General features: G+C 38.2%; 1 protein-coding gene across 5 annotated transcripts; it reads right to left on the bottom strand.

The window, feature by feature from the left end:
• Window positions 1-31,393: 31,393 nt before the first annotated feature.
• On the bottom strand, window positions 31,394-98,551 carry CNOT6 (CCR4-NOT transcription complex subunit 6). 5 transcript variants are annotated; one of them, XM_082453524.1, is made up of 12 exons: window positions 98,153-98,551; window positions 85,602-85,715; window positions 62,029-62,215; window positions 59,976-60,061; window positions 45,313-45,417; window positions 45,162-45,230; window positions 44,007-44,164; window positions 43,047-43,201; window positions 42,155-42,309; window positions 41,000-41,230; window positions 37,965-38,167; window positions 31,394-35,972 (listed from the first exon to the last, which is right to left on the bottom strand). In XM_082453524.1, exons 2-12 carry the CDS (start codon window positions 85,711-85,713, stop codon window positions 35,760-35,762), a joined length of 1,674 nt encoding a protein of 557 aa, XP_082309650.1. In that variant the 5' UTR covers window positions 85,714-85,715; window positions 98,153-98,551; the 3' UTR covers window positions 31,394-35,759. The 5 variants fall into 5 exon arrangements, with proteins under 5 accessions (XP_082309650.1, XP_082309652.1, XP_082309651.1 ...); XM_082453526.1 differs by having other exon boundaries at window positions 31,394-35,936; XM_082453525.1 differs by having other exon boundaries at window positions 45,328-45,417.
• Between the last annotated feature and the right edge of the window lie 45,628 nt (window positions 98,552-144,179).

Here is a 144,179-nt window from a genome sequence, read left to right as displayed (position 1 = left end):
GGTCACTTATCCGTTCTTCTGCCTCAGTTATTCTGCTATTGATTCCTTCTAGTGTAGTTTTCATCTCAGTTATTGTATTGTTCATCTCTGTTTGTTTGTTCTTTAATTCTTCTAGGTCTTTGTTAAACATTTCTTCCATCTTCTTGATCTTTGCTTCCATTGTTTTTCTGAGGTCCTGGATCATCTTCACTATCATTATTCTGATTTCTTTTTCTGGAAGGTTGCCTATCTCTACTTCATTTAATTGTTTTTCTGGGGTTTTTTCTTGTTCTTTCATCTGATACATAGCCCTCTGCCTTTTCATCTTGTCTATCTTTCTGTGAATGTGGTTTTTGTTCACAGGCTGCAGGATTGTAGTTCTTCTTGCTTCTGCTTTCTGCCTTCTGGTGGATGAGGCTATCTAAGAGGCTTGATGGGAAGGACTGGTGGTGGGTAGAGCTGGCTGTTGCTCTGGTGGGCAGAGCTCAGTAAAACTTTAATCCACTTGACTGTTGATGGGTGGGGCTGGGTTCCCTCCCTGTTGGTTGCTTGGCCTGAGGCAACCCAACACTGGAGCCTACCTGGGCTCTTTGGTGGGGCTAATGACAGACTCTGGGAGCGCTCACGTCAAGGAGTACTTCCCAGAACTTCTGCTGCCAGTGTCCTTGTCCCCACGGTGAGCCACAGCCCACCCCCTGCCTCTGCAGGAGACCCTCCACACTAGCAGGTATGTCTGGTTCAGTCTCCCCTGGGGTCACTGCTCCTTCCCCTGGGTCCCGATGAGCACACTACTTTGTGTGTGGCCTCCAGGAGTGGAGTCTCTGTTTCTCCCAGTCCTGTTGAAGTCCTGCAACCAACTCCTACTAGCCTTCAAAGTCTGATTCTCTAGGAATTCCTCTTCCTGTTGCCAGACCCCGAGGTTGGGAAGCCTGACGTGGGACTCAGAACCTTCACTCCAGTGGGTGGACTTCTGTGGTATAAGTGTTCTCCAGTTTTTGTCACCCACCCAGCAGTTATGAGATTTGATTTTATTGTGATTGTGCCCCTCCTACAATCTCATTGTGGCTTCTCCTTTGTCTTTGGATGTGGGGTATCTTTTTTGGTGAGTTCCAGTGTCTTCCTGTCGATGATTGTCCAGCAGCTAGTTGTGATTCTGGTGTTCTTGCAAGAGGGAGTGAGAGCACATCCTTCTACTTCGCCATCTTGGTTCCTCCCCTAGGAGTAATTTCTTGAATTAGATTTGCACAGAGGGAGACTAACGAGGTCCGGATTTGAAGAGTTTAGACCCCTGAGGCCTCTTCAAATCCCACAAGGGATTTCTATTTTCTGAAGGCCTTTGTAAACTGGCAATTTTTTCCCCTAAAGTCTTTTCTTGTCTTCTATCAATAAATCATTGAAAATTTCAGAACAACTTTAGTCATTACTTGTTTGGGAAAACATGGGTCTTGCTTTATCTGTGCTTGATTTGACAGTGGTCATTAGAAGTGAAAAGCTTTGCTCCCATCAGAGAGAGGAGAGCAGGAGAATGGAGCTGCTAGGGAGACACCAGAGACCTTTTCAAATTTAATTCTTGTCATTTCCCGTTAAGCATAGTAAATTCAACACATGTATTCACTTTACTCTCTCCCAAAAATCTACTGAAAATGGACTTAACAATAATTTTTTTAAGTTGTAAATCCACAAGGGCAAAGAAAATTGGAGATAAAACAGTGACAAAACATGCCAACAAATTCTTGAAAGATAAAAAGTGGATAGAGATCTCTTCAATGAACTGATTATACACATGCAAAAGAATGAAGTTGGACATATACGGACGTGCGCTCACTCCCTCTTGTGAGATCACCGGAATTACAACTAACTGCTGAACATTCGTTGACAGGAAGACAGTGGAACTCACCAAAAAAGATACCCCACCTCCAAAGACAAAGGAGAAGTTACAATGAGACGGTATGAGGGGCACAATGAGAATAAAATCAAATCCCATAACCACTGGGTGGGTGTCTCACAAACTGGAGAACAATTATACGACTGAAGACCACCCACTGGAGTGAAGTTTCTTAGCCCCACGTCAGGCTTCCCAACCTGGGGGAGGAATTCCCAGAGAATCAGACTTTGAAGGCTAGTGGGATTTGATTGCAGGACTTCAACAGGACTGGGGGAAACAGAGACTCCATTCCAGGAGGGCAAACACAATGTAGTGTGCACATCAGGACCCAGGGTGAAGGAGCAGTGACCCCATAGGACACTGAACCAGACCTACCTGCTAGTGTTGGAGGGTCTCCTGCAGAGGTGAGGGGTGGCTGTGGCTCACCGTGGAGACAAGGACACTGGCAGCAGAAGTTCTGGGAAGTACTTCTTGACATGAGCCCTCCCAGAGTCTGCCATTAGCCCTACCAAAGAGCCTGTAGCCTCCAGTGCTGGGTCGCTTCAGGCAAAACAACCAACAGGGAGGGAACTCAGCCCCACCCATCAGCAAACAAGCGGATTAAAGTTTTACTGAGCTCTGCCCACCAGAGCAACACCCAGCTCTACCCCCCACCAGCCCCTCCCATCAGAAACCTTGCATAAGCCTCTTAGATAGCCTCATCCACCAGAGGGCAGACAGCAGAAACAGGAACTACAACCCTGCAGCGTGTGGAATGAAAACCACATTCACAGAAAGATAGACAAAATGAAAAGACAGAAGACTATGTACCAGATGAAGGAACAAGATAAAACACCAGAAAAACAATTAAATGAAGTGGAGACAGGCAACCTTCCAGAAAAAGAATTCAGAGTGATGATAGTGAAGATAATCCAGGACCTCTGAAAAAGAATGGAGGCAAAGATCAAGAAGATGCAAGAAATGTTTAACAAAGACCTAGAAGAATTAAAGAGCAAACACCTTGAAGAATTAAAGAACAAACAAACAGAGATGAACAATACAATAACTGAAATGAAAAATACCCTAGAAGGAATCAATAGCAGAATAACTAAGGCAGTAGAATGGATCAGTGACCTGAAAGATAGAATGATGGAATTCACTGCCACAGAACAGAATAAAGAAAAAAGAATGAAAAGAAATGAAGACAGCCTAAGAGACCTCTGGGACAACATTAAGTGCACCAACATTCTCATTATAGGGGTCCCAGAAGGAGAAGAGAGAGGGAAAGGACCGAGAAAATATTTGAAGAAGAGATTATAGCTGAAAACTTCCCGAATACGGGAAAGGAAATAACCACCCAAGTCCAGGAAGGGCAGAGAGTCCCAGGGAGGATAAACCCAAGGAGAAACATGCCGAGACACATAGTATTCAAATTGCCAAAAATTAAAGATGAAAAATTATTAAAAGCAACAAGGGAAAAATGACAAATAACATACAAGGGAACTCCCATAAGGTTAAGAGCTGATTTCTCAGCAGAAACTCTACAAGCCAGAAGGGAGTGGCACCATATATTTAAAGTGATGAAAGGGAAGAACCTACAACCAAGATTACTCTACCCGGCAAGGATCTCATTCAGATTTGTTGGAGAAATCAAAAGCTTTACAGACAAGCAAAAGCTAAGAGAATTCAGCAACACCAAACCAGCTCTACAACAAATGCTAAAGAAACTTCTCTAAGTGGGAAACACAAGAGAAGAAAAGGGCCTACAAAAACAAACCCAGAGCTTCCCTGGTGGCACAGTGGTTAAGAATCTGCCTGCCAATGCAGGAGACACGGGTTTGAGCCCTGGTCCAGGAAGATCCCACATGCCACAGAGCAACTAAGCCCATGCACCACAACTACTGAGCCTGCGATCTGGAGCCCCAGCCACAACTACTGAGCCCACTTGCTACAACTACTGAAGCCCATGTGCCTAGAGCCCGTGCTCCACAAGAAGAGAAGCCACTGCAATGAGTAGCCTGCTCACTACAATGAAGTGTAGCCCCCACTCGCCACAACTAGAGAAAGCCCATGCACAGCAATGAAGACCCAACGCAGCCAAAAATGAATAAATAAAATAAATAAATTTATTTTTTTAAAAACCAAAACAATTCAGAAAATGGTAATAGGAACATACATATTGATAATTACCTTAAGTGTGAATGGATTAAATGCTCCAACCAAAAGACACAGGCTCACTGAATGGATACAAAAACAATACCCACTGTCTACAAGAGACCCACTTCAGACCTAGGGACACATACAGACTGAAAGTGAGGGGATGGAAAAAGATTTTCCATGCAAATGGAAACCAAAAGAAAGCTGGAGTAGCTATACTCATATCAGATAAAATAGACTTCAAAATAAAGAATGTTATAAGAGCAATCCAAGAAGAAGATATAACAATTATAAATATATATACACCAACATAGGACCACCTCAATACATACAGCAAATCCTAACAACTATAAAACAGGAAATTGAAAGTAAGACAATAATAGTGGGGGACTTTAAAACCTCACTTACGCCAATGGACAGATCTTCCAGACAGAAAATTAGTAAGGAAACACAAGCTTTAAATGACACAATAGACGAGATATATTTAATTGATATTTATAGAACATTCCGTCTGTAAACAGCAGACTACACTTTCTTCTCAAGTGCACATGGAACGTTCTCCAGAATAGATCACATCTTGGGTCACAAATCAAGCCTCGGTAAATTTAAGAAAATTGAAATCATATCAAACATCTTTTCCGACCACTACACTATGAGATTAGAAATCAATTACAGGGAAACAACCGTAAAAAACACAAACACATGGAGGCTAAACATTACGTTACTGAATAACCAAGAGATCATTGACAAAATCAAGGAGGAAATCAAAAACTACCTAGAGACAAATGACAACAAAAACACGATGAGCCAAAACATATGGGATGCAGCAAAAACAGTTCTCAGAGGGAAGTTCATAACAATACAATCCTACCTCAAGAAACAAGAAAAATCTCAAATAAACTATCTAAACTTGCACCTAAAGGAACTAGAGGGAGAAGAACAAGCAAATCCCAAAGTTAGTAGAAGGAAAGAAATCATAAAGATCAGAGCAGAAATAAATGAAATAGAAACAAAGAAAACAATAACAAAGATCAATAAAACTAAAAGCCGGTTCTTTGAGACGATAAATAAAATTGACAAACCTTTAGCCAGACTCATCAAGAAAAGAGGGAGAGGACTCAAATCAATAAAATTAGAAATGAAAAAGGAGAAGTTACAATGGACACCACAGAAATACAAAGTATCCTAAGAGACTACTACAAGCAACTCTATGCCAATAAAATGGACAATCTGGAAGAAATGGACAAATTCTTAGAAAAGTATAACCTTCCAAGACTGAACCAGGAAGAAATAGAAAATATGAACAGACCAAACACAAGTAATGAAATTGAAACTGCAATGAAAATCTTCCAACAAACAAAGTCCAAGACCAGATAGCTTCACAGGTGAATTCTATCAAACATTGCAAGAAGAGCTAACACCATCCTTCTCAAACTGTTGCAAAAACTGCAGAGGAAGGAACACTCCCAAACTCATTCTACAAGGTCACTATCACCCTGATACCAAAACCAAAGATACTACAAAAAAGAAAAAAATTACAGACCAATATCACTGATGAATATAGATGCAAATATCCTCCACAAAATACTAGCAAACAGAATCCACCAACACAGTAAAAGGATCATACACCATGATCAAGTGGGATTTATCCCAGTGATGCAACGATTCTTCAATATACGCAAATCAATCAATGTGATACACCATATTAACAAACTGAAGAATAAAAACCATATGATCATCTCAATAGATGCAGAAAAAGCTTTTGACAAAATTCAACACCAATTTATGATAAAAACTCTCCAGAAAGTGGTCATAGAGGGAACCTACCTCAACATAATAAAGGCCATATACAACAAACCCACAGCAAAATTTTCATTCTCAATGGTGAAAAACTGAAAACATTTCCTCTAAGATCAGGAACAAGACAAGGATGTCCACTCTCACCACTATTATTCAACATAGTTTTGGAAGTCCTAGCCACAGCAATCAGAGAAGCAAAAGAAATAAAAGGAATACAAATTGAAAAGAAGAAGTAAAACTGTCACTGTTTGCAGATGACATGACACTATACATAGAGAATCCTAAAGATGCCACGAGAAAACTACTAGAGCTAATCAATGAATTTGGTAAAGTTGCAGGATAAAAAATTTACGCACAGGAATCTCTTGCATTCCTATACACTAACAGTGAAAGATCAGAAAGAGAAATTAAGGAAACAATCCTATTCACCACTGCAACAAAAAGAATAAAATACCTAGGAATAAACCTACCTAAGGAGGTAAAAGATCTGTACTCAGAAAACTATAAGACACTGATGAAAGAAATCAAAGATGACACAAACAGATGGAGAGATATACCATGTTCTTGGACTGGAAGAATCAATATTGTTAGAATGACTATACTACCCACAGCAATCTACAGATTCAATACAATCCCTATCAAATTGCCAATGGCATTTTGCACAACATGAGAACAAAAACTTTTACAATTTGTATGGAAACACAAAATACCCCAAATAGCCATAGCAATCTTGAGATAGAAAAATGGAGCTGGAGGAATCAGGCTCCCTGACTTCAGACTATACTACAAAGCTACAGTATTCAAGACAGCATGGTACTGGCAGGAAAACAGAAATACAGATCAATGGAACAGGATAGGAAACCCAGAGATAAACACACGCACCTATGGTCACCTAATCTATGACAAAGGAGGCAAGAATATACAGTGGAGAAAAGGCAGTCTCTTCAATAAGTGGTGCTGGGAAAACTGGACAGCTACATGTAAAAGAATGAAATTAGAACACTCCCCAACACCATACACAAAGATAAACTCAAAATGGATTAAAGACCTAAATGTAAGACCAGACACTATAAAATTCTTAGAGGAAAACATAGGAAGAACACTGTTTGACATAAATCACAGCAAGATCTTTTTTGACCCACCTCCTAGAGTAATGGAAATAAAAATAAAAATAAACAAATGGGACCTAATGAAACTTAAAAGCATTTGCACAGCAAAGGAAACTATAAACAAGATGAAAAGACAACCCTCAGAATGGGAGAAAATATTCGCAAACGAATCAACTGACAAAGGATTAATCTCCAAAATATATAAACATTTCATTCAGCTCAATATTAAAAAAACAACAACCCAATCCAAAAATGGGCAGAAGACCTAAATAGACATTTCTTCAAAGAAGACATACAGATGGCCAAGAGGCACACGAAAAACTGCTCAACATCACCTAATAATTAGAGAAATGCAAGTCAAAACTACAATAATGTATCACCTCACGCCCATTAGAATTGGCATCATCAGAAAATCCACAAACAACATGCTGGAGAGGTTGTGGAGAAAAGGAAACCCTCTTGCACTGTTGGTGGGAATGTAAATTGATACAGCCACTATGGAGCACATTATGGAGGTTCCTTAAAAACCTAAAAATAGAATTACCATATGACCCAGCAATCCCACTACTGAGCATATACCCAGAGAAAACCATAATTCAAAAAGACACATGCACCCCAATGTTCATTGCAGCACTATTTACAATAGCCAGCTCACGGAATAACCTAAAGGCCCATCGACAGACGAATGGATAAAGAAGATCTGGTACATATATACAATGGAACATTACTCAGCCATAAAACGGAACGAAATTAGGTCATTTGTAGAGACGTGGATGGACCTAGAGACTGTCATACAGAGTGAAATAAGTCAGAAAGAGAAAAACAAATATCGTATATTAATGCATATATGTGGAATCTAGAAAAATGGTGCAGATGAACCGGTTTGCAAGGCAGAAATAGAGACACAGATGTAGAGAACAAACATATGGACACCAAGGTGGGGAAGGGGTGGTGGTGGTGGTGGTGCTGGTGGGATGAACTGGGATATTGGGATTGACATATATACACTAATATGTATAAAATAGATAAATAATAAGAACCTGCTTATAAAAATTAAATTAAATTTAAAAAAAATTAACTCAATAATGATCAGTGACCAGACATCCCTGGTGGTCCAGTGGTTAAGACTCCAGGCTTCCAATGCCGGGGGCACAGGTTCGATCCCTGGTCAGGGTAGTTCCGCATGCTGTGCAGCTCAGCCCAATAAAGAAAAAATTAAAACTGATCAGTGACCAATCAAAATTGATCAACATAAAGAACTCTAACACTCACAACAACAACAAAAGACAAACAATCCAATTAAAAATGTGCAAAGGACTTAAACAGAAATTTATCCAAAGAAGATAAAGAAATGGCCAATAAGAACATGAAAAGATGCTGATTGCCACCAGTCATTAGGGAAATGCAAATTAAAGCTATAACAAAATACCATTTCATAGACATTAGGATGGCTACAATAGAAAAAAAAAAAAAAACAAGAAATAACGACTGTTGGTGAGGGTGTGGAAAAATTGGAACCCTCATACATTGCTATATTTATATAGCAGTCCAGGCCCTCTGGAAAACAGTCCAGGCTCTCTGGAAAAACAGTTAGGAAGTTCTTCAGTAAGTTAAACATAGAATAACCATGTGACCCAGCTATTCCACTCCTGGGTATATATCCCGATGAAGTGAAAACAGGTACTCAAATAAATAGTTGTACATACATGTTTATAGCAGCACTATTCACAATAGCCAAAAGGTGGAAACAGCTCCCATCAATGGATAAGTGGGTAAACAAATTGCAGTATATTCTTAAAATAGAATGTTATTCAGCCATAAAAAGAAATGAAACACTGACATATGCTACAGCATGAACAAACCTCCAAAATACTATGCTAAGTGAGAGAAGCTGGCCAATACAAAAAATGTTGTATAATGTATGATTCCATTTATATGAGATATCCAGAATAAGCAAATTCATAGACAGACATAACCAATTGCCGGTTGCCAGGGGCCGGGGAGGAGGCAGGATTAGGGAGGGGTTGTTTAGTGGGTATGAAGTTTCCTTTTGGGGTGATGAGATGTTCTGGAGCTCAATAAAATTATGGTTGCACAACACTGTGCCGCTGAGTGGTTTGCTTTGAAATGGTTATTTTTACGTTATGTGAATCTCATCTCAACAATAATTTCTTAAAAACTTTATTCGATGAACAAAAGAACAATCATTTCCTGCGGGTTGGAAGGTGGACGGATTGGCAGCCCACAGTCTGCACAGGGACTGCCCCGTGCAGGGCTCAGGGAGGCCATGCAAGGGCTGGAAATGGACTGGCCAGTTGACGGTCCTATGAGGGGGGAGCAGCTGAAGGCCTGCGTCCCCTTCCCACCCCACACAGCCAGCTGACCTCCAATGTCCCATCCTGGTTGGAGCCTGTGGTTGAGTCTCTGGGGAAGTGGAGGGTAATGGGATTCACACAACCCAGGAGAGAGCAAAGGGGATTCCCAGGATGTGACAGCCATGAGAACCCCTTCACCGGAATGGAGCAGGACAGAAGTCTTGACAAAAGCATCTCCATAAAAAAGTCTACATCCCATAGAGGACCCTGGTGATGAAGCTTTCCACTGGAGAGTTTGGGAAGAATCAGCAATTAGCAGCAGGGAAAACTCCACAAATAAAACATGAGGAACTTGTGTTTAATATCAGAAAAAAAAATTTACAAAACATGTTTTTAATGCAACCTCATTAAGTACTTTAATTCCCCTTCTCATCGCAGATGTAACAAATATTTGCTTGCCCTGGCACCAAGAAGCAAAGGTGAGAGAGAGCCAGTTAGGCACACAGTGATGGTGGTGCGGCTCTGGTGAAGAAGGTCACGGAGGTTTAGATCCCAGCAGGCCCTGCCTCTGTAATTCCAGGTCAACTCTTCAACCATCTTCCCTGGCTGAGCCCTGGCCCTCATTAATTCATTTGATCCAGAAGGTCAGATAAAGCACTAGAAAAAGTCATCTGCCCCTAGTGAAGCCGCTTTTAGGATTGGGGTGCCATTAGATGGGTTTTGGCCAAGAACGCAAGGAATTCTCTCTTGCTTCAGCTGTCCATTTGGGACCCCCAAGGAAGCAGTGGCAAAAAAAACCCAAAACGCCAGTGTATTTTGGGTCCTGAACTCATAGGTCTGATATGCTGGACTGTAGCCCAGAGCCTAGATTGCAGGCCTAAGGAGCTGCTTCCCTGGGCCTGTAGCTGCGAGAGAGAAGAGCCAAGGCACAGAGAAGGCCAACACTGGATGAACGACATGCACCAGGAAAAAGAGGAAGAACAGCAGGCTGACTACTGAGGGAACCCACCATCAAACCATCCAAGGCAGGGAACTGGCTGGCAGGAGCCATCTTTCGGGGGAGGCCGTGGCTGGGGTGGGGGGCAGGGAAGCAGAGGGGCTGAGATCTCCTTCCCCTGTAGGAAACTTGGTCCATCTTTTTCTTTCTTCTGTAAACCCACTCTTTCTCACAGCTAAGGGTGTGACTTACTGGGCCTTGGGGGGTGTCAGGACCTACTGATCCTGGCCATTAGGGACATGGCTGTGGCTCCTGGTATCCTAAGGAAAGCTGCTTAGATGCAGCCCGAGAGCCGTGAAATGGGTCAGTAATTACGTCGACTCTGAGGACCCACTAACCCCGAATTCTGCCATGTTCCAGTTCTGATTGGGAATCATGCTCAGTTGTGTTGTCCAAGCTCTATAGACAGGGTTGCTCTTTGACCACCAGAGGACGAAGGGGTCTGGGTGAAGCCGACAATGCCACGACCTGCAGTGTGCCATTTGTAGGAGTGTAGTTCTCTCTGCAGTCCCCACAACAGAATGTCAGCTGAAGAAAGTCCTGACTCAAGTCCCCACGGCAAATGGCGGTCTGACCTCAGCCCTCCTCAGTCTTTCCATGTGGCTCTCCCAGACCAGAGACCCCCCCCCATGCCCACCACTGCTGGCCAACAGTGGGTCTGGGGCACTTCAGCTGTGGGTGGACCTGAGCAGTCGGGGGCCCCTGGGAACAACTGACACTTCTCCCCAACCCCAAGCTGGTATGAACCATACCTGCTCTTGCAAGACCCATGTCCCCAAGTCTCAAAGGGACAAGAGGGCATATAAGAACATTCTGGCACCAACCAGCACCACTCCCAACACACACACACATACACACACACACACACACATACAGTGAGGAAATTTTACTGACAATTCTCAGCTGCCCCAGCCACTTCTCATTAGGGCAAATATTCTCCATCCCAAGCGGAGGTGGTGCTCCTGGGAGGGGACATAGTGCAGGGGACACCACGTCCCTGTCTTGGGCTGAGAAAATGGCAGGAGACTCATGTTGATATGGGGAAGAGGAAGGTGGGGAAAGACAAAATCTCCTCGGTTTGAAACTGGGAGAAACCTTTCAGCTGTGTCCACATTTTCCTTACCCGCCTTGTGCTATCGTCCCCACTTACCCCAGAACCAGTCTCCGCTTTGGGGAACCCTCAGGCCTTGGTTCGTGGCATCTCGCCATGGGCCCCTGACGGTGGTTCTGCTTGTCCCCGTCTTCCACTCCAGCCAGTCCTGACCCTGCTGCCTCCGCACCTTGGGCACCAGGCTCCTCATGCTGGTCCGTCCAGTGCCCTGGAGGAACCAGGACATTCCTCTGCTTACCACCTCCCAGGGCTCCCCATCCCTCTGCGCAGGAAGTCTTGCTCATCCCTAAGGTCTTCAAGCCCTCTGGGGTCTGCCCCACCTGAGCCCTCAGGCCTCCTCTCATGCCCCTGCCCACCCCAGTTTCTTTTCTTTACCCACCAACACCAGGCTCTCCCACCCTTAAGCTGGTGCAAGCACGGGCCCTAGTCTGGGAACATTCGTCTGCTCTCTGCTTCATTCTTTAAGGCACAGCCCAGATGTCCCTTCCTCTGGGAAGCCTACCCTTGCCTGCACAGAGTTCACCTTCTCTCCCTCCACTCTTACGCCACCTCCTATGTCCTTCTGTCCAGCCACCTCCTTGCTGGGCCCCAGCTCTCTGCTTATACAGCTGCCTCTCCCAACCGGCCAGGTCTGCCTGGACTCAGTACAGGCCAGCTGTCAACGAGGGAGGGAGTGGGTGGCCAGGGGTGCTGGTTAGGCTGTAAAGGCACCCTGGGCACCTCCTGTAGGAGACACGCCTTCAGCAGGCCTCCTTGGGGCCCCAGGTCCCGGGGAGCAGTTCATCTTGTGGACTTGAAAAATTATTCACAACCTAAAAGTTGAGAGTTATGTTTTTTTTTTTTTTTTTTTAATTTATTTATTTATATTTATTTTATTATTATTTTTTTGTATGTGTTGGGTCTTCGTTTCTGTGCGAGGGCTTTCTCCAGTTGCAGCGAGCGGGGACCACTCTTCATCGCGGTGCGCGGGCCTCTTCACTGTCGTGGCCTCTCTTGTTGCGGAGCACAGGCTCCAGACGCGCAGGCTCAGTAGTTGTGGCTCACGGGCTTAGTTGCTCCGCGGCATGTGGGATCTTCCCAGACCAGGGCTCGAACCCGTGTCCCCTGCATTGGCAGGCAGATTCCCAACCACTGCGCCACCAGGGAAGCCCGAGAGTTATGTTTTATTCAGCAGAAAGTTTTAGGACTTAAGCCCAGGAGGCAGCATCTCAAGTAACCCTGAGAAAACTGCTCTGAGGAGGCGAGGGGGGAAACCTGGTTATATAGAAGTTTTGCAACAAAGGGCAGGTGGTCGGGAACATCAAAAGTTTATTGTAAATTAAAGAAAACCAGATATCCCAAGTTAAGGAATTTAGCGCTTTTCTATATATGGGAAGATGCAAGAGTCTGGGCTCACTGAAATCATTCCTTTGATATGCGCCTCAGCTATCTGGAGCCGGTATCCTGTATTTTCACATCCTGAGTTTCCTCAGGGCTCATCGTAGGGAGTGGCTGCAGTCTGATGGCTGCTAGATGGCAGGTATTCTTTCCTTCCTGAGTTTCCTCAGGGCTCACCAGCTCACATTCCTAGTGGCTGCATTTGCTGATGACTATGACATCTTTTGTTTAATGATATGGCAGGAAATATTCCATTTCTCAATCTCTACTTGTGTTTGCAGCTGCTGCTTTCTTCGTGAACTTCATAGCCAAGCCTGTGGCCCCACCTTCGTCTGCCCTCGCCCCTGCCGTGGAGGCCAGGGCTGGGGCTGCAGCCAACCCCTTTCTCAAAGGCTTCAACCCTCTGAAGTTCATCCTGGCCAGCCTGGGAAACCCAGTGGAGCATCTCGCGGAGGGCTCCAGGAAGTGTATGGCTGAGCTGGGCCCTGAGGCCATGGGGGCCCTGAAGGCTCTGCTGGTAATGTGGGCACCCTCCCTGTGCCAGCAGCCCCCTCCAGCAGAGTGGAAGTACTTCACTCCTCAAAATCCTACAAGAGGCATCTGGGTCCTATGTCAGGGAAACCTCATTTCCCACCCCCAGGAGGAGCTAGCTGTTCCCGGGCAGGAATCAGGATGATGGTCATATCTGAACGGCAGGGGGGCCGTGGAGGTCCGGAGGGGTAAGGTACTGGACGTACCTGTCACAGGGGTGATGCCCACGCCTGTCCCAGCACAAGGTATGTGTCATGACCCACCTGGGGACCCTCCCCAGAGTTGCAGCTGTACCTTCCTGCCTGACGTCCTTCAGGTGTCTGTGGTCTCGCCTCACTCTCCCAGTGGCAGTGGCTGGAGGGGGAGCACACTCACGCTTGGCTTCTCCTTTTCAGGGGCTCCTGACGTTCTCTGGCTGAGCTGAGGCTGGACTCTCCCAGCCTGGGGACAAGATGCTGCCACCTACAGGCTGGGGACCTGCTGCCCAGCCCTGAGCATTCGTACTCTTCCCCTATTCTCTCAATAAACATGGATGAGAGCAGCTTTGGGGTTGATGTCTTCTCACCTTTATGCTAATTCCCGTTCCTCTCCCTGCTGTGAACAATAGTGAAGGAAGAGGGGCCTCAGCCTGGGGCTAAGGCTGGGTTGGTCCCTACACCTCAGGAGGTACACCATGCCTCAGATTATGTGAGAGAGAGAGAGAGTGTGTGTGTGTGTGTGTGTGTGTGTGAGAGAGAGAGAGAGAGAATTATAATTGACATGTGATAGGTGGCATAGAGCCAATAATGAAAGGTGACAGGGATCAGGCAAGCATCTGTGTTAAACTGGATTTGAAAATTAACTTGGAGCCTTTTTCCCTTTTAGGCTCATTATTTTTTAAATTAATTAATTTATTTTTATTGGAGTATAATTGTGTACAATGTTGCATTAGTCTCTGCTGTACAGTGAAGTAAATCAGCTATATGTATACATATGTCCCCTCCCTCTTGGGCCTCCATCCCACCCCACCCCACCCCGATCCCACCCATCTAGGTCGTCACACAGCACCAAGCTGAGCTACCCATGCTTTATAACAGGTTCCCACTAGCTATCTATTTTACACATGGTAGTGTATTTATGTCAAACCTAATCTCCCAATTCATCTCACCCTCCTCTTCCCCACTGTGTCCACAAGTCCATTCTCTACATCTGTGTCTCTATTCCTGCCCTGCAAACAGGTTCATCTGTACCATTTTTCTAGATTCCACATATATGCATTAATATACGATTTTTTTTTCTCTTTCTGACTTACTTCACTCTGTATGACAGACTCTAGGTCCATCCACATCTCTAAAAATGACCCAATTTTGTTCCTTTTTAAGGCTGAGTAATATTCCATTGTACATATGTACAACATCTTTATCCATTCATCTGTCGATGGGCCTTTAGGTTATTCTATGATCTGGCTATTGTAAATAGTGCTGCAATGAACATTGGGGTGCATGTGTCTTTTTGAATTATGGTTTTCTCTGGGTATATGCTCAGTAGTGGGATTGCTGGGTCATATGGTAATTCTATTTTTAGGTTTTTAAGGAACCTCCATAATGTGCTCCATAGTGGCTGCATCAATTTACATTCCCACCAACAGTGCAAGAGGGTTTCCTTTTCTGCACACCCTCTCCAGCATTTGTTGTTTGTGGATTTTCTGATGATGCCCATTCTAACGGGTGTGAGGTGATACCTCACTGTAGTTTTGATTTGCATTTCTCTAATGATTAGGTGATGTTGAGCAGTTTTTCGTGTGCCTCTTGGCCATCTGTATGTCTTCTTTGAAGAAATGTCTATTTAGGTCTTCTGCCCATTTTTGGATTGGGTTGTTTGTTTTTTTAATATTGAGCTGAATGAAATGTTTATATATTTTGGAGATTAATCCATTGTCCGTTGATTCGTTTGCAAATATTTTCTCCCATTCTGAGGGTTGTCTTTTCATCTTGTTTATAGTTTCCTTTGCTGTGCAAATGCTTTTAAGTTTCATTAGGTCCCATTTGTTTATTTTTATTTTTATTTCCATTACTCTAGCAGGTGGGTCAAAAAAGATCTTGCTGTGATTTATGTCAAACAGTGTTCTTCCTATGTTTTCCTCTAAGAGTTTTATAGTGTCTGGTCTTACATTTAGGTCTTTAATCCATTTTGAGTTTATCTTTGTGTATGGTGTTGGGGAGTGTTCTAATTTCATTCTTTTACATGTAGCTGTCCAGTTTTCCCAGCACCACTTATCGAAGAGACTGCCTTTTCTCCACTGTATATTCTTGCCTCCTTTATCATAGATTAGGTGACCATAGGTGCGTGTGTTTATCTCTGGGCTTCCTATCCTGTTCCATTGATCTATATTTCTGTTCTCATGTCATACCATGCTGTCTTGATTACTGTAGCTTTGTAGTATAGTCTGAAGTCAGGGAGCCTGATTCCTCCGGCTCCATTTTTCTTTCTCAATATTGCTTTGGCTATTCGTGGTCTTTTGTGTTTCCATACAAATTGTAAAATTTTTTGTTCTCATTCTGTGGAAAGTGCCATTGGCAATTTGATAGGGATTGTATTGAATCTGTAGATTGCTGTGGGTAGTATAGTCATTTTCACAATATTGATTCTTCCAATCCAAGAACATGATATATCTCTCCATCTGTGTGTGTCATCTTTGATTTCTTTCATCAGTGTCTTATAGTTTTCTGAGTACAGGTCTTTTTCCTCCTTAGGTAGGTTTATTCCTAGGTATTTTATTCTGTTTGTTGCAGTGGTGAATAGAATTGTTTCCTTAATTTCTCTTTCTGATCTTTTGTTTTTAGTGTATAGGAATGCAAGAGATTTCTGTGCATCAATTTTGTATCCTGCAACTTTACCAAATTCATTGATGAGTTCTAATAGTTTTCTGGTAGCATCTTTAGGATTTTCTATGTATAGTGTCATGTCATCTGCAAACAGTGACAGTTTAACTTCTTCTTTTCCAATTTTTATTTCTTTTTATCCTCTGATTGCCATAGCTAGGACTCCCAAAACTATGTTGAATAAAAGGGGCAAGAGTGGATATCCTTGTCTTGTTCCTGATCTTAGAGGAAATGCTTTCAGTTTTTCACCATTGCGAATGATGTTTGCTGTGGGTTTGTCATATATGGTGTTTCTTATGTTGAGCTAGGTTCCCTCATTGACCACTTTCTGGAGAGTTTTTAACATAGATGGGTGTTGGATTTTGTCAAAAGCTTTTTCTGCATCTATCGAGATGATCATAATGGTTTTTATTCTTTAATTTGTTAATATGATTTATCATATTGATTGATTTGTGTGTTTTTAAGAATCCTTGCATCCCTGGGATAAATCCTACTTGATCATGGTGTATGATTCTTTTAATGTGTTGTTGGATTTTGTTTGCTAGTATTTTATTGAGGATTTTTCCATCTATGTTCAACAGTGATACTGGTCTGTAATTTTCTTTTTTTTGTAGTATCTTTGTCTGGTTTTTGTATCAGGGTAATTGTGACCTCATAGAATGAGCTTGGGAGTGTTCCTCCAGCTGCAATTTTTTGGAAGAGTTTGAGAAGGATGGGTGTTAGCCCTTCTCTAAATGTTTGATAGAATTCACCTGTGAAGCCATCTGGTCTTGGACTTTTGTTTGTTGGAAGATTTTCAATGGCAGTTTCGATTTCATTACTTGTGATGTTTGCTCATATTTTGTATTTCTTCCTGGTGCAGTCTTGGAAGGTTATACCTTTCTAAGAATTTGTCCATTTCTTCCAGGTTGTCCATTTTATTGGCATGTAGTTGCTTGTAGTAGTCTCTTATGATCCTTTGTATTTCTGCAGTGTCCTTTATAATTTCTCCTTTTTCATTTCAAATTTTATTGATTTGAATCAATAAAATTCCTCCCCTTTTTTCTTGATGTGTCTGGCTAAAGATTTATCAATTTTGTTTATCTTTTCAAAGAACCAGCTTTTAGTTTCATTGATTTTTGCTATTGCTTTCTTCATTTCTATTTCATTTATTTCTGCTTTGATTTTTATGTTTTCTTTCCTTCTACTAACTTTGGGTTTTGTTTGTTCTTCTTTCTCTAGTTGCCTTAGGTGTAAGGTTACGTTGTTTATTTGAGATTTTTCTTGTTTCTTGAGGTAGAATTAAATTGCTATAATCTTCCCTCTTAGAACTGCTTTTGCTGCATCACATATGTTTTGGGTTGTTGTGTTTTTGTTGTCATTTGTTTCTATGTATTTTTTTGATTTCCTCTTTGATTTCTTCAGTGATCTCTTGGTTATTTAGTAGCATATTGTTTAGCCTCCATGTATTTATGTTTTTTACCGTTTTTTTTTTCCTGTAATTGATTTCTAATCTCATAGTGTTTGTTGTTGTCAGAAAAGATGTTTGATATGATTTCAATTTTCTTAAATTTACTGAGGCTTGATTGTGACCCAGGATGTAATCTATCCTAGAGAATGTTTCATGTCCACTTGAGAAGAAAGTGTATTCTAATGCTTTTGGATGGAATGTCCTATAAATATCAATTAAGTCTATCTGGTCTAATGTGTCTTTTAAGGCTTGTGTTTCCTTATTAATTTTCTGTCTGAATGATCTATCCATTGGTGTAAAGTGGAGTGTTAAAGTCTCCCACTATTATTGTGTTACTGTTGATTTCCCCTTTTATGGCTGTCAGCATTTGCCTTATGTATTGAGACTCTCCGCTGTTGGGTGCATAAATATTTACAATTGTTTTGTTTTTCTTGGACTGATCCTTTGATCATTATGTAGTGTCCTTTCTTGTCTCTTCTAATGGTTATTTTAAAGTCTGTCTTGTCTGATATGAGTATTGCTAGTCCAACTTTCTTTTGATTCCCATTTGCATGGAAAATCTTTTTCCATCCCCTCACTTTCAGTCTGTATGTGTTCCTAGGTCTGAAGTGGACAGAATATATATGAGTCTTGTTTTTGTATCTATTCAGCTAGTCTGTGTCTTTTGGCTGGAGCATTTAATCCATCTACATTTAAGGTAACTATCAATATGTATGTTCCTATAACCATTTTCTTAATTGTTTTGGGCTTGTTTTTTTTTTTTTTTTAATTTTTTATTTATTATTTATTTATTATGTTTATTTTTGGCTGTGTTGGGTCTTCGTTTCTGTGCGAGGGCTTTCTCTAGTTGTGGCAAGCGGGGACCACTCTTCATCGCGGTGCGCGGGCCTCTCACTATCGCGGCCTCTCTTGTTACGGAGCACAGGCTCCAGACGCGCAGGCTCAGTAGTTGTGGCTCACGGGCCCAGTTGCTCCACGGCATGTGGGATCTTCCCAGACCAGGGCTCGAACCCGTGTCCCCTGCATTGGCAGGCAGATTCTCAACCACTGCACCACCAGGGAAGCCCTGGGCTTGTTTTTGTAGGTCTTTTTCATCTCTTGTGTTTTCCACCTAGAGAAGTTCCTTTAGGATTTGTTTTAAAGCTGGTTTTGTGGTGATGAATTCTCTTAGCTTTTGCTTGTCTGTAATGCTTTTGATTTCTCCATCCAATCGGAATGAGATCCTTGCTGGGTAATCTTGGTTGTAGCTTTTTCCCTTTCATCACTTTAAATATGTCCTGCCACTCCCTTCTGGCTTGCAGAGTTTCTGCTGAAAAGTCAGCTGATAACCTTTTGTGGATTCCTTGTATGTTATTTGTGCCTTTTCCCTTGCAGCTTTTAATATTTTTTCTTTGTATTTAATTTTTGTTAGTTTGATTAACATGTGTCTCAGCATGTTTCTCCTTGGGTTTATCCTGTATGGGACTGTCTGTGCTTCCTGGACTTGACTGACTACTTCCTTTCCCATGTTAGGGAAATTTTCAACCATAATCTCTTCAAATATTTTCTCAGGCACATTCCCTTTCTCTTCTTCTTCTTCTGGGACGCCTATAATTCAAATGTTGGTGCATTTCACATTGTCCCAGAGCTGAGACTGTCCTCATTTCTTTTTATTCTTTTTTCTTTTTTTGCTCCACAGTTTTTTCCACCATTATATCTTCCAGCTCACTTATTGGTTCTTCTTTCTCAGTTATTCTGCTATTGTTTCCTTCTAGCATATTTTTCATTTCAGTTATTGTGTTGTTCATCACTGTTTGTTTGTTCTTTAGTTCTTCTAGGTCCTTGTTAAACATTTCTTGTATCTTCTCGAGCAGTGCCTCCATGCTATTTCCGAGATCTTGGATCATCTTTACTATCATTACTCTGAATACTTTTTCAGGTAGATTGCCTATTTCCTCTTCATTTATTTGACCTTGTGGGATTTTACCTTGCTCCTTCATCTGGCACATATTTCTCTGTTGTCTCATTTTGTCTAACCTACTGTGTTTATGTTCTCCTTTCTGCAGACTGCTGAGTCATGGTTCCTCTTGCTTCTGTTGTCTGCCCCCTGGTGAGTGAGGTTGGTTCAGGGGCTTGTGTAGGCTTCCTGGTGTGAGGGACTTGTGCCCATGCTCTGGTGGGTGGAGCTGAGTCTTTTCCCTCTGATGGGCAGGGCCACGTCAGGTGGTGTGATTTCGGGTGTCAGTGAGCTTAGTACAACTTTAGGCAGCCTGTCTGCTGATGGGTGGGGCTGTGTTCCTGTCTTGCTTGTTGTTTGGCCTGAGGCGTCCAGCACTGGAGTTTGCAGGCAGTTGGGTGGAGTTGGTTCTTGATGTCGAGATGAGGACCTCCAGGAGACCTCACATTGATTAATATTCCCTGGGACCTGAAGTTCTCTGTTAGTCCAGTGGCTTGGACCCGACACTCCCACCACAGATACTCAGGCAGAAAGAAAAAAAAAAAAAGCAACAAACAGAAAAGAGCAGAACAATAACGAAGAATAAAAAGTAAAATAAAATTAGAAAAATTAAAAATATGTTAGGAAAAATAACAATAAAAATGGAACAACAACAAAACAAAACAGAGCCACAACAGCAAAAAAATAAAAAAGAAAATAAAGAAAATTTTAAAATAAAAAATAAATAAAAGATAAGAATAAAAAAAGAAAAAATAACAAAAAATAAAATAAAATAAAAAAATAAAAGATAAAAAAATTTAAAACTCCCTGGTGCCTCCTGTATCAGTATCCTTGCCCCCACAGTGAGCTACAGTCAACCAACTCCTGACTCCTCAGTAGGCCTCCAAGACCTCTAGGTGGGTCTCTGGACCCGCTGTGTCAGCCCCACCTCTGCATGTGTTTCTCTCACCAGCGTCTATTCCTGAAGTTGGACTGGAGCACATGTGCCTGCGCAGGACAGCTGGGATGCAGGCCTCCACAGGCATGCCTGCAGGGGCTGGTGCAGCTGGACTAGGACTTGGAGGGGGACAGCCTTCAGCCTGCCGGGACCCACGTGGCCAGAGACCCTGTCAGGGGCATCACTCGGGCTGCCAGTTCCCACAAAGCCAGAGGAGGCTTTGGTGGGGCTGGGGCTCAGGCCCAGGACCCACTCTGCCAGAAGAGGCTGTGTCAGGGTGGTGTGTGGGCTCTTGGGACCTGCACAGCCCACAGCAGCTTTGTGGGGGCTGGTACTCAGGTCCACCAGGACCCATGTGGCTGGAGGAGGCCCCAGCTGGTGCAGGGTTCAGGCCTGGGACCCACACAGCTGGAGGGGACCCAGGGGGCGGGGCTCCAGCCGGAAGAGGCCTTGTGGGGGTGGGGCTCAGACCTGGGATTCATGTGGCTGGAAGTGGCCTTAGTGGGGCAGGGGGCGGGGGGCGGGTGTTCAGGCCCTGGACTCCATCAGGCTCACCAGGGCCCGAGTGGGCAGGGGAGATGCTAGCTGCATCCTCTCAGATCCCCCAGTCCCCCAAAGATCCCTCTCCATCCCCGCTGATACCCCATCATGAGGGGGCCCCTCCGATCATGGGAACTTCTCCTCTACCCTCAGGGGTGCAGGTCCTGTCCTGCCTCCACTTTTCTTCCCCTCCTCCTTCTCTCCCACGTCCTACCTGGTCACACATGGATTCCTCCCATCCCCTAGGATGTCCGAGGTCCCCCACCAGCACCTAGTAGGTGTTCTACTTGTGAGGAGACACGAACTCCACATCCTCTTACTCCACCATCTTGACTGCGCCCCTGCATTCTGTAATAACTTTAAATGTAATAACTTTAAAACTTCAACTTTTATAATCTATAAAAATATTGCATCACTATTTCTGTACACCTGAAACTAATATTTATAATATTGTTAATCAACTATACTTCAATTAAAAAAAATTTTTAAAGAAATATATAAACCTAACTTCGTTTTCAGTGATGGTATAATCAGCAGAGAGGAACTATTTCAAGTAACACAAAAACGTAGTAATTTGGAACTCTGCATCCTGTACCCCAAGGACAAGAAGAACTGCAAAAACAATGAAAGTTTTCTGATTGGTGTCATTGCCATACTGAGGTCATTCTTTGCATATTCTAAGTCAAATGAGTAATTATGTTAGTGTCATTGAAACCTGAGATTTCTGGCAAAGTTGAAAGAAGATGCTGATATGCAATGATTAGAGGAAAAACCTTATAGCTCAAGATTTGAACTGGAAGTATAATTATAATTGCCTGATGTATTTTATCCTTAGGGGGAAAAAACCCCTCTTATCTCTGTCTCCTAAAAGGACCAAGAAACTGACTAATCCCATAACATGACTAATGAGAATTGTGGCCTCTAGATAACATTTCCCACTAAAGGAACCAAGAACCTTTGGAGGAATGCCTGGTTCCAGGCCTGAAGCAGGAAATGTGAAAGATGAACCTGGAACATCTTTCCATACAGAATAGAAGGAGGCTACCAAACACTATTGGGATTGTGCCAAAAATACACAGGGACCAGTTTGAATAAAGCTCCCACTGGCCAAAGATGGGGTAACTTGAACCTCAGTAGTGGTAGTAAAAACAATGGATGAAATTCACTAAATATGTTCAAATCCATATGATTTTGATACAGGGGAAAATAGTCTATGTGGTAACCATTAGAGACACAAGGAAATTAACTCAATATTCTGAAAACTGATAAATATTTTTTAAAAGAATGCTTATCACTTTGAAATATGTACTGAAATATTTACAGATTAAATGATATGATGTCTGGACTTTGCTTTTAAATAACCTAGGGTGTGCACAACATGTGGGATAGTTGAAACAAGATTAGCTATGTAATGGTAATCAAAGCTTGGTGATGGGTGAATTGAGTTCATTCAGTTGTTCTCTGGACTTCAGTATACATTGGAAACATTTCAAAATACAAAGTCAAAAAAATAAAAAGATTAAAAGTGAGAGAATATACACAACACATATAACTGATAAAAGGTAAGTATCCTGAGTATGTAAAGAATTACGTATCAGTCAGAAAAGGACAAAACCCTCAATAGGCATAAAATCATAAGAGGAATCTGAAATATAATTGAAACCACAATGAAATATTATTATATCCACCAGACTGCCAAAAATTAAAAATCAGACAAAAACAAGCATAGGCTAAGTTGTGGAACAATGAAAAATACTCACAAAGTGCTCGTGGGAGAGTAAATGGGAACAAACACTTTGAACAGAGTTAAGCATACCTAGTAAGTCAAACATGTGCATGCTCTATCACCTAACAATTCCAACCCTCAAGTTTATACTCCAGAGAAGCTCTTGTACTCCAGCAACTACCAGAATATTCAGAGCAGAATGATTTGTACGGGTGGGGGGAACGTGGAAGAAAACTAGAAACAACTCAAAGACACTTGCAGAGAAGAATGAATAAATATATTTTGGAATATTCACACAATACAATATCATACTACAGGGAAAACAAATTAACCACAGCTATTACAACTGCATGCATTAGCATGAATTAATCCCAAAAACATAGTGACCAAAGAATTCAAGTTGCAGAAGAAATCATACAAAATGAATTCATTTATGTATTATTTTTGAGATAATTCATATACCATAAAATTCACCCCTGTAAAGTGAATTCAGAGGTTTTAGAATATTCAGTGTAGTGCAGTCATCACCACTACCTAATCTCAGGACATTTATATCAGCCCCAAAAGAAACTATACCCATTAGAAGTCACTCTTCATTGGAGAAATATTTATTCAAATCCTTTAACCATTTTTAGATTGGGTTGTCTTTTCACTGTTGAGTTGTAAGAGTTCTTTATATATGCTTGAGACTAGACTCATACGTGATTTGCAAATATTGGGTTGTCTTTTTTTTCCCTTTGAAGCACAAAAGTTTTTAATTTTTTAAAATTTATTTTATTTATTTATTTTTGGCTGTGTTGGGTCTTCGTTGCTGCTCGCGGGCTTTCTCTAGCTGTGGCGAGCAGGGGCTACTCTTTGTTGCGGTGCACAGGCTTCTCATTGTGGTGGCTTCTCTTGTTGTGGAGCTCGGGCTCTAGGCACGTGGGCTTCAGTAGTTGTGGGGGGCGGGCTCAATAGTTGTGGCTCGCGGGCTCTAGAGCACAGGCACAGTAGTTGTGGCACACAGGCTTAGTTGCTCCGCAGCATGTGGGATCTTCCCAGACCAGGGCTCAAACCTGTGTTCCCTGCATTGGCAGATGGATTCTAAACCTCTGTGCCACCAGGGAAGCCCAAAATTTTTTAATTTTGATAAAGTCCAGGTAATCTATTTTTATCTTTGGTTGCTTGTGTTTTAAAAGGTGTCTTACCTAAATTAATTATTGCCTAATCTAAGGTCATGAAGATTTTTACCTGTCTTTTCCCAAAGGTTTTTGTAGTTTTAGCTTTTACATTTAGATTTTTTGATTCATTTTGAGTTAACTGTATATGGTGTGTGGTAGAGGTTCAACTTCATTCTTTTACTTGTACATATTCAGTGGTCTAGCATCATTTGCTGGAGACACAATTCTTTTCCCTATTGAGGTGTCTTGGCACCTTTGTTCAAAATCAATTGAAGATCAATTGAATTGATCTATATGCTTTCCTTATGCCAATACCACACTGTGTTGATTACTGTAGCTTTGTAATAAGTTTTGAAATCAGGACGTTTGAGTCTTCCAAATTTGTTCTTTTTCAAGATTAGCTGTTGGGGTCCCTTAGGTTTCTGTATGAATTTTTAAGATCAGTTTGTAAATTTCTGCAACAAACAAAAAGCCAATGGGATTTTGTTAGGGATTGCATTGACTCTGTAGATCAATTTTGGGAGTATTGCCATCCTAACAGTATCAAGTTTTTCAATCCATAAAAATGAAATGTCTTTCCATTTACTTAGGTCTTTTTTCAATGTTTTATAGTTTTCAGTGTACAAGTGTTGCATTTCTTTTGTTAAATTTATTCCTAAGTATTTTATTGCTTAATGCTATTGTAAGTGAAATTGTTTTCTTAATTTGGAATTGTTCATGGCTAGTGAGTAGAAATACAATTGATTTTTGTATACTGATCTTATTATCCTGTAATCTTGCTGAACTTACCTGTTAACTGTAACAGCTTCTAAGATTTTCTATGTACATTATGTCACCTCCAAATATAGTTTTACTTTTTCCTCTCCAATCAATTTCACTGTTATCTGATTCATCAGCATACAATTGTTCATGGTATTCCATAATAATCCTTTTTATGCTGTAGGGTTGGTAGTAATGTATCCTTTTCATTTCTGATTTTAGTAAATTGAGTGTTTTTTTCTGTACAGTATGGTTAAAGGCCCATCAACTTTGCTGATCTTTCCAAAGAACAAATGCCTTACGGTTTTACAAACAATAAAAAATGCCTTTTATTTCACTTTCTTGCCTAATTTCCCTGGCTAGAACATCTAGAAGAATGTTGAATATAAGTCGTAAGAGTGGACATTTTTTTTTTTTTTTTCTTCCTGATCTTAGGGGGAAAGTCTTCAGTCTTTCACCATTAAGTAGGATGTTAGCTGTGGGTTCTTTGTAAATGCCTTTATCAGGTTGAGGAAGTTCTCTTCCATTCCTAGTTTGGCAAGTGGGTTTTTGTTATTTTTAAATGAAGTGTTGTAGAATTTTGTCAAATACCTTTTCCGTGCCTAATCTGATAATCCTGTCATTTTGTCCTTTAAACTATTGATATAGTGTATTACATTAATTGGGGATATTAAGCCAAGCTTGCATTCCTGGGATAAGTCCCACTTGGTCATAGTGTCTGATCTTTTAACATTTTGCTGGATTGTTTTGCTAGTTTTTTAAGAATTTTGCATCTATATTCATAAGTGATGTTAGTGTGTGGTTTTCTTTCCTTATGATAGCTTTGTCTGGTTTTGATATTAGGGTAATATTGGCCTCATAGAATGAGTTAAGAAGTGTTCCTTCTTCAGGTTTTTGGAAGTTTGTGAAGAATTGATATTCTTCTTAGAATTCCACCAGTGAAGCCATCTGGGCCTGGGCTTTCCTTTCCATAGTTTTTTTCATTACTAATTCAACCTCTTTACTTGAAAAAGTTTTAAGTTTATACAATTTTTTCTATTTCTTCTTGAGTCAGTTTTGGTAGTATGTGTCTTTCTAGGTATTTGTCTATGTTATTTAATTCATTAGCATAGTATTTCATTATAACACTTCTTCTGTAAAGTTAGTAGTAATGTCCCCCTTTAATTCCTGATTTTAGTAATTTGAGTGTTCTTTGATCAATTTTGCTGACCTTTCCAAAGAACTAACTCTTGTTTTGCTCCTTTCTCAATTGTGTTCCTGTTCTCCACTTCATTATTTTCTTCCTTCTGGTTGCTTTGGGTTTACTTTGCTCTTTGTTTTCCAGTGTCTTAAATTGGAAGGTTAGGTTGTTCTTGTTTTAATAAATCTATGTATTTATAGCTATAAATTTCCCTTTAAGCAGTTTTTGCTGCATCCCACCAGGTTTGGTATGTCTTTTCATTTATTTCAAAGTATTTTCTAATTTCTCTTTTGAGTTTTTAGATCCATTGGTTTTAGGAGTGTATTGTTTAATTTCCACATATTTCCAAAGTTCTCAACTTTACATCTAACTTCATTATGATTGGAGAATACACTCTATATGATTTTAGTTCTTTTAAATTTTGAAGCTTGTTTTATGATGTAGCCTATGGAATATTGAATAATGTCCCATGTGCACTTGAGAAGAATGTGTATTCTGGTGTTGTTACGTGGAGTGCTCTACACATATCTGTTAGGTCTAGTTGCCTTATAGTGTGGTTCAAGTCTCTTATTTTGTTGATCTGCCCAGTTGTTCTATCTACTGAGAGCAGGGTATTAGTGTCCAACTGTCATTGTTGGATTGTCCATCATTCCCTTCCAGTTAGTTTTTGTTTCATGTAGCTTGGGGTTGCTTATCATTGGTGTTGCTCATCATTACAGACTGCCCCCTTTTATTTCTAATAACATATTTTGTTTTCAAGTCTATTTTATCTATTAGTATAGCCACTCCAACTTTCTGATAGTTTATTCGCATCCTTTTCCATCCTTTTACTTTCACTACTTGTATCTTTAAATCTAAAGTGTCTCCTGTACACAGCATATAGTTGGATCATGTTTATTTTTATCCAGTCTGATCCCTTACTTTTTGGCTGGATTAATCCATTCACATTTAATGTTATTATTGGACTTTTGCCTACCATTTAACTTCTTTGTTTCAGTGTCTCACGTCTTTTTTGTTCCTTTATTCCTTATTTACTTTTTTGCATTGACTATTTTCTAATGTAACATTTTCTTTCATAATTTTTGCAATTTCATAATTGAGTTCATAGTTGAAAAGGTAGACTCAAATATCCAAATTGCTCCAAATATACTTCTTTTCCCATAACTGAATCAACTACTCAAAAAATCATTAAAACATTTTTTTGGATCCATATCAACAAAATGTTTTTATATGAACCTATTTAACATTTTAGCAAAAGGTTATCAATTTCTCTCCAAGTTAAGAACTTTTCTGCTCAAGTACTAATTCTTGTGTCAACTCTAGATTAAATCAAATTCAAAGGGAGGGGTATTTGCATAATTTCAAAAGCAACTCTAAGCTTATTCAGTGTCAACTAAGTGTTTTTCAAATTTTCCTGGTAGCTTTTGCAGCAAATTTACAAAATGCTAATTACAATGAAAATTTATAATGTCAGAAACTATGCAAAATCAGCATTTCTTGATCCGTATCATGATGCTTCGATTTCAACATAAACTTTTGTACCTGTGAAGGTCACAAATAAGCTTTTCCTTTCCTTGGAGTTTTAATTTTGGTTTACTCATAAACAGTGTGGTATCAGCAAGAAAGTGTGTATTACACTGACATGTTTTGCTCTTGATTACTGAATACTTGGCATTCCTTTTGTTGCAAGAAAATCTGAAACTGGAATAGAAATGTAAACCATTGTTAAAAATTCTTAATAATTCAACCAATGAGCATTAGTAAGGAGGACAAGACTGTTAAATTGTCTTTTATCACAAACTGGTTATGGTTCCTGGATTTGAACCTATATATACTGATCAATTTTAACAATGGTGACACTTTTCAGAGTCTGTTTCAGAAAACTTATTTGCAATAAGCATCTAGGTGAAACAAAACAGTAAGGGAAATCCAGGCTCATTAAAAAATTCCAAGAGATCCAGATTTTTGACCTAACATAGCAGAAGCACTTTCTGCAGCGATAGTAACTTTTTTCTTTGTATCTAGCAAAATTCTTCTGCAGATGTCAAAGATGCAAAAACATGCCACAAGTGATTTTTTTTTTAGGCTGAGAATTCATATTTTTTTGTAAAATTGGAACTCCTTTAATACAAAGCATACAAAGTATTAACTGGGCAGTGTCTTTTACATCACAGCTCATCTAAAGATAACATAGTTTCAGTTTTTCAATTTTGAATCAACTAATCTTTAGTACTATTAGAAAGGTCTTATATTCTATAGGTAATTGCTGGCTTAACAGAAGATATTTTCGTAAAACACTGTCTTTTCCTCGTAATTTTCTAACAAAATTTCCATAATAGAAACCATAAATCCAACAGAAAAATTGTTTTCTGTGCATGAATACAAGCTCTTTTATAGCTGGCCAAGTATATAAGCTCTTATCCTGTTATAAACTGTTTAAAAACTTTCTGTTGGACTTTTAATTCTGATTTCAGGTGATTAATTTCATCTATTCTTTTTTGACTGTTGAAACATTAAATTCAATATGCATTTGAAGAAAATGTATCTTAATATTGTTCACTTTATTTTTTTTACACGAAGTTTTTCTTCTGCTCTGGTGCAGCATATTGCAGTAATCATTCATCATAAAATTCATGATATTATCTTCCAGTCTTTTCCAGTTGTGGAACTAGCTCAGTTCTATATCAGTAGAACTGATTTTAAATTTAATAATTTGTTCATATTTTTTGAACTAGAAAACATAATTTAATTATATTAAAATGAATATAGGTATCTCAATTTAATTACTAACTGTGACTTACATAGGCACAGTAACTCATGCTGTTTGAATAAAATATTCAAATGAACACATTACTTTGGTTAGTAAATCATTGTTAGAATGGAACCAATTCTTTGACATCAACTGATGGTTTATGCATAATACAAACAAGCAATACACTAGTTCCTTATCTTACACAATGCAACAGATAAAGGGAAATATGGTCCTATCAAAATTAATAGTTTCATTTAACAAAAACCATTTTACAGTTCCATTCACACTAGCCATATTTCAAGTGCTCAAAAGCCATGTGGTTAGAGGGTACCATATTGAACAACACAGTCTAATTCATTGCATGAGGGGAAACTTAAGTGGGTTTAGAATTGCTGGATTCCTTCCATTTATGTACTTCTCTATTGAAGCATCTTCTAATGAATAATCTTACCTAGTGATCTCTGACAGGCAGTCTTTTTACACATAAGGCATTTTCAAGAATACAAAAAAGCCTAAAGGAAACAGGCTGAAATAATCAAATTAGCATCAAGTGCTTTTATTATTTTCCAGAATTACTTAACTGTCTTAGTAGGGGCACATTGGATCTCTCCTGCAGACTAAAATCTGAATGAATTATAATGGGAAATGAAGTCAAATGCAGTTTGAGAAACAAATTTGTTTGACTAAATGTTTTGGTGAGGTCAGTAAAGGAAAAACAAGGCCCTTGGTGATAAAGACATGAGATGGTGAGTCAGGATTTGCCTAATGGAAATAATGAATGAACAAAACTCACTTACCTGTCTTTTCTCCCATGAATGAGGCAGGAATCAAGGTTTTTATTGATTCTATTTCCTAAATGTGTCAAGTTTCCCTTCATTTCTACTCTTACTGCTCTGCAAGCTGTCCTCAGCTTATCATCTGTCAACTGGACCACATCAGAAACCAGCTAACTAGTCACTGTTTTAATCCACTCTCCACAACACTGCTAGAATGACCTTTCTAAACACAAACTGGGTAATGCTACTCCCATTTAAAACCCTGTGTGGTTCTTTACCACCACCTACAGGATGAAGTTCATACTTCAGTACATGGTTCAAAGTTCAAAGGTGCCCACTGTGTTCCAGACACTCCACTAGCGCACTTCCCACTGAAAGACCTTCATCATGTTCAAAATCCATTCCATTCATAGCTATACACATTTCACAAAGGCATTTAATACAGCTCCTATTATTCATCCAGTAAACAAGTTCTTAGTCCTTCAAAACCAGTTCTACAGTCACCTGGAAGGCTTTATAGACCCATGTAGACAGAGATTTGCTCCCTCCATACCTGGTGTATCTTTCGCACATTATAACACTAGATTATAATGACCAATGTACAACCTGAAGTCAGAGAACGTCTGATAAATCTCTATTTCCAATCTAAACATAGTATCTGACAAGAAGAAATTCTAAATAAGTACTGATCAGTATGGTGACTAGGAAAAGTAGATTAAGGACAACTCTGATTCATCGCAATGGACTAATTACATATAGTCCTCCCACTCATCAGGTCTGTTCAAAGTCACCACTAGCAAGCATCTTGTTAATGGGGAGGGGAGATGGTAACTCCCTATATAAAGCTCAGAATGTGAGCATATACCCCTCACACCTACATCACTGCTCTGAGAAGCAGCCACCTGCATCAGTATGAATATTAAAAGGAAAGCAAGTCCTGCATTTTGCAGCTTTCTTCTGCCTGAATTTGATCACACCAGCGTCCCTTTTCAATGTCTTTCATGGATCAGGCTTTCAAGAATTACACAAAGCTTGGGAAAAAATAGCACTAGCAGGACTGCCATGAAGGGGAGATACTGAAATCACCAGGGCTATAGGGTTGGCAGTCAAAAGTCATTAATAAATTAATGAAGCAGTCATGCTGAGTTGGCTCTCTGGGACCCCACAGCTTAAATTCACTTTGCTAGTAAGCCTGAAAAGTATCTGGCAGTAGGAGCTCTTGAGACCACCACCTCTAGTAGTCATGTTGGTGTAGCGAACAAAGTTTCTCACAATGGGCCCAAAATAATTTAATAGCTTTTGAGTAGATTAGAGTGAACAGAAGTGTGCAGTTCAAAGAAAATGAGAAAATGGACATCTCCCTACTCATTTGATTTATTAAACTGTCAATGTTGCTAAAGTAACTGTAGAAACTGGTCTTCAAGTCACCTGGTAATCCAGCAGTCTTCTCAATTCCTAGCTATAGACTAGTTGGTTAGACTCATTTGAGGAACAATCTATTTAGAACATTTTTTATTATTTGGAGCAAATTATTAACTTATAGAAATAGCCTAAAATTCTTGTAAAATTCTAGTAAAAACTATCTTCTATAGGATTCTTATAATATATAACCTGTATATTAAAATTGCCTTTAAAGTATTTATGAAAGCTTATTTTAAACTCAATTTAAATTTGAATACATAAATAATACTCAAAGAAGGGAATTCTCAATATATATAAAATTGTTACCTAAAACCTAAAAACTTTATTGCATATATTTCAGTTCATGTTTCCTTAGACACTTGTTCCTTTACAGAACATTAACTAGAATTTATAAATATGGGCATATTTCATTAATTTCTACAACATTTTTTTGGCAATCATAAGGAAGAACAAGACTTCTGTTATAGAGATAAAATTATATATTAAGGATTAGGTAAGAAAATGCCTACTTTAAAAACTGGACATCTCAGCAAACATTCATTTTATCTAATTGTGCTGTGATTTTAAAGGATTTTTTTCCCAGCATCTATATAAAAATTTACATTTACTTGTTAAAGAAGTAGTTTCTAAAAATGGACTCAATGCTCTGAAGAGTTGGGAAGTCAGACAATTTTAAAGTTTATATATACAACAAACTATACATGTAACAATTAAAACATTTAATGAATTAATATAACCCCACCAATACAATGTTTGCTACTGTATTAAAAGCATTTATTCAAAATATGCCAACCTCCTTCCAAAGGATGAAAGACACATGAGCCCATTTCTTATACTATGAGGTATATGGTAACAACAACAAAATTCCTAAATACAAAAGGATCATCAGTTGCCTAAATATAAAATTGAACTTTGGCAAACATATGAGTGTTATGCAGAATAACACAGCCAATAAGGAGATCCTTAAGTTTGCACCATCTCCCTATATCATGGCAGTGTCCCCATTCACTCTTCCCTTTCAAAGGGTGAGTTATAACCCTGTCCCAGATGACTCAGAATTTTAAATAGGTGGTCTGCTGATTAACACATATTTTCTCAAACCTCAATACTACAGCTATACAAATTACACTTTAAAAATATTTGAAACAGGTAATTGAATTTATTGGTTGACTATGAGTAGGAAAATACATCGGTAAAGAAAAGAGACCCTGTATATAAATATAATACTAGCTAGTTACAATTTGACCAAGAAGGTTCCACTGAAAAGAAGAGTAAAAGCCCTTGTTACCACCAGTCCATAGGTCATATTCAGTTTCCCACTACCCTTATCAAAGAGCTGCCTAGGCAAATGGGACATTCTTTGAGCTTAGTGCAGATAATGTGCTGGGTTTTGTTACATGAATGGTAAACAAAACTTAGTCCAGTGCATTACACAATTTAATGTACTGTAAATAAAGACTAGATATTCTATTTTAAACACTACTTCAACACACTGGTTACTAAAATTTATGTAACCAAAAAGAAGAGCAAAGTGAACATCTCAAAATACTGTTTACAAGTAGGGGAGAAACACTTGCTAAAGGTTTTCTTTGAATTATCTGCAGCATTTGTACTGGGTATTCTTATTGGTTCATTAAAAGAGCAAATTGCTATAACTGTTTTGCTTAGGTTGGCTTTTATACTTATATAGCATGACCCCAAAACCTTAAAAGTCACTATGGAAACTAATTCCATAAGTTTAAATAGTAAAAAGTGGAATACTAAAATTGGAATTTATTATTGAAAACCAGAAATCTTTTAAGAGCTTTGAAATTTTAATTTCAACATTTAGAAGTGCATGCCACCCAATTTAATAATGTCCTTAGGTTTCAAAGTGCTAACTCAAAATAAGTTTTCCTGGCTGTCACCAAATCAAGTAAAAATAAAAGCACATTTCTTGGAGATGTTCCCTGCCTATCTTCTAGGACTATTAAAGTTGCAATCAACAATTTATTTCTACAACTTTAGTTTAAATTATGCCATAAATTAATTTTGATGAACATTGTTTAAATTCTTAAAGCATAAATAATTATCACTAATACAGTAAACTGTACTTCAAGAGATTTACAAGGAACTGATCGCCTCCAAATTTCTGATCATTAAAAACAGAAAATATACCCCAAATTTTCTGTAAAACATTCATAAAATGGATTTATCCAGAAAGAATACTGAAATTACATTATGGCAACACCACATTAAATGTATTTGTTACAGAATTTTTGAAGAAAACCTATACTGTGAAAACATACTAGTTTTTATTGCATTTTAGGGAGTATGGATTATTGGAAATTATTCAGGACACAGAAAATATTTAAAACACAAATGCTTGCTTAACAGTCTATTTTGGTGTGACCATTTATTCCCTATAGACTTAAAATATTTTTCTCTCTTTTAAAGGTTACAATTGTAAATCTACACTCTTGGTTCAATTTATCACTATCTAATAAGGTGGAGAAGCTGTTCAAACTGACCCACAGAAGGTAGTCTGCCACAGAATGCAGTCTGCCTAGAAGAGGCAAGAACAAATATTTTCAAGACGTAACAGGCCATTATATCTTACTATGCTGCCACCAAATTCAAATATTTTGTAGACAATAACAAACACAGATGAAAACATTTTGTGTAAAGCTCAAACCTTTAGCATCTAACAAGTGCACTCTAGTTCCAGCATCTATGAAAAGAATATATCCTCCATAAACAGAGTAAGTGCTTCTCCCCTTCCCCTTCCATAAAGCTCTCTGGACCTGTTATTACATAATGCAGATCACAGGAAAAGCAGTTTCCTTCATCTCATCAGTCCAACCAGCTCCAGCTTGCCCTTGCTGGAAATTGTCATGATGCACATTACCAACACAGTGTTTAGGATAAATGAGTAAACACACCTTTTATTCACACTTTACAAACAAAACAAAAAACCCAAAAAGAAACCCCATAAAAGTTATGCATTGGTTCTATATCAGTAATACCAACTTTCCAATGTACTGACTATAGACTGGATGTGTTCGGTGCCAGCACAACTTAAAACAAAAAGCAAAAAATAAAAAACCATCACAACAAAATGTTAAAAAAAAAAAAAAAAAAAAAAAAAACCTTCAAAGGAAAAACCAGGTCCCAGACAAAGATTCAAGATCAAAACCTTTTGGAGAATTTTTTCTTTTTTTTTAAAGAAAAAGAAAAAGAAAAAAAAAAAAAGAATCATTTACTTAAACAGTATGTGATTTTATTTTCTCTTAAAAACAGAATAAGCACATTTAAGTGCTAAACATTTTTCATAAAATTTTAAGTCATTATCCAAAATGACTCACTCTCTGTATAAAAACTGTTATTAACATTCAACAATTTCTTTTCTTAATGCTCACATACATGGTGTCCTTTTGCTCCCCTGCCTGCAGTTGAAACAAAAGCAGTTAGACCAAGTTCCCTGTGAATTCATTTGATTTTTTTGAGAGAATGAATGAATGAGAACAGAACATATAGGAGTTAACTTTGCAAAGTTAAAGCTGGCTTTAATCTCTACTAACAGCACTATGGGCAAAATACAAGGTATAATATAACTTTTATCTTGGTTGACATGTTAAAATGACTTAGTCACTTTTAAAATGATCTGAAGTATTGTCTTAGGGACCTGTTTTGAAAGTACATCTCATTTATTTTATACTGCTTCATAAACGGAAAATTACTTTTTTTTTAAAGGAATGATTTCTAAAAAACAAGGAAACTAAGGAATACATGGAAAACAAAAAGAATTCACATGATAGTAGTACTCTGGGTGATGAACAGCACTGTGCAATGACACCAAGAAGCAGTGCTTGGGTCTGGTGAGTAAAGACCCAGGGACCCACCCTATGAACATGTTCCAAAATGTGATATTCAATGCTTCACAATGGAAAAAAAGCCACAGCCCATACAAAAGCATTTTCATAAAACTCTGACAAATGTTAAACAGTATTTAAAAATATAAAAGAGGATGCACAGATTTTCTCTGCATGCACAGGCAGTGCTTGGTGAGAACAAATTCAGGCAGGCACAGTGGAGATAGGACAGGAAATGTCTCAAAAAGGAGTTAAGAAGCTGTCCCTAAGCAGCTGTAATTCTGTAACTTAAAAAAGCTGAGGATTTAAAAATATCAGAATGTACATATATCAACCATTACATTCAGTCCATAATGCCTACAGATCATTCACTGCTCAGCTTATCTGTCCTGGTAGATAGTTTTTTGTAAAAACCCAGGAATTCATGGGTAAGTTGCCTCTGGTCCAAGAAAATGTCCTAAACTTTAAACAGATTTAGATTTAAAGAGCAATGTTCTCAATTTAAAAACAAAGTAGTACAAAAGGGCTAACAAAACCCTAACAGTGCAAATCATCAGCAGAGAAAGTCTGTTGCAACTTCTTTTACAAGCTGGCCTTTATAACACATGAAACAGGTAAAAAAAACTTAGCCTTAGATTACAATACAATCATTTCCAAATCTGATTTTTTTAGTACAAAATTTCATAAATCAGGTCTTCTATGGATCATATACAATCATAAAGGCTAAATTTAAATTCTATATTTTACAAACAAGTCTGAAAAAGGAGGGAGTAAAGTATGGAAGAATGATCTCTGGATGTTATTACTGGCCTCAAAAAAGTAGTGCTACAGATTTCTGTGCAAAGAGAATATGCTGTTCAAACATTTTCCTATTTCAAGGCATGAAAATATTATATTGGATAGAAGAAACAGGAAAATTACTTGTAACAAATTAAAGATAGGTGCAAACACACCAGTCCCTGTCTAACAGTATATAAAGCATATCGGGCTCAGAATTTGTCTGTTTGCTAGCACCTGGCTTTCATACTATATCCTTATCAAATAATCAGATTGAAAACTCAAATTATTAAGAAAAAAAAAAATCCCTAGTGGCCATACCTCACTCCCCTATATTCAGATTTTTTACGAGTTTATGAGTGAAACTGAGGTCATCCTCTGAAGGTACTTGACTACCTCCTGCCAGGAAGGTGAATGCCATTAACTTGGGGCAGGAAAGGCAGTAAGAGCTCCAGTTGTGCAAAAAGTGAGAAGTGGTCAGAGGGGATGAGTGGGTGTGGGCAGCCGCTGATATTGTTCTCAACTAGCCAATGGTGGTCCAGAGGTCCCAGGATGCCTAAAGTGTTCAGCTGAGGTTTAGAATAGAAGATGTAGTCAATTATACCCTGAAAAACAGAAGGTAAAAAGAAAAAAAAGACAAGGCCCCACATAAGATAACACTTGAATACTGAGAACTTTCAAGACATATCCTTAGAGTCAAACAAAGAAACTTATTAGCCTGTAGGAAAAGGCAAAACTACCTAAACCAAATGGCATCCCCAAATGTGAGAATGAAGAAAGTTTAGGGATGATAATCATTCTTCCTCCTATCTGGATCTTTTCAAAATCTTTAACAAGACCTAAAGAATCCTTCATGACAGGGCCTCTGCTTCTCTTTCCTAACTTAATTTGTGACACTTTTCCTTGCTCACTACTCCATTGCCATACTAGCCCTTTTTGGGGAGTAGGGAGGTGTGTGTGAAGTGGGGTACATTCCTTGTAGGCACCAAGCTCTTTCCTGCCCCAGGGCCTCCACACATGCCTGGAACACTATCTTCTACTTGTCAACTGGCTAACTCCTTCTCAACCTTCAAGTGCCAAGTTTAATCACTTTCCCAAGGCCTTCCTGAATCCTGCCCTCACCCACTTAATAGTTCCTACCACCTCTGATTCTTTTCCCTTGCTAACGCACACCCCAAGGTGTAACTATATACTCATTTGTGTGGTTGAGACCTATCTCTCCCACCAGATCATGATTCCACGAGGGCCAGGCTGTCTCTGCTCTTAACACCCTCAACAGTACCCTGGCACAGCATCTGGCACACAGCTAGGTTACTCCTGGTTTGCTCCTTTCCTCCCTATAACTGCCTCCCTATAACTTCAGACTCTCCTTTACATGCTCTTGGCCAAGAGCATTTAAGCATGTTCAAGAGTCTTCTTCCTAACTTTCTATCAGGAGCAGGAACAAGAGGAAAAAAAAAATCCCTAATCTCTCCCACCTTTTAATTATCACCCTCACCTCTTCTTCAATCAACCTGCTTGAAATAAGAATCTAAAAGTTGGTTTTTCCTACATCATTGCTCAGTTATTCTCCAACTCATCATATTCTAGTTTCTCTGACTAGCTCTCCAGCGAAACAACTCTTATCAATATCTTTCTGAAGCTTAACACTCACACCTCTTTCCCTAGAAAGGCTTACTTTCCTTGGCATTTAAGTTCCTATACTGTCCTGGTTTTCCACCTCTCTGGTTACTGTCATTTACATGTTAGTTTTCCCCAGTCTACTCCAGTCTCTCTTCAACTCTACACACTCATCTGTTCCCAGGGTTAAATCATTATCTACAGTACTGTGGATCCTACAAAGCCAAATAAAAAAAAATTGTCAGTTTTCAACAGTTTCTCAAAGGAGTCTAAACAACCTCCCCTCTAAAATTAAGAACCAGTTAACACAAGTATTTACACTATTCTAATAGACAATCTAACCCGAATGATTATTTTCTCAGCAGGTTAGAAATGGAAAACTAGGATTTTAGAGAGCATAAATGAAAAAGGTAGCTAAAAAGGACAGTTGAACTCAAGTCCTAAACAACCACAGATAATAAAAATGAGGAGAATTACTAAGGAAAAGGCTCCATATTGTAATCCATTAATTGTAACAAGGCATATAAATAATATATATACTAGAAATTTTAAAATGGCTAATAATAAACGACATTTGGGTTCTCAAGCAGTATAGTTTCAGTTAAACTGAAATAGAGATGGAACACCTCATCTCAACTGACAGCAAATTAAATACGATGGTCCTGCATATCCAGCTGTTAGTAATGAGCCTATATAAAAAAAAAATTGTCCCAAAAAGGTGACAGTTAACTCAGGATTTACTATCATTATTTCATCTGATTTCTTACCTTGGAAATGATTCTAATAGGTATCTATAAAGTAGGGATGGGACTCTAATCACGTGGAATTCTACATTAAGAGTAATAAAAGAATGCTGCTGTCAACTAATTCGAGATGGCTTAATCCCATTCTGAGCATTAACATTTAAAGCCATCATAAAGTTATAAGACACTTTAAAAAAATGAAGGCTTTAAAAAGTTTATTATCTCTGAACTCACCTTAAAATCAAACGTGTAATTTGTGTAAGGCATCAGGCCACTCTCATAGGCACTCTTCAACTTGAAACCATGAGTGATCCTTCCATTGGTTGTCCCATTTTTCCCATTACAGCTGAATTTTGTAAGACTTTCATTATATCTCAGTTCCTTAAAGTCCTTATGATTTGTTTCTACTCCACCAGTGCTCAAATATTCCACAACACCTATAATGAAAATAAATGTACTTTTTGCACTGTCAAGTATAATACACAGTGTACAACACATAACTAAAAACATAATTCTGTAGTAAAGTTTTAAATCATACATAGTCCCACTTTCTAAAATGTTTCACTGTTTTTCACATTTGCCAAAACTTGTATAAACCCATTTTTACATGGTTTTAATCATAGTATACTGAATATTCTATACTGTATCACATGAACTTATGTTCATATGTCTTCTCAATTATTTTTTTTTAATGATTGCATAATACAACTGGGCTGATGTATAGTATTTAAGCTAGTTCCTTATTCTTTTTAAATTCATGTTATTTCTACCTTAAAAAAAAAATGAATACTATAATCAACATCTTAGCATGTAGGTTTCTGCTATGCTTAGTATAAAATACCAAGATTAGGATTCATTGTGCCTAAATATACATTGGGTTGGCCAAAAAGTTCTTTCAGTGTTTTCTGTAAGATGGCTCCAGTAGCACTTAACTTCATTCGAAACGATTTTGTTAGATTGTATGTGACAGCTGTCATATCAGCGTGCATTTAAAAAAAAACTTCTCAAAATTGGTGAATTTTTGTGTAGCCATTTTAATATTGAAGATGGAAGAAAAAAAGCAACATTTTCAGCATATTATGCCTTATTATTTCAACAAAGGTAAAAATGCAACTGAAACGCAAAAAAATGATTTGTGCAGTGTATGGAGAACGTGCTGTGATTTACTGAACGTGTCAAAAGTGGTTTGCAAAGTTTCGTGCTGCAGATTTCTCACTGGATAATGCTCCACAGTCGGGTAGATCGGTTGAAGTTGATAGCGATCAAATAGAAACATTAACTGAGAACAATCAACGTTGTACCATGAGGGAGATAGCCAACATACTCAAAATATCCAAATCAAGCGTTGAAAATCATCTGCACAAGCTTGGTTATGTTAATCGCTTTGATTTTTGGGCTCCACATAAGTGAAAAAAACCTTCTTGACCAATTTCCGCGAGTGATTCTCTACCGAAATATAATGAAAATGTTCCGTTTTTAAAACAAATTGTGACGGCTGAAGAAAAGTGGATACTGTACAACCATGTGGAACGGAAAAGATCGTGGGGCAAGCAAAATGAACCACCACCAACCACACCAAAGGCCGGTCTTCATTCAAAGAAGATGATATTGTATATATGGTGGGACTGGAAGGAAGTCCTCTATTATAAGCTCCTTCCGGAAAACCAAACGATTAAATTCCAACAAGTACTGTTCCCAATTAGACCAACTGAAAGCAGCACTCGACAAAAAGCGTCTGGAATTAGTCAACAGAAAACGCATAATCTTCCATCAGGATAATGCAAGACTGCATGTTTCTTTGATGACCAGGCAAAAACTGTTACAGCTTGGCTGGGAAGTTCTGATTCATCGGCCATATTCACTAGACATTGCACCTTCGGATTTCCATTGATTTCAGTCTTTACAAAATTCTCTTAATGGAAAAAATTTCAATTCCCTGGAAGACTGTAAAAGGCACCTGGAATAGTTCTTTGCTCAAAAAGATAAAAAGTTTTGGGAAGATGGAATTATGAAGTTCCCTAAAAAATGGCAGAAGGTAGTGGAACAAAATGGTGAATATGCTGTTCAATAAAGTTCTTGGTGAAAATGAAAAATGTATACACACACACACAGCCAACTCTGAAAGAGTTACAGAACAACTTCACCATCCCTGGACACTATTTTTCCAATATGCGAAGCATAAGATGGGTTCTGCAAATATTTAACTTTCATTTAATTAGTTAACAAGACTGGACATTTTCCCATGTGTTTGCTATTAAAATACTATATTTTGTAACATGGAAATAGGTCCTAAGGTCTGCATTATTTGACAAGAGTCTCTCTTGGCCCCTCAGATACTTTGTAGCTAAAAAGAGGATGCAAAGCATGTAGAGAAATTGCCGGTAATCCCCAGATGGCTTTGAAAGAAGAATTATGGATCTTAGACACCTTTATTTCCCCTGAAAACGAATTTTAACATAGTTTCTAACTTATTATCTATTCTCTCATCTATTGCGATAGCAGTGATGTGCTACTGAATTTAACCACTCCAAGTGTGTGAATGTGTGTGTGTATGTGTGAATGTGCACATTCTTGCATGCATGTAAGTCCAAGGAAAAGTATTCTTGTGCATGTGAGAAAGTATAAACAAGGAGCTAAAAGACAAAAAGAAATACTCAGTTTGATATTACAAGGACTATGGTTTTTACTCACTGTACTATCTATGGAAAAGTATTTAAGAATAAGGCTTTCTGTAATCTTCTACTTTGTGATTAAAAATCAAGATTCTTGATCTTTTTTTGTTAAAATCACTTGCCTGATCTGTGTAAATAAAAAACTCTCAATTTCCACCTCAGGTGTATTTTTCTAATCAAGCCCACCAAAACTGGAGATCCTTTAATATATGGTTAAATTTAAACTGGATTTTATTACCACATGCTGGAATCCCAAAGAGTCTGTCTTAATAACCTTTTCAGAGTGTGCATTACATATAACCTGGGGATAATGAAATACAATTATATGTTCTTTAATAAGTTACTTCAAGTTATCACCTACATGTTTACTGAAGATGATTAACATCCTTCCTCCTGAGGTTTTTCATAATACCATTTCATTTTCAAAATGGTTCCCCTACTCCACAACACATTTTTTTTAACCTGATTCATAGCTGCCACTATAAATTGAATTTTCATTTTGACTAAATTTGTAATTATCAGAAACAACACATTACAAAAACATTTTAAGTCAATAAGTATTCTATATAAAATAGAATTGTTTTGTTTTGTTTTTACCAGAGTCCGGCAAAGAATTAAGATCTGCACACAACACCAGTGGAATAGTTCCAAATTCTCCCAATGCACTGGACTGGAGGCTTCTCGAGGCTTTATCAATGATGTTCTTCACTTCTGAGAGGAACATCATTGTTTGAACCAACTTCACATCAGAGTATTCAGGGTCCCAGTGCATATGAGCATTAGCCACAAGAATAAGTTGTTTTTCTGTTCCAAGATGTGGCTTTCCAGCTATATTAGATAAAAAGAAAACAAACAAACAAAACCTGTCCATAACCCCATATATGCTCACAGGGTCTGAAAGCAAGTAATATCTCAGAATCTTGGGAATAATAAAGAAGGCTAAAATTTAGTTAACAATCTCCCACCTGATGACTGAATCTACCCTACAACAAACCTGAGAAATAGACATCTAACCTCTCAGTTGAGTACTTCCAGCATAGGGTATTCACTACTTGAACAGAGACAGCCCATTCTATTTGGGACAGCTTGATTTTTAAATAGTTCCATCTCCTTAAAACTTCTGGTCTTCTAGATGTCCTAAATTGAGCATCATAAAATTAAATTGACACCCTTTTTCTTAAGATATATTTAAGATAGTCACTAAGTTCCATCTTTCATCTTTTCTATCCCTCAGATTAAATATCCCCATTTCCAGCTGTTCCTCAAGTGACAGAAGTTTCAGTTCTTAGCATGATGGTCACTCTAAATATACATTTAATTTGAAATAAGTGGTCCATTTCTCCAAAACTCAAGACCTTTAAAATAATGACTAAAAAGGTCAGGAAGAGAAGAAGTCAGCATACAGAATATTCTTGTTGCCAAGAAATTATATAAGTGTATGGAGTTCTTCTCTCTGAGCAGCTATTTTAACTAATATTTACTTCAGCATTTTATGTGAAAAATTCTTGAGGAGAAAAGAAAGCTGTTTTTTTCCTTTGGCTTTACCCCTTTTAAGATTTGAAATACTTTTCTGGGCAATGCTTCCTCATCTTGAGCTTTGTGGTAAAGATAAATGGATATAAGGTTTTAGAATCTAAGATTTAAATTCTGAGTTTCTTCAGGTGTTAGAAAAGACTATTAATACGTAACAAATTTTCTGTTTTCTATTAAATTTTGGAGGTCAATTTCATAGGAAGTGGAAAGGTCACTCACATGACATTTCAATCAATTCCTTTCGAAGTTCTAGCAGTACAGCAACTCCAATGTTATCTTTTGTCATGACTCTGTTCAGCATAGCTTCAGACCCTTCTGAATTTGCCATTGCTAGCTGATTAAATTCAACAGTGTGTTTCTGAACCAAAGTAAATCTAAAACAAAAACAAAAACACACACATAAATATAAAATTGAGAATACCAAGAAATTAGCTTTGTGGAAAATGCAATTTTCCCAAACTTCCTTAACAGATATGATGGCATGTAAATTACATTATGGAAAATCCTCCACACTTAACACCAAGCTTCCCATGTCCATTTAAGTTGTTCTCAGTCTGTTACGGATACAAATAACATTTTGATAAACTTTTACAACTTAAGATAATGTAGTCATCTTCTGTTTAGGTTTCACATTGGAAAATTCCATCTTATAATTTTAAAATAATTCTCTTCCTAAGTACAGGCTTAAGAATCTCTCCACCATCCCAGAGGGAATGCAATTACAAGGTGTTTCAAGTAACAATTGGAGTTAAACCCTAGCAAACACCTGAAGAAACAGCAGCACTTTCAACATGTCCTCCAAAACACTATTTCTGATGAATCAAAACAAAACCCTCTAAGTCAACAGTACTGTTTTCTTGAGTAATAATGTAACGCCTCATTCTCTTACTTGCCAACTAATTTCCATTCCCTTGGCCCCCACCCTGCAAACAGAGAAAGTTTTCTTTTTAAGAAATAAGATGACTGGGAATTCCCTGGCGGTCCAGTAGTTAGGATTCTGCACTTCCACTGCAGGAGGCAAGGTTCGATGCCTGGTCTGGGAACTAAGATCTTGCATGCCATGTGGCTCAGCCAAAAAAAAGAAAAGAAAGAAAGAAAGAAGACGACTTACTTTTCTGTCTTAAAGAATATTGCACAGCCATCAACATGTTTTCTTTCTTGTTCTGACATTGTCCTAGCTCTAGATTTAGGACTAAAGAATCCATTATAGCCACGTTCTTTCAGTTCTACCAGAAAAAAACTGTAATACTGTTCTGTTTCAACCTCCTGAAAAATTGTAAATAGCAGAGTTATTTCATAAGACAAAAATCAGTCCTATGCATTACCTTTATATGTACAGTTTGAGAGCTTAAAATAATTTCAAAGGACTGATCTGCAGAATGAAGAATTACATTTTTTCGATGTAATTTACCTGAAACCAATCAGAACACCTACTTGTCATTTTACAGGTACCAGTTGATAAGGTCAATTCTTTGTTGTTTAGGAGTAAAGAATAGATAGACATACACCCCTGTGCATATATATTTCCTTATATTTTAGAATTGGCGTAGAACAAAAATCAGAGAGGTAACAGGAACTCCACAGATCAAATTTCATGCCACAAGGAGAGTGACTTGCCCAAGGTCATCTAAGTTATTATGAGAGTTGGACTGAGAACCCAGTTACTGTGCACCAGGTTCAATGCCCTTTCCACTTTGACCTAACTATTCAATTACCACTGGTAGTAAAGCAAAATTATACATTGATAGTGCCACAATTTCAGTAACATTGCCACCCAATTAAAACATAGTGTACAGGGGCATCAGGGAGGAAAAAGTAAACATTTAGCTGTCATAGCAAACACTTAAAACCCAGCTTAACCCATTTGCTTAATTTGGCAGCACACTGCTACAAAGCACAGCAGGCAGTGAATGCTCCCAGAATTCACTAAATACAGAAAAAGTCCATATTTTAAGAACTGCTAAAGCTAGGACTTCAAATGTGTCAGTGTAGTGCGTTCCCAAGCTGTTCCTTGCTTGATCAATGTTGGGGCATTTCTGCAATTTAAACAAGTGCTCTTCTGATGACTCACCTGAAGACTTATGACATCAGCATTGCAACTCAAGATTTCTTGAATAATGGCCTTTTTCCTGTAGTCCCAATTTAGTGCCCATGATGGACAGTAGCCATATAACTGCCGGGTCGCATATTTATCACAAAGAACATTATAGCACATGACAGAAAACAAGGCTGTAGGAAAGATAACTTTACTTATTCACACACGTGGCAGAAAAAAAAAAACATAATTAATTTCAATAGTTTTCACTTAAATGCTAAGTTTGACTTTATTCATTCAATATATATTCACTGAAAAGCTACTATATGCCAGACATGGCATAAGTAATGTTAGAAAATAAATGAAGGACAGGTATGTGAACAAATTATAATATAAATAAATAATGTGTTTCCTGCTACAGAGGTACACACAGAAGGTTCAAAAACTAACAGAATACGATCTTAAGTCCTTCAGCCTCTAAGACCAGGGCTCCTCATTTCTATGTTCCCTCCACCACTTCAACAATTGTTAATGTAGAATGTGGAAATCTGACAGGTAGTTTTCTTAACAGGCATCTCTACTTTTCTTCTACAGAGCAACTACTATTAATTCACATGAAAGAAAAGGGGTATTATAGACCAAATCCTGTTGCACACATCACAGAAGTGCTCAAACTATTTTCATAGAATTTTAAAAGGAGATTAGAGGTCATTAGTTCGATTTCTCTTTCAAGTAGGTGCTTTGGCTATCTTAAACTTTTGTATTATCAAATATATCTGGAACACAGTACAGTTTGGAAACTTACAGTATAGAAAGATTTTGGTGTATTTATTATAACTGAATTTGATCAATACTTTAGAGCAGAGTTCCTCAACAGCAGCACCTCTGATCTCTAGCCACAAGATGCCAAGAGCACTTCTACCAGTTGTTAACAATCAAAAAATATCTCCAGGCATTGCCAAATGTCTTCAGGGGGATAAAACTGCCTCTGGTTGAGAAGTACTGCTTTATACCAAACTTTCCATAGCATAGTATAGAGGCCAGGTAAACAAGTCTTCGTTATTATCTCCCAAACCAAATCAACCTTAAGCATTCTACTGTAACACTGCCCAAAATCTAAAGCATACCAACAATACTATTAGGTTTACAAAGAAAAAGTAAAAATAAGATTTAAAAAATTAGGCTACCAACCAGTTGGCCGTGTTCTGTCTGGTTCTTGTAACATAATCCAAGATCTTGGAGGTGGTTGTTCTGTTGAAACTAGTTGAATATAAAACACAAAATTAAACAATATTCTTACATGTCTTTCTAAAAAAAATGGTTTAATCAAATGACCACTTACTTCTTTTTGCAGTACCTGCCAAATTATCAAGCAAATAGTTCAGTAGCCTTCTTGTTCCATCTGGTTCCAGATAGAGGTTCAATATATCCTGGGTAAGTGGATTTCCTGGAAATATTTTTTAAATAGGTAAAATGAAACCAAGACAAATACTAAAATATTTCAAAACTGAAAAATACACCAAAATTATCAGATCATCTATAACAATGTATATTAACTATATATATTAACCATATATATAACTGTATATAAAAAACTATATATTAACTCAACATACCAAACTAGAATATTACTTTTTTTCAGCTTTTGATGTGAAGAATAAAAATGATTCATACCACATTCTATAGAAGTATCCAAAAAATGATTATTAATGGACTGATGTCAATATAGAAGATATCTAATAGTGCTCTGCATCTGACCCTGCCTCATCAACACTTTCATAATGATCAAAAGAGAGTAAAACTGGATTGGGGAAGAGGTGGAAGAAGGACTAGGCAAAGGAAAGGTGAGAGCCAATATAATGAATCACAGAGTCAAAATTTAAGAACGCTACAAAGTTAATAAGAAAACAGCCTAATGACAAATGCAGTCTAGCACTTAGATTTTTTAAAATTCTAATGAATAAAGTAACAGGATGGGACAGACTTGGTTTAAGATTAAGCCACTAATGAAGGGGAAAACCCCAGGGCAGTGATCCAACAGTAAATTCAATCACTGTTTCAGAAGTGCCAAAAATGAAAGCAAATGCAATGATTTACATGTATTGTTAATAGTCTCAAATTCTCTCAGAAGGACTTCTTATGTACAAGTAACAGCACAGTACACTGTTTCAAAAGCAAAGTTCCTATCCATGCTCCATTTTAAGAAAGACTAATAAATTCTATAGATGGAAGATAGGTAAAATGATGAGAGATCTTAGCCATTCCAAATTAAAAAAAAAAAAAAAGGTATGGAATATAAGAATGATCACCACACAGAGAAAAAAGCGTTTTTTTCCTTTTCTCTTGTGAAAGAGTAGACTCAAAAGGCAGAATGAGGACCAAGCTCAGAATAGAAGTGTTTGTTAAACATTAGAATTATTTAAGATGAAATGCCCTGACCTGTGAGGTAGTGGAGTATCCTTCATTAAAAGCTGGATTACACGGATGGGAAGAATCCTAAGTTAGGATTTTAAGAACTGTAAAGGTAAAAACATGCTCCTATAAGTGCAAAGTATATATTTGTAGGAAGACAAGTAACAATAGCATCATTCCCCATATGTGTACAGTTCTTTACAGCTACCAGAGTCCTGAAATTTTCATTTAGTCACAATCCTTTGAGACAGGTAGCTATAACCTGAAAGTTACCAGGACCCTGTTAAGGATATCTCGAGAAAATGAAGTCAACCAAAAAACTTCTCAGTACCAGGTAAGCATCCCATTCTAACTAGACCTACATTACTGCTGTATTTTTACTACTTTCTAGTGCAAAAGTATTTAAAGGTAACTGCTGAGTACTTATAACTATGTGATCCTCCTTTCTAAGATCTTTCTATAAAATTAAAAACGATCCCCAAACCCAAACATCTATTTTTGACTCTCTAATAAATGCATGAAGCCAAATGGTATATTTCCCCCAACATCTGCTTGTTCTTTGGAATTCCTTTAAATTTAAAATTAATCTACTTTTCATTGCCTAGAAAAATAATACACATAGGGTAAACTTAACAAGTACAATACAATTCTGGAATTAAAACATGATATTGAGTCTCAGAACTAAGGAACAAAAGTGAATGAGAGAAGTCGTTTCTGGAAAGATGAAGTAAACATACTTTTCCCTATTTCTCCTGCTGAATACAACTAAAATCCCATTAATTATGTGTAAAGAAATGTAAGACTCTGAAATGTGGTAAGAAGGCAGAATGTTCAGAGACCTCAGAATCTGAGGAACAACACAGTGGTGAATTTCTTGGGTTTACTCTTTGTCTCATATATCCCAGACACAGAGCTAAGAAGCCAGCAACACAGACACACCAATGGGTACAGAAAAAAAAATTCCAACAAAAGCCAAAGGGCCAGGAAAGGGCAGCCTAACAAAACAAAACTTTTAGATAGTAACAGCTCTACTACAGCTAAACACCAAAGAAACATACATGGCATCCTCTCTACTCATGCCAGCAAAGACCAAGCAGGGAGCTTAGACTTCCACCCTTATGAGGAAGTAAGGAGGTACCCCAACACCCCTAGCAGGGTAGGGTCAGAGAAGGCCAAGAAGGTAGCTGGGACTTTTATCCCCTCCAGGCAGTAACAAGCACCTCCTCCTCTGCCCTGTGGTGTCAGCAGAGACCAAGAAGGGAAGCCTGGACTTCCACCCCGACCCGCAGTAATGAGGTGCTCTTCCATCTCCTTTCTGGGGATGACATCAGAGGAGGCTGAGGAGAGTCAAGACTTTTACCATCTCCCACCGGTAATGAGGTCACCCCAATGCAGTGACTATGGAGGACCACGTAAGGAGCCAAAACTGCCACCTGCACCCAGCTGACCCTCAGGTGTCAACAAAGGCTAAGTGGAATCTTAACTCCTACCTCCCCTGGCAGCAAGGAGATGGTGTTCTCCATTTTCCCTGCCACAGCAGTGTTAGAGAAAGCCAGCAAAAAGGTTTAAATAAGATCCAGAGTCTTATAACATAATGTGAATATGTCCAGCTTCAAATGAAAATCACTAATCATACCAAGAACCAGGAAAATTTCAAACTGAATGAAAAAGATAATAGATTCCAACACTGAGATGATGGAAACATTAGAATGATCTGAGCAAAACAGAGAAGGCATGATAAAAATGCTTCAATGAAAAACTACAAACATGCCTGAAATAAAACGACAAAAAAACAAGAAGACTCAGTAAACAAAAAGAAAGTTTTGGTAAACAAATGAAATGTAAAAAACCAAATGGAAATATTAAAACTGTAAAATAGGATAAATGAAGTAAAAAACTCAGTTGGATGGGTTCAACAGCAGAATGGAGGGTCAGAGGAAAGAATCAGTGAACTGGAAGATATAACACTAGAATTACGCAATCTGAACAACAGAAACAGATTGAAAAAAATAAATGAACAGAGAGCCTCAGGGACCAGTGGAACTACAACAAAAAATTTAACATTCATGTCCTCAGAGCAACGGAAGCAGAAGAGCACAGGGCTGAAGAAGTACTAAAGAAATGATGAAAGCTCCCCCAATTTGGCAAGAAACCTAAACCTATAGATTCAGGAAATTCAAACAGGACAAACCCAAAGGAATCTATACCAAGCAACATCATAATTAAACTTCTGAAAACTAAAGACAAAGAAAAAAATCTTGAAGGCAGCCAGAGAAAAACAACCTTATCTGCAGGGGAAAAACAATATGAATAACCACAAATTTCTCATCACAAACCAGAAGAAAGTGGCATGGTATTTTTCAAGTGCTGAAAGAAAAGAACTGTCAACCCAGAATCCTATATCCAGTGAAAATATCCTTTGGGAATGAAGGAGAAACAAAGACATTTTCAGATGACAGAGAACTAAGAGACTCTGTTGCCAGCAGAACCTCCCCTAAGAGAACCATTAATGAAAGTTCTCTAAATGGAAAGGAAATGATAATAGAAGGAACCCTGGAATATCAGGAAGGAAGAAAAAAGATTATGGTTTAATAAAGGGGGGGGAGCAAATATAATAGGCTTTCCTTCTCTTAAGTTTTCTAAATCATGATTGGCAGTTAATTGGGGGAGCAGGCAAATAAAAGATCATAAAAAGTTATGGTTTTTATACGTCACTCAAACTGGTAAAGTAGTAACACCAGAAGGCTATGATAAATTAAGTTTATACACTGAAATACCTAGAGCAACCACTGAAAAAGATAATTCAAACACATCACAGACAAATTAAAATGGAAATGTAAAAAGATGCTCAAGTAACCCATAGGAAAGCAAGAAAAAAAAAACAGAAAAACAAAAGGAGAACAAACAGAAAACAAAAAATAAAGTGGCAGATGTAAGCCCCAATAAATCAATAATTATAGTAAATGTAAATGGTCTAAATAAACCAATTAAAAGACAGAAAATTGGCAGAGTGGATTTAAAAACATGACCCAACTATATGCTATCAACAAGAAACTCACTTCAAATATAACAATATAAGCAGGTTGAAAGGAAAAGGATGGAAAAAAATAATGCAAACATTAGTCAGAGGAAAGCAGGAGTGACTATATTAATATCAGATCAAGTAGATTTCAGAGAAAATCACTACTCTGCGAGTGGCCTTATGTAACGATAAAGGGCCAATCCTCCAAGAAGAATTAGCAATTCAAAATGTGTATCAAACAACAAAACTGCAAAATATTTTAAGCAAAAACAGTTCCATCCAAAAACTGATGGAACTGAAAGGACAATAGAGAAATCTACAATTACAGTTGAAGATGTCAACACCCTTCTCTCAAAAATTGATAGAACCAGACAAAAGTCCACAATACCATCAATCTAATAGATACTAGACAAATATATTGGTTCTAATTGCTATTTATACATCATCTACACAATAATAGAAGAATACAAAACTCTTGTCCAATGCCAAGGGACAAATACTAGGACAGATCATATCCTGGGCCATAAAACCAAACGTCCACAAATTTAAAAGAACTGAAATTATGTAGAATGTATTCTTCAACCACAATGGAATGACACTAAAAATCAATAACTGAAAGACAATAGGAAAATCTGCAAACACTTGGAAAATTCTGAATGATCCATGGGTCAAAGAGGAAGTCTGAAGGGAAATTTCAAAATGCACTGAGCTAGTGAAAATAAAATTTGTTGCTGGACACAGCTAAAGCAGGGCCAAGAGGGAGAGTTACAGCACTAAATGCATACATCAGAAGAACAAAGTCCCAATTCAATAATCTAAGCTTCTACCCTAAGAACCAAGAGAAAAAGAGTAAAACAAACCCAAAGAAAAAGCAGCGTAGAAATACTAAAGAGCAGAAATCAGTGAAACTGAAAACAAAAATGGAGGAAAAATATTTTAAAGCTGTTTCTTTGAAAAGATCAATAAAACTGACGAACCTTTAACCAAGACTGATAAAGAAAAAGAGAGACAAAAATTACCAATATCAACAACGAAAGGAGGATAAGGGTATCACTACAGACCCTACAGAAATCAGAAGGATAAGGGAATACTATAAACAACTCTACATACATAAATTTAACAACACAGATGATATGGGCCACTTCCCTGAAAAACACAACCATCACAACTCACCCAGTAGATAATTTAATAGCACTACACCTAGTAAAGGAAATGAATTCATAATTTTAAAACTACCAGAAAAGAAATCTCCAACCCAGACTGCTGCACTGAAAAATTCTACTAAACATTTAAAAAAGGATTAACTCTAATTCTACAGAATCTCTTCTGGAAAACAGAAGATGAGGGAACACTTTCAAATTCATTTCATAAAGCTAATATCACCTTGATACCAAAACCAGGCAAAGTGAGTATAAAACAAACAAAAAACAAAACTACAGACAAATATCTCTCATGAATACAGTCAAAAATCATTAAAATATTAGCATACACTTATCAGCAATAAACAAATTATACACCATGATCAAGCGGATTTTATTCCAGGAATGCAAGCCTGGTTCAATATTCAAAAATTAATTACCAGGCTAAAGAAGAAAAATTATATATCACATCATATCAACTGATAGAGAACAAACATTTGACAAAATTAAATACCCATTCATGATTTAAAACTCTCAGAAAAAGAAGGATAGAAGGAAAAATCCTCAAATTGATAGGGCATCTACAAAATACCCATGCTAACATTATACTCAATAATGAAGACAGAATACTTTCTAAGATCAGGGAAAAGGGGGGATGTCTGCTCTCACAACTCTTATTCAACACAGTGCTGCAAGTTCTGATCAGTGCCATAGGCAAGAAAAAGGAAAGAAAAACATACATATTGGAAAGATATAAACTTCTCCCTATTTGCAGGTGACCAATTTTCTACATAGAAAAAAATTTTTTTAATTACCAAAAAATCTACAAAAAATAGAAAAACCAACTCCTAGAACTAGAATTGGGTTCAACAAAGTAGAAGGATACAAAATAAAAATACAAAAATCCATTATATTTCTATATACTGGGAATGAAAACATGGACAGCAAAATTTAAAATACATTATCAAGTATAAATCTAACAAAACATTTACAGGACTTTTATACCAAAAACTACACAACAGTGATGAAAAAAATCAAAATCTAAATAGATGGAGAGACATAACACGTTCATTGACTCGAAGACTCTACATACTAAAGACGTCAGTTCTTCCCAATTTGACATACAGGTTATCAAAACCCCAGTAATATTTTTTGTAACTATAGATAAGATTATTCTAAAATGTATACGGAAAGGCCAAAGAATTAGAATAGCTAAAACCATTCTGAAGAAGTAGACTACAGAGGAGGAATCAGTCTATCTATTTCAAGAATTATTACCCTATTTCAAGTTCCAAAAACTACGTGATATTGGCAGAAACACAGACACACAGATCAATGAAAAGAACAGAGAATCCACACAGATATGTCCAATTGCCCAGTGCAAAAGCAATTCAATGGAGGACAGACTTTTCAACAAATCTTGCTGGAGCAACTGGACATGCACGAGCAAAAAACAAACCTTGAATTAATCCTCACGTCTTTTCACTCAAAATGGATTACAGACTTAAATGTAAAACAAAATCATAAATCTTTTAGTACAAAAAACTGGAGAAAATCTTTGGGATCTAGAGCTATTTCAAAGAGTTCTTAGACTTGACATCAAAAGCAAGAGCCATAAAAGGAAAAACTGAAAAACTGGATTTCGTCAAAATTAAAAACTTTTCCTACATAAAAGACCCTGTGTGGTATTGTGATTTATATTAAGAAATATATATTTGGTTTTCATCCACTGTTCCTGGCACACATATCCTAAAACCTCTGATATTTCCTAAGTGATCAGAGTGATAAAGATGCCTCATTATGTTAATGAGGTGACTTTTGGCCTTACCTGGAAGACGGGGCTGGTTGCCAAGAGAACCCACTATGTGATTAGAGAGTTGGAACTTTCAGTCCCACCCTGCTAAAGGGAGAGAGGCTGGAGGTTAAACCAATCACCATCAATGGCCAATGATCTAATCAATTATGCCTATGTAATGAAGCCTCCATAAAAACCTGAAAGGATGGGGCTCAGAGACCTCTGGGTTGGTGAACATGTGGAGATTCAGGGAGAGTGGTGTGCCTGGAAGAGGGCATGGAAGCTCTGTGCCCTTTCCCCATAACTTGGCCTATGCATTTCTCCAATTTGGCTATTCCTGAGTTATATCCTTTCACAATAAACAGGTAATCTAGTGAGTAAATGGGTTACCTGAGTTCTGTGAGTCACTCTAGCAAGTTCCCAAGGAGGGGGTCATGGGAACCTCCAATCTGTAGCTGGTTGGTCAGACGCACAAGCACAGATGACAACCTGGGTTGTGACTGGCATCTGAAGTTGGAAGGAAAGGGTAAAGGGGCAGTCTTGTAGGACTGAGCCCTTTACCTATGGAAACTGATGCTATCTCTGGGTAAGTAGTGTCAGAACTGAGTTGAATTGTAGGACACCCAGCTAGTGTCCTAGAATTGCTTGTTTGTGTTGGGGAAAATCACCCACCCACCCTCCCACCCTATTAAGTGGATGAAAAGACAAGCTATATACTGGGAGAAAATATTTGCAAATCGCATATTTGACAAAACCATAGTATCGAAAATATATAAAGGACTCCCAAACTTCAACAGCAAAAAAGTAAACAATCCAATTAGTGCATGGGCAAAGGAATAAGAAATATTTCACATACAATGCTATACAGAGGACAAAAAAGCACATGCAAAGATGTTCAGTACCTTTAACTGTTGGGGAAATGCAAATTACAACTACAATGAGATATCACTATACAGCTATCAGAAAGGCCAGAATAAAAATAGTGACAAAATCAAGCCTTGGTAAATTTAAGAAAATTGAAATAGTATCAAGTATCTTTTCCAACTACAATGTTATGAGACTAGATATCAATTACAGGAAAAAAATCTGTAAAAACCACAAACACATGAGGCTAAACAATACACTACTAAATAACCAAGAGATCACTGAAGAAATCAAAGAGGAAATCAAAAAATACCTAGAAACAAATGACAATGAAAACACGACGACCCAAAACCTATGGGATGCAGCAAAAGCAGTTCTAAGAGGGAAGTTTACAGCAATACAATCCTACCTCAAGAAACAACAAACATCTCAAATAAACAAACTAACCCTACACCTAAAGCATTAGAGAGAAGAAGAACAAAAAAACCCCAAAGTTAGCAGAAGGAAAAGAAATCATAAAGATGAGATCAGAAAGAAATGAAAAAGAAATGGAGGAAACGATAGCAAAGACCAATAAAACTAAAAGCTGGTTCTTTGAGAAGATAAACAAAACTGATAAACCATTAGCCGGACTCATCAAGAAAAAAAGGGAGAAGACTCAAATTAATAGAATTAGAAATGAAAACGGAGAAGTAACCACTGACACTGCAGAAATACAAACGATCATGAGAGATTACTAAAAGCAACTCTATGCCAATAAAATGGACAACCTGGAAGAAATGGACAAATTCTTAGAAAAGCACAACCTTCTGACACTGAACCAGGAAACTGAAAATATAAACAGACCAATCACAAGCACTGAAATTGAAACTGTGATTAAAAATCTTCCAAAAAATAAAAGCCCAGGACCAGTTGGCTTCAGAGGCAAATTCTATCAAACATTTAGAGAAGAGCTAACACCTATACTTCTCAAACTCTTCCAAAATATAGTGGAGGGAGGAACAATCCCAAACTCATTCTACGAGGCCACTATCACCCTGATACCAAAACCAGACAAAGATGTCACAAAAAAAAGAAAACTACAGGCCAATATCACGGATGAACATAGATGCAAAAATCCTCAACAAAATACTAGCAAACAGAATCCAACAGCACATTAAAAGGATCATACACTATGATCAGGTGGGGTTTATCCCAGGAATGCAAGGATTCTTCAGTATACACAAATCAATCAATGTGATAAACCATATTAACAAATTGAAGGAGAAAAACCACATGATCATCTCAATAGATGCAGAAAAAACTTTCGACAAAATTCAATACCCATTTATGATAAAAACCCTGCAGAAAGTAGGCATAGAGGGAACTTACTTCAACATAAGAAAGGCCATATATGACAAACCCACAGCCAACATCGTTCTCAATGGTGACAAACTGAAACCATTTCCACTAAGATCAGGAACAAGACAAGGTTGCCCACTCTCACCACTATTATTCAACATAGTTTTGGAAATTTTAGCCACAACAATCAGAGAAGAAAAAGAAATAAAAGGAATCCAAATCGGAAAAGAAGAAGTAAAACTGTCACTGTTTGCAGATGACATACTATACATACAGAATCCTAAAGATGCTACCAGACAACTACTAGAGGTAAGCAATGAATCTGATAAAGTAGCAGGATACAAAATTAATGCACAGAAATCTCTTGCATTCCTATACACTAATGATGAAAAATCTGAAAGAGAAATTAAGAAAACACTCCCATTTACCATTGCAACAAAAAGAATAAAATACCTAGGAATAAACCTACCTAAGGAGACAAAAGACCTGTATGCAGAAAACTGTAAGACACTGATGAAAGAAATTAAAGATGACACCAATATATGGAGAGATATACCAAGTTCTTGGATTGGAAGAATCAACATTGTGAAAATGACTATACTATCCAAAGCAATCTACAGATTCAATGCAATCCCTATCATATTACCAATGGGATTTTTCACAGAACTAGAACAAAAAATTTCACAATTTGTATAGAAACACAAAAGACCACGAATAGCCAAAGCAATCTGGAGAAGGAAAAACGGAGCTGGAGGAATCAGGCTCCCTGACTTCAGACTATACTACAAAGCTACAGTAATCAAGACAGTATGGTACTGGCACAAAAATAGAAATATCAATCAATGGAACAGGATAGAAACACACACACGTATGGTCACCTTATCTTTGATAAAGGAGGCAAGAATATACAATGGAGAAAAGGCAGCCTCTTCAATAAGTGGTGCTGGAAAAATGGACAGCTACTTGTACAAGAATGAAATTAGAACACTCCCTAACACCATACACAAAAATAAACTCAAAATGGATTAAAGACCTAAATGTAAGGCCAGACAGTATAAAACTCTTAGAGGAAAACATAGGCAGAACACTCTATGATATAAATCACAGCAATATCCTTTTTGGCCCACCTCCTAGAGAAATGGAAATAAAAACAAACAAATGGGACCTAATGAAACTTAAAAGCTTTTGCACAGCAAAGGAAACAATAAACAAGACGAAAAGACAACCCTCAGAATGGGAGAAAATATTTGCAAATGAAGCAACTGACAAAGGATTAATCTCCAAAACATACAAGCAGCTCATGCAGCTCAATATCAAAAAAACAAACAACCCAATCCAAAAATGGGCAGAAGACCTAAATAGACATTTCTCCAAAGAAGATATACAGATAGCCAACAAACACATGAAAGGATGCTCAGCATCACTAATCATTAGAGAAATGCAAATCAAAACTAGTGAGGTATCATCTCACACTGGTCAGAATGGCCATCATCAAAAAGTCTACAAACAATAAATGCGGGAGAGGGTGTGGAGAAAAGGGAACCCTCTTGCACTGTTGGTGGGAATGTAAATTGATACAGCCACTATGGAGCACAGTATGGAGGTTCCTTAAAAAACTAAAAATAGAACTACCATACGACCCAGCAATCCCACTACCAGGCATATACCCTGAGAAAACCATAATTCAAAGAGTCATGTACCACAATGTTCATTGCAGCTCTATTTACAATAGCCAGGACATGGAAGCAAACTAAGTGTCCATCAACAGATGAATGGATAAAAATGTGGCACATACATACAATGGAATATTACTCAGCCATAAAGAGAAACAAAATTGAATTATTTGTAGGGAGGTGGATGGACCTAGAGACCGTCACACAGAGTGAAGTAAGTCAGAAAGAGAAAAATAAATACCGTATGCTAACACATATATATGGAATCTAAAAAAAACAAAAAATGGTTCTGAAGAACCTAGGGGCAGGACAGGAATAAAGACACAGATGTAGAAAATGGACTTGAGTACACCGGGAGGGGGAAGGGTAAGCTGGGACAAAGGGAGAGAGTGGCATGGACATATATACACTACCAAATGTAAAACAGAAAGCTAGTGGGAAGCAGCCGCATAGCACAGGGAGATCAGCCCGGTGCTTTGTGTCCACCTAGTGGGGTGGGATAGGGAGGATGGGAGGGAGGCGCAAGAGGGAGGAGATATGTGATATATGTATATGTATAGCTGATTCACTTTGTTATACAGCAGAAACCAACACACCATTGTAATGCAATTTTACTCCAATAAAGATGTTAAAAAAAAAAAAAACAGTGACAATACCAAACACCGATAAGGATGCAAAGAAACTGGATCACTCATTTATTACTGGTGAAAATGTAAAATAGTACAGCCACTCTGGAAAACAACCTGGCAGTTTCTTAAAAAAACTGACCATGAAACTAACCTATGACCCAGCAACTGCACTCCTGGGCATTTATCTTAGAGAAATGAAGACTTACATTCACACAATAACCTGCTCACAGAATGTTAACAGCAGCTTCATCTGTAACAGCAAAATACTGGAAACCACCCAGATGTCCTTAAATAGGTCAATGGTTAAACAACCTGTGATACATCCATACCAAGGAATACTACTCATCAATATAAAGGAGCAAACACCCAACAACCTGGGTGAATCTCCAAAGAATTAACCTTGGGTGGGGGGAGGGGAACCCAATCTCAAAATGTTACACACAGCGTGATTCTATGTATATACTATTTTTGAAATAACAAAATTATAGAAATGGATAACATATCAGTGGTTGTCAGAAGTTAAGGAGTGAACTGGGGCAAGAGGAAAGCAAGTGTGGCTATCAAAGGGCAACATGAGGGATCCTTTGGTGATGGAACTGTTCTGTACCTTGACTGTATCAATGTCAATATCCTGGTTGTGATGCTGTACTACAGTTTTTGTTTTGTTTCGTTTTGTGTTTTCTGGCTGCGGTGGGTCTTCGTGACTGCGCGCGGGCTTTCTCTAGTTGCAGTGAGCGGGGGCTACTCTTTGTTGTGGTGTGCGGGCTTCTCATTGCGGTGGCTTCTCTTGTTGCGGAGCACAGGCTCTAGGTGCGTGGGCTCGGTAGTTGTGGCTCACGGGCTCTAGAGCGCAGGCTCAGTAGTTGTGGCACACGGGTTTAGTAGCTCCTCAGCATGTGGGATCTTCCCGGACCAGGGCTTAAACCTGTGTGTCCTGCATTGGCAGGCGGATTCTTAACCACTGTGCCACCAGGGAAGTCTATGTACTATAGTTTTGAAAGATGTTATCACTGGGGGGAAATTCGTAAAAGGCACATGGATTGTTCCCTGCATTATTTCTTACAGGTTCATGTAAATCTCTTATCTCAAAATAAAAAAAAATGAATACACTATCTAAGGTTCTAGTCCTATCTTTCACAGTAGAACAATTTTGAAGAACATGGAAAAATGTAAAAAAATGAAAATAAAAGGGACGCATGCTAGCCCTATGCAATCAACTTTAAAGAAAATGATATGAACTGATTCACGAGGCAGAAATACTTTGGCTCTGTACGAATGGATAATATAGCAAATAGACGTGATTTCTGAACTAAGTGATACATTTTCTCTTCCAAATAATTAACAGGTGCCATAAGAAATCATGAAAGAAGTTTTCAGACAGCAAGGAAAATGTAACTGTTTTAAGAAGTAGCTAGCACAGCATTAAAGTGTAAGTTGCAAAGCTCAGGAAAATAACATAGGATTTGTCTTAAAAAGGTGAAATCAAGTGAAAAGACTGCTATTGTAGACAGACGTGTAACAATGTCCAACAGAATAGCTGAGATAAACAAATTATCTCGGTGAAACTATACTTCCAAGAAAGAAACATAAAGGCATAAATGTCAAACAGTAAAGGATCTTTCTGAAGTGGAAGACCAAGGACTAATCAAAAACAAATGTGCCATAAAGACTTCCCTACCTGGCCCCAGCGTTTACTTAAATCAGTGTGAAAATTTGTGAACAATGACCCTAACTTCAAATAAAGTTTGTAAATCCTTAGAGAAATGAATACAGATTAAGGTTTATAAAATATATACTGTAAGATTACAAAACCTTGAACCAGAAGGACATACAACAGTAGCTGCCTCTGGGACAAGAAAGAGACTAGAAGAGGAACAAAGAGGGCCTTAATGTTCTGTAATGTTCTATTTCTTTTGCATTAAAAAATGGACATAAAAGTGACAAAATATTAATTGTTAATTCTGGTAGTCTGTATATGAATTACACTTTGCTACATTTTATATTTTTGTTTTTCAAATTTAAAAATAGGAAAATAAGAATAAATTAGACTTATCATAGGGAGATACAACAGAAAAGGCATTTATTTGCAGCTCACATTTCCCTGACTTCCATTTTAAGAGGCCTCAGCCAGTATAGCCCATACAGACAAAAACTTTCCAAAGAATGATTTATAAAGCTGATGTTTGTTGAACATGGTTTTACATATATTTGTAAATGTATTATTTGCATTTTTCCATTTGTTTTTGTGAACAATACCATTACTTTTATAATATGAAATGGATTTACAGAAATAAAACCTCACTTTATAACTGTATTTTTAAGAAATAAAAGTACACTTCTTGAAGACTTCATCACGTGATTTTTTTTTTGGGCCACACCACATAGCATGTGGGATCTTAGTTCTCCCACCAGGGATCAAACCCATGCCCCCTGCAGCGAAGGGCAGAGTCATAACCACTGGACTGCCAGGGAAGTCCCCCTGTGATCTTTTTTAAGGAATCAATTATAGAGTAAGCTGGATACATCTACAAGACTGGTGAAGAACCACAATGTGATAAAAAAATTTATAGGTTTTGACATATTATTAAAATGGGACTTTTAACTTTGCTGGTTTAAAAAAATATTTCCCAATAGTTCTTACTAGGTTAATTATGTCCCCGAGTTCTAACATATTAGTAAAGTCCTTATAAATCAATTTTATTTTTGATTTTTAAAGAAATGCTTAAATACTGGTCTTTATTAGAGGATCCAAATAGATCAAAATTTTCTACTTGCTTTCTGCATTTTGTGAGAATCTCCATTTTTTGAGATTTGAACATAAAACAAAAAAGCTGTTTTACAGCATGATGAAATAAAGTCTGACGTCAGGAATGTATCACCAAAACACAGAGATGACTAAAAGAAAGGCTAGAAAAGCAAGGCTGGGCTAGGAGCAAAAAATAATAAGAAGACTAGCAGACGATCTATAGGTGAAAAAGAAAGAAAACCATTGGACTGTATCTAACAAAATGATGAACTCTGGGGAAGAGTGAACCTGCAAATCCCTGGCAAAAGGATTCCCTTTTATGGCTTCTTTAGACTCAAAGACATACATACAAACCACAAGAAGCACAAATATGGGAAGTCATACCTTTCAGGCCTAAAGTCTGCAACTGAAACAGTTTTCCCAGCTCAAAAGGTAGAACTCGTAACAGGTTGTTATTTAAATGGAGTTCCCTGTTGATGTAAAAATTCCAGGAAGTCAGAAGATATATTAACCTTTAACTAACAGCTAAAATCAACAATATAATTTCTAGGAATATAAGATATAAGTTCCTAAGAATACAAAATTTAGTATTATATGCCAATGTCTAGTATAGTGCTTCTTAAATCATATGTGGTTAAAAAAACAAACAAAAAAAAAAGACACAACAAAAAACCCCAAACTGCCACAGACCAATACATTTGTAAAACACAGGAAAAAAATCAATTACTATAAAAATGTGATGAGAAAAAAAAAAGACCAACAAAATATAAGCCTCAATGTTTTTAAGGGTATTGGATTCAAAAGACACTTGCTGTGTATCTCACTGCAGGCTGGTGACACAGTTTGAAAACGGCACAGTCCAGATACCACCCTGAGAGCAGAACTGGTCTAGCATACATGGAGGTCTACTACACATGTTTAAGAAAGTGGAAATGATAAAACAGCCTAACATGTGAACTGTTAAAAGAAAATTTAAATGATCATACAGTACCAAATCAAAATAGTTTATGGCAGTTGCACAATACGTTTATGATTAATAATACTAAAGTTTCACTTTAGAAATAATGGCAGCTATATTAATAACTACTGATTATTTTAATGATTTGTTTTGTATAGAAAATATAACTATGAAAGGTATCTTCAGTAGGAAAAAAAGAAAGACCCAATATTAAGATACTGGCAATGTCCTATGATAAGTTTTATTTGTCAATTTTTACATGTGAATGAGAACTACTGATACTTCTATAGCCCTTGGTTCTTGGAATTTAAATGAAGCTTGGTTACCACTGAGTAAACCAGAGGTTGGTGAGGCCATAAACTGAGTAAGAAAAACTCACTCTGAATACTTGGTTCCTGTTTATTTCCAAATATATCACACAGGAGAGGAGGTCCTTTAAGTAAATTTGGTTCAGGGGATTAAAAATAGTCATGGTATATACTCAATAATTAAGCCTAAAAAATGTCAAAGGGCTGGAATGGAAGCAATAGAGGTAAAGAAACTCTCACAAGGTCCTTATTCCTTTTTATTATGCAGCAAATGATAGAAGGCAGCAGAAAAGCCAGTGGAATTAAAAAAAAAAAAGGGGGGGGTAATATGAAATGGGGCAAGATTTTCTATTGGGATTAACATAATAGCTGGAAATTGGCTTTATATTCAACCTGGGTAGATCTCATCTATCTTACAAAACAGAGGTTACAGCAATTACCATTTACTAACACAATATGTACCAAGCAGTGTTGCTAGTAGTTTCTTAGCCATTATCTCAAATATCTCTAATCTCAGCCTTAGTTGGGTCATTATCATAGCAACTTCACGGATGAAGAAACACTCCACAAGGTTGGAAGGCTTGCCCAAAATCACACAACTTGTAAATGACTGAGTCAGGTTTCTAACCTGAACTCTGTGTGACTCCACATCCTATCCACCTCCTATAGTCCACACTATAGGCCCCCATATTCAATCACTGATTCTAGCTTCTTTCAAGTCCTGGCTTTGTTACTATCATGCATACAAGCCCTGGGATGGCCAAAATGGGATCATTAATTGGCAATGGCTTCCTGGATCCCATATTAAGGATGGTATAGGGCCCCAGAATTTAGTGGGGGAAAAGCATCTGAACTGTCTGTCACAGGTGAGTGCATAAATGGGATAACACAAGTGCCTTCTATTTGTTTGCCCCGCTTTGTCCAAAATATTTGTTTCAAAAATAAAGTATATTACACAAAACAGCAATAAAATAAATTTTAGGCAATGGATCTATTAGCTGACATTCAATTTTCCCAGAAAACTTTACCTGAAGAACATAGTCATGTTTAACTGTGTTCAAATATCATTAAATTGACAATGTCATTTCCCAACAAAGTGGTGTTTCCTAACAATATAATAATATATTCTTTTAGGGGGTATATAGCTATGTACTAAGTTGAATCTGTATACCTGAGTGATACCATGTTTCCGAGTTCTGCCGGTAAACTCCGGATTTTATTAGAGGACAGGTCCAGATACACCAGATTGTGAAGCTTGGCAATGTCTGAAGGAATGCGGGACAGGGAATTGTCACTTAGATACAAAGCTGTCAAGTGAGTTAGTGACCACAAAGATGAGCTTAAGCTTCTTACTTTTCCTGTAAAAGAAGAAAAATATGGGGTAAGAATTATATAGTGTTCTATACCAAACGTAAAATAGATAGCTAGTGGGAAGAAGCTGCATAGCACAGGGAGATCAGCTTGGTGCTTTGCATCCACCTAGAGGGGTGGGATAGGGAAGATGGGAGGGAGACGCAAGAGGGAGGAGATATGGGGATATATGTATATGTATAGCTGATTCACTTTGTTATACAGCAGAAACTAACACACCATTGTAAAGCAATTATACTCCAATAAAGATGTTTAAAAAAAAAAGAATTATATAGTGTTCTCTACAATTTGGTCCCTGGATTAAGTAACATTTTAAATATTTTATTGAGTAATAATTTTTTTTTAATAAATTTATTTATTTTTGGCTGTGTTGGGTCTTCGTTGCTGCACACGGGCTCTCTCTAGTTGTGGCGAGTCGGGGCTACTCTTCATTGTGCTGTGCGGGCTTCTCATTGTGGTGGCCTCTCTTTGTTGCGGAGCACGGGCTCTAGGCGCGCAGGCTTCAGTAGTGGAGAGGGGGCTTCAGTAGTTGCGGCTTGCGGGCTCTAGAGCGCAGGCTCAGTAGTTGTGGCGCACAGACTTAGCTGCTCCGCAGCATGTGGGATCTTCCTGGACCAGGGCTCAACCCGTATCCCCTGCATTTGCAGGTGGATTCTTAACCACTGCCGCCACCAGGGAAGTCCCATATTGAGTAATAATTTATCACACAAAAAATTGTGAGAAAGGGGTCAATAGTAGAAACCTTACCGATTCTAGAACAATTCACTGCTATGATTAAGTTATAAACTCTCCACTTGGCAGACTAAAAAAAAAAAAAACCCATTTAAGGCAATATATCAATATTTAGATTCCATTGTTATTTTTAAGAATACAATAGTTAAGACTTTACCCTTTAAATTAGCCTCAGCTATGACAAGAAAAAGCATGAATAATTTATAGTAATGATAAGTCCAATATTTCAACATGATTTGGACTTATACAAAAAAAAAAAATCAAATCTAGTATCTCAGAGGCTATTCATATCTATACTCCAGAAAACAAGAATTTTGCCTAAAAACAGAAGGTACATGAGATATTCTCAGCTTAGCAAACTTTTAAAACCAAGAGTACCAAAGTAATAATTTCATCAATAATCATGTAATTAGACAAATCTGTACTGTATAATTAAAAGGAAAAATACCTGCACAGAAGTATTTCAGATATTAAGTCATAACCATACATAATCAAACAGTAACAGACACAGGATTCAAGAGTCAAAAGTAGTGACTAGAAACAGAATAATTTCTTTCAATGCAATATTAAATCTGTACTTTGGCAGTTCTTGATAAGATGACAATTGTTTCTAAATTCACCTAAGAATTTTCCCCATAATACCTTTAATAGTGCAGGTTATAGTCTGAGAGAGAATGAAACAAATGGATGTAATGAAAATTTAAGTCTTTGAAAACTGATTTTCTATTGGCTGAAAAAGCAGTCTAGAGACTTCTAATCAAAATGGAATACCAGGGACCAAATTTACTATCCCACCTGAACAATTATAAAACCAGACAATATACATGAATCAACAAATATCAGAGATCAGACACCAATCAGCACAGGAGAGTGATCCCTGAAGGATGGAAAACAAACAAGACAGGCCAACAGCAGCACAGGGAGGGGATTCCAGGGAAAGAACACTGATCTCCCACAAGTTCAGGACACAGAGCAAATGTCCAGGGAAGCCAGGATGACTAGAATTTACAAAGGCAGAGTACGAGAGAGGAGAGAGATGAACAGAAAGGTCTGGAGATTTGAGGTTCCCCTCAAGCTGTCAACTGAGTACTGATCACCATATGCATGTGAGAAATTGCCTGACCCAAAGGGAAAAAACACCCAAAAGGAGTAAAGGTAACAACCCCTAGGTTCACACATCACCCAGGTTCACACATCACTCAATAAAGTAAAATTCACAATATCTGGCACCCAATTAAAAATTACTAGGTATGTAAAGCAACAGGAAAATATCCATAATGAAAAGTCAGTCAATTAAGACCAGTCCAGAAAAGATAATGATGATAAAATTAGTAGACAGACATTAAAAGTTACTTTAATTATATTCTATATGGTCAGAAGCTAGAAGGCTAAACATAGTAACTAGTGATACAAGATAGCACGCTCAAATTGAACTTCTAAAGTTGAATACCATGGTTAAGAGGAAATGGGGAATGACTGCTAATGTGTTGAGGGTTGCTTTTGAGGACAGTGAAAATGTTCTCAAATTGACTATGGTAATGGGTGCACAACTCTGTAAATATATAAAAACTACTGAATTTGCACCTTAAGTGGGTGAATTGTGTGAATTATACTGTTACCAAAAGAGAGGCAGACAGACACACACACACAGAGGTAGAAAAATTTCCACATTAATGCACTGAAGGAAAAAAGTCCTATCGACCTAGCAACCCAGAAAAAAACTTTCAAGAGTGATGGCAAATTGCAAGATGAAAAGAGCTATGGAGATGGATGGTAGTGATGGATGCACAACATTATGAATGTATCTGATAAAAAAACCTTCCCACAAAGAATATTCTAGAACCAGAAGAGTTCATTGGCAAATACTACCAAACATTTAAGGAAGAATTAATGTCAATTCTACACAAATTCATCCAGAAAACTGAAGAGGACACTCTCCAACTCATTCTATAAGGTCATCATCATCCTGACACCAAAACCAGACAAAACTAGTACAAGAAAACTACAAAATGACATCCTCATGAACATAAATGTAATCTGACAAAACAGATCCAACAATATATTAAAAGGATAATGACCAAGTAAGATTTGTGCCAGAAAAATGCTAGGTTTGTTGAACATTCGAAAAATATAATTTAAAAAATGTTTTCTCAGAAAAGAAAATCATCTAAATAAATGCAGGAAGAGCGTTTGACAAAATCAGCATCCATTCCTGATTTTTAAAAATCTCTCATACCAGCTGATTTTTCAGCAGAAACTCTACAGGCCAGAGGGAAGTGGCACAATATATTTAAAGTAATGAAAGAGAAAAACCTGCAACCAAGAATATTCTATCCAGCAAGGCTCTCATTCAAATTTGGAGAAATCAAAAGCTTTACAGACAAGCAAAAGCTAAGCTTTACAACAAACCAGCTTTACAACAAATGTTAAGGGAGCTTCTCTAGGTGAAAAATAAAAGACCACAACTAGAAAGAAAGTTATGAAAATGAAAAAGCTCACCAGTAAAGGCAAGCATACAGTAAAAGTAGGAAATCACACACACACACAATCCTAGTAGGGAGGCTAAAAAACAAAAAGTAGTAAAATCACTATGTCCACAATAAGCAGTTAACAGATATGCAAAAAACTAAGATGTAAAATGTGATATCAAAAACAGTAATTGTAAGGGGAGGAGAGTGAAAATGCAGGGTTTTTAGAATGCATATACACTGCTATACAAACCTCATGGTAACCACAAACCAAGTATCTATAATAGATATACACACAAAAAAGAAAAAGGAATCCAAACATAACACTAAAGACAGTCATCAAATCACAAGAGAACAAAAGAAGAAAAGGGAAAAAAGACCTAAAAATCCAAATCTAAAACAATTAACAAAATGTCAAAAAGAATATACATATCAATAATTACCTTAAACGTAAATAGACTAAATGCTCCAACCAAAAGACACAGAGTAGCTGAATGGATGCAAAAACAATACCCTATATATGCTACCTACAAAACACTCACTTCAGAACTAAAGACACACACAAAGTGAGTGAATGGAAAAAAGGAATTCTACCCAAATGGAAACCACAAGAAAGCCAGAGTAGCAATACTTATATCAGACAAAACAGACTTTAAAATAAACATTGTTACAAAAGACCAAGAAGGACACTACATAAGGACCAAAGGATCAATCCAGGAAGAAGATATAACAACTGTAAATATATACGCACCCAACATAGAAGCACCTAAATATATAAGGCAAATATTAACATACATAAAAGGAGAAATCAACAATAACACAATAATAGTAGGGGACTTAACACCCCACTTACATCAATGGACAAGTCATCAGAGAGAAAATCAATAAGGAAACAGAGACCTTAAATGACACATTAGACAAAATAGACGTAATTGATAAATATATAGAGAATTCCATCCAAAAGCAGCAGAATAAACATTCTTTTCAAGTACACATGGAACATTCTCCAGGACAGATCACAGGCTAGGCCACAAAACAAGCCTCGGTAAATTTAAGAAAATTGAAATCATATCAAGCATCTTTTCTGACCACAATGCTACGAGACCAGAAATCAACTACAAGGAAAAAAAATGCAAAAAACACAAACAATATGCTATTAAACAGTCAATGCACCACTGAAGAAATCAAAGAGGAAATCAAAAAAACCTAGAGACAAGTGAAAATGAAAATGAAACTGAAAACACAATGATCCAAAACCTATGGGACACAGCAAAAGCAGTTCTAAGAGGGAAATTTATAGTGATACAAGCTAACCTCAGGAAACAAAAATCTCAAATAAACAACCTAACCTTACACCTAAAGCAACTAGAGAAAGAACAAACAAAACCCAAAGTTAGTAGAAGGAAAGAAATCATGAAGATCAGAGCAGAAATAAATGAAATGGAGACTAAAAAAATAATAAAGATCAATAAAACTAAAAGTTGGTTCTTTGAAAAGATAAACAAAATTGATAAACCTTTAGCCAGACTCATCAAGAAAAAAGGGGAGAAGGCCCAAATCAATAAAATCAGAAATGAAAAAAGGAGAAGTTACAACCGATACCACAGTACCACAGAAATACAATGGATCATAAGAGACTACTATGAACAACTATATACCAATAAAATGGACAATCTATAAGAAATGGACAAATTCTTAGAAAGGTATAATCTCCCAAGAATGAACCAGGAAGAAATAGAAAACATGAACAGACCAATTACCAGTATTGATTTTGAATCAATAATTTTAAAACTCCCAACAAACAAAGTCCAGGACCAGATGGCTTCACTGGTGAATTCTACTAAAATTTTAGAGAAGAGTTAACATCTAACCTTCTAAAACTATTCCAAAAAATTATAGAGGAAGGAACATTTTTAATCTCATTCTATGAGGCCAGCATCACCCTGATACCAAAATCAGACAAAGATATAACAAAAAAAAGAAAATTACAGGCCAATATCACTGATGAACACAGATGCAAAAATCCTCAACAGAATAATAGCAAATTGAATCCAACAACACATTAAAAGGATCATACACCATGATCAAGTGGGATTTATCCCAGGGATGCAAGGATTTTTCAGTATCCACAAACCCATCAATGGGATACACCACATTAACAAATTGAAGAATAAAAACCATAAGATCATCTCAATAGATACAGAAAACACTTCTGAAAAAAACCAACATACATTTATGATAAAAAAACTCTCCAGAGATTGTGGATATAGAGGGAACTTACCTCAACACAATAAAGGTCATATATGACAAACCCACAGCTAGCATCATACTCAATGGTGAAAAGCTGAAAGCATTCCCTCTAAGATCAGGAACAAGACAAGGATGCCCACTCTTGCCACTTTTATTCAACATAGTTTGGAAGTCTTAGCCACAGCAATCAGACAAGAAATAAAAGGAACCAAATTAGAAAGGAAGAAGTAAAACTGTCACTGCTTGCAGATGATATGATACTATACATAGAAAATCCTAAGGATGCCACCAGAAAACTACTAGAGCTCATCAATGAATTCGGTAAAGTTGCAGGATACAAAATTAATATACAGAAATCGGTTGCATTTCTATACACTAACAACAAACTACCAGAAAGAAATGAAAGAAACAAAGTCATTTTGCATCACATCAAAAAGAATAAAATACCTAGGAATAAACCTACCTAAAGAGGCAAAGGACCTGTACTCCAAACAACTATTAGACCCTGATGAAAGAAAATGAAGACGACAAAAACAGATGGAAAGATATATCATGTTCTTGAATTGGAAGAATCAATAATGTTAAAATGACCATACTATCCAAGGCAATCTACAGATTCAATGCAATCCCTATCAAATTACCAATGGCATTTTTCACAGAACTAGAACAACAAATTTTAAATTTGTATCAAAACAGAAAAGACCCCGAACAGCCAAAACAATCTTGAGAAAGAAAAACAGAGTGGGAGGAATTATACCCCCTGACTTCAGACTATACTACAAGCTACAGTACTCAAAACAGTATGGTACTGGCACAAAAACAGACACATAGATCAGTGGAACAGGACAGAAAGCCCAGAAATAAACCTACACACTTATGGTCAATTAATCTATGACAAAGGAGGTAAGACTATACAACAGAGAAAAGATGATCTCTTCAAAAAGTGGGGTTGGGAAAACTGGACAGCTATATGTAAATGAGTGAAATTAGAACGTTCTCTAACACCATGTACAAAAATAAACTCAAAATGGATTTAAGACCTAAATGTAAGACCAGACACTAAAAAACTCCTAGAGGAAAACATAGGCAGAACAATCTTTGACATAAATCGCAGCAATATTTTTTTGGGATCTGTCTCCTAAAGTAAAGGAAATAAAAGCAAAAATAAACAAATGCAACCTAATTAAACTTAAAAGCTTTTGCACTGGGCTTCCCTGGTGGCGCAGTTGTTAAGAATCTGCCTGCCAATGCAGAGGACACGGGTTCGAGCCCTGGTCTGGGAAGATCCCAAATGCCGCGGAGCAACTAAGCCCGTCAGCCACAACTACTGACCTTGCGCGTCTGGAGCTTGTGCTCCGCAACGGGAGAGGCCACGACAGTGAGAGGCCCGCGCACCGCGATGAAGAGAGGCCCCCGCTCGCCGCAACTGGAGAAAGCCCTCGCACAGAAACGAAGACCCAACACAGCCAAAAATAAATAAATAAATAAATTTATAAAAAACAAAAAACAAACAAAAAAAAAGCTTTTGCACTGCAAAGGAAACCATCAACAAAACAAAAAGACAACCTACTCAATGGGAGTAAATATTTGCAAATGATATGACCTATAAGGGATTAATATCCAACATATATAAAAAGCTCATACAACTCAATATCAAAAACAACCAACCCGATTAAAAAATGGGCAGAACTGATTAATTTTCCAAAGAGGAAATGCAGATGGCCAACAGGCACAGGAAAAGATGCTCAACATCTCTTATCATTGGGAAATGCAAATCAAAACCACAATGAGATACCCCTCACACCTGTCAGAATGGCTATCACCAAAAAGAACACTAATAACAAATGTTGGTGAGGATGTAGAGGAAAGGGAATCCTCCTACACTGTTGGTGGGAATGTAAACTGGTGCAGCCACTGTGGAAAATAGTATGAGGTTTCTCAAAAAACTAAAAATAGAATTACCATATGACGCAGCAATTCCACTCTTTAAACACTAATTCCAAAAGATACATGCGTCTCAATGTTTATAGCAGCATTGTTTGCAATTGCTAAGACATGGAAGCAACCTAAGTGTCCATCAACAGATGAATGGATAAAGATGTGGTATATAGATACAATGAAATACTACTCGGCCATAAAAAGGAATGAAATTTTGCCATTTGCAGCAACATGGATGGACTTGGAAGGCATTATGCTAAGTGAATAAGTCAGACAGAGAAAGACAAATGTTGTATGATATCATTTATATGTGGAATCTAAAAAATATAACTAGTGAATATAACAAAAAGGAGGTACACACTCATAGATATAGAGAACAGCCTAGTAGTTACCAGTGGTGGGAGCGCGGGGGCGATATATGGGTGGGAGGTACAAACTACTGGGTGAAAGACAGGCCACAAGGATGTATTGTACAACACGGAGAATATAGCAAATATTCTATAATAACTGTAAATGGAGTGTAACCTCTAAAGATTGTATAAGAAATTTGAAAAATTTTTTTAATAAAATGAAACTTCTTGTACACTAAAAAAAAAAATTTTTAACTCTCAGTAAGCTAAGAACAGAGAGCTTCCTCAATCTTGATAAAGGGCATCTACAAAAAGCTTAGTGGTTAAGGGATAAATCCTTTCCCTAAGGTCAGAAACAAAGCAAGAATATCTACTCTCACCACTACCGTTCAACATTATACCAGAGGTCCTAGCCATTCCAAGAAGACAAGAAAAATTAACAACTCAAAAGGGAGAAGCAAAGCTCTTTATTTGCAAATACCAAATAATCTATTTAAAAATCCTATGGAATCTATAAAAATGCTACCAACATGTGAGTTTAGCAAAGCCGAAGAACGAAAGATTGATATACAAAAATACCGTATTTCTGTATGCTAGCAATGAACAATCAGAAATTGAAATTTAAAAATCACAACATTTACAATTATTTACTGAATATCAAAATTATGAAACATTTAGGGGTAAATTTGACCAAAAAATGTGCAGAACCCGTGTGTACTAAGAACTACAAAACAATGCTGAGAGAAATGAAAGAAGTCCTAAGTAAGTGAAGAGAGATACAGTGTTCACAGATCAGAAGATTCAATATTGTTAAGACGTTAGATGTCCCCAAAGTGGTTTACAGAGTCAACACAATCCCAATGAAAATATCAACAAGTTTGAAACTGGCATGCTGATTTTAAAATTCATATGAAAATTCAAAGGACTTAGAAAAGCCAAAGCAACTCTGAAAAAGAGCAAAGCTAAAAGACCAACACTACCTGATTTCAGGACTAATTATATAAAGAACTCTCAAAACTCAATAAAAAGAAAACAAACTAAAACAGGTAAATGATGTGAACAGACACTTCACCAAAGATGACATAGAGATGGCAAATAATCACATGAAAAGATGCTCAACATGAGTAGTCATTCGGGAAATGCAAATTAAAACCACAATGAGATACCACTGCACACCCAGAAGAATGGCTGAAATTAAAAAGACTTGCCTTGCCAAGTGTTGGTGAGGGTATGGATCAAAGACATGTAACAGGAATGTAAAATGAGACAACCTCTTTGCAAAACAGTCTGTCAGTATTTTTAAAAGTTAGACATACACCTATCATATGACCAGTTCCATTCTTAAGTATTTGCCCAAGAGAAACAAAGCTATGCCCACACAAAGACTCACACATAAAATGTTCACAGTAGCTTAATTTGTAATAGCCAAATACTAGAAATCATCCAAATATGTTCATCAACAAGTGAATGATAAACAAATGTTGGCATATCCAAATAATGGAATAATACTCGATAATAAAAAGAATGAACTACTGACCAACAAAAATGGATAAATCTCAAATTAAGTAGATAAAAATAAAAGAGTACATACCTTATGACTTCACTTACATAAAAATTCTACAAAATGTAAAGTAATCTATGGTTATAGAAATCAGAACAGGGTTGCCTGCATATGGGAGAGGGGATGAAGAAATGAGGGTGGCAGGGAAGGATGGATTACAAATTTAGGGGAATGATGGGTATGTTCATTCTTGAATGTGGCGATGGCTTCAAAGATGTACACGCAGATCAAAATACATCACATTACTCAATTATTACATGTCAACTATACCTCAATAAAGTTGTGTAATAAAATCTATCGTGATCTAAGAAGGTGTTTTTCCTTACTGTATAATAATTAAGAGTAGAATATGTGACACAGACTATTTGTAAACTCAAATTGATTTACTTAATTTTCAGGTCATAAAACTGAAACACACAGCTAATATTCAATATGAATAAAGCACTTAAAATATAATAAACTATTTACTGAGAGCCTACCACGTGTTTCAGCCTCCTACACTCAAGGTACTACTTAAGAAGAAAAGGTAAAAGGACTTGAGAAATGTATTTTTATACTTCAACTTAATTGGAAGGATATAAAATTCTCAAACAATAAGGTAGACAAAAAGAAAACCAGAAAGTCTGTGAAGAAGGGAAGGGGAAAAAAAAGTCAAGTATAAGGAATCATGTATAAATACATCAATCATACAGGGGTTGGAGAGAGAAGGGAAGGGAAGACTCAGATCTCTACCATACGCCAAAAAGAAAAATTCAGGAATAAATTTATAAACACCAAAACCCAGAAAAGAAATGGAAGAGAATATATCTAAGTATAACTCATATCCTAGAATCCAACAATGAAAGCACTGTCAGGTTTGAATTCATTAAAATTTAAAACCTCTACAGTTGACCTTTGAACAATGTCGAGGCTCCACACATAACCTGCAGTAAGTCCTCCGTATCTGCAGTTCTGCATCCTCGGATTCAACCAACCTTGGATCGTGTAGTACTACAGTGTGCATTTACTGAAAAAAACCTGCATATAAGAGAGCCTATGCAGTTCAAACCGGTAATTTCAAGGGTCAGCTGTATATGGTGGAGATGCCAACATGTTTGGCAGCCAAAGAGATAACATATCCATTAACTCAGCCAACTTTCAGTGACTAGTATACTGGTGTGGGGACAGAATGGTAAATAAGACAAAGTTCCTACCCTCAGGATTTTTTATGTGAGCTCCATAATAAAAAATAAAACAAAAAGTATGGGCTTCCCTGGTGGCACAGTGGTTAAGAATCCACCTGCCAATGCAGGGGACATAGGTTTGACCCCTGGTCTGGGAAGATCCCACATGCCGTGGAGCAACTAAGCCTGTGCGCCACAACTACTGAGCTTGTGCTCTAGAGCCTGAGAGCCACAACTACTGAGCCTACGCGCCTAGAGCCCGTGCTCTGCAACAAGAGAAGCCACCGCAAATGAGAAACCTGCGCACCGCAACGAAGAGTAGCCCCTGCTCGCCACAGCTAGAGAAAGCCGCGCGAAGCAACAGAGACCCAAGGCAGCCAAAAATAAATAAATGAAAGAAATTTTTAAACAATAAAAAATAAAACAAAAAATAAAGCAATCAGCAATAGGAAAATGAACAACAGATAAGAACAAGTAAATCAATCAATAAAAAACAAAGGATCAGTAATTTTAAAAAGTTCATTTCAGTAATGAAAGAGATGCAAATTTAAATAAAACACTTCTACCTATGCACGTAGCAAAATAAGAGGATTAATACCCAGTAATGACAAGGCTAAGGGGGAAACAGATGCACTCATGCATTATGGGAAAAATACAACCATATTTTAATCCTGTAGTAATAGCTACTAAAATTTTAAATCTGAATATTCTTTGCCCCACCACAATTCCACAATTAGAGGTTTACCTTACGAAAATGCTATTCAAGTATCCCAAGATATATACTGTTAGTAGTAGGGAAAAATTTGGAATAACATAAATGATCATTAATAGGGCATACTTAAATTTTGGATCACATATACAATGCAATTCTGCAGCCATTAAAGAGGATGCAGTAGAGCTATATACATTGATACGGAAAGATGTTTTTTTAAAAAAAAGAAAGTAGGAAAAAAGCAAATTTCAAAGCATTATATTATAGTACTCCATTTTTGAAAAAATTTTGGTTTAAAAGATCAAAGGTTATAGAAGCAAAAGAATGTAACATACTGTAGAGAAAGATAAATCTCTACTGGTAGAACTAGGTAATCCAAGAAATTAAGGTTCCTAATTTTCTGGTAGAGGTCAATGAACAAGGAAGACAACTTTTGAGGTTCTGATGACATCTATTTACTTCTCCATAAACTGAACATATTCCTGAGCACTCAAAAATTTGCATTCAATTTTAAGCAGTTTAGTGACTTGAGAAAAGCTGGGATTATCCTGGTCTAGGTTAAGAGCCCTGTTTTGGTAAGTAATTTCATTCTAAAGTGCCCAGAATCCTTTATTGCTAAATATCAGGAGACAGAAAGAATCTAATTAGTGCTCCCTGAAATGAGAGGGGTGATTAGCAAACACTAAAGAGATTAGGTGTAATCAGGGTTACCTACAGAGAGATCACTACCTCCACATTTGCAGATACAAAAAAACCCCGAAATCTTGACTAAATCTCTAAAACTCTGACATTGTAGAAGAAATAAGAATTACAGCTGATCTTCATTACTCCTGGATTCTGTATTTGCAATTTGCCCACTCCCTCAAATTTATATGTAATTCCCAAATCAATTCTTACAACGATTTCACAGTCATTCACAAATATGCGCAGAGCAGTAAAAATTGGAGTTGCTCAAGTTTCCAACTGAGGTCCAACAAGGCAACACTCCTTCTTCTTGTTGCAGCTCTCACAATGTAAACAAGTATCTTTTTCACTATTTAGTGCCACAGTTTTTGCATTTTTGTGCTTTCTGAGTGATTCTGATGAATAAAATGGCCCTCAAGTGTAGTGCTGAATGCAAGGCTGTGTGATGTGCCTTTAGATAAAGCTTCCTTCAGGCACAAGTTACACGGCTGCTGGCCATGAGTTTAATTTTAATGAGTGACAATATACATTAAACAAGGTGTCTTTAAATAGAAACACACAAAACAGCTTAAGTACTGATCAGCTGACAAAAATGTTACCACCAGAGGTTCATAGGAACCTAACTCTTTATTTCCTCTGGGAGTAATGGTTCAGTATTTGCTAACTCAGGTAGTTATACAGAACATAACTACAGCGAATAATGAGAATCAACTATAATTGGAAAAGGTGGTAATTTGAATTTTTCTGCAGTCACAACTCCTGATGAAGTTCAAGACTAGGATTTCAGGCTCCTAGCAAGGGAAACTGCAACCTCACAAAAGAAAGACTCTGTTGTAAGATTTGGAAAGAAACTAGATTAAATTACACAAAGGGTGCTAAGGAAAACATTTGGCAGATTAAATACAGCAATAATGCTTAGTTTAAAAATAGCAGCGTTGACAAGGGAGGAAATGAACTTAATGCACCAAGTGTTAAGTTCGTATGAGCTAACAAATGGAAGTTTCGATCCATAAAGGAAAACACAATTGCAAAGGTACATACACATCGTTGAACTGTGGTGGGAAGGAATTCATGTCCTCATAGCAACAGAGAGATGCAGCTTGTACAAATTAAACAGATCTAATTTAAGTAAAAGATTATACCTGAAGGTAGTAAGCCTAGAACCTGAGAATGGAAAGACTAAGGCCAAATATTTAGGAAGAAGACAAAAAGTGAGAGAAAGGGGAGAATGTTAGTTCAAAATAAAATGACCACCACAGTGTGATGTAGAAAAGAATGATGCATTCAAAGTCAGGGGACTTACATTTTACAGTTCTGTGCTCTACCACTAAGTAGCTCTACCACTTAACAACTGCCCTTAAGAAAAGAAGATGTTTTTTGCAAAGCTGAGTCACTAACATCTAAACTAGTTAATCTCCTTACACTTTTCTTAAAAACATAACATTTTTTAGATGAACATGCTTATTAAATAATACAGCACCATTAAAAAACAAAATTCTATCACCCAGCATAACTACCATTATATCACATTCATATTGTTAATATAAAAAATAAATAGGAATCAAAATGGACTGAACTATACATGCTTCTTCAATTTGATTTAATAAAAGAAAAAATGAAAAACTAATGGAACTATAGACCTTCAAACTTTTTTTTCTTTTTCTTTTGCTACAAAAGATTTTCTAAAATCCCTCTAAGGTTAAGAGAAGTTCTAAAAAACATTAAAGGTTAGAGTCTTTATAGTTTTAACTGCATGTTCCACTTTTAAACTTGACTCCCTATAATAAAACAGAAAGAGATCATCGCTTTACATTTCTTCCCACCGAGTCATTACATTACTTCTGTCAAAATTACAAATGCATATACCATTTGATCTACAAATATATCAGCAGAAATACAAAATAACCTACAAGGTTATTCACTACAACACTGTTCGTCAGACTGACCATCAGTACTGTATCACTGAAATAAATTACAGTACACATGTGATAGAATATTATGGAGCTTAAAACATACAGGAAAGCTATCTATATACTTATTTAGAAATCACTCCAAAACATGTTACATTAAAAAAAAGAGCACAGTGCAGAAATATGTATATAATATACTACCTTTTGAATTAAAAATAAGGTATGGAATAAGAATCTATTTTGTGTATGCACAGAAGGACTCCAAAGGGATGCAAAAGAAATTAATAAAGCTGTATGTGAATGGCCACATGCCTGTGCATGCTAGGAGGTATAAGACGGGGATGAGAGACTTCCACTGTATACTTTTTTATATTCTCACATGTCCCTTCTTCCTGAGATGTGGTTAACTCTGCTTTCCCCTGACTAATATCATTAACTCAGGAGTCAGTTATTCTAAGGATGCTTTCCATGATTCCCCCTGGTTCAGACAATCTTAAAGATGATAAATGGTTCAAGCTTTCTCCCCTGTATTTATCATGGTTTGATAATTACCTTATTGTGGGAATTTCCTCCTATAGCCTGCTGGATTCGTGAAATCTTATGTCCCATCAGAAGTTTCAGAATAAATGAATGAATGAGTGACATGTAAGTGACTCCAATGAGTTCATGATGGCCTCAGAGCCACCATTCAGTACCTGTTGCCTCTACTTGGGTTTCCCTCCTCCCCTGTTTACCCACCCCCACTATGAACTTCCATATAGCAGACACCAGGGTTGTCCAGGGGGTGAGCAGATGCACAAGCTGATAACTTAATGAAAGCTACCTGACTCTGGAGCTACACTTCTCACATTACCAAGACAGAGCCAAATATAATATTTAAATTTCTTTTAAAATCAGAAGTATTTGATCCAGAATTTGAGAGACATGGTCTATCACTCTCCAATGGAAAAACAGTAAGTGTGAATACAGGTTACTTTCATGATAAACTCAAGCTTTCAAAATGTTGGAAAATGTCACAAAGTAGAAAAGACTAATATGCAGCCTACAGCCAGGGCACCTGATTCAAAGATCATTTAATGACTACCAAGGAGTCCAGACCCAAGTCCCTATTTCCTGGAAGGTTCCTGGATGTGGCTCTGGTTAGTACATTCTCCTTGCCCTACACTGCTACTTCAAGAGGCTGGAACACGTAGTTGTTCTGGGATACAGATGTATGTCAAAAATAGGGAACCAGTGTTGCCCCCACACAATGAAAAAACAATAAGACCACCACCAAATGAGGAACCTGAGAGTTGTTTGGTATCTGCAGATTCTTTAAGCAGAATTTTCAAATCTGTGCACACCTAGATTTCAGTTTCCTATAACAAGAGAGTAATTTGTTGTTGACCAATCATCCCACTGGGGGGAAAGAAAAACTAGGTAAAAATAGAGGAAAACCCCCCCAAAAATGAGCTCAAAAGCAATGGAGGACTACAGAGGCAGCAAAGACATGAGAGACAAAGAACCTGGAGGAAAGGGAAGCAAATAGAAGTAATGAGCGAGACACATCCCATCACATTACTTCTGGAAGAATATGTTAAATCACAAGCAGTAACGAGCGAGACACATCCCACCACGTTACTTCCGGAAGAATATGTTGAATCACAAGCAGCAGAAGCAAGTAGATGAGGTGAAAGCTGGGGCTGAAAGGCTGAGGTGTTGAGCACAACTTCAAGTCCTCTTACACATCTGGGAAGACAAAATGGGAACTGAAGAACCACCAAAGAATTAGACTCTGTTAACCATCAAGATTCCAGTTGGCATCTGTAAATGAAATAGGGGTGACCCTGAAGTAAGTCAACTCTTATAACCACTGAACACCAGGCTTAAATGAGATGAATGAATCCCTGATTAGATTAAGGTCACCCACCCATTCCTATCACAACTGCCTGACAAACACAGAAGCAAATTCACTCCTAAGAAAGAGAATACCATCCAGACCATCAAATTATTCTACCAATTCATATATAATTGCTAGTATTTAATAAAAATTACCAGACCAAGGGAGCGAAAAACAGAAGAAAAAGAGAAACAACAAAACAGAACCCCCAGGAGATTCAGATACTGGAGTTACCAAACACAATTTTTTAAAAAAAAAAAAATTGATAGACTTACATTTTCAGCAAGATAGAGTAATATGGACTGGATTTACCCTCCCCCCTAAAACAACGAAAAAACCGGTCAAATAAATGAAAAACTGAGTTTCGGACACTGGACACCAGGCAGCACAGGACAGTGATCGTCGATAGATGGGGAACAAACAAGGTGAGCCCTTAAGACTGTTCCAGTTTACTGCTACAGTTTCCAGAAAGTAATGCAGGTAGACAGAAACCAGGTGGAGTCTGCTGATATTATGTAAGTTGAGGAGATAAAGCTGCGAGTCCAAAGATGCCAAGGTGGCTACAGTTCACAGGGCAGAGGGCCAGAAAGGAGAGACTAAACAGACAGAAAGCTCTGGAGATCAGAAGAGAATACTCCCACCCACCCACCCACCCAGCCACATTATCACAACTGGGAGGAATTTAGTGCAATTCAGTAATGAGTGCAAAGTGTCCACAGTAAGTCTGAAAGTAGTCTGGGCCCCAGAGATTCTCCAAACTGACCAGCCAAGGCCCCACACTGGAAAAAAAAAGCTCCAAAAATGGAAATAAAATTAAATAGGACAGGTATAAAAAGAGAAGAAGGGAAAAAAAGGTCCAGATAAAAATGAGAGACGGGAACAGAACCAGAAAGTTTCAGAAAACAATTTCCCACATTGCGAACACTCTGCAAACAAACAAAACACAGAAGAGGGAGCTCGGAAGTTAGAAAAAGTATCCTGAATCACAACCAGAAGTTCAGAAAAACTAAATTTAAATAAAAATGAACAACAGAAAAGTTTTAAGGTCAAATCCCATAAAAGTAGTTACATATTTTTAAAAGATAATATAAGAAAAAAGAGTGTAAGGACTAGAGTAACTCCCTATAGACAACAAAAACATAACACAAACACACCCCAAAAACTATCACCTACAATTTCAAAATGAGCTGAAAGGTATTAAGAAATGATAAAGCAATAAAAGAACATAAATTAGATTTAGAAAAACTCAGTAAAGGAAAACTACACTACAAAGAACTTAATAATGAATAACCACACAAGAGAACACTTTTAGAAAAGAGAAAAGTTGTTTTAAATCACAAAGGAAAAAATAAGAAAGGATTAAAAAACCAATCACTTTCTTATATACCAGAGATAAACAAATGGAATTTGACATTAAAAACACAATACCATTAGCACCTCCCAAAATGAAATATTTAGTTATAAATCTAACAAAATATGCACATGCTCTGTATGAGGAAAACTGTACAACTCTGATGAAAGCTATCAAAGAACTAAATAAATGTAAAGATATTCCATGTTCCTGAATAGGAAGACTCAACTTTGTCAAAATGTCAGCTCTTCTCAACTTATCTATAGATTCAATGCCATCTCAACTAAATGCCCAGCAAGTTATTTTGTGGATACTGACAAACTAATTCTAAAGTTTATATAGAAAGGAAAAAGATACAGAATAGCCAACACAAAATTGAAGGAGAGAACAAAATTTGGATGCTATCTGACTTCAAGACTTACCATAAAGTTACAGTAATCAAGACTGTGGTATTGGCAAAAGAACACATAAATAGATCTATGAAACAGAGCCCAGAAATAGACCCACATAAATACAATCAACTGATCTTTGACAAAGGAGCAAAGGCAATACCATGGAGAAAACTCATTTCAACAAATGGTGCTGGAACAACCACACATCCACAAGCCAAAAAAAATAATAATCTAACATTACACTCTTCATAAAAATTAACTCAAAATAGATCATACAGCTAAATATAAAACACAAAACCATAAAACTCCTAAAAGATAACACAGGAGAAAATCTACATGATTTGAGTTTGCAATGACTTTACAAACACCACCAAAAGCACAATCTGTGAAAGAAATAATTAATAAACTGGACTTTATTAAAATTAATAACTTTTGCTCTATGAAAGACACTGTTAAGAGAATGAGAAGACAAGCCACAGACTGGGAGAAAACGCTTGCAAAGACATAGCTGATAAGGAACTGTTATCTAACTTATACAAAGAACTCTTAAAACAAGAAAACAAACAACCCAATTAAAAAATGGGCAAAAGACCTGAACAGACACTTCACCAAAGAAGATATGCACACAGTAAATAAGCATATGAAAAGATGCTCTTAATCATATGTCATCAGGGAAATAAAAATTAAAATAACATGAGATACCACTACACATACCCATTAGAATGGGCAAAATCCAGAACAATAACAATGTCAAATGCTGGAGAGGATGTAGAGCAATATGAACTCTCATTCATTGCTAGTGGAAATGCAAAATGATACAGCCATTTTGGAAGACAGTTTGGCAGGGTTTTTTTTTTACAAAATTAAACATATTCTCACCATATGATCCAGCAATCGTGCTCCTTGGCATTTACCCAGGAGTTGAAAACTTACATCCACACAAAAACCTGCATGTGGACATTTATAGCAGCTTTATTCATAACTGCTGAAACTTGGAAGTAACCAAGATATCCTTCAGTAGGTGAATGGATAAACTGCGATACATCTAGACAATGGAATATTACTTAGCACTAAAAAGAAATGAACTATCAAGCCATGAAAAGACATGGTGGAACTTAAACGCACATTACTAAGTCAAAGAACCCAATCTAAAAAGTCTACATACTGTTTGATTCCAAGGATGTGGCAATCTGGAAAAGGCAAAACTATAGAGACAGTAAAAAGATCAGCAGTGGTTGCCAGGGGTTCAGGGGGAGCAAAGTAGGAAAGAACAGGCAGAGCACAGAGGATTTTTAGGGCGGTGAAACTACTCTGTATGATATGACAATGGTGGATACGTGTCATTATACATTTGTCTAAACCCCAAAATGTACAACACCAAGAGCGAACCCTAATGTAAACTATGAACTTTGGGTGATAATGACGTGTCAATGTAGGTTCATGGATTGTAACAGATGCACCACTCTGGTGGGGGATGTTGACAGTGGAGGGGTCATGAACTGTACTTTATGTCAAAGGTGCCTGTGAACCGAAAACTGCTCTAAAAAATAGTCTAGTAAAAAAAAAATTAAAAATCAGCAGTTGCTAGGGGCTGAAAGTGGGGGGAGGGTCTGCGTACAATGGAGCAAGGGGAAGTTTTCTGGGGGGATGAAACCATTCTATATTGTAATTGTGATGGTGGTTACACGACTGTCTGTCTGTACTTGTAAAAGAATGGTACAACAGTAAGGGACTGAACTCACTGTACTTTATTTTTAAAAGTGATTCTGAGACAAATACGGAAATACTCAAATTCAGAGAATAAATCTCTCTGAAAGAAAAATTAAAGCAAGGGATCAGAACAAATACTAAAATTATAATCCAAGGAAACTTTCCTGAAATTAAAAGAGAAAATATTCAAACTACACATTGAAAGAGCATATTATACCTGAGAATATCAAGGCAGAACAACCTATACCAAAATATATTCAAGTAAAATTACTGATTTTAAGGGGAAAAAATCCTTTGGGCAAATAACTAATAATGAAAAAAAATTAGACTGTCATCAAGTCTACAGCAAAACTGGAGTGACATATTTAAGACACTTAAGGAAAGAATTCACATTTCCTTATTCCCAAGGAATTTCATTAAACCAAACTGACTCTCAAATATAAACTCTCAAATGAGTTTCTTGCAAGTTGTTATCAACTTGCAAGAAACTCAGAATATTGTTCCCATGAGCCCTTTCTAAGGAAACATCTAGAGAACAAGCTTCCAGAAAACCAAAATAGGAGGTACTGAATATAGAGTTACTTGCAAAACTAATTCTAAATAGGAGGGTTTATGCAAGTTAAATGGGAAAGCTGATAGTATGTAATGGCTACATACTATGACAATGTAGATTGAGTACACCTATTTAATTGGGGGGATAAAACTCATATTACTGGTGGTATTGTAAGATTACTATGTGTGTAATATGGGATAAAGCAATTAAGTAATTATGGGATACTCAAACTCCAGCATCCCATGACCCTGAGAACTAGGACTCTCGGTATGAAAGAAGATATAGATGTAATTATAAAAAAGGTTAGTTAAAACTCCTGTTATTCTGAATTTGAGTCAAAAATAGTATATTTTCTTAAGATATTTTAATTTTAAATATACAAATATATTTTATAGCTTTAAAGATATTTTATCATAAAAGTACGTATATATTTTTTATACCTTTCATCATAAATGTATATAACCACATACATATATGTCAAATTTCCTAGCACAGTCCAGTGAAAAGACCTACAAACAACGACCAACCCAGTGGCAACGAGCACTCCTGGCAATAGATATTATGGTCTTGAAGTAAAACAACCAATTCTTCCTTGGGAAAAAATGACATACTTCATGTTTGACGCAGGAAATACAAGATGAGGCAAGAAAATCTTGCCATTTAATCTTTCCAGATAGCAAGGAAACCACCAAAGACAACTAAGGTTATGTCAAAGAACCCAGAAGTCATTTAAAGAATCTCTCCCATTTGCCAACAACAGGACAATTTTAAGCAACAAAGTAAGAGTAATCATGACAACTCATGGCATATGTTTGAAACCAAATATACTAGTTAATAATGATACTTTAAAAATCTAACTGGTCACCCTCAAAGGACAATAGTTTATCCTGAAAACTAGTAAATAAAAGGAAAGAAATAAGCATTCTTTTCTGCCTTTCCTATACAAACTGTACCTTGAGTAATCAATTAGTAAATGAGGGAGTAAATCAACAATACTCCAATATAAAATAAAAATTAAATTTTAAAAAAATGAAGGAAAGTATCTCTTTACAGATGCAGCTCACTTAATTTAAAAAAAGACAGAATATCGCTATTTTGCAACCCTCAAAGAATTAATGGCTCTAGGCACTGCACTGAACATCAGTAGGAAAGGCGGCCTTTTTACCTTATGTGCCTCCTGAAGTAAAAGGACAATACCACATACACAACACAACCTTCAGTCCTGTCAAGGGTCTTAAATTCTGAGTCTGATCAAGCCTCTGCATCCTGCTGCCCGTATGGATGAGAAACATGTTGAAATGCATGCAGCACAATATAGACTGTGGAGTAACAACAGGTCAAACTGCTCAGGTTCAACAGATAAATTGTAAAGAAAAGGATGGAGGGGGAACATGTAAACTAAGACATATCAAATAAAAAAGGGGGGGACTAAACTAAAATGCTTAGGTGTACATAACTTGGTGTTAAAACTATAAGGAAACAAAAGAAGTGATTACTATAAAAGTCAGGGTAACAGTTACTTTTGGGGAGCAGGGAAGGACTTGTGATTGGCTGTGGTGTGGAAGGGGTTCTGGGATAAGTGAAAAACTTCTAATTCTTGACCTGCGTATCATAAGGCTTCTGGCCTTATAATAATTCACTAATATATCTGTGTGGTTTTCTTGAGGATTTTTTTTTTTTTTTTTTTTTTTTTGACCGCAGCACGCAGCTTTGTGGGGGGAATCTTCATTCCCCAAACAGGGACTGAACCCGGGCCCTCGGCAGTGAGAGCTCAGAGTCCTAACCACTGGACAGCCAGGGAATTCCCAGTTTTCTTTATCTCTGTTTCATTTTACAATAAACAAGGCTTTCTTTAAAAAGTAAATGATTAATAGTAATTTGGCTTATCTGGTTACCTCCAAATGGCACAAGGATCTAACCACCCATCTCCCTAGAACCAGAAGAGTATATTAGATTACTGCAGGTCCAGGATTCAATGACCTCAGATCCCTGGAACTTTGTATCACAGGATCTGAAGGAACTGATGCTAGAGCATATTCATGAAATAACTGTCTTAGCGTGAAATGAATTCAGCCTTGAAAATTTCTACACACAGGAGTTTATGTATGAGGGATTGACTTAAGACAATAAAGTGGCCTTCCTGATAGTGGCTTTGTTAATTATAAGGTCTTGTTCCACAGATCTATTCAATCAATAGTTTATCCTCCATGATACTTGGTAAAGATAAGACTTTGTTAAGAATGTTACTTTAGAGGAATCTTTCCTCTTCCTTCCTATCTTGTACACAGATTTCTTCCCAAAGTTTAGAGTAAGCAGAGAACAGTGACTCAAAATTGCCAAGGAGTTGCCAACATGAGGTAGAGGGAGGAGAGAGTGAAGAACCCCCTTAACCTCAGACATACAATCTCACTGACCTAAGTGAGCACTTTCTAGATTACCCAAACTTTCTAGAAGCAAAGGACTTGTAATTCAAAAACTGCTAATACAGACTGAAAAAAAGAAAAATATAGTTAAATACCAATCCGGCAGAAATTAAAAGGGGAAGTTGGAGTGGTGACCGCCTGTGCTTCAAAGGCTCCCCTGACACAGAAAATCAAATTTGACAGGAGAGGCAAAAGAAGAGAGAAATTTCACTCTCCATCACACCATACCAGCTCTCCAAAAATCGAAGAGGGAGAAAAGGAGAGACCCATGTGGGCACCGACCTCTACTATGGCTGCAGAGGAGGGTGTTTAGGTTTACTCAACAGATTAATCAGAACTCTTGAGCTGACAAGGGAGAAATACTATCATCATTACTTCCTTTTTGCTTTCTGTATAGCACCCTTCTGCTTAGACTTGGCAGTTATATTTTGTCTATTAGTTATTTACACTGGTATATTCCCTTCTTCTCACTCCCTAATATGCCATAAGCTTCAGAATGAAAGGGAATATGTTTTTTTCATCTATATATTTTCCATATGCCTAGTATAGCACCTGGCAAAATGTTTTACACATAGCATATACTCAGTATGTTTGCTGCATTAAATTAAAAAAAAAAAAAATCAAGGGCAGTCAGGTGAAAGAAGAGAAAACTTGCTCTGTATTATTTCAGAAGGCAAAAACCAAGACAAACTAGAAGGAAAGTATGGGGAGGCCAACATGAACACAAACTTTCTTTAGCACTGGTTGCCTTGAGAAGTAATAATGTCCCTTTGCCACTTTTGAAGACTACATTAAAGGTAGAAGGGAACTTTGAGAGCTGCTCCAATCGCTTTTAAGATTTTGTTTCTGAATAAGGCTTTCCCCAGAGACTAAGACTGAAAAGCAAATGAAGAAAATAAGGAGAAACAAATCTATCCCAGAACCTATACTAGAACCGGCATTTCCCACCTCATTGGAAACCTGTAATTTGATAATGTAAAAGCTCTATCCTACTTTATTAGAGAATTAAGTATCAGAACAAACCTTTGTACACTAGGCATTTCACATGTGTTATTTTCATTCCATCCTTGATATTATTATCCCCATTTTATAAAAGGACACTGATAGTGAGAGAATAAGCAATGAATGGGTTTTGAACTTTGATTCAAACCATGTTCTTTCTACTGAACCTTCCAGCTTCTAAGATAAATTAGCACTGGTAAAATACAACACTGCTTTCCTTGTGTATTAGCATTAGAAAACAATTTTCTACCATATCTTAACTTCCATACCATAAATTTTTGCTTGCATGTCTTACCACTTATTTCAAGCTCCACCCAATGTGATTTCTTTCCATTTGCTGCTTCCTCAGAGGACATAATTGTGTACATCCTCCGAGGGTCAGGGGGCTCATATTTTTCTTTGGGCATGCCTGTTGAATTAAGAAAAGAAACCAATCAATACTCAGAAGAATCAAATAACTGAAAATAACATCTTTTTAAAAAGTAGACACCCATATTATATCTCTAAACACAATTTCCCACTAAAAGGAACTAGGAGCTCCTTGGAGAAATGGAGGATTTCAGGTCTGAGATCGGAAAAATACAAACAAGCCTGGACACTAAGAAAGATGCTGTGGCTGTGAAGGACACAGGAGCCAGCTTGTAGCGGTCCCACTGGCCACAGATATGACAATCTGAACATCAGAAGAAAGACTACGAGTCATTTCAAACTGCATGAATCCAAAACTTTAACAGGAAAAAAAAAACAACAACAACAACAACAAAATGCAGTCACCCGAAAATTGGAAAATAAAGGGAAAGAATCAAGCATTTATCCTGCATTTCTGGCAGAAACTAGATGAGGAAATGTTCTTAACAGAATTCTAGCTAATAAATGTAAAAAGAGTTACATAATTAGAAAAAACACTATTTCACAATCTCCAATGAAAAAATGGATGACCATCCGTGGTTAATAAAAGCATCAGGTGAAAAAAGTCCAATGAAAAAATTTTAAATAGATCAGGCTGTAAGAGCTCAACCCAAGGATCGAGCTCAGTATTAGGACAACTAGACTTAACATGCCAACACTATGTATGCTCTTGCCCCTTCATCCAAAAAATTAAAAGTAAAATTGAACCTGAATCAAATCAGCCTCTCTAGATCTGGTACCAGTTTACACTAAGTAAGGGAGACAGAGGAACATGTTAAAAATAACACGAGACACAACAATGTGAATATACTTAACACTACTGAACTGTACACTTAAAATGATTATTAAGATAGTAAATTTTGTTATAATTTTACCATGATTAAAAAATTTTTTCTTAATTTAAAATAATGCCACAAGAATACAGCCAGCCAGACACAGACCATGGAAAGTTCAACATGACAGAAGACCCAGTTTCTTCCACAAATGAATGACATGAAAAAGGGGGAGTAAGAGGAAGTTGATATTAAATGACTTAAGAGGCACAACAATCAAGTGCAATGTATAGACCTTGTTTGGGTCTGATCTGACCAAATCAAGTGTAAAAAACATTTTTGAGAATTGGACAAATTTGAAGAAGAACTAAACCTAAGTTGATATTGGGACTATTGTTCATTTTGCTTGTGGTTATTTTTAAAATGCTTATTCTTATAGACACATTCTGAAATATTCAGGTGAAATGAAATCTCACTTCCTTGCATATTCTCCCAAACTCCTTGGCCCAGTCTCACTTCACCTTATGTGTTTGGATGAGCCATAATCTGCTCTAACCAAGTCTCCACCTCCTCTGGATACCTACACAGCTAAACAAAGCTGGAGAAAAACCTAGCATCATGTGAATTTAAAGTAAGCCAGTCAGCAATCACTTACGTCAAATGGACTTACTGTTGAACGGGTCCGAGGTTTTAGTTTTACAAGAAGAAAAGAGTTATGGAGATGGATGATGGCGATGGCTGCACAACATTATGAATGTATTTAATACCACTGAATGTTACACTTAAAAATGGTTAAGATGGTAAATTTTACATTATGTATATTTTCTACAATAAAAAAAATGGAAAAAAGTTAAAGCAACTTTCATTATGCTATGCTGCTCCTCTAATGATGAGAAGTAGAGCTATCTTTCAAACATAGAAATGGTTTTGACCATGTAGTCAAAACACAGAAGGAGATAAGTAATCCTAAAAAGCTTTTTGAAGAAGGTAAAAATATAAATGGTGAGACTAATCATCTGCACAAGAAACAGCACATTTTTTTGTTTTCTCAAATATTGTTAATAAAACTGCTCTCCTACATGTTAATTTCTCCAAAACAGAAATACAGTGCCTGAAGTTTTTAGACTAATACAAAAAATACCTAACAGAGAGAGCTACACAGTCAAGAACTGTTCCTGTTCCATCTAGAGGACAATCTGGTGAAGCAAGTGCCCATTCTGAATCATATGAATATACCAATAATAACAGAATGCTGTGTAAGGCTACCAGAGCTTGATGACAACATCCCTTAAGATTCCTTAAGATCACCCAAATGCCACTATTCTGACTAGATTTTACTTACGACCGAGTGATCTTCAATGGCTTTTCCAAACAGAATTTAATAATGGTAAGCTGCTCTCTCCAGCTGAGGTTAGTATTTTGAGTTACTATTAATTATTAATCATTTAACTTCTTAGTGAAAGTTCAGAAGTCTGATTTAGCACTCTCATGTGAGCTTATTTAGTGTGAATCAATGTCCGGAATTTGATCACGCTTCAGAGAATAAATAAAAGTATTACTGAACTGAAATCTGAAATCCAAGCCCTAGACCTGGGGTCATTCCATCAAAGAGTCATGATTTCTGCCTAAGCAGCCAACCACTCCCTCTCTTGGTTTTCATGACATATGATGTGTTGCCTTAAAATTTAAGAGACAGCTCATTACTTGAAAGCAGTGAGATCATCTTATTTTCCGAATCCCTGACAGTGCAGATTAGGAAGTGGGGGGAAAAAAGAATATGATAGAATAAAAGAAACGGCAGCAAACTGGACAATCAAGCCCTTCTGAGGAGCATATCTGCCCAGTGAGCAACCCCACCCATTTTTCTTAGAGTCCAACTGAACATAGTATTGGAAACTAGGTAGAGAAAAGGATATAAGAATACAAACAGGGGCTTCCCTGGTGGCGCAGTGGTTGAGAATCTGCCTGCCGGTGCAGGGGACAGGGGTTCGAGCCCTGGTCTGGGAAGATCCCACATGCCACGGAGCAACTGGGCCCGTGAGCCACAATTGCTGAGCCTGCGCGTCTGGAGCCTGTGCTCCGCAACAAGAGAGGCCGCGATAGTGAGAGGCCCGCGCACCGCAATGAAGAGTGGCCCCCACTTGCCACAACTGGAGAAAGCCCTCGCACAGAAACGGAGACCCAACACAGCCATAAATAAATAAATAAAGACTTTCTTAAAAAAAAAAAAAAGAATACAAACAATTTAGGATTTTTCCCAAGGCTTGAAATCAACAAGCAGATCTTACTCTCTAAAAAATACAGTATGTCACTGCAGATTACTATCTAAAAAGAATAAAACGTTTCCAAAATAGGCTTGAAAACTGTCAAGTAGAATTAAAAGACTTTTAAGAAATAGCTAGGCCAGAGTCAGCAGGTCTACAGCCCCTGACTAGTCAATCTCTAACTCCTCCAATCCAGTGCCAAACATCACTACTGATCCTGGCAGCATAAAATCTGTCCCTGATCTAGATCTCAGAGAAACGGTTTTTCAGTATCTTAGAATAATTATTTACCTTAAAGAAATACAGGACATTATTTACCAGCATAGAAAGATATGCTTTCATTATTAAACATTTTATGAAATGGCTTAAAAAATACACAGGGGAGGGGGGTGAGAGGGAAGAAGCAGGGGGGCGCAGGGCAGGGGAGAGACCATAAGTGCAAGTCAGCCACCATTTGAGGCAGCTTTTAAACTAAGAAAACTGGTACTAAATAGAAAGATTTAAGTCTTTATCCTTTCAGTGGGTACTGTATTTCAGAGTCATCAAATAGCTCCAGGTGAAAAAAAGTCCTATTTTACAAAAGAATAAATGAAGAATGAAAGAATTAATAAAAAACAAAAACAACATCATTTCATAATTCCTAATGAGCCTTTTTAAAACAAAGATTTATAAACTGGGTTAAAACCATTAGATGAATCATTGGCACTGGCATAATGCTAAGGTTAACACCACCACCCAGATTGTTTTTTGATTATAAGGTAGAAAATGTTCAAGAGAGGAATAAACTGTTACCCCCTTCATCAATCTTCCCAACACTAATGGGGGTAGAACCAGATACTGTGGGTCTTCGGATCTGACAGAATATGAAATACACACCAACAATGTTTACCTTGATTAAGAACTAGAGGAACTAGCCAGATGACACCAAAGAAGCAACTGGAATGCAGGACTTTCTGCAGGGTAACTGGTCTGCTACCTTTAACAAGCTGGTGTCAGGACTATTCTAGACTTAAAGAGAATTAAGGGATATATAGAATGAGATGCAATGAATGGTCCCTATATAGGATCCACAAATCTGCAACAAAGGACATTCTGTGGACTGTTGGAGAAACATTTAATACCTAGTTCACATTTTGAAATATTAATGAATTATTATGAGATCATGTTATTTTGGCAATGAACAAAAACGCGTTTCTTGTTAAAAGGCACTCTGAAGTTAAATAATTTATTTAAATTGTATTGGCCAGATTTTTTTCCAAGGGAAATGAGGCTCAGTTACAGCCAATCTTAACTGACAAGATAAAATGCTAAATTCCTCTTTTCCTTTCCTCGCTTGTTACACATTCTCCTCCATTCTTGGTGCTTTACTTCTTTCACATACACAAAGGAGAAAAAAAGGAAAGGCGCAGAGGAAAGGAAGGGAGGGGAGAAGGAAGAAATAAACTCATGCGCAGAAAAATCCTTTTATTTGATGATCGGGAGCCTCACAGAGCTACAAGTTATGGAATATATGAAAAGGTAGTGCCACTAGCCTTGGTGCCAATTTACTTCTTCCTATCCAAATTTTCACTACGTCTTACCCAATTTTTCACTAAATCCCACTGATTTTTACCTCTTCAGGACTTCTAAACCTGTCTTCTCCATTTTCACAGCTACTGAAGTTAATTTACACCCTCATTTCTCAGCTACAACTTTTAAACAACCTTCTCTATACCTTCCTGATAGATGCCTGCTCATGTCACTCTCCTGCTTAAAAATCTAAGATGGCCTTTTCTGCCTACCTAGCTAAAGCCCTAACTTCAAAGTCCTTTACAATCTGGATTTAGGCAACTATTTTCTCACTCATCTTCAGCCACTGACACACAAGTCACCCCATAAAAATCCTAAATTAATCAAAGCAAACCTACTTCTAAGACATAGTCTTTCAATAACACATGCTAATCCCTTCACCAAAGGGAACCTTCACCCTCAATTCCTACTCACCCCCTTCACGGCAACTCAGGTTAGATGTCAGAGTCCCTGTAAGCCCTTCCCAACAAAGGCACAAGTTCACTACTCTTTCCTCTGCACACCATACACTTACTACAGCATCTATCACCCCAGTTTGTATCTCCCAGTGTCTTGTGTAAGACCTAGCACGTTGTACTAATAAACTGGTCTAAACATTCTTTCCTTCATGAATCAAGATCAGGTTTTCAAAGAAAAATCCAAAAAAAGCAATTCAATACATCCGAATCATGCTCCCTTAAGGGAGCTTTCTTTACAGAATCATTCATTCAACAAATATTTACTAAGCACCTTCTGCCTCTATGTGCCAAGCACTCTGCCAGGTTCTGGGAATAAAGAATAAATAGGAAATACGTACATGATCTTGGATCTTAATCTACTGGGGAGTGCAAACAAAAATCTTACGATGATGTAATCACACTACAACCCTTTTTACAAACATCACTCTAATTTAGGACTTCTTCCCTACCCATCACAAACACAGGAGTTTATCATTCCCTGCTTTGAGCTATTCTGAACCTTGAAGATATTTCTAATGTTATATTCTTTAATCCCACCTTAATTTTTTTTGACATGTCTCATTCACCTACTCTAATATAGGCTCTTTGCACTTACATTTTAAATATTTTTATATTTTCAGAGCCTGGCAAATAGTGTTTGGTGAATACTTATAAGAATTCAAGGGGATAAGCTGGGACAGTAAAAAAAGCAAACATTTTGTAAGAGACAAGTATGCTAACAGAACAGTGCCCATGTTACCAGGAGTAAGAAAAACTAACATAGGCCTCTAATCTTGAAGGCAAAATCTAGAGAAACCAGACAGAAAGGACCTAAGTGACCAAAGGCTGAGAATATTCGTTCTAGGATAGGCTGGGATATGAAGCAAAGGGACAAACTTAAAGGTAAAACTGTATAAACATAATCTTAGTGATACGCTATGGCAAAATAAGAGCAAACCTCAGACAGGTGGGGGTAATGGCAAAACTGTGTTGGAGTGCCTATCTGCCATACTCTGCACTAGGCACATAAGAGCTAACATGTTTTGAGCACTCACCAACTGGCAGGCCCTTCACATACATTATCTCATTTAACCCTCAGGACTCCTATGAGTAAATACTATTGTATTATTCTCCATACATAAAGAAAGAACGGTCCAGAAAATGAGTCATTTACCTGAGATCACAGAGATCCTACTGGCACAACTGTGATTTTAACCCAAGTCTGATCCAAAAGTCTATGTTTTCAAGCACTATGCAATAATTTACCGGTGATTACCTTGATTTAATTCTCATAGCGATCCATGAAGTAGACACTATCCTCATTTTATTTTGGATGAGGAAACTGAGACTCTGAGTTTAAATAACTTGCCCAAGGTTGCACACACTTAGTAAGTAGTAGAGCTAGGATTTGAACCTGGGACAATCTAGCTGCAAAGCTGTACTCTCTAACACCAATGCCTCACACAAGTCTAGAATTCTGTCACTGATGAAACCAAGATCTTGTGTTCATTCTCCAAATATTATGTTGCTAAGACCATGAGCCCCTGAGTTTCCCTCTCAGATGTACCATCTTTCCAAACTACTCTTCACCTGTATTCTCTACTCCCAAACTCTGCCTAATACTTAACACAGCAGACCTCAAATGCTATCCTCTCAGGACCCTTATACTCAAGTACCTCAAAGACCTTTCAATTGTGTGGGTTATATCTATCAATATTTACCATACTAGAAATTACAAATAAGGAATTTTAAAATATGTATTAACTCATTAAATATAATAAACCTATCACATGTTAACATTTTTATGAAAAGTAACTACTTTCAAAAACAAAGTAAAATTTTGTGAGAATGACACTGTCTTACATTTTTGCAAATCTTTAAGGTCTGACATGCTAGAAGACAGCTGGATTCACCTATCTGCTCTGAATTCAATTCATCAGATATTACACATCATTTTGTCAGTCTCTGGAAAACTCCACTGTATACGCATAAGAGGAAGAGAATGAAAAAGGCAAATAATCGTGTAATATTTCTAAGAACTTAAGGTTTCTGTAGCCACCTCCTCCTGCCTCCCAAAATCTCAATTCCTTAAATCCTTTTCTCAAGTAGAATAAGAATAAATTTAAGTCCATATTGGTTTAACTAAAATTTCCAATCAATAAGACCTCTGCGAAAAAAGATTTTAAAATTATGATAAAATATTCCTCCAAAACAGAGTCAAACAGCAGATGTAGTAGTTAGTCTAAGCTCTAAAAGAAGACCGGCATACCAATCTGCATCCGCAGTGCCCAGCCAATAACCAACAGCCCATAAGAGTTTACTAGACTGCTGTTAAAATGCAATTCTAATCATGTGCCTGTGCCTAATAACACAAGTGAATATAAAATACAGTCAGAGAGAAGCCTGAGTGTACTGCAACACCACAGGAAACTACCAATTTTGAAGGTAAAAAATGGTCAAATACTAGCAATTTCATTCAACTCAATAAATTAACTCAAAATATAACTATAAAGATACACTAAGTATAGGTCATCCACAAATTTCAACTTAAAACACAAATACTTCTTAGCTTAAAATTTTTAATTTCTGTATTTTAAGTCAAATATAAAGTATAGAACAAAAGAACATATTAGGACAATTATGATTTATGATCTAGCCAGCAAAGCTGAGGGCCCACTAACATTAAGTCAAACCATGATTTGTGTGATGAAACATCACCGAGATCAAAAAGGAAAGGAGAGGGAGCCATCGATATTAAATCTGTTCTCTTAGTATGAGACAAGCAACCGTCTAGTTTACACCTCCAGCAATGATGGCTGCCAACAGAAATCTTTTCATTTCTTTCTTATCTTTTGACAGTTTCCATAATCTATTTGCTCCTCCCACTCTTACAATCGCAGTATTCTAGCTACCCCTATCTAGTTGGAATTTTGGCTTTTTGAGGCATTCAACATTTATTGTAGCTGCTAATTCATGTATACAATCATTTTGGGAAGTTCTAACATAGTAGCAATCAGTTTTGACCCACTAGTCTTTTTTTCCCCTAAAAACTAAGAAAGAAAATTATTCATGAAATGCTGACCTTATAAATCATCAAGAAGCCTTTAACAACTCCAAAATATTTCTCTCACAAGGGCTTAAATGAACTCTCTGACCCCAGTTTCTTGACCCCGCCCCCTTCATCCAGCCTTCACATTTTTACTATGTCGCCTGAAAAACTATGTCACACACACAATTCCCCACCCCATCCACCTAAACTCTCAATGAATCCCTATTATATACAAACGAAAGTCTCAACACTTTAAGAAAAAGCCTATGACTATTCACAGACTGTTTCTGGCCACTCCTCCTGTCCCTTTCATCTTTGCATCCTATGATTCATAGCCCAAGTTGTATGTAACTTGACTTTGCACATGTTCTTTCTTCTCACTAAAAGGTCCTACTCAGTCTAACAAACCTCTATTCAACCTTCAAAGCTAAGCTCAAAGACCTCTGAGATGACTCCCTCAAGTTTCCCAAGCAGAATTAGTTGCTCCTTCTTTAGCATGCCCCAAATGCTTTGTGTATTCCTCATTAGTATATAACCTGATGAGCACTTTATTGGTTCATTTGTTTTTCTCTCCATACCATTATAAACCCATTTAGAATAAAAGAGCATAAGCCCTATTAGAGGAGCAAGTCTATAATGGTGCCTGACACATGGGTGTTTCCAGTATTTTTGGAACTGAGTTTTAGCCCTATTTTAAAATGCTGTGTTCAAGTATAATCAGTTCTGCTGTATCACTTATTCTGAAAATAATCTGTTCCAACGTAACTGATATATTAGAAAATTTGAGCTTAACACAAAATTCCCATTTGCTTATGTGTGATTTTGTCTGTGAAAAAAACTAGATGAAGGTAGAAACCTGCCCCCAGCTGAACTGAGCTGCATAGAAATACACACACCTTAAAACACCTACCAGCTACATCAGTTCACTCTGTGTGTGTGCACATGAGCTGAGCCACACCCACCCACCTCTGGTGTTATTATACCATTCCATTTGATTTCAGGTAACCCTCCTTCTACCACTGTACAGTAACTCACAAGCAGCAACCTTTCTGATGCCCATTAACACAAGCAAACCAGGTCTTTTTCAAGGTAAAGTGACACATTTATTGTAGTATTTATGTATACCATAACCATTTAACATGTGTAAAACTATGCTACCATTTTTACCAGGTTCCTTTTTATTAAAATAAGTCACTGACAAAATTTTGAGTGTTGTGCCTTAGTTCCACTTTTCCCAAAAGGCCTGTAGTTTTTACTGCACAATTTTCCATATCATAGTGATTTTTAGGAACCTATATGTTGCTTTACAGCAGAACTGACTATATAAATTAACAGCTGTATGAGGAGTTCTTAGGTTTTAAGAAATTTTCAATATTTCAATTCCAATAATACACAGGAGAGAAAACTCTGCCCTCTCCCCAATTTCACAAAATGTTTACAGTCCGTATCCTCACAGACCATCAGGATAGCCATAACCGTTAAGCTTGGTGGCTCTCACTTCTGGTGAGCAGAGAGTTGATTTTTCCAGCTTAAGCTCTACAGTCTGCCTAAGCCTAACTCAGAAGACAAGTTCTGAATGCCTGAACTTTCACATGTACCATTATATGGGTTTCATTTCTTTTATTGCTCTTAACTTTTTTCCAAAACATTTTGATTTTAAATTACCCTGTATTATAGAGCAATTGAACCGAGCCCTCAAGCCCACTATAAAATGGATCAGACACAAAAGACCCTATATCCAAGTTTAAAATAGATTCGGAGTCACTAACTCCATAGTATCTCAAAAGTGACTTTTTTATATGTATGGATCCACTTAATTCTCCGCACTGATGCCCAAATGATCTCTAAATCACCTTGTTCCCCTATGAAAAATATTTTGGCTCTCTCTTTTGCTATAGGATAAAGATACAAACCTCACTTTTAGCTTAGTAAGTATGGTTCTTCAAAATCTAGGATGGACACACCTTTGCAGGCTCGTCTCCAGTCACTCTCCCTGTTTCAGTAACACATCGATATTGGCCTTACCCCAACACTTGGCACCTCAGTGCACCCACAGTTCCTTTTGTCTGAAATGACCCCATCTCTCCAGTTTGACAAACACCTATTCCGTGCTATTTTCTGTAAACTGCTCCCACACATTCTACAAATTTCATCATTCTCTCCTGTTCTCCCCACAGCACTCTGTACACCTACTAAGACTACAGCAACAAGAAAACAGCAAATGAGTGTTATTCATTTTTTAATTCCCAGGGTCCAACACTATGTCCAGCATATACTATTCCTTGCACATAACTTATCAAGAAAATAAAAATGGATGAGGGAGAGGTAAAGCCCAGAGAAGGGTGAGATTAAGGCAGTCTAAATGAGTCCCCATCTTACATGCAAATAAACACTTTAAAAGCAGCTTCCCAACCAGTATACCTTCCATATGGGAAAGTTACAAGTGTGCTGAAGAGGGCCCTCACCTCTCATGGCCCAAAGGCTACAGCTGTGAGCAACCATGACCATTTATTCCAGTATGCCTTACATATATTATCCCTTTCTGTTGCACTATGAGATGAAAAAGGTTTATGCTTTAAATATAAAAAAGGCTAATATGAACATGGTGGAATGCCTACGCATTAACCAAAATGCATTACTTATAAACCATAAGTACAGAAGCAAATGCCTTTATTTGTAGCCAGGACCAAGTTCTGTAACCAACTCATATCTGTTCAAGAGTCTGAAAAGTTTTACTTTGCCACCAAGGTTTAAGAAACCTGAAAATACCTACAGATCAAACAGGCATTCAAAAGAGCTTCCTCATCTATGTTACCATTGATCAAGACACTTCTGAAACTATGCAAAATCTTCTGAGTCTCACAGGAAACTTTGTCTTTTGTCACATCCTCGTTTTTTGACCATTTCATTAAGTATCTTATTCACCTACTGAGAACTGACCAGACTCAACTACCTCAAATAACTTCCAGCCATTAAAACGCACTCCGCCCTCCCAAAAAAACTAATCTCCATCAAGTACCTCACTCTCATGTGCTCTCACATTTACACAAAACCTGGTCCTTTCCCTCTTAACTGTAGTATCTTGGGCAAGTCACTTTAACCTTTCTAGGCCTGTTTCCTCAACAGCAGCTATTCAAATATTTTGTTTAAAGGAAGTTGACTGGACTAGATGACTGGTCTAAAAATATTAAGCAATTTTTATTCTAAAAGTCATCACATTCTAAAGACTGCGATAATTGCCCTGATAGCAACTACAAAACAAGTCTTCAAAACCTTTTGATCAATGGACATAGCTCCTAAAGCCTACAAAACTGTTTTGGGATGATAAATTCTAGTGCACTGTGAAAAACACAAAGCGCTATTATATGCCATTTTATTTTTCACTTGTTCATATTCACTCTCTTCCTCTCCAAAATTAAAATCCCCAGACACAAAGAGGCAAGATTCCGCACTACCGCTAATGGGGCAAACCACCTGGAAAACAGGTAAGTATGGGAACTCATGTTCAAGGAGATTATTTAAACATCAGCTTAACACAGTAACAAATCCAAAAAGGACAAGCAAGATGACCATTCACAATGCTGTCATTTGCAGTAACAGTTCAAGAAGAGGTTACAGGTGTTCATTAGCAGGCTCTTAGGAGAAGCTGTAGGAGAAAAAGAGTCAAAAAAAAAATTTCCAAAGAAAATAATGATTGGTGTTTAGAAAAAAAGAAAAGAGATACGATTCAGGTTATTACACAAAACTTCACGTAATTAGAACTATCTCTGAGTCCTCAGCATTATCATAAATCTCTTCATCTGGTGCTAAGGCCTTCTTTAGCCATGTCATTCCCATCCCCCCACCCCCCCAAAAATTTGCGTTAAACTGAATTTTAAATACATTTGGGGGAGGGGGTAAACAGTTGGTTTCCCGCTTTGCGGTAACTCCGAAGTTCCACACTCCACTCCGCGCAATGCCACACCGCCACTTCTCCAAAGTTGCCACCCATCCCAGCCAAGAGTCCCGGACACCAACTCCCCTCCTCCGGGTGACCAGAGCCAGGGTCGACAGCCAGGGCATCCCCCAACCCTGGCGCCCCCGCCCCCGCCGTCAATCAACACCCCCCAGCCCCGGACTCGGCGCGGGGGCGCGGTCCGGGGACCAACTGGATGGCGACAGCCGCGCGTCTAGGGACCCCCAACAGCCACCATCTCCTCCAATCTTCGGGCCCGCTGCACGCAAAACTCAAGGTGCTCTTGCTCGAGTCCCCCCCGCTACGGTCCCGGGGACACGACCGAGAGGGGCCCGTGGGCAGCCAGTGTGGGGAGCAGCGCCCAGCCGGGCCTCGGGCTGGTCTCGCTCACCTCTTGGGGTGCGCCGCCTTCCTCCGCCGCTGCCGCCGCCTCCTCCCTGTGAGTGCAGCGGGGTCTGACCTGTGGAACCACCATACCAGTCCCGCCCGCTGCTGCAGCGCCGCCGTCGCCGCTCCTCTGCCGCCTCAGCCGCCGCTCTTTGTTCTCCCTCCGAGATCCACCGCGTCAGCCGCCCGCTTCAGCCGCCTCGATGGGCCGCCACTACGGCCTCCCGGCCTCTCGGCCTCCGGCCTCGCCCTCCTCGCTGCACCCACTGCTGCCTTCGCCTTCGCGCAGCCGACGCCGCCGCCACCGACGCCGCCGCCTCCTCCTCCTCTGCGCCCCCCTCGTTTTCATTGAAAGCAAACAAGCATCATGGCGGCGGCCGCCGTCCCACCCCCCCCCCTCCGCCCCCCCCACCCCCACCCCACCTCAAGCCTGCGAGCGCCGCGACCGACGCTGCCGCTCCAACATCCCGGCCGCCCATTGGCCGCCGCCGCCGGGCGCGACCATTCAGCATCCGGGGAGGTCGCTCTCCGCTCGTCCCTCTCTTCCCCCACCCCCGCGATGGGGAGCAGTGAGCCGGCCGGGCGCGCACCGGGGTCAGACCTCCCTCTCCTCTTCCCGCTCTCCTCGCTCGTTTCCTGCCTTGTCGCTTCTACTTTCTCTTCTTCTTAATGCTCCTACGCTTTTCAACTAGCTCTTTTTTTTCTTTCTTTCTCTCTTTTTTTGTCTCAGGCTGTTCATTTTTGTTCCTCTCTTCCCTCTGTTTCCTTGATCTTCCTCCTTTCGTTTCGCCTATCAATTACATGGAAACAGGGACAAGCTCTCAGACTTTTGACCCTTAGCCAGTATCCTGAGCTGCCTAAAGACAAGACATTCAGTCGTGAACAGTGGCTTGATTCATCCTGCCTCAGATATGAAGAAAAAACTAATTAGTGGCACTTTTCGGTCCATTAATGGTCATTCAGTCCAGTAAATTCAGGGACAATTCTGGTGGGATCCTAGCCCAGAGTAACTGTCCGCAGCTGTGTTCAAAGAGCAAGATGTTCTATTCAGGTGGAGACTGAAAATGAGCAGAGAAAGGATTGATGATGCTTGCATCAGTGCACATTAGTTGACTGGTGGTCAAGGTCCTGTGCTGGGACCAAGGCAAAGAGATGAATCAGGCCCCGGCCTGCCCTGAGTAAGCTCACAGCCTAGGGACAAGAGATACACCCAACAGACTGTTAAAACCCATTAGAGGTGCATGAGGACAGGCATGGCCTGAGGAAAAAAGAATAGCTGTCCACTCACCTACATGGCAAACTAGGATGGGCTCCTCGCTCTTTCCTGGAAAACCAACTCTGAAGAAATGAGAGTGAAACAGGTTCCAGGAACTAACAATAGCAACAAAATGAGACACCCTCTCTTGCTATACTGGGCTAGAGGATATGGGAAATGGTTGGCTGCTGTTGGGGCAGAGGAGAGCTAGAAGGGCAAGGAAAAGATTGAGACCGTAGGACTCCTGGGCACGGAAGCTTTTCAAACAGTTGCTAATCAGGGAAGGGAGGGGTTGCAGAGACAAGGGAGGAGCAGCCAAGAAATAATAGTGCAGCCTTGGGGCAGGGTCCTGGTACTACCTCAAGGGATACACATAACAGTATCTTTGAGCTCTTTACAGAACTAAAACCCCCAACAAATAGAAGATGTCAGCATTCTTCATTCCAGAGAAGACCACTTGAGGCCAGATTAAAGGAACAAGAGAAGCTCATCAAGAGGTTACCAGAGACCAGATTAAAGGAGTGAATGCCCTGCACACACCCTAATCTTATCAGCAACGCTGCCCTTCAACCATTGCTATAAAACTCCTCACCAAATCCTTCTAGGTTGGGACACACAGTTTTTCAGGGGCACAACCCTGCTGTGTACCCCCTTTGCCTGGCAAACCAATAAAGCTATTCTTTTCCTCTTCACCCAAAACTCCAAGATTCAATTCAGCACCAGTGCACGAAGGCTGAGTTTTCAGCATCAACGGTCCAGTCCTCTAGTGTCAGAGGACGCTAGACAACAGCAGGACAACATGAAAGCCCAGGAAGGGTAGGGGGTTGCTAAGAACAAGTGCAGACTGACTGGCTGCCTTTGGGCATCCCTCCACAGCCTCCAACCCCAGGCTTCCGAATACTGGGGTTGTGCAGCCCCTGTGCTCTACAAAGTGTCACCAGACTGAGGGAGGAGCCAGTGGCACTCTCTGCCCCCCATGTGAATGCTGTGCCCTGGCAACCTGTGCTCCAGCCTGGAGAGAGGGGTGAATTTTTGTAATTCATCTGCCCAGAAGGAGCTACTTTTCGTGATTGGTACCATGTGTATGGGGGCAGGGAAGTCCAGTTGCATAACAAAAAAACTTGCATAGAACCACAAGTTTATTACATCTCATTACTCTAGTGCTCCAGGTCTCACTTGGGGTCTCTCATGCCTCTACTGAGATGGTGGCTGGGGTTAGATTCTGGCACCTCCATGTCCCCAACAAGCCCTCCCTGTGTAGTGTTTTATCCTCCCACTTTTCTTTGTGGCTTCTCTCCAGCAGGTTATCCTGAACATCTTTCATGGCAACCCAGGGCTCCAAGAGAGAGGAAGTGCAAGACCCTTTGAAGAATGTCACTTTCTCTGTACTCTATTGGTCAAAACAGTCACAAGCCCAGTCCAGATTTAAGAGAAGAGGACATAAGCAGTGCAGGAGCTGCATGCACATAAAGGGAAGGAGAAACTTATTTGGGGCCATCTCAGTAGACTAGCTACCACAGAGAAGGAACCAATGGTGGCCCTGCCTTTGCACATCCTGTTCTTTCTGAATATCTGAAGAGAACCCCACCAAATGCCTTTCCAGATCCAGATCAAAGTGCCCCTCATATTAGGCAAGACCTCCCTGTGTAAGTTATAAAACCCAAACTCAAATAGGCTTGACGCAGAAAGAGGTCATTTATGTATTCAGGTATCACATAACTGAAAAGTTCAGGCATCTTAAAATATCAACAAGAATCAATCCAATCTCACTCTTCCACCCTCCACTCAGCTTTCCTCCCCAGTGGCTTCACAAGGGCTGTGCAACCAGGCAGGAAAGATGGCCACTAGCATCTACAGGCTTAGATTCTAACAGCTCCAGCTGCAAATGCATACCTACTTCACTTTATTGTGCTTCACAGATAGCGCATTTTTTACAAATTGAAGGTTTGTGGGAACCCTGCATTAAGCAAGTCTATTGGCATCAGTTTCCATCAGCATTTGCTCACTTCATGTCTCTATGTCATGCTTGATAATTCTCACAATATTTCAAACTTTTTCATTGTTACTATATTTGTTATGGTGATATGTGATCAGTGATCTTTGATGTTACTCTTGTAATTGTTTTGAAGCACCACAAACTGGGCCCACGTAAGACAACAAATTTAATGAGTGTTGTGTGTGTTTTCACTGCTCCACTGACCAGCCTTTCCTCTGTCTTTATACCTCTCTTCAGTCCTCCCTAATCCCTGAGACACAACAATATTGAAATTACGCCAGTTAATAACCCTACAATGGCCTCTAAGTGTTCAAATGAAAGGAAGTCACACATCTCTCACTTTAAATCAAAAGCTACAGATGATTAAGCTTAGTGAGGAAGACATGTCAAAAGCTGAGATAGGCTGAAGGCTAGACCTCTTATGCCAAACAGTTAGCCAAGCTGTGAATGCAAAGGAAAAGTTCTTAAAGGAAATTAAATGTGCTACTCAGTGAACTGATGAATGACCAGAAAGTGAAACAGCCCTATTGCTGATATGAAGAACATTTTAATGGTCTGGATAGAAGATCAAACCAGCCACAACATTCCCTTAAGCCAAAGCCTAATCCAGAGCAAGGTCCTAACTCTCTTCAATTCTATGAAGACTGAAAGAGGTGAGGAAGCTGCAGAAGAAAAGTTTGAAGCTAGCAGAGGTTGGTTTACAAGGTTTAAGGAAAGAAGCCGTCTCCATAACATAAAAGTACAAGGTGAAGCAACAAGTGCTGATGTAGGAGCTGCAGCAAGTTGTCCAGAAGATTTAGCTAAAATAATGAATGAAGGTGGCTACACTAAACAGATTTTCGATGTAGACAAAACAGCATTATATTGGAAGAAGATGCCATCTAGGACATTCATAGTTAGAGAGGAGAAGTCAATGCCTGGCTTCAAAGCTTCAAAAGACAGGCAGACTCTCTCATTAGGGGTTAATGTAGCTGGTGACTTGAAGTCAATGCTCATTTACCATTCCAAAAATCCTAGGGCCCTTAAGAATTATGCTTAATCTACTCTGCCTGTGCTATATAAATGGAACAACAAAGACTGGATGACAGCACATCTGTTTGAATCACAGTTTACCAAAAAAAACTACTGTTGAGACCTACTGCTCAGAAAAAAAGATTCCTTTCCAAATACTACTGCTCATTGACAATGAGCACCTGGTCACCCAAGAGCTCTGATGGAGATATACAACATTAATGTTTTCATGCCTGCTAACACAACATCTATTCTGAAGCCCATGGATCAAGAAGTAATTTTGACTTTCTAGTCTTATTATTTAAGAAACAGATTTTGTAAAGCTATAACTGCCATAGATAGTGATTCATCTGATCAAGGCAAAGTCAATCAAAAACCTTCTGGAAAAGTTTCACCATTCTAGATGCCATTCATGACTCATGAGAAGAGGTCAACATATCAATATTAGTGGGAGTTTGAACAAAGTTGATTCCAACACTCATGGAAGACTTTAAGGGGGTTCAAGACTTTAGTGGAGGAAGTAACTGCAGATGTTATGGAAATAGCAAGAGAACATGAATTAGAAGTAGAGCCTGAAGATGTGACTGAATTGCTGCAATCTCATTATAAAACTTAATGGATGAGGAGTTGCTTCTTATGGATGAGCAAAGAAACTGGTTTCTTAAAATGGAATCTACACCTGGTGAAGATTCTTGAAATGACAACAAAGGATTTAGAATATTACATAAACTTAGTTGATAAGGCAGCAACAGTATTTGAGAGGATTGACTCCAATTTTGAGAGAAGCTCTTCTTTGGGTAAAACACTATCAAATGGCATTGCATGCTACAGAGAAATGGTTCATGAAAGGAAGTCAATCAATATGGCAAACTTCATTACTGTCTTATTTTAAGAAATTGCCACAGCCATCCTAGCCTTCAGCAATCACCACCCTGATCAGTCAGCAGCCATAAACATCAAGACAAGACCCTCCACCAGCAAGAAGATTATGACTTGGGCTTCCCTGGTGGCGCAGTGGTTGAGAATCCACCTGTCAATGCAGGGGACACGGGTTCCAGCCCTGGTCCGGGAAGATCCCACATGCCTCAGAGCAACTAAGCCCATGCACCACAACTACTGAGCCTGCGCTCTAGAGCCCGCAAGCCACAACTACTGAAGCCCGTGCGCCTAGAGCCCGTGCTCCGCAACAAGAGAAGTCACTGCAATGAGAAGCCCACGCACCACAACGAAGACCCAACGCAGCCAAAAATAAAAAATAAATTAATTATTTTTTTTAAAAAAAGAAGATTATGACTTGCTGAAGGCTTAGATGGTTAGCAATTTTTAGCAGTAAGGTATTTCTTTTTTTTTCTTTATTGAATTTGTTACAACATTGCTTCTGTTTTATGTTTTGGTTTTTTGGTCACGAGGCATGTGGGATCTTAGCTCCCTGACCAGGGATTGAACCCGCACCCTCTGCATTGGAAGGTGAAGTCTTAACCGCTGGACCACCAAGGAAGTCCTAGCAGTAAGGTATTTCTTAATTAAGGTATGTACATTTTTTTAGACATAATGCTATTGCACACTAAATACACTACAGTGTAAACATAACTCTTATATGCACTGGGAAACCAAAAATTTGTGTGACTCACTTTAACATGATATTTGCTTTAGTGCAGTGGTTTGGAACTGAACCCACAATATCTCTGAAGTTTGCCCATATATAGTTTTTTTTCCCTAAGATTAAACCACCTTATTCATTGTGATAAAAAATGTATCCATATTAAACTGCCCTTTAAAAAAAAAAAGACTAAATTACAGAAAGGCATGAATAAGAAAGTGGAGGTCTCATCCCTGGCCCGACTCCAGCCACACTCCTCAAAAATTTGAATTGTTTACAAGGCTTTGGCCTTAAATAACAAAATAAAATAAAATAAGCAAACCGAAACATTCTCAAACATGCTTACTGAATAAGGATATTTACTGACTCCCGTCACTGAAAGTCCAAATGTAGGGTAGCCTTTAGGGTTGTTTGATTTAAGGCCTACAGGCAGATTGATCATTGATCATTGATACTGCCCTGGGCAAAGCTAGCTTCTCTAATAAACAGATACAAAATTTCTTGCTCATGTAACCATTCAGCAGGTGATTTTTCTTCCTAGTAGTGACTCAGGGGCCTAAACCCTTTCCTCTTACGGCTCTGTCATCCCTAGGACAGGGGTTCTTATTCTGGGGTCCATGTACCCCCAAGAGATCTGTGGATAGAAGTCAGGGAGGGGTGCAGCAAACCCAGATGGGTCAAGTTTAGCTTTTCCTGCCATTTTGAGTCTAAATAACAAACCCCAGTAGGATGTGACTATAACCAATGACAAACCTCAGCCTGATATTTTCATATCCTCTCACAGTTGTACAATAGAGATCTTTTCCTCTAATTTCATTTTTTCTTTTTTTAATTGAGGTAAAATTTACATAACTTAAAATTAACCATTTTAAAGTGCACAATTCAGTAATATTTACTACATTCACAATGTTGTGCAACCATACCTCTCTCTATTTCTAAAACAGTTTCATCATCCTAAAAGAAAAGGTTAGGTATATCTAGAAATATCATTTTCACTCATTTACGACTTTGAAAATGTGGTAGATATTAGACCCACCAGTAGAACATGCATTTAACATACTATTTAAATGCATAAATACTATTATGTCATAATACTTAAAATATCTTGGTAACTGTATTTCAATATAACTGGTTTCCTTTGTAATCCTATGTATTGGGTTGGCTAAAAGTTCATCTGGTTTTTTCCTTAAGATGACTCTGGTAGCTCTTAGTTGTCTTTAACTTCATTCGAAACAATTTTGTTAGATTGTATGTGACAGCTGTCATATCAGAATGCATTTAAAAAAAGCTTCTCAAAATTGGTGAATTTTTGTGCAGCCATTTTAATATTGAGGATGGAAGAAAAAAAGCAACATTTTTGTCATATTATGCCTTATTATTTCAAGAAAGGTATAAATGTAACTGAAATGCAAAAAAGGATTTGTGCATTGTATGGCGAAGTTGCTGTGACTGATCGAACGTGTCAAAAGTGGTTTGCGAAGTTTCGTGCTGCAGATTTCTCACTGGACGATGCTCCACAGTCGGGTAGATCAGTTGAAGTTGATAACAATCAAATTGAGACATTAATTGAGAACAATCAACGTTTTACCACCTGGGAGATAGCCGACATACTCAAAATATCCAAATCAAGCATTGAAAATCATTTGCACCAGCTTGGTTATGTTCATCGCTTTGATGTTCGGGTTCCACATAAGTTAAGTGAAAAAAACCTTCTTGACCATATTTCTGTATATGATTCTCCACTTAAATGTAATGAAAACTTTCCATTTTTGAAACAAATTGTGATGGCTGATGAAAAGTGGATACTGTACAATAATATGGAACGGCAGAGATCGTGGGGCAAGTGAAATGAACCACCACCAACCACACCAAAGGCCAGTCTTCATTCAAAGAAGGCGATGTTTCATATGTCGTGGGATTGGAAAGGAGTCCTCTATTATGAGCTCATTCCGGAAAACCAAACAATTAAATTCCAACAAGTACTGCTCCCAATTAGACCAACTGAAAACAGCACTCGACAAAAAGCGTCTGGAGTTAGTCAACAGAAAACGCATAACCTTCCATCAGGATAATACAAGACCGCATGTTTCTCTGATGACTGGGCAGAAACTGTTACAGCTTGGCTGGGAAGTTCTGATTCATCTGCCGTGTTCACCAGACGTTGCACCTTTGGCTTTCCATTGATTTCAGTCTTTACAAAATTCTCTTAATGGAAAAAATTTCAATCCCCTGGAAGACTGTAAAAGGCACCTGGAACAGCACTTTGCTTAAAAAGATTAAAAGTTTTGGGAAGATGGAATTATGAAGTTGCCTGAAAACTGGCAGAAGGTAGTGGAACAAAATGGTGAATATATTGTTCAATAAAATTCTTGGTGAAAATGAAAAATGCGTCTTTTATTTTTACTTAAAGACCAAAGGAAATTTTTTGCCAACCCAGTATTTTATTTTATGCTTTTTTTAATTAATTTTTTTATTGGTGTATAGTTGATTTACAATGTTGTGTTAGTTTCTGCTGTACAGCAAAGTGATTCAGTTATACATATACATATATCCACTCTCTTCTAGACTCCACTCCCATATAGGTCATTACAGAGCACTGAATAGTGCTATACAGTAGGTTCTTATTAGTTATCTTTTATATATAATAGTGTGTATATGTCAATCCCAAACTCCCATTTTATCCCTCCCCCCCTCCTTATTTTATCCTTTTAAAAAACATTATTACGAACAGGGCATCTGCCAAGAGGCTCATATCATAAAAAATGTCAAGAACTCCTGCCCTTGGTTTGGAGCCCTCTGTATCCACTGGTAAAGAGAGGAGAGATGCGGAGAAAGCACAAGTGCTTCTTAACTAGCTCAACCTCAAGTCACTCGCAGCAGTTCTCCTCACACTCCATTGGCAAGAACTAGTCACATATCCCCACCAAATGTGAAGAAGACTTGGGAAAGTTTTTCACAAGCTTGGAAATAACTTACTCAGTTCCATCTGAGCAGCTGCTTCTCAGCAACAATGAAAGGAAAAAAATGAATTTTTTTGAGCAGATAAATATCTCTGCCACTGTCCACCCCTGTGACTACCAAATATCCCCATTTATGCTTCTTCCAACAAATGGCACCTATTCTTCCTGTCCCCAAAGAAGGCCCCATCCATTGCTGCAACCTTCCCCTTAGTCCTTCTTCTTTCCTGCTGCCTAGAACGTGGAGCTGCTGTCTTGGACCACGAGAATGAGGCCCATGATATCAGAATAAGAAAGGGAGCTGAAAGAAGCCTGGTTTCTGAACATTTCATGGAGCAGACACCACACCAGTTCTAGGTTGAATTCCTCCAAAATCATGGTAATATTTGGCAGGAGATAAGATTGATGCCCTGTCACGCAGAAACCAAAAGCTTACTGGCAGAAAGTAGATTGAGAGTGTTGCTTTACAAACTAAGTTGATTAATTTAAAAATGGCCTCAGATTCATTAAGCTGTGAAATTGGGTAATGAGCAGACCACAAAGGCAGATGTTGCAAGTCTTAAAATTTAAAAACTATGTCCAGGCAGACCTTTGGCTATGGGTACTGTCACATGGAACTAATAGGATGAGAGTAGACTGGAAGCCTACTAGGTTTTTTAGGGAAATGTCAAAGAAACCACCTACAATCCTATAATTTTTTAACCCCAAAAGAAGTGCCCAATCTCCCACACATGCACCAGCAGGAAGCAGATGTTTTAATTCCCAAGTCTAATGTGACCATGAAAGAAAATATAACTGCCAGAAGTCAGGGGCAAAGCTTTAGAAGCCAGTGGACAAAGGACTGCTAGGTGGGCTGATCAATAACACTACTTCCAGAGAAGGGAGACTGTGGTGTTCCTAGAAAACCAAGTGGGCAAGAACCAGTGACTGCTGTATGTCTACCATCCTCCCACTTTCTGAATTAGATTGTGTTTGTTTGTTTGCTACAATTGTCCTATTCCTACTGACAGTTACATGTTCTGTGTGTTGGAGGCAGTCGTCTTTTAGTTCCCAGGTTACTGGACCACAGCAAGCCACATTAGGACCTGCTGGCTACTCTGAGCTACACCAGCCTCTAAGTTGCCCCCTTGGGGAGAGTGCTCTGTGTATGGGAAGAAGGGTGCACATGGATATATAGGAGGCCAAAGAGAGAAGTTGTACCAGAACTACAGGATAACTCTTTTTCCAGCACAAAGATGAAATTTCCCACCCTGCCTTTACTTGCCAGCATTCTTAGAGTTGAGTAGGAATAAATATCTAGAAAGCCCTCTGCTTTACTCGCAACAGAAAACAAACCCTCAGAGTAGGGAGGGGCAGACACCTGGCTAAGCAGAGGGAGGGAGAGAATCTGAGGTCTAATTTCCTCTCAAAGTGCTTTCTCCTGTCCTTCTTGATCTTATCCTCCCCTACACTTAAAAAAAAGTATAAATTTCAGGTGCAGCTGTAGCTGATGCCAATTTCTGAGACCTTTGAAGATTTTGAAGTTTTGTTTTGTTTGTTTTCCTTCACAGGAGTCCCCTTCCCCTTAAAAAAAACCTTTTCATTTTGAAATAATTATAGATTCACATGAAGTTGCAAAGAAATGTGCAGGGAGGTCCCATGCACTCTTCACCCTAACACCCCTGATATTTACATCCTGCAAAACTACAGAACAATATCAAACCCAGAAAATTGACATTAGGTACAAACCATTGAGTTTATTCAGATTTCACCAGTTAATACATGCACTCGCGCACGTGTGTGTGTGCGTGCGTGCGTGTGCATGTGTAGCTGTATGCAACTTTGTCACATGTGTACCTTCATGGAACCAACACTGTAATCAAGATACTTAACTGTACCATCACTTCAAGTCTCCGTTGTGCTCCCCTTTACAGTCACATCCTCCCCTCCCCAGCCAGCCCTGGCCTGGTTAGCCACTAATCTCTGTAATTATGTTCTTTTACAAATGTAATATAAATAGAATTATACAGTATGTATCCTCTTGAGGTTAGTGCAGCATAATTTCCATTATGTTCATCTGAGATGTTGCATATATCAATAGTTCCATCCTTTTTATTGCTGAATAGCATTCCATGGTATGGATGTGCCATAGTTTCTTTAAACATTCATCAGTTGAAAGACATCAGGGTCATTTCTATTTTGGTGCTATTATGAATAAAGCTGCTAGAACATTCACGTGGAAGTTTCTGCATAAAAACAAGTTTTCATTTCTCTATGCTAAAAGCCCAAGAGAGTAGTTGCTGTTCATATGGTAATTCCATTTTTAGTTTAATAGAAACTGCCAAACTATTTTCCAGAGTGCCTGTATGTTTTAATCATATTACCTTGAGTGTGATATGGTGAGACCAGACACAGGTCAAGAGAGAAAAAATGGTTAATCAACGTTCAATAGGAGAGAACAGAGCACTTCACACAGAGCCACACAAGGAAGCAGCAGGGTCAGTTAGGAGGCAGAGGGATGGGGGAATTGTGGGCAAGCATATTTATTGTGGTTTCTGCAGGAAGGAATGGCTCAGGCAAGGTAAGCAGGTTTAGCACTGGATAATTTGAGTAATTTCAGTCAGCCCTGGGGCATAGGATCTGTCCTTGGTTGTCTGGTACCTGGCCTTGGGGTGATTAGGGCAGGTGTATAGTGGCTAGGAGTATGAGAGCCCAGGAAACTCAGTATTTGGGAGTACGGGCTTAATTGGCTGCTCAAGAAGGAGAACTGACCAACCTCTAGCCAGGGCCTCAAAACTGGGTCAAGACAGCATTTTAAAAAATTATATTACACTGTATTATTTTACATTCCCACCAGGAGTGTATGATGGATCCAGTTTCTCCACATCCTCACCATCATTTATGTTATTACTATTTTTATTTCTGTCATTCTGAATGGTATGTAGTGATGTCTCATTATAGTTTTATTTGGCATTTTTCTAATGATGTTGAACATCTTTTCATGTGCTTATTTTCCAACTGCATATCTCGTATATCTTTATCTTTGATAAAATGTCTACACATTTCTTTTGCCTATTTTAAAAATTGGATTGTTTGTCTTTTTAATGTTGGGTTTGAGGAGTTCTTTGTATATTCTAGATACAAGTCCTTTGTCAAACATGTCATTTGCAAATATTTTCTCCCAGTCTGTAATGTGTCTTTTCCTATTCATTAATAGGGTCAATTGCTCAGCAAAAGTTTTAAATTTTATGGGGTCCAATTAATCAGATTTTCCTTTTATGGATCATGCTTTCAGTTAAGAACTCTTTGCCTAATCTAGGTCTTGAATATTTTCTATTTTTTTCCTAGAAGGTTTACATTTTTCATGGTCCATGGTCCATTTTGAGTTAAAATTTGTATAAAATTGGAGGATTAGTTCAAGGTTTTTTGTTTTTGCTGTGGGTACCTACTTGCTCCAGCACCATTTACTGAAAGGCTTATCTCTCTCTCTTTGAAATGTTTTGTTCCTTTGTTTAAAAGTAAATGAACATATTTGTGTAGGTCTATTTCTTCATTTTCTATCTGTTCCATTAATCTATATGACTATCCCTCTGCCAATATCATACTGTTTTTATTACTGTAGCTAATAGTAAAAACTTAACATCTCAAAGAATGATTACTCCTACTTCTTTTCTTTTTAGAATTTGTTTTGGCTATTGTAGGGCCTTTCCTTTTCCATCTAAAATTTTGAGTAAGGCTTTCTGTATCTATAAAAATAAAGTTTGTTGAGATCTTGATAGAGATTGTGGTAAATCTGTAGATCAGTTTGGGGAGAATTAGCATCTTTGCTGTGTTGAATCTTTCAAATGTTGAACAAGGTATATATCTTCAGTTATTTAGGTCTTCACTGATTTCTTTCATCAGCATTTTATAAATTTTACCATATTGATGTTGTGCATGTTTCATTAGATTTATACCTAAGTATTTCATTTCTTTGGAGCAATTCTAAATGGTATTTTAAATTTTGGCTTCCACTTGTGTGTCATCAGTATATAGAAATACTTTTGCATGGTAACTGTGTATCCTGCCATCTTACTGAAATTACTTATTAGTTCTAGATGATTTTTATACATTCCTTGGAATTTTCAACATAGACAATCATGTTGTCTGCAAGTAGAGACAATTTTATTTCTTTCTTTCCAATCTGTATGACTTTTTTTTTTTGCCTTTTCTTGCCTTGTCACAGTGTTTAGAAATTCCAGTATTATGTTGAGTAAGAGTGGTGAAAGCAGACATCGTTGCCTTGTTTTCTCAGTCTTAGAGGAAAAGTCATGCCATTAAGTATGATGTTAGCTATTGGTTTTTTTTTTTTTTAATTTATTTATTTATTTTTTGTTTGTGTTGGGTCTTCGTTTCTGTGCGAGGGCTTTTCTCTAGTTGCGGCAGGTGGGGGCCACTCTTCATTGCGGTGCGCCGGCCTCTCACTATAGCGGCCTCTCTTGTTGCGGAGCACAGGCTCCAGACGCGCAGGCTCAGTAGTTGTGGCTCACGGGCCCAGTTGCTCCACGGCATGTGGGATCTTCCCAGACCAGGGCTCAAACCCGCGTCCCCTGCATTAGCAGGCAGATTCTCAACCACTGCGCCACCAGGGAAGCCCTAGCTATTGGTTTTATAGATGCTCTTTGTGAGGTTAAGTCCCCTTTTATTCCAGAGAATTTTTATCATGAATGGTTAGGTAGTTGAATTTAGTCAAATGTTTTTCCTGCATAAATTGGAATAATCATATGACCTTCATTCTTGATTTTTGAATATTTAACCAACCTTTATAACTGGAAAAAAATCCCACTTGGTTGTGGTGTATCATCTTTTTATATGCTCATGTATTTAATTTGGTAAATTTTTCTTGAGGACTTTTGCATCTAAATTCATGAGGGATATTGGTCTGTAGTTTTCTTTGTTGTGCTATCTTTTCTGATTTTGGGATCAGAATAATACAGGCTCATAAAATTAGTTGGGAAGTGTCCTTCCTCTCCTATTTTCTGAAATAGATTAAAATCAGTTATTAATTCTTTGGATGTTTGGTAAAATACTCCAATGAGAGAATGTCTGGGCTTGGAGATACTATTTTTTCCATCCTTTTTCTTTGAACCTACCTCTGTCATCATGTTTGAAGTGAATTTCTTATAAACAACATATAGTTGCGTTATTATTTTTTAATTTACTCTTCCAAATATCTGTCTTTTTTCCCAAATCTCTGTCTTTTAATTGGTGTATTTAGACTATTTACACTTAAAGCAACTGTTGATATTTTAAAAGTTATAGCACCTGGTGGTGCTATAACTTTTGCTTCATCCATAAAATATAATTAAGGAAACTCATGAGGTGAAGGGTAATCTATTGTGCTTACTTCTGTTTACTAATTTTATTGTTCTTTATTGTTCTTCTTTCCTTTCTGAGGGCTCTCTTCTGTCATCATTTCCTTTCTTTCTGGAGAGCTCTTTTTAGCCATTCTTTAAGGATAGGTCTGCTGGCAATAAATTCTGTTAGATGTTCTTTATCTGAGAAAGTCTTTATTTCCTCCTATTTTCTGAAGGACAGTATCACCAAATTTATGCTTCAGAGCTGACAGTTTTTCATTCAGCACTTGAAAAATTTTGTGCCACTTCCTTCTGGCCCCCATGGTTTCAGAGGAGAAATCCACTGTCATTTGAATTGCTGTTCCTTTGTAGGTAGTACATTATTTCTCTTTAGCTGTTTTCAAGATTTTTTCCTTTGTTTTTAGTTTTCAGAAGTATAATTATGATGTGTCTTGGTGTGGATTTCTTTGGGTTTCTCATATTTGGGATTCTCTCTGATTCTTGAATCTGGAGGTTTATGTCTTTCACAAAGTTTGGGAAATTTTCAGCCATTGTTTCTTTGAATGCCTTTTTGGTCCCACATCTTCCTCCTCTCCTCTGGGACCCTGATTATATGGATCCTTTAATATAGACCCACAGGTCCCTGAGTCTCTGTTCATTATTTTTTCAGTCTATTCTCTGTTGTTCAGATTGTCTTCAAGTTCACTAATTCTATCTTCTGTCATCTCCACTCTACTGTTGTGTCTATTCAGTGAGTTTTTAAATTTTGGATGTTGCATTTTTCAGTTCTACAATTTTCATTTGATTCTTTTTTTATAACTTTTTTCTTTGCTGAAACTTTCTATTTTTTCATGTGTTTCCAGACAATTTGTGATTGATTGTTGAAGCATTTTTTATGCCAGCTGCTTTTAAATCCTTGTCAGATAATTCCAACATCTGATTCATCTCAGTATTGGCCTCACTTGATCATCTTTTCTCATTTGGATAGTGGTTTTCCTGCATCTTGGTATGACAAGTGATTTTCTATAGCACCGTTCCATTTGGATTATTATGTGAGGGAACTCTCAGTCCCATTCAATCTTCCATGTTATCAGGCAGTCACCAGGTTAGTCTGTGGGTTCTGTCTACTTTTGTAGACTTTAGTTCCAATGACAGTTTAGTTTTCTGAGCCCTGCCATGCATTCTGGTCAGCTTTGTTCTTCTGGTACTTCTGGGCTCCTGCTCAGCACTGGTTGGTGCCGTCTATGGGGGCAGGAGGCACTTACTGGGTTTACCTGCTATATCTGGGTGTCTACAGCAGAAGATACTGGGCCTGGGTCACCTTAGGCCACTGGGTGAAGGGCATGGAGGCATAGCTTTCTTCCTGGTGGTGCCATTGCAGGGCCCACTAGTCTCTGGTTGTAGAGTGTGATCCAGCACACACCAAGACTTTGCTGCTGCTGCAAGCAGATATCACCATCACCTGTGCACTGGTTGTGGAGTGAGAGCTGGTGTAACCAGGGACTTTGCAGCTGCTGGTGGATCACATGGTCCATGTTGTGGTGCAGGGTGTTAATCCAGTTTGAGGTTTTAATCAAGTTTCTCAGCTTTCCTCACTCCTGGCTTATTGTTTTGATTATCTGGAGTCTAAGTCAGTTATGATTCAAATATCTGCTTTCTAGCTTACAAATTTTTATTGATGTTTTTCCCTCTCAATTCTCCCCATTTTTGTTTCGTGGGTTTATTTACCTCTTTTCATCCCTTTATTGTGGTTTTCATGGCAGTGAAATCAAATACATACAGACAGTACTCTATCCAAACAGAATTCTTACAATTCTAATCTCCTATAAATCTAGGGTCATATTCTTTCCCAATATTGCTCATTTCTGTTTCTAGCTTTTTCCCCCTTAAAGATGTATTTGTCAGAGTTTTGTCTATTTTGCTGGCATTCAAAAAATAGTTATTTATTGGGGCTATTTTTGTTTCTTATTTCATTGATTTCTTTTTTAATTTTTATTAATTTCCTCCTCTTACTCTTGGTATTTATTTTATTATTTATTTTCTTTCTAGAGTGAATGCTTACCTCATTTGTTTTAAATTTTCTGTATTTTATAAAATTTCATAAGATTGTGGTGGGTTTTTTTCCTGTGTTTTCCTTTGGTTGTACTCTATATCTTTTAATATATAATAATATTATTAATATTACTTTATAAATTAATATTTCACTCTATGTTACTCCTTTTAAAAAATAGCTACTTGTTAAATTTTAAAATTCTGGTGGCTTTAGAATTCCAGTAGGTGTGGGAGAATAAGGGTGGGGCAGGAAGAAGCTCTCTTTTTGTAATTATATTCTCAATTATTGCTTCTTGGTAAGAAAGTACTCTGCACAATTGCTACATTTTAAAATTTACCGAGGTGCTCCTTATGGCTGAGTAAAACAATTTTGGTAAGTGTTCTGTGAGTATTTGTAGGCAGCAATTGTTTCTGTGAGAGAGTCTCATGCTTGTATATAGAAAATAAGAAAAAGAATTTTCACTGCCACTCTTGAAAAATAATTAATATTCACTGAGTGCTTATTCTGCGCCATGCGCTATTCCAGGGTTTCTCAACTTTGGTGATACTGACATTTTGCTCTGGATAATTCTTTGTGCGTGGGAGCTGTCTTGTGCAATGTAAGATGTTTAGCAGCATCCCTGGCCTCTACCTACCAGATTCCAGTAACAGCTGCAGCCTCCTTCCCCAAGTTGTGACAACCAAAAATGTCTCCAGACATTGCCAAATTTTCCTTGGGTACAAAATTGCCCTTGATTGAGACACATTGTTTACATTTATGAATTCATTTAATCCTAATCACAAGCGTACTGCTACTCCCATTTTACAGGTAAGTATCTATAAGCCTAGCTTCTGTAAACAGAAGCCCAGAGAGGTTCAAAGTAACTTTCCAAAGTCACAGGGCTATTAAGCATTATTTGTAATTGCAGAAACCAAAACAAAGCAAGACCAAATCAACCTAAATGTCCTTCAATAAATTGTGAAACATGCATACAAAGGCATTTTGAAAAACTTAATTACTTGATTTATTTACAATGAGTAAATCTCAAAAACCACACCGGGAGAAAAAAGCAAGTTGTGGACATCTTTTAGGTGAGGATAAAAAATGCAATATGAGGATTCTAATTAGTCTTTCCTCAAGTGCCAGGTGGCTCCTGTTCTTCCATTCGCATGTACAGGGAAGAAACAACCAGTATATTGTGCACAGGGCTTGCTGGCTGGCAGCTGCCACCACAGAGCTGACTTTGTCCTGGGAGAGGGCAGGTGCCCCGGCCTTGGCCAGCCTGGTGCTATTGGGGCCCACAGACAGTTAGGCTCCCGAACTCCCCCTGGGCTGGGTGGGCTTGAGGGTCCCAGGAGGTTCTGCTGCAGCCCAATTCACACACTTCCGATTCCTCTGTGGAAACCTTTAACTGGTGACCTAAATGGGAAGGGAATCTAAAAAAGAGTGGAATATGTATATGTATAACTGACTCACTTTGCTGCACAGCAGAAACTAATACAACATTGTAAAGAAACACCCCCTTTCCTTTTTTTCCCTTTTCTTTTATTGAGGTATAACACAACATTGTAAAGAAACACCCCCTTTCCTTTTTTTCCCTTTTCTTTTATTGAGGTATAATTAACAAATAACATTATATTAATTTCAAGTGTACAACATAATGATATTTGTAGATAGTGCAAAAGGATCATCACAATAAGGCTAGTCACCTCTACTCTCTGAGTCTCAGTTTCCCCATCAGTGAAACAGGATGAGGATATCACATGTAAGGAGTTTTGGGGAAAATTAGAAGAGATACTGTGTGTAACGAGCCTATCCCATGTCCAAGAAGGGGACTCACTGGTAACCTCCCTTTAGGAGCGCGTGTAACTCACCCTAAGACCGCCAGGTGGGGCCATTGGCATCAGTGAAGAAGAGCAGCCAGCACCAAAGTTGGGTGGGCATCTGCATCTCCTGAATTGTTTTTGTTTTGTTGTTTTTTTCTTTTAAAATACTAACTCGCCAAGGGAGACAGAATCAGAATCTTTTTTGGGGCTAGGGCATCTGTATTTTAACAAGTGATTTTAGTCCACACTACGAAAATCTGAAACCAACTGATTGAGCACAGGGGGTGGTTTCCCTCCCAGAAACTAGCACCCAGCGAATATAGGTATACTTTATTGAGGGATTAAGATGGACTTTAAAAACTTGAAAAATGAGGGAGGGTGGGAGGGAGATGCAAGAGGGATGAGAAATGGGGATATATGTATATGTATAGCTGATTCACTTTGTTATAAAGCAGAAACTAACACACCATTGTAAAGCAATTATACTCCAATAAAGATGTAAAAAAAAAAACTTGAAAAATAATTTGCAAGCCTTTCAAAATTTACGTAGTGGAAATAGTCAACCTATATTTCCATAATTCTATGCGTATTTTTATTTTGAGTAAACTGATAGAAGTTTGCAGTTTTTAATTTTTTTCTTTCCCTGATTCAAAATGTATTGTCATTTACAGAGGAATTGATAAAGAAGATGTGGTACAGGAGGATTAACCAAGATGGCGGAGTAGAAGGACGTGCTCTCACTCCCTCTTGCGAGAGCACCAGAATCAAAACTGGCTGCTGGACAATCATTGACAGGAAGAACCTGGACTTCACCAAGGAGGATACCCCACGTCCAAGGACAGAGGAGAAGCCACAGTGAGACGGTAGGAGGGGCGCAATCAGAGTAAAATCAAATTCCATAACTGCTGGGTGGGTGACTCACAGACTGGCGAACACTTATACCACAGAAGTCCACCCACTGGAGTGAAGGTTCTGAGCCCCACGTCAGGCTTCCCAACCTGGGGGTCTGGCTACGGAGGGAGGAATTCCTAGAGAATCAGACTTTGAAGCCTAGTGGGAATTGATTGCAGGACTTTGACAGGACTGGGGGAAACAGAGACCCCACTCTTGGAGGGCACACACAAAGTAATGTGTGCATCGGGACCCAGGGGAAGGAGCAGTGACCCTGGGGGAGACTGAACCAGACCTACCTGCTGGTGTTGGGGGGTCTCCTGCAGAGGCGAGTGGTGGCTCTGTTTCACCGTGGGGATAAGGACACTGGCAGCCGAGGTTCTGGGAAGTTCTCCTTGCCGTGAGCCCTCCCAGAGTCTGCCATTAACCCCACCAAAGAGCACAGGTAGGCTCCAGTGTTGGGTTGCCTCAGGCAAAACAACCAACAGGGAGGGAACCCAGCCCCACCCATCAACAGTCAAGTGGATTAAGGTTTTACTGAGCTCTGACCGCCACAGCAACAGGGAGGGAACCCAGCCCCACCCATCAACAGTCAAGTGGATTAAGGTTTTACAGAGTTTTGACCGCCACAGCAACAGTCAGCTCTACCCACCACCAGAGCCTACCATCAAGCCTCTTAGATAGCCTCAACCACCAGAGGGCAGACAGCAGAAGCAAGAAAAACTACAATCCTGCAGCCTGTGGACCAAAAACCACAGTTACAGAAAGATAGACAAGATGAAAAGGCAGAGGGCTATGTACCAAATGAAGGAACAAGAAAAAACCCCAGAAAAACAACTAAATGAAGTGGAGATAGGCAACCTTCCAGAAAAAGAATTCAGAATAATGATAGTGAAGATGATCCAGGACCTCGGAATAAGAATGGAGGCAAAGATTGAGAAGATGCAAGAAATGATTAACAAAGACCTAGAAGAATTAAAGAACAAACAAACAGAGATGACCAATACAATAACTGAAATGAAAACTACACTAGAAGGAATCAATAGCAGAATAACTGAGGCAGAAGAACGGATAAGTGACCTGGAAGACAGAATGGTGGAATTCACTGCTGCGGAACAGACTAAAGAAAAAAGAATGAAAAGAAATGAAGACAGCTTAAGAGACCTCTGGGACAACATTAAACGCAACAACATTCGCATTATAGGGGTCCCAGAAGGAGAAGAGAGAGAGAAAGGACCAGAGAAAATATTTGAAGAGATTATAGTCGAAAACTTCCCTAACATGGGAAAGGAAATAGCCACCCAAGTCCAGGAAGCGCAGAGAGTCCCATACAGAATAAACCCAAGGAGAAACACGCCGAGACACATAGTAATCAAAGTGGCAAAAATTAAAGACAAAGAAAAATTATTGAAAGCAGCAAGGGAAAAACGACAAATAACATACAAGGGAACTCCCATAAGGTTAACAGCTGATTTCTCAGCAGAAACTCTGCAAGCCAGAAGGGAGTGGCATGATATACTTAAAGTGATGAAAGGGAAGAACCTACAACCAAGATTACTCTACCCGGCAAGGATCTCATTTAGATTTGATGGAGAAATCAAAAGCTTTACAGACAAGCAAAAGCTAAGAGAATTCAGCACCACCAAACCAGCTCTACAACAAATGCTAAAGGAACTTCTCTAAGTGGGAAACACAAGAGAAGAAAAAGACCTACAAAAACAAACGCAAAACAATTAAGAAAATGGTCATAGGAACATACATATCGATAATTACCTTAAACGTGAATGGATTAAACGCCCCAACCAAAAGACATAGACTGGCTGAATGGATACAAAAACAGGACCCATATATATGCTGTCTACAAGAGACCCACTTTAGACCTAGGGACACATACAGACTGAAAGTTAGGGGATGGAAAAAGATATTCCATGCAAATGGAAATCAAAAGAAAGCTGGAGTAGCTATACTCATATCAGATAAAATAGACTTTAAAATAAAGAATGTTACAAGAGACAAGGAAGGACACTACATAATGATCCAGGGATCAATCCAAGAAGAAGATATAACAATTATAAATATATATGCACCCAACATAGGAGCACCTCAATACATAAGGCAACTGCTAACAGCTATAAAAGAGGAAATCGACAGTAACACAATAATAGTGGGGGACTTTAACACTTCACTTACACCAATGGACAGATCATCCAAAATGAAAATAAATAAGGAAACAGAAGCTTTAAATGACACAATAGACCAGATAGATTTAATTGATATATATAGGACATTCCATCCAAAAACAGCAGATTACACGTTCTTCTCAAGTGCGCACGGAACATTCTCCAGGATAGATCACATCTTGGGTCACAAATCAAGCCTCAGTAAATTTAATAAAATTGAAATCATACCAAGCATATTTTCTGACCACAACGCTATGAGATTAGAAATGAATTACAGGGAAAAAAACGTAAAAAAGACAAACACATGGAGGCTAAACAATACGTTACTAAATAACCAAGAGATCACTGAAGAAATCAAAGAGGAAATAAAAAAATACCTAGAGACAAATGACAATGAAAACACGACGACCCAAAACCTATGGGATGCAGCAAAAGCGGTTCTAAGAGGGAAGTTTATAGCTATACAAGCCTACCTAAAGAAACAAGAAAAATCTCAAGTAAACAATCTAACCTTACACCTAAAGAAACTACAGAAAGAAGAACAAACAAAACCCAAAGTTAGCAGAAGGAAAGAAATCATAAAGATCAGAGCAGAAATAAATGAGATAGAAACAAAGAAAACAATAGCAAAGATCAATAAAACTAAAAGTTGGTTCTTTGAGAAGATAAACAAAATTGATAAGCCATTAGCCAGACTCATCAAGAAAAAGAGGGAGAGGATTCAAATCAATAAAATCAGAAATGAAAAAGGAGAAGTTACAACAGACACTGCAGAAATACAAAACATCCTAAGAGACTACTATAAGCAACTTTATGCCAATAAAATGGACAACCTGGAAGAAATGGACAAATTCTTAGAAAGGTATAACCTTCCAAGACTGAATCAGGAAGAAACAGAAAATATGAACAGACCAATCACAAGTAATGAAATTGAAACTGTGATTAAAAATCTTCCAACAAACAAAAGTCCAGGACCAGATGGCTTCACAGGTGAATTCTATCAAACATTTAGAGAAGAGCTAACACCCATCCTTCTCAAACTCTTCCAAAAAATTGCAGAGGAAGGAACACTCCCAAACTCATTCTATGAGGCCACCATCACCCTGATACCAAAACCAGACAAAGACACTACAAAAAAAGAAAATTACAGACCAATATCACTGATGAATATAGATGCAAAAATCCTCAACAAAATACTAGCAAACAGAATCCAACAACACATTAAAAGGATCATACACCACGATCAAGTGGGATTTATCCCAGGGATGCAAGGATTCTTCAATATATGCAAATCAATCAATGTGATACACCATATTAACAAACTGAAGAATAAAAACCATATGATCATCTCAATAGATGCAGAAAAAGCTTTTGACAAAATTCAACACCCATTTATGATAAAAACTCTCCAGAAAGTGGGCATAGAGGGAACCTACCTCAACATAATAAAGGCCATATATGACAAACCCACAGCAAACATCATTCTCAATGGTGAAAAACTGAAAGCATTTCCTCTAAGATCAGGAATGAGACAAGGATGTCCACTCTCACCACTATTATTCAACATTGTTCTGGAAGTCCTAGCCACGGCAATCAGAGAAGAAAAAGAAATAAAAGGAATACAAATTGGAAAAGAGGAAGTAAAACTGTCACTGTTTGCGAATGACATGATACTATACATAGAGAATCCTAAAACTGCCACCAGAAAACTGCTAGAGCTAATTAATGAATATGGTAAATTTGCAGGATACAAAATTAATGCACAGAAATCTCTTGCATTCCTATACACTAATGATGAAAAATCTGAAAGAGAAATTATGGAAACACTCCCATTTACCATTGCAACAAAAAGAATAAAATACCTAGGAATAAACCTACCTAGGGAGACAAAAGACCTGTATGCAGAAAACTATAAGACACTGATGAAAGAAATTAAAGATGATACCAACAGATGGAGAGATATACCATGTTCTTGGATTGGAAGAATCAACATTGTGAAAATGAGTATACTACCCAAAGCAATCTACAGATTCAATGCAATCCCTATCAAATTACCAATGGCATTTTTTACAGAGCTAGAACAAATCATCTTAAAATTTGTATGGAGACACAAAAGACCCCGAATAGCCAAAGCAGTCTTGAGGCAAAAAAATGGAGCTGGAGGAATCAGACTCCCTGACTTCAGACTATACTACAAAGCTACAGTAATCAAGACAATATGGTACTGGCACAAAAACAGAAACATAGATCAATGGAACAAGATAGAAAGCCCAGAGATTAACCTACGCACCTATGGTCAACTAATCTATGACAAAGGAGGCAAAGATATACAATGGAGAAAAGACAATCTCTTCAATAAGTGGTGCTGGGAAAACTGGACAGCTACATGTAAAAGAATGAAATTAGAATACTCCCTAACACCATACACAAAAATAAACTCAAAATGGATTAGAGACCTAAATATAAGACTGGACACTATAAAACTCTTAGAGGAAAACATAGGAAGAACACTCTTTGACATAAATCACAGCAAGATCTTTTTTGATCCACCTCCTAGAGTAATGGAAATAAAAACAAAAATAAACAAGTGGGACCTAATGAAACTTCAAAGCTTTTGCACAGCAAAGGAAACCATAAACAAGACGAAAAGACAACCCTCAGAATGGGAGGAAATATTTGCAAATGAATCAACGGACAAAGGATTAATCTCCAAAATATATAAACAGCTCATTCAGCTCAATATCAAAGAAACAAACACCCCAATCCAAAAATGGGCAGAAGACCTAAATAGACATTTCTCCAAAGAAGACATACAGACGGCCACGAAGCACATGAAAAGCTGCTCAACATCACTAATTATTAGAGAAATGCAAATCAAAACTACAATGAGGTATCACCTCACTCCTGTTAGAATGGGCATCATCAGAAAATCTACAAACAACAAATGCTGCAGAGGGTGTGGAGAAAAGGGAACCCTCTTGCACTGTTGGTGGGAATGTAAATTGATACAGCCACTATGGAGAACAATATGGAGGTTCCTTAAAAAACTAAAAATAGTATTACCATATGACCCAGCAATCCCACTACTGGGCATATACCCAGAGAAAACCGTAATTCAAAAAGACACATGCACCCGAATGTTCATTGCAGCACTATTTACAATAGCCAGGTCATGGAAGCAACCTAAATGCCCATCAACAGACGAATGGATAAAGAAGTTGTGGTACATATATACAATGGAATATTACTCAGCCATAAAAAGGAACGAAATTGAGTCATTTGTTGAGACGTGGATGGATCTAGAGACTGTCATACAGAGTGAAGTAAGTCAGAAAGAGAAAAACAAATATCATATATTAATGCATGTATGTGGAACCTAGAAAAATGGTACAGATGAGCCAGTTTGCAGGGCAGAAGTTGAGACACAGATGTAGAGAATGGACATATGGACACCAAGGGGGGAAAACTGCGGTGAGGTGGGGATGGTGGTGTGCTGAATTGGGCGATTGGGATTGACATGTATACACTGATATGTATAAAATTGATGCCTAATAAGAACCTGCAGTATAAAAAAACAAACAAAACAACTAATACTAAACTTTCATTGGGTTATTTGTATGGAAATATGTTAATATAAATGTTTCAGACATTACATGAAATTCCTAAAAATCTTATATTTGTATTTGTATGGAAATATGTATGGAAATATGTTAATATAAATGTTTCAGACATTACATGAAATTTCTAAAAATCTTATATTTGTATTTGTATGGAAATATGTATGGAAATATGTTAATATAAATGTTTCAAACATTACATGAAATTTCTAAAAATCTTATATGTTCTGGTATAATGTTATAAGTAATAATCCTAGTTATTACTTTAAAATGTATATCTCAGAAATAACTAATTTTCTTGTCAACTGCATTATTATGAACTTTCGTCAAATCTTTTACCGTGGTCATTTTTAAGTCTTTTGTCATTTACAGACAGTTCTGGGTGTACTCTGATGATTTTGCAAATATGTTCCTATAAAAGGGTTTCATCTTCAAGAAATTCATGGAAAAGCCTCTGACAAGTACAGGTTTCTGGTAACTGACTGTACTGCTGAACTGAATGAATAAGCATTTTCAGAACTCTGATGAAAAAATGATGAACTCATAAAAGTGCTAACAAAAGATCAAGATGAAAAAAAACAATTAATTACATGGGACTGAGTGAACTGATGAGGATGAGTATAATTTTTGTGACTTTCTGTCTGAATTAAAAAAAAAAAAATCCCACAAGGACTCAGAGGCAAAGAATATACAAATCAATTTTCACTGCAAAGTAAAGGAGCTGTTACAGTGGAGGATTACTGGACTGAATGTCAATATTATGACATAGTATGAGTGTGTTTCATGTTTGGTAATTGCAATCATTGCTGCTTTTGTTGTGGTCATCCATGTACAATGCTTGGTGTCAGTCTATTTATCTCTTGTAAAAATAAAATACAGTGTGTGTGTGTGAAAAAAAAAAACAAACCCGTGAAACAAAAAATAAAATAAAATAAAATAAAATTCAATTACTTTAAAAAAAAAAAAAAAAAAAGAAGATGTGGTACATATATACAATGGAATATTACTCAGCCATAAAAAGGAAAGAAATAATGCCATTTGTAGCGATGTGGATGGACCTAGAGATTGTCATATGGAGTGAAGTAAGTCAGAAAGAGAAAGATAAATATTGTATCATATCGCTTATATGTGGAATCTAGAAAAATGGTACAGATGAACTTATTTGCAAAGCAGGAATAGAGTCACAGATGTAGAAAACAAACTTATGGTTACCAGGGGGGGAAGGGGGGGAGGGATGAATAGGGAGATTGGGATTGACATATATACACTACTATATACAAAATGGATAACTAATGAGAACCTACTGTATAGCACAGGGAACTCTACTCAGTGCTTGGTGGTGACCTAAATGGGAAGGGAATCTAAAAAAGAGTGGAATATGTATATGTATAACTGATTCACTTTGCTGCACAGCAGAAACTAACACAACATTGTAAAGAAACTATACTCCAATAAAAATTAATAAAAAAAGAAAAAACCCAGAATGTATTGTCATTTAATATAACCTCTTTTTAAAAAAATCTGCTAGGGTTAAAAAATAAAATAAAAATCTTTGCTTTAAATATGTCCTATAAAATTATTATAAATCAAGTGAAAGGTGACAATGCCAGAAACATACCATTAACTTGCAATACTAGGTTAGGGTGGACTTAGGGACGTTTCCTGTGCAGTATGTGCTTTTCTTTCTTTTCTTTATGTATGATCGATCCTGTTGGTATTTTCACTATCACATTTCTCAGAGCTAAGAGGGTATGTATATTCTGGCTACTTGGGAGGGAAATAAATTAAATTTCCACACTGAAAAAAACCAAAAAACAGAAAAAACAAAAAAGGCTCTCTCTTGTTTTGGCCCAGAACCTTCAGGCCCACTGTCAGAGGGTTGATGGGATGACCCCATTAAAGTCCATTTCCTGGCTTTGATCTTGATAGTCCCTCCAGGACTCCGCTCTGTGCACATCCTCCAGCCTTGTACAGCATGAGTGGTAAGGAGCATCTGGGACAGCAGCCTGCCCTTGGTCATAACTCTGTTAGCAACTGTGGCCAAGGCGCCTGGATAAGTAATACTTCTCATGGAACATTTGCTTTCTCCTAGGAACACCACTTAGCAACATGAGCCAAAGGAAGACTGGTCAGGAGGTGCTGAAACAATCCAGGTTAAAGACCATGGGACCTGAACGCAGGTGTGGTAGGAGAAGGGGAGAGGGGACAGATTCAGAAAGTATTCAGGATACAGAGGGGGAGATGAGGGAGAGGGAAGACCAAAAGCCACCCTCTTCCAACTGGGCTCCAAGGACCAATAGCAGTGGGGGCTTGTCAGAAATGCAGAATTTGGGGCCTCCCAGAACTGCTGAATCAGAACCTGTATTTAGGTGATTTATGTGTACCTTAAAGTCTGAAAGCCCTGGTCTAGAGTGCTGACTACTTTTCTGGCTTTTGTGACATCACCCTGATAGAGGATGCACGAGGAGAAGCAGGAGCCAGCAGTGAGCAGGGGGTTGGGGGTGGGGGAAGATTACGTAAGTTTCATTTGGCCCTATGGGATTTGGGGGTGCCTGAGGACACCTGGGTGCAGTGTCTGGGAGGATCCTGGGGGTAGGTCCGGATCTGGCAAGAGGTGCAAGGTGTGGGAACTGGGAGCATACCTGCCATGGCTAAGTCCTGAGTGCAGATGAAATCCCTCTGGAAGGGTGGGTAGCACTGAAGGATTTCCCCAAATCCATTTACTTCTTATTTCCACTGCCACCACCCTGGTCCAAGAACGTCATCTTCACCAGATGACTGCCATGGCCTCAGGTATGTCCCAGGATCCAGTCTTAACCGCTCCCATTCTCCCCACCCACAGCAGCCAGAGTAAGTTTCCCAAACACAAATGGTTCCTACACATTTCCCAGGAGTCTACCCGTGGCTTCCTATTGATCTAAGAACAAAGCCCAAACCTGCTACCAGGTCCTCAGCACATGCAACCTGTCCCACTCTGCCTGGACCTCTCCCCACCGCAAGCAGCACCAGCCTCCTGCCTTCCTGCTGCGTCTCAGGCCCACTCAGGAATGCCACAGATTTCTGTAGCAGGCTCCTTCCCCACCTCCCCACCTCAGAGAGGCCTCAGCTCTCATCTCCATTCTCTGCACACTGATCATTCCCTTCAACACCATGTCAAAGTTGCCATGGTGTATTTGCTCCTTCCCCTGCTTGTCTGTCTCCCCCACGACTGTCAGCGCCAAGAAGTGAGGATGGTGGGTGTTCTTTTCTCCATGAGTGTCCAGCATACACTAGTTTTTCTGCCAGTGTTGAGTGATTCACTGACATGTTCCAGGAACCAGAGAAATTCCAGGTTCCTGTGGTAGGAGTGGTCAGGAAATGGTTCCTGAAAGGCCTTCCTGAGATAAAGCTGCAAGGAGGGACAGAAGCTCAGGGTTTTAGTAAGCTGTAGTTTGTAAGTACAGACTCTTTCAGGCGGGGTCAGTTGTGAGATGAGATGGAAATGTGCTTATGGAGAGAGAAGAGACTGACCTATAAAGGCAGAATCGTGGAAATGACTGGAGGGGTTCAGGGATGTGAACACAGAGGGCCTCAAACACCGGGTGACCATGTCAGGCCCAGGAAGCCCCAGAGGCCTCTGAGTGGGATCCAGCTGATACTCCTGGGCCACTCCTGATGCCCTGCCTCCTGACCTGACCCTGCCCTTTGGGTCCATCCACAGCACAGCTCTGATCCTACTGGCCCAAGCTCACCTTGGCTTCTGTGCCCCTGACTCCTGTTGGCCTTCCCGACACTCAGACCTCCCGTTCTCCAGGTCAGTAATTACAACTGCCGCAGAGGTTTGCCCTTTCCCAGAATGAGCCCATCAAGCTCCTCCTTCCACAGCCCAGTGTCAGCAGTTAGCAACCCTGGGCTGCTTCCAGCCTGCTCCCACCTGCCTCGCCCTTTGGCTGCTTTATCGACTCCTTGAGTTCCAGTTTTCTTGTCTGTAAACTGGGGTGAGAATGTCTTCTCCCTGACAATGAGAAATGCTTCTCTTACCTTCCATACTTCAGATCTTCTGGGCCAGTGAGGAGGGGGCCTGCTGGGGCTGACCGAGGACGAGAAAACAGTTCCCATGAGCCCTGAAATTTGACCAGAGACATTCCTTTCTTCTTGCACAACAGCTGGATGGGGTGGCCCCCTTTGTCACCCTCTCCCCTTAGCTCTATCGATTCTTATCTTGAGTGCAGGGCAGGGCCTTGGCTCAGGGTCCCAGGTTCTCCTCCCTCCTGTTAGTCCTCGCAGCCCACCTCCATATCTGCCAAAAGCAGAGTGTGCCAGCTGCCCATGGGTACCCGCCCAGGGCTTCCAAGCTGTGGCCGGTGCAGGAAGAACAAGACAAGACCCATGATACCCTGGAACTATGCAGGGATGGAAATTCTGGGAAACAGTTTTAGTTTGGCTAACTCGACATGATACAAATCTATCACACTTCAACACAGAGAAGCCACTGCCTTGGTTTCCCTCCAGTCACTTGGGCCCCTGGCCTCCATGCCAATTCACAGGTCTCCTGGTCCGGACACAGTCACACAGACTGAAGATCCGCAGTAATCAGGGCCCGTCATCAATTCTTGGTGCACAGCGGCATTCTACCTGTATCTATACTCCATATGCTTTCAAGGAAACAATGCTCTGAGGAAGGCAACTGAGGCCATTTTCCCAGGCAGGCTTACTTTTCTGAAGAAAGGGTCCAGACCTGCTGTAACCTTTTCTTATGAAAGTGTTCCCTCTTTTTCTCTAGAATAAAGTGAGATGATTGCAATTTCTTCCTTAAATGTTTGGGACAATTCACCAGCGATGCCAACTAGGCCTGCAATGTTTTGTAGGAAGGTCTTAAATTATAGATTAAGTCACTTTAATATTTTAACTCTTCATATTTTCTATTTATTCTTCTTTCCATTTTGCTAAGTTGTGCTTTTTTCAGGAATCTATTGTGTCTAGATTTTCAAATTTATTGTCGTAAAGTTTTACATAACATCTTATGATATTTTTAATGTCTAAAGAATATGAGATCCTGCCATTTGTGACAATGTGGATGAACCTGGAGGACATTATGCTAAGTGAAATAAGCCAGACACAGAAAGACAAATATTGCATGACATCACTGACATGTGGAATCTAAAAATGTTGAATACATAGAAGCAGAGAGAACAGTAGTTACCAGAAGCAGGGTGGTGGTGGGGGAAATGAGATGTTGATCAAAGAGTACAAAGTTACAGTTAAGTAAGGTGAATGAATCAAGTATGCACATTATAGTTAATCATACTGTATTGAATACTGGAAAATTGCTAAGAGGGTAGATTTCAGGTGCTCTCACCACACACACACGCACACACACACACACACACACACACACACACACGCACGGATAACCATGTGAAGAGAAGAATATGTTAACTAGCTTAACTGTAGTAATCATTTCAGTATGATTTGTATATCAAAACATCATATTGTATACCTTAAATATATATAATTTTTATTTATAAAAAAGAATATGTCATAACATTCCCTTTTTCATTGCTGGTTATTTGTGTCTTTTCTTTTTTTTCTTAATCAATCTCTCCAGGTGTTTATAAATGTCAGAATCTTCTAATAGCTAATATTTTCGGTTTCTAAATTCTCACTATGTGTATGCTTCTTTTATATTCATTCATTTTTGCTCCTATCAGTATTACTTCCTCCTCTTATTTTCTTTAAGTTTAATTTGCTATTCTTTGCATTTTTGAAAGCCTGCTTATTTTCATTTTAGTGGGATGTTTGTATGGAGCAGAGGTCTAATGTGTGTGTCAATCTAGCATTTTTAACTAAAAACCTAGGTTTATTTATAATATATAAAACTGGAAAATAGTTAATTACTCAGCCTTAGGCCTAACTCAAGGTCACAAATATTTTCTCCTGTGTTTTCTTGTAGAAGTTTTATACTTTTGTGTTCTACATTTAGTCTCAGATCCATTTTTTGTTAATTTATGTGTAAGATGTGAGGTATATGTTGAGGGTTTTTTTTTCTCCCAATATGAACATCCAATTTTTCCAGCAACATTTGTTGAAAAAAACTATCCTTTTTTCACTGAATTGCCTTCACATATTTGTCAAAAATTAGTTCTCCATACACGTGTGAGTCTAATTTCTCAACCCTATTCTGTTCCATTGGTCTATTTCTCTATATGCAAATACCACACAATTTTGATTATGTAGCTTTGTAAGTAGTATTAAAATCAGGTAGTGATAGTATTCTAATTTCGTTCTTCTTTACCAAAGTTATTTTGACTATTTTGTGTGATTTTAATATTTTCCTAAATTTTACAATTTTTTTAATTGTCAATTTCTACAAAAAGCCCTGCTGGATTTTTTTTAAAACATTTATTTATTTATTTCGTTGAGCCAGGTCTTAGTTGCAGCAGGAGGGCTCCTTAGTTGTGGCATGTGGGCTCCTTAGTTGTGGCACATGAACTCTTAGTTGCGGTGTGCATGTGAGATCTAGTTCCCTGACCAGGGATCGAACCCAGGCTCCCTACATTGGGAGTGTGGAGTCTTATCCACTGCGCCACCAGGGAACTCCCAGCTTGCTGGATTTTAATTGGGATTGCTTTGAATCTATAGGTTAATTTGAGGAGAATTAATATGTTAATCTGCAATAGTTCATTGCTAATATATAGGAATAAAATTGACTTTTGTATTTAGATCTTGTATCCTGCAACCTTGTTAAATTCATTTATTAGTTCCAGTAGCTTTTTTATAGATTCTACCAGATTTTACATAGATAGACAATCATGTGGTCTCTGAATAAAGATTTTTACTTCTTCTCTTCCAATCTGGATTGGTTTTATTTCTTCTTCTTGCCTTAATGAACTGGCTAGAATCTCCATAGTAAGAAATTGAAGATTTTAAAGTAGCATTTTTAATGGCAACAAAAAAGTGAAATACAAATAAATCAAACAAAAGATGCATGACACCTGTATACTGAAAACAACAATACACTGCTGACAAAAAATTTAAAAGATCTAACTAAATGGAAAGATATACCTTGTTCATGGGTAGGAAAATGAGTTGATCTATTCAGTCAGTCATTACACCAGAGGAAATATATGGGTGTCAAATAAGCATGTGAACAGTTGCTCAACATCATCAGTCATTAGGAAAATGTAAATTAAAGTTATGATGTGATGCCAACACTCACCTAACTGAATGGTGTACTATAAGGACTTGACATCTTTGAGCCTCATGGGACCCAAAAGGCCTAACTGTGAATTCCCTGCTCTTGTCAGACATGCCCCCATCCAGAGGGAATAGCTCCCCACCCAGCTAGCTCCTCTATCAGCTAGACCAGCTACACCCCACCCAGTCCACAGCCTAAGCGGTTTCATCTCTCTGCTAGCCCATGAAGTTATTCAAACAAGCCAATCACAGCCTCCCACAGGAACAAAGGGTCAGTCCACCCTCTTGTCACTACAAATCCTGCCTCCCACAGCCCCTGCTGGTTCACTGTGCTCCTGAGTGCAGGCCCCATGTGGCCCTGCATGGCATATAACGTCCTCTTCCCCTGGGCTATGAGTATATGTGACTAATAAACTGTTGTCTATCTCATCTGTCCAGTGTTAGGTGTCACGTGTTTGGCCATCTCATGCTACTTAAGGTGGGGTTCCCTCCCTTGCCAACAGGGTGAATAGGAGACAATATGAACAAATGGCTAGAATTAAAAAGACTAACCATACCAAGTGTTGGCTGAGATATGGAGACACTAGAACTCTCAAAACTGTTGGTAGGAATGTCAAATGGTGTAATAATTTTGGAAATAAGTTTGGCAGTTTCTTAAAAAGTAAGATATGGGTGGCATTACAGAAAATGGTAGAGTAGGAAATTCTGGGGGCCCATCCCTTCCCCAAAACACTGAAAAAAATTGGCAAAAATTCTAGAAGCAACCTTATCAGAACTGTAGAAAATAGTCAAATATTTACAGCAACCAAGCAAAAGCTTAACCAGAAGAAAGACCACTGAAACATGATGGGAGAGCTTTGTGGCAGTTTAACATACCCTTTCCCAATTCCCTCCTTGGAGTGGCAGTAGTTGAAAACAGCAGTCCACGTTCCCAGTGTGGTACCCAGGAACAGAGTGAACCCTGTTCCCAAGGATGTGTGGTTGCCTATTTTGACGTATCTATGGGGTTCCCTGAAGGACCAATGCAAGGGACTTGCCTTTGTTTTGCCAACTTCAAACTCTCTCTGGGTGGACAAGTGGCTGCACTGAGGATATTCATCAAAAACATTGAAAGGCAAATGAACAAAGTTGCTACCACCTGAGGAGGAAAATAACAATTGGGGCAAACAATAGACATGCCAGAAACCTGGGAAGAAAAGCTAGAGGATGAGATACTCTGAAGAATAAGGGCTTTGAAAAGCTCCCACATATAATGAGGGACCTAAAAAACCTTGTGCATACCCAAGGAAAGATTTGTGCTTAGAAAATTCCTGAGAAGACCCTAAGCTTTTACCTCTTGATGACCTTAGGCTCCACAAAAGCATGAAGTGAAGGCCAAGGTGAAGTTGTAAATGACCTTGCTAAGCATTGACAGGGTGCCTCAAAACAGAGACAATCTGCAAAGACCTGAACAGTATTTTGTTCTTTTTTCTTCTCTCTGTCTCTTTCTCTCTCAGCTCAAGGCATTTGAAAAAATTTCTACTTCCAAAAATAAAAAAAAAATTCTACTGAACCACTAGCTGATGCCTAACTTAAAGAAACAGAGACTTGAGAGGCCACACATAACAAAGAATACAGTCTTTACAAAAGTAGTTTTAAAAAGTCACTAAACAAGCAAGCAGCTGAAACTCACAGCAAGCAACAACAACAAAAAATTCTGATGAAGAGGTAGAATCTGATTTCCAGATTACCACAGCATAGTATTTTAAATGCCCACTTTTTTAAACAACAATAACAAAAAAATGAGTCATTCTAAAAACCAAAAACTATGGCCTATTCACAAGAAAAAAAAATTAACAGAAAGTGTCCCTGAGGAAGCATACATATTGGAATTACTAGAAAAATACTAATTTAACTGTCATAACTATACTCAAAGGGAAAAAAAAAAGAAAGAAACTATGGACAAAGAGTGAATGGAAACCAGGAGAAGGATGTCTCAACAAATAGAGAATATTGATAAAGAAATAGAAAATATAAAAAGGAACCAAATAGAAATTTTAGAGATTGCTTTAGACTGAATGTTTGTGTCCCCCCAAAATTCATGTTGAAACCTAATCCTCAATGTGAGGTGGAACTTTTGAGGAAAAGGAGTGCCCTCATGAATGGGATTACTGCCTTTATAAAAGAGAACTTGGAGAGCTTGCTTGCCCCTTCCACCATATGAGGGTATAGTGAAAAGATGGTAGTCCGTGAAACAAAAGGTGGGCTCTCATCAGACACCAAATCTGCTGACATCTTGCTCTCAGACTTCCACCCTCCAGAACTGTGAGAAGTAAATTTTGTTCATTTGTTTTTGGCTGTGTTGCGTGGCTTGTGAGATCTTAGTTCCCCCACCAGGGATCGAACCCGTACCCCTTGCAATGGAAGTATGGAGTCCTACCCACTGGACTGCCAGGGAATTCCTCCTAATTTTTTTTGTTTAAAAGCCATCCAGTCTATGATATTCTGTTATGGCAGCCCAAATGGACTTAGAGATGTAAAGCACAAAACCTAAAATGAAAAATTCACTAGTGGGGACCAAAGCAAGTTTGAGCTAACAGAAGAATAATAAGAGAACTTAAAAATAGTTCAAATAGGGGGCTTCCCTGGTGGCGCAGTGGTTAAGAATCCGCCTGCCAATGCAGGGGACGCGGGTTCGAGCCCTGGTCTGGGAGGATCCCACATGCTGCGGAGCAACTGGGCCCGTGAGCCACAATTACTGAGCCTGCGCGTCTGGAGCCTGTGCTCCGCAACAAGAGAGGCCGCGATAGTGAGAGGCCCGCGCACCGCGATGAAGAGTGGCCCCCGCACCGTGATAAGAGTGGCCCCCGCTTGCCGCAACTGGAGAAAGCCCTCGCGCAGAAACGAAGACCCAGCACAGCCAAAAAATGAATAAATAAATAAATAAAAATTAAAAAAAAAATAGTTCAAATAAACTAAATGTCTTACAATTAGAAAGAAAACAGAATGAAGAAAAATTAACAGATCCTAAGAGACCTATGGGACACCATAATGCATACCAACATATGCATCATAAAAGTCTCAGAAGAAGAGAGAGCAAGGAGCAAAAAGAATATTTGAGGAAATAATGGATAGAAACCTACCAAATTTAATAAAAATACGTAAATCTACACACCTGTGAAACTCAACAAATTCCAGGTGGGATAAACTCAGAGATCCACACTGACACACATAATGAAAATATTGAAAAACAAAGACAAAGAGAGACTCTTGAAAGCAGCAAGACAGAAGTGACTTGTCACATATAATAGAACCTCAATAAGATTAATAGGTTATTTCCCATTAGAAACCATGGAGACCAGAAGGTTGACATATTTAAAATGCTGAAAGAAAAAAAAAACTGTCAACCAAGAATTTTTTATCTAGAAAAATATAGTTTAAAAATGAAAGAAAAATTAAAACATTCCTAGATAAATGAAAGCTGAGGGAGTTCATTGCTAGTAGAACTGCCCTACAAGAAATGCTAAATGGAATTCTTCTAGCTGAAATGAAAAGACATAAACAGTAAGTCAAAGTCATACGAAGAAATAAAAAACACTGGTAAAGGTAACTACATAGGTAAATATAAAAGGTAGTATATTTGTACTTTTGGTTTGCAACTCCTCTTTTTTTCCCTATATGATTCAAAATACAAATACATAAAACAATGGTTATAAATCTATGTAAGTGAGCACACATGTATAGAGATGCAATTTGTGACAATAAATAAATAATAAAAGGGGATGGATGGACATATACAGGAGCAGAGTTTCTGTATTCTGTTGAAGAGAAGTTGGTATTAATTCAAACTAGGTTGTTATAATTTTAACATGTTAATTGTAATCCCCAAAGCAGCAACTAAGAAAATTAACTACAAAGTGTATGGAAAAGGAAATAAAAAGGGAATCAATAGTACACTACAAAACATCAATTAAACACAAGAGAAGGCAGTATTGGAGGAAATGAGGAACAAAAAAGGTATGACATAAGGAAATAAACAGAAAAATGGCAACATTAAGTTCTTCCTTATCGTTATTACTTTAAATGTAAATGAAATAAACTCTCAAATTAAAAGGTAGAGGTAGCAGAATGGATTTTTTAAAAAAGTGATCTATCTATATGCTGTCTACAAAAGACTCACTTTAGATCCAAAGACACACACAAAAATTGAAAGTGAAAGGATAGAAAGAGATATTCCATGCAAATAATAACCAAAGGAAAACTGAAGTGACTCTACTAATATCAGAAAAAATAGACTTTAAGTAAAAAAATTTTACAGGAGACAGAGAATGGCATTATATACTGCTAAAAGTTTAAATCTATCCTTAAAGATATAAGAATTATAAACACCTATGCACCTAACAATAAAGCTCTCAGGCACACTGTATAAATAAAAATACAATACAATAATAGTTGGAGATTTCAATACACCATTTTCAATAATGATAGGAATGTAAGCAAAACAAAAAGACAACCCTCAGAATGGTAGAAAATATTTGCAAGGGATTAATCACCAAAATATACAAACAACTCATGTAGCTCAATATCAAAAAAACAAACAACTCAATCAAAAAATGAGCAGAAGCTCTAAATAAACATTTTGCCAAAGAAGACATACATGGCCAAAAAACACATGAAAAGATGCTCAACATCTCTAATTATTAGAGAATTATTAGAGAAATGCAAATCAAAACTACAATGAGGTATCACCTCACACTGGTCAGAATGGCCATCATCAAAAATCCTACAAACAATAAATGCTGGGGAGGGTGTGGACAAAAGGGAGCCCTCCTACACTGTTGGTGGGAATGTAAATTGGTATAGCCGCTATGGAGAACAGTATGGAGGTTCCTTAAAAAACTAAAACTAGGGCTTCCCTGGTGGTGCAATGGTTGAGAATCTGCCTGCCAATGCAGGGGACACAGGTTCGAGCCCTGGTCTGGGAAGATCCCACATGCCACGGAGCGGCTGGGCCCTTGAGCCACAACTACTGAGCCTGCGCGTCTGGAGCCTGTGCCCCGCAACAAGAGAGGCCGCGATAGTGAGAGGCCCGCGCACCGCGATGAAGAGTGGTCCCCGCTTGCCGCAACTGGAGAGAGCCTTCGCGCAGAAACGAAGACCCAACACAGCCAAAAATAAAATAAAAATAAACAAATTAAAAAAAAAAACAAAACTAAAACTAGGACTACCATATGACCCAGCAATGTCGCCCTTAAGCATATACCTAGAGAAAACCATAATTCAAAGAGAAACATGTACCCCAATGTTCACTGCATCACTGTTTACAATAACCAGGACATGGAAGCAACCTAAATGTCCATCAACAGAAAAGTGGGTAAAGAAGATGGGCACAATGGAATATTACTCAGCCACAAAAAAGAACAAAATAACGCCATTTGCAGCAACATGGATGGACCTAGAAATCATCATACTTAGTGAAGTAAGACACAGAAAGACAAATATCATATGATATCACTTATAATTGGAATCTAAAAAGAGGGTACAAATGAACTTAGTTACAAAACAGAAGTAGTCACAGATGTAGAAAACAAACTTATGGTTACCAGATGATAAGGGTGGGGGGATAAATTGGGAGATTGGGATTGACATATATACACTACTATATATAAAATAGGTAACTAATAAGAACCTATAGTATAGCACAGGGAACTCTACTCAATACTCTGTAATGGCCTATATGGGAAAAGGATCTAAAAAAAAGAGTGGATATATGTATATGTATAACTGATTCACTTTGTTCTACACCTGAAACTAACACAGCATTGTGGATCAACTATACCCCAATAAAAATTGTAAAAATAAAACGATATAACAGTTATAAACACATATGCATCTAACAATAAAGCCCCCAAGCATACCAAACAAAAATTGACAGAATTGAAGGGAAAATAGATAGTTCTACAATAATAGTTGGAGACCTCAATACACCTCTTTCAGTAATGATAGAAACATGAGACAGAAGATCAGTAAATAAATAGAATACAGTTAACCCTTGAACAACCTCAGTTTGAACTGCATGGGTCCACTTATATGTGGATTTTTTTCACTAAATGCATGCTACAGTACTACATGATCTGCAGTTGGTTGAATCCACGATGTGGAAGTGCAGATACAGAGGGCTGGCTGTAAAATTATATGTGGATTTTCAACTGTGTGGAAAGTTGGTGCCCCAACCCCTGTATTGTTCAAGGGTCAACTGTACTTAAACAATAGTATTAACCAACTAGACCAAAGAGAAAATATACATAACAGTCCATATAATGACAGCAGAATACAGTATTCTCAAGTGCACATGAACATTCTCTAGGACAGACCATATATTAAGCCACAGAATAAGTCTCAAATAATTTCAAATGATTAAGATCATACAAAGTACTTTATTTGACCACATGGAATGAATCTAGAAATCTATAACAGAAGGAAAATTCACAAATATGTGGAAATTAAACAACATGCTCTTAAGCAATAAGTTAAAGAAGACATTACCAAGGAGATTAGAAAATACTTTGAGATAACTAAAAATGAAAACATAAAATACCAAAGCTTATGAGATGCAGTAAAAACACTGCTCAGAGGGAAATTTATAGCTGAAAAACACCTACATTAGAAAAAGAAGGTCTCAAATCAATAACCTAACATTCAACCTTAGGAAGTGAGAAAAGAAACAAAGTAAAACTAAAGCTAGTGGAAGGAAGGAAATAATAAAGATGAGGGTGAAGTGAAGTGAAACAGAAGATACAAAAACAACATAGAAAATCAACAAAACCAAAAGTTGGTTCTTTGAAAAGGTTAACAAAATTGACAAACCTGTAGCTAAATTAGCTAAGAAAAACAAAGATGCTGATTATTAAAATCAGAAATAAAAGTGAGAACATTACTACCAACATTACAGAAATTAAAGAGATTATAGAAGAATACTACATACCATGAATACTACATATGCCAACAAATTAGATGAAATGGACAAATTCCTAGAAACACAAACAACTGACTAAAGAAGAAATTAAAAATCTAAATAGACCTATAACAAGTAAAGAGATTGAATTAATACTTAAAAACCACCCAGCAAAGAAAAGTTCAGGACCAGGTGTCTTCACTGGTAAATTCCACTGATCATTTAGAGAAGAATTAACACCACTTCTCAAACTCTTCCAAAAAAATAGAAGGGAAGGGAACACTTTGAACTCATTATATAAGGCCAGCATTACACTGATACCAAAGCCAGATAAAGATATAACAAGAAAAGAAAAGTACACACCAATATTTCCTATGAAAACAGATGCAAAAATCCTCAACAAAGTACTAGTAAACCAAATTCAGCAGCTATTAAGAGGGTTTTACACCATGATCAAGCAGGATTTGTCCCAGGAATGGTTCTGTATGAAAATCAATACAATACACCATATTAATAGGATGAAGGATAAAATGACCATCTCTATTGATGCAGAAAAGGTGTTCGATAAAATGTAACACCTTTTCATGATAAAAAATGCTGACCATACAGTAATACAAAAGACTAGGAAGAGAAAGGAACTTTCTCAAATTGATAAAAGCCATATATGGAGACCCATCAGCTAACAACATATTCAACAGAGAACTGATCCCAAAGATCTGGAACAAGACCAAGATACTTGTTTTTGCTGCCTTAGTCAACATTGTACTAGAAGTTCTAGCAAGAGAAATTAGGCAAGAAAAAGAAAAAATGATATGCAGTTGGAAAAGAAGTAAAACTCTCTCTATTCACAGATAACACCATCTTAAGTATAGAAAATCCTGAAGAATCAAGAAAAAAACAAAACCTGCTAGGACTAAAGAAAAAAAAACCTCAGTAAAGTTGCAGGATACAAAACACCCCAAAACAAAAACATACAAAGACTAGTTGCATTTCTGTATACTAGCCTGAACAATCTGAGAAGGAAATTAAGAAAAATAATTTTATTTACAATAGCATCATAAAGAATAAAATACTTATGAATAAATATAATCAAGGAGGTTTAAGACTTGTACACTGAAAACTACTAAACATTGCTGAAAGAAATTAAAGAAGACATAAATAAATGGAAAGACAACTTGTGTTCATGGGTTAGAAGACTTAATATTGTTAAGATTGTAATACTACCAAAAGCAATCTAGAGATTCAATGCAATCCCTATCAAAATCCTAATGGCATTCTTTACAGAAATAGAAAAAAAAATCCTAAAATTCATATGGAACCACAAAAGACCCTGAATAGCCAAAACAATCTTGAGCAAGAAGAACAAAGCTGGAGGCATCACAATTCCCCATTTCAAAATATGTGATAAAGCTACAATAATCAAAACAGTATGATGCTGGCATTAAAAACAGACATATAGACCACGAAAAGAATAGAGAGCCCAGAAATAAGTCTAAGCATCTACAGTCAATTGATCTTTGACTAGGGTACCAAGAATACAAAATGGGAAAATGATAATTTCTTAAATAAGTAGTGTTGGGAAAACTGGGTATCCACATGCAGAATAATGAAGTTGGATAGTTATATCACACCATACACAAAAAGTCAAGCCCAAATGGATTAAAAACTTAAACATAAGACCTGAAACCATAAAACTACTAGAAGAAAACATAGAGGAAAAGCTTCTTGACATTGGTCTAGGCAATGATTTTTTGGAAAATGACACCAAAAACACAGGCAACCAAACCAAAAAGAAAGTGTGATTTCATCAAACCAGAAAGCTTCTGCCCAGCAAAGGAAACAATCAACAGAATGAAAAAGCAATCCATGGAATGGGAGAAAATATTTGCAAACCATATTTCTAATAAGGGGTTAATACCCAAAATAAAAAAGGAACATGAACAACTCAATAGCAAAAAACCAAATAACTCAATTGAAAGATGGACAAAGGATGTGAATAGACACTTCTCAAAGTAAGACATAAAAGCGGCCAACAGGTATATGAAAAGATGTTCAGCTTCACTAGTCATTAGAGAAATGCAAATCAAAACCACAGTGAGGTATCACCTTATATCTGTTGAATGGCTATTATCAGAGAGATGAAAGATAACGAGTGTTGGTGAGGATGTGGAGAAAAGGGAACCCCTGTACACTTTTGGTAGGAACGTAAGTTGGTATGGCCTTAATAGAAAACATTACGAAGTTCCTCAAAAAATTAAAAATAGAACTACCTTATGATCCAGCAATCTTTCACTTTTGGGTATATATGCAAAAGAAATGAAATCAGAATTTCAAAGAGATATCTGCACTGCCATGTCCATTTCAGTATTATTCACAGAAGCCAAGTTATGGAAACAACCTAAATGTCCATCAACAAGTGAATGGATAAAGAAAATGTGAGATATATATATATATATATATATATATATATATATATATATATATATATATATGTATATATATACACACACACACATACAGATACCTATCTATCTATCTATCTATATATGTCTCACATGGAATATTATTCAAGCCTTGAAAAAGAAGGAAATCTTGTGATTTGTGACAACATGGAAACATGAATGAACCTGGAGGATATTACTCTAAGTGCAATAATCTAGATACAAAGACAAATACTGCATGACCTCACTTACATGTAGAATGTAAAAGAGTTGAACTCATAGAAGCAGAGAATAAAATGGTAGTTGTCAGGGGATGGGGGGAGGAGGAAATGGGGAGATGGTTGGTCAAGGAGTACAAAATGTTAGTTATGCAAGATGAATAAGTACTAAAGTTCTAAAGTATAGCAATGTGACCATATTAACAACACTTGATTGTATACTTGAAATTTGCTAAGAGGGTAGATCTTAAGTGTTCTCACCACACACAGACACAGACACACACACACACACACACACACACATACCTAACTATCTGAAGAGATGGATATGTTAGCTTGAATGTGGTGATTATTTCCCAGTGTATATCAAATCATCAAATTGTACCTAAATTAATCATCTTAAGTATAGAAAATTCTTAATTTTCAATTAAACCTCAGTTTAGAAATTAATTTTTAAAAAAGAGAGTGAAAAGACAACCCACAGAACAAAAGAAAATATTACAATTCATATATCTGATAAAGGTCTAATATCCAGAATATATAAAGCACTCTTATAACTCAACAAAAAGGACAAACAATCCAATTAAAAAATGAACAAAGGGCTTGAATAGACATTTCTCCAAAGAAGAAGAAGATATACAAATGGCCAAGAAACACATGAAAATATGCTCAACATCTCTAATCATTAGGAAAATGCAAATCAAAACCACAATGAGATGCCACTTCACACCCACTAGGATGGCAATAATAATAATAACAACAGAAAATAACAAGTGCTGGCGAGTATGTGGACAAATTGGAAAATGATGCAGTCACTGTGGAGAACGGTTTGGTGGTTCTTCAAAAAGTTAAACGTCATAACAGTAATATGGCCCAGCAATTCCACTCCTATGTATATACCCAAAAAAGTTGAAAACAGGTACTCAAATAAATACTTGTACACTAATGTTTATAGCAGCATTATTCAATATGGCCCAAATGGGTAAATAACCTAATGTCTGCCAACAGATGAATGGATAAACAAAAGGCAGTTTATGAATACAATGGAATATTATTCATCTAAAAAAAGAATGAATTGCTGACACTTGCTACAACTTGGATGAACCTGAAAAACATTATGCTAACTGCAAGAAGCCAGATACAAAGGATAACATATTGTATTCCATTTTTATGAAAAATCCACAATAGGCAAATCCATAGAGATAGAAAGCAGATTAGTGGTTGTCAGGTGAAAGTGATTAATGGTTTCCAGTGGCTGGGGCCAGGGAAGAATGGGAAGTGACTGTTAATGGGTGCGGGGTTTTCATTTGAGATGATGAAAAAGTTCTGGAACTAGATAGTAGTGATGGGTGAACATTATAAATGTACTTACTGCTACTGAAATGTATGCTTTAAAATGGCTTAAATGGTAAATTTTTGTGTATTTTACCGCAATTTTTAAAAAAGTAAAATACGAATCTATCTTATGATGCGTCCCTTCCATGATCAGTAGTCAGGGCTCAAGTCCTTGTTCCTCCACTTCCTTGTGGAAGACCCTGTACATGACCCATCTCTTAAGTCTCCTCTCTGAGACCCTCAGAGATGACAAGTGGGATCAGCAGAAAGCTCTGTTAAGCCTTAAAGCCATATTTAAATGGGACATGAGGGCCCAGAACCCTGACAGTAGGGTTTGAAATCAGATTATGGGGTAAGAATCGAGGAAGCTGGAAGTGCAGTCACCTGTGCAAGCCTGTAAGGGTTTGGCCTCAGTTTCCTGTTCTAGAAGTCCCAGAGGACACCGTAGAGAGAGACAACCTGGTGAGGGCTGGTTCTTCATGTCTGTTTATCTTCAGTGCCTGCTCCCCAGAGCCTGACCCCAAAGACACAGATCTGGGTTAGCATCTCAGCTTTACACATGAAACCAGTAAACTTAGTGAAATTACCAATCTCTTGGAGCCTCAGTTTCCTCATCTGTTTCCCATCTGACATGGGGATAAGAATATCTACTGTGGACTCATGTTTCCTCTGTATCTTCATGTTTCCCATCTGACATGGGGATAATAATATCTACTGTGGACTATGGTGAAGAAATGGTGAAGAGAGATTTTATGCCGTGCCTCATTCTAAGGTTTTGTGGTAGCAGGATAACTTGTGCCAAGGACCTAAACCAGTAAGTCTACTTTATTCTATTCCCTCTCGCCTCTATGGGCCCTCCCTCCTCCCCTCCTTCTCCACCCAAGATTTCAGGAGAGGGTCTGACAATCTCACCCTAGTGGGGAAGGCCTGTCCATGTGTAAGCACAGAGTTCCAAGACTGGCGGAGAGGGGCTCTTGGGAGAAATGGGGCAAGGACAGGGCTTCCCAGTACCCCCTGAAAGCCCAGCTTTGCCCTATTGAAAGTCGCTGTGCTGGATTCTCAACAAGTAATTAATCACAAGCCACTCCAGGGTCACAATCCATTTCCAAGGAAGTTATATTTGTGGCCAAGATAGCAGGGTACCAGCTTGGAAAAACCTCCAGCGCCTGCTTCCCAGCAGGGCTGCCCCTTCCCCAGACGTGGCAGCACTCTCACTCTCCTGGCTCTCTGCTGGTGTGGACCCCAGGCACACGTGCCTTCCTGTGGCTGTAATCACAGTGCATTGCTCAGGCCTCCGAGTTGCGACACAGCTCTTAGCACTTTGCTTTCCAACGCCATCAAGCCAAAGTATGTAAGTCAAACAGCCACGCCTTGCTGTGAGAGGTTCCCCCTCTTTTGGATTATTTCATCAGAGTAAATTCCCAGCAGTGAGATTCTTGGGCTAGAGGATATGAACAAACATTTTTATTGCTCTTGCTGCTTATTGCCAAATTATCTTCCCATATGCTTGTACACTCTCACTATCAGTTAATGAATATACTTGGTTTCACTACAGTATTACTGACTTTGATTCTTATTTAACTTTTCAAATTTGTTGCAAACAGCTTTATTCTTCCATTTTTAGAAATAAAAATTGCTTCTTATAATATTCTTACACTATGGATGAATAAAGAGGCCACTGGTAATTAGACATCTTACAGAGAATAACTAAAATCCTAAAATCCCCTATATACCTCATAAGCACATTTTCCTACATAAATACCATTATGACACTAAGTAATCAAGAAGTCTTTGGTGTCATTTAACACCCAATCCACGATCATATTTCCCTGTTGCCTCAGAAATAAAGTCTCTTTTCTTTTGAGAAGAAAAGATCTCACACAAAGACTATACAGGATATTTGGATGTTATAATTCTTAATTTCTTTTAATCTATAGTGCTCCTCACCCTTTTGCTTTTCTTGCCTTTGATTTACTGCATGAGCCAGGTCAGTCATCCTCTAGAGTGTCCCCTCCTGCCCAATTTGTCTGGGCTGCCTTGCAGTGTCATTTAACTGGAATCTTTATCTCCTCCTCAAGGCTCAGATATGGTCCTGACTGGCAAGGGGGCCCAGAGCTGGGAAGAGGTGGGGCAGGATGTGACTCAGGTTTCTTGCCTTCTGCAAGGCTCCTCCTTGAGGTGCAGGCTGGGTCGTGTATCACAGCCGGCCCTGGCATTGGCTGCCCTCCACAGTGGCGATCGAGGAAACCTTCGGTGTGTAAACATGCCCCCCTAAGGCTGCCCTTAAAAATTTCTTCTAGAAGGACACAGCATGACCAACAGTGTCTGGCTCGACAAATGTTTATTGGCCACTGTCCCTTATGAAACGTAGAGGCTAGTGTGTTGGCAGCTATGCCCGGAGGCAGTCCAGTAGAGGTGGCCAGATAAGGTTCCCAATGGAGGTGGAGATGTGGGCTTGCTGGCACAGAGATAAAAGCTGAGGCAAGGCAGTGGAGGAACCGGCCAAGGAGCAGGTAGAGAAGAAAGAGCCAAAGGGGCTTGGAGATGCCCTACAATAATGGCGGAGAAACCATCTAACCCAAGGAAGGGAACTGCAGAATCTTACCCAGACCCCAAATATCCATCAGTAGGAGAAACACTCCACCAGCCAGTCGGTCATAGTGGGGAGTACAGCAGCCATTAGATGAATGGCAGAGAGGCATGCACTAACATATACTCCACTCAACAAGACGGTTGATGTTGAAAAAATCAAGCTGCAGAAAAATAGGGACAGATTATGCTATTTATAACATACACACAGAGATGCTTGCATATGCTGCAGGTGGATGCACGTGTCTGTAAATGCATAGGGAAGATCTGCAAGGAGAGTCAGCAAATCCAAACAGTGTTACCTGGGGCCTGAGATTCTGCAAGGGGCAAGTGGTCAAGGAGTCTTGGCTTTACTGAAATAATTTCATTTGCATAAGAAAAATGTATTCATGTATTACCTGAGTATTTAAAATTAATTTAACAATATAAACGGCAAGCTGCTCAGAGATTTCGTGGTAGCTGCTGTTACCTCAGCATAGGGGCTGCCAGGGCTGGGGATGCTCCAGGGGTAGAGGAAACCAGGATGGACAGCTCCCTGGGTCCCAGACCCTGGTTACCACCCCAAGCACTGGGAAATGCAAGCAAGGACACATGCCAGGCTCCCAACACCTGTCCAGGCCTGCAGCAGGCCCTCCTGCACAGTGGCTGGGGCCCTTGC

This window comes from Balaenoptera physalus (genome assembly GCF_965194825.1).
Source record: "Balaenoptera physalus genome assembly, chromosome: 3".
NCBI lineage: Eukaryota > Metazoa > Chordata > Mammalia > Artiodactyla > Balaenopteridae > Balaenoptera > Balaenoptera physalus.
The sequence above is the reverse complement of the archived record's forward strand: the minus strand, read 5'-3'. Positions and strand labels throughout refer to the sequence as shown.

Coding starts and splice junctions, on each gene's coding strand:
- CNOT6 (XM_082453524.1), bottom strand. CDS start 85,713: ATGCCCAAAGAAAAATATGAGCCCCCTGACCCTCGGAGGATGTACACA. Junction 60,062..62,028: donor GGAAACATGGTATCACTCAG/GTATACAGATTC, acceptor TTACATCAACAG/GGAACTCCATTTAAATAACA. Junction 44,165..45,161: donor AGACAGAACACGGCCAACTG/GTTGGTAGCCTA, acceptor TCTTTCCTACAG/CCTTGTTTTCTGTCATGTGC.